The sequence below is a fragment of the Dermacentor albipictus genome, chromosome 3, assembly GCF_038994185.2.
Source record: "Dermacentor albipictus isolate Rhodes 1998 colony chromosome 3, USDA_Dalb.pri_finalv2, whole genome shotgun sequence".
Taxonomy (NCBI): Eukaryota; Metazoa; Arthropoda; class Arachnida; order Ixodida; family Ixodidae; genus Dermacentor; species Dermacentor albipictus.
Genome location: NC_091823.1, coordinates 169,489,027 through 169,627,163, shown reverse-complemented (window position 1 = coordinate 169,627,163; position 138,137 = coordinate 169,489,027). Strand labels below are relative to the sequence as shown.

Genomic DNA, 138,137 nt, shown 5'->3' with positions numbered 1-138,137 from the left:
GAGAAAACATAATTTTGTCATAGGGAAACTGAAAAAGAAAGGCCCCTTGGAGAACAACTATTCATGTGTGGTCTGGAAAAGTTACTGACCCTTTTTATGACGCAGTTTGCTCTAGAGAAACGAGGTGGTACTTTTGGCGGCATGCTGCAGGTTGCCTCAGCGAAATCAAACCCATACGAAACCGTTGCCTAGCCCTGCTTCTGTGTGATCAGCTGTCAGAAATGCAACTGGGTTTTCATTAACACAGTGTGCTCCATTCAGGCTGCAAAATATGAAGCAGTGGAGTGAAGAAGTGTGCAGTAGTTGGCTGCAAAAATTGTGGCTGGCATGTTGAGGAATGGAATGAATCTGTGTGTCCAAGTTCACAGACCACTGCTATAGAAGGAGAGCCTGTGTTGCCAGCTCTTCGCGATGCACAGTTTCCCTTGAGGATAAAAAGAATTCACTCATCCGCCAGTGTTGTAGCGCTAATCTCCAAGGAAAGGACTTTGTACGCTGCATCATCTGCACGAACGCCGCTTCTTGGCACATATAGTTAGTTTCTTGCACGTTATCTACACGCATCCACTCCAACTCACACGCAAACTAATGCCCACTCTATTGCCAACGTATCAAGAATAAGTGAGTGGGTGCATACAGGAATCAATGTGCCAAAGCATGGGTGACGCTGACTACACTAACAGCACACTAATGTTCGAAGCTGAACATTTCATAACGATCCACACAGTAAGCCGAGTGACTAGTGAAATACATATTTGCTACAAGCTATTACAACGTACAGAACATCTATGTTACAAGCCTTGTGCCCAGCAAGCATAAATCTATCACAAGTCAGTACACCCGCGAGTAATCAGGCAGAAATAATCAATCAGATAGTGACCGCCCAGATAGAAACATGCCAAGGCACTGCGTAAAAGTGTTTGCTAAACAAAGAATGACTTGGTAAACCCAGTGATACTGATTCAATTCAGAAGCAGAAAGTTAGGATAGCTTGGAATGCATTTTTAGCCACGCTTTTATTACAAGCACCATATACGCTGTTTGTGCCGTTTGGACAAAGCGTAATGAGCTCCGAAAGCACTTACATGTCCTCTGAAGCTGTAGCCAAAGCTTTGCATGTCATCCACTCAGTCGCCATTTACAATATCTGCCCAAACAGAGGTTTGCAGAGCAGCACCAACACCATGTACATCTATTGTAAACACAGACAACCAAAACAGCTGAGGCAAGTAATGGATGCGCCACCATATGATCAAACATGGCAGCCCACAGAATCGCTGTGAAAAGGGTAATTATTTGTCATGTTACAAGATACATTAAAGGTCATGTGATAACACACACACATATATATGTGTGTGTGCGCGTGTGTGTGATTGAATCACAATGGTCCGGTCTTTTGTGACACCGGATAATTGCAGCACGTAGTAGTGTGCCACACACACACACACACACACACATCTTGGCTCATTCATTCACACACACTTTGGCACACTCATTCTTTGGCTCATCCTGGCATTCGCGCAACATAGCGACTCATCACTTCTCGTAATATATAGCCCAGTGTGAACACAGACATTCGGCGCTAGTCACGCGTGTGCCTCAACTGCCAACAGTCTGAAGTGCATCGCGACACAGCGACTCCTCTTGGCACATTCCCGTCCCCAGACATCTGCTTCAGGCATCTGCACGTCGATATTGTTGGCCTCGTTCCTGCGGCAACCATCGCTACCTGTTAACCTGCATTTACAGGTTCACCAGATGGCCTGAAGCGATGCCCCTCATAGACATAACGGCGGAGTCGACAGCTCAAGCACTCATCACACTCTGAACATCTCTGGATTAGCCACTACGGTATCCCTTCCACCATCATGACTGACTGTGGTCATCAATTCGACTCATCATTGCTTGCCAATCGGTCTCGGCTACTGCGTGTCAATCACATCAAGACTACCTCCCACCACCCGATATCCAATGGGATCATCGAACGCTTTCGCTGCCAGCTGAAGGCTTTGCTCATGGCTACGTTTTTCTTTCATTATGGATTGAGTGCCTTCCTTTCGTTATGCTTGGCACCCGCACCGCTCTTTGCAGTGACTCTTCTACCAGCCCTGCTGAGCTTACGTTTGGCACCACTCGACGAATCCCTGACGTTTGTGACTGTGCCTACCATCTACATAACGCTATGTGTAGTGTCATTCGCCCCTGACAGAGACATTCTTCCCGGCATGTATACGTTAACCCTGGCTTTGAGAAGTGTACGCACATCTTTGTGTGCCTAGATGCTGTGCGTCCTCTCTTAAGGTGCCCATGTGACGGTCCATTCAAAGTACTCAAGTGTGCACTTAAAAACTTTCTATTGCTCATCAACGGCCGGGAAGATACGATCTCAATCGACCATCTGAAGCATGCCTACTTGGACTCTGATGCTTTAGTCGCCTCTGCTGTCACATTCCCTACAAACCTGGCCAGTCCTACATGCCGCGTGCGTTTTGCACCACCACCATTCCCACTTTGCCATTCGTCCAGCTCACGGCTTCCTTGCTAGAAAGGGAGCCCTGTAGCACGCTCCTACGTGTCACAATGGTCCAGTCATAAAAGACGACGATGACACGGCCAGCATGCTGACGGTACTCGAGCAGTAGAATCAGGCTTCTGCCTGATTGAGCAGCCTCGGCTAAAATATAATTTGTGGACACCAAGCAATAGTGTCTGTCTGGTTTTCCTTCACACACCCACCCACACACACACACACACAGACACACGCACACACATATATGTGAAGACATCCTCATTGAAAGACACAAGAAACATATTTATGACGTTTTGGCCGAAGACCGGCCTTTATCAAGAGCAAATTTCTTCTTTTATTTTAACACTTGCCAGAAACTCATATTCTTAACTATATATATATATATATATATATATATATATATAAATTAAATTATGGGGTTTTACGTGCCAAAACCACTTTCTGATTATGAGGCACGCCGTAGTGGAGGACTCCTGAAATTTAGACCACCTGGGGTTCTTTAACGTGCACCTAAATCTAAGCACGCGGGTGTTTTCGCATTTCGCCCCCATCGAAATGCGGCCACAGTGGCCTAGATTCGATCCTGCGACCTCGTGCTCAGCAGCCCAACACCAATATATATATATTTCACTCACATCTGTTCCATGTAAAGTTTTTGAACACATTATCTTCACTCACCTTGTTAATTTTCTTGAGTCATACCAGTTTTTTTACACCCTCACAACATGGTTTCCGCAAGGATTTTTTTTGCGAAGCACAGCTTCTAGTCTTTGCTAATGACCTGCATCATTTACTTGATTCTGGATTCACAACAAACTGTATTTTTTTTAATTACTCTAAAGCATTCGACAAGGTTAGTCATCATTTACTACTTCTGAAGCTTGGCCAGGTAAATCTAGATCCTAATGTTCTAGACTGGATTCGAGCTTTCCTTTTTACCGTACTCAGTTTGTTTGCGCAAATACTGTTGATTCCCCAGTCCAGCCAGTGCTATTGGGTGTTCCCCAGGAGTCTGTATTGGGACCTTTACTTTTTTTTCTTCATGAAGGACCTACCCTATAACATTTCATCAAAGGCTTGCCTAGTTGCAGATGACTGTGTAATTTATTGGACAATAACTAACCAAGACGATGTTGCCTTACTTCAGACCGACTTAAATACCATACTTTCCTGGTGTCAAACGTGGAACATGGAATTGAACATTTCGAAATGCAAATCAATGCACATATCTCGCGCCTTATTAGCATCACCACACTATCATCTTGATAATACGCCTCTTGAGTCTGTTTCATCTTACAAATATCTCGGTGTTAACATTTGTAGTAACCTATCATGGAGCCATCATGTGAGGCACATCGTCACCAAAGCTAACCGATCACTTGGGTACTTTCGAAGAAACTTCTATATGGCACCCCCATCATTTAAAAAGCTTCTCTACATGACTTACATTCGTCCGTCACTTGAATACGCATCATCTATCTGGGATCCCGGTGATACTACACTGATAAACGAACTTGAAAGAGTGCAGAATCATTCCGTTCGCTTCATCTTATCCAATTATGACCACACAGCCAGCGTCACTACTCATTTCTGAAAGGTTAAGTCACTACTTAACCTTTCAGAACTTACAATTCAGCGTAAAATAGCCCGGCTCACTCTTTTTTATAAGATTCGCTATCACAACAATTATCTCCGCAATCAGTTAATTAAATCCCCTCCTTTCATTTTATCTAGAATTGACCACCTCCAAAAAGTTGATGTTCCTTGTTGTAGAACTGTAACCTATTCACATGCATTTTTACCTAGAACTACGTCCGAATGGAATCAGCTGCCAGAAGCAGCTACAGCTATCACGAATACAACGCGCTTCAAGGATTTCTTGAATAACGTGCTTAACATTGCTTATTTATTTGTATTGAATTTGTTCTTCTGTTTTTAGCTTATTGTTGTTTTTGTTTTAGATGTTCAAATTACTCTGCTTTATCTTAGTTGCGGCTGTTTCATTTCATTTCTGTATTAAGCGGGTGATTGTTCGTGCTTCTTATTGTTATTGTATCAACTGTTTTTCCAATTTTGGTCTGTAATATGCCCCTCCCCTCCGTAATGTGCAAACCCTGAGGGTAAAATATGTATGTATGTATGTATGTATGTATGTATGTATGTATGTATGTATGTATGTATGTATGTATGTATGTATGTATGTATGTATGTAGGTAGGTATGTATGTATGTAGGTATATAAATGGATGTCTCAAAATTTAGCTGATATTGTTCAAACGCTATACACCAATAAATATTTTTTCCAATTGGTGCTTGAATTATATCCTACATGTACAGTGCTCACGGAATAAAACACGTCAATTTTAGCCACATTTTTTTCTTATAAAAATGGCATGTATGGGAGACCTAGCATGTACGTGACTTTGAGACGTTCATGTTTGGATCAATTATAGACATTGAAGAGACATTCGTGGTTCACAGGGAAAAAAAGAACCTAAAACCCAACTTATTTATTGGTCATACGAAATTCAGAGTACAAGCAAAATTAGTTACCCTCCACTCGAACTTTCACGGCATTAAGGTGCAAATTTTGCTCTTCCAGGACATCATATAGTGCCACACAATAGCAGCAGGTGTCATTTCTGGAGGAAAAGCTGGGCAAGAAAAGTGGCAACCGCAAAGGTGCTGCCATGTTGCTACACCTCATTTTTGTACTGTTGAAAAAAATGCAAAGTACGATGAAAAAACAAGCATTTTGATGTAACATGTATGCATTGAAACTGTGTAATATTCATTCCGTATATTTTTCAGAAAGATCCGTTTGCTGTTTATAAAATTTTGATCTAAATTTAGTGCATGAAAGGATGCGTTTGCAGGTGCCTGAACTAGATGGCACTACCACACTGAGGCAGGATTGTGTTGTCTCTGAATTGCATCTCATTACAGTGAACTAGAAGCCTTCTAGTTCACTGCATTCTCGTCATCTGCCTCTGCATGCCTGCACTGAGTAGCAATGTGGTGGTGCCCTTGCGATTACGAATTTCAATGCTTCCGTGCTGTAAGGAGCTTTTACTCTAGAGTTGGTTATAATAACTCTAGAGCTTCCTCTATCTCGTGCTAGGGCTGTTTTTTTTTTTTAACAACACTTCATGCAGGCTCTTGCAGACGAGTGTAGCACCGGGCAGAGGCTATGACGTCATGTGCTGCACTTGGCTTGTTGGGCTGTAGCCAATCAGAGCAGACCGCGCATCGTCTCCTGCATCAGCAGACGAAAAGCGCACGAAAAACAGACATCAGCAGACGAAAGGCTCGCCGAGGTCTCGGCAGCTCTATCCGACGTACGCACCACCCTGCTTACAGCTACGATCCTCTCACTGGCCCTTGGGTGCCCCAGAGATGGTGCGTCGCTTGCCTTAAAGGTGCTCTCTTGAGGCCTCCATATGCTGGTTGCACGCATTTTCCTGAAGGGGTACTTGTAAATAATCCCGTCTATTCTCAGTACGGAAAAAGCACCCCACGACTTCTGCAACGCCAGTCAGAACCTTGCCCTTGGACGCTGCTGCACAAATATCTGTCTTAAGACCAGCAGAAAATCTTGGAGAAGTCCACAGCTAGCATATATTGGCTGGCATGTTTCCTGTACAATGAATGCACAAAGATTGACCCTAGCAAATATTGAAGCTCATGCCCACCAATGTTGGTGCAACCTGACTGCTTGGTGCAAGCACTTCGAGCGGCAAGATCACGGCATTCAAAAAAATAATCATACTACCTGTTGTCCAGAGTGTGGTCACGCTTAATGTCACTCTGACAGTGCGTGTTAGGTTTTTATGCACTTTTATAAAGCGCGTGACACAAAGCATTACTAAGTTGACTATGCTCACTATACAGAATGTTTAAAAAAAAACACCACTCACTTTGCATGAAATTTTACTCCCACAAAAAATGCCAGAGAGATACAATGTGGTGTATGAAATATGCAGTTAAGAAGATACTGTACTTCCATGTATACACTTTATTGTTATCTGCCATGTACTAGGAACCCATGCAGAGATGTGTGTGCAAGGCAGTCGCAAGAACAGCCACAAGAACAGTGGCAAACAAGACGACACCAGAATGCCAGTCTGTTGGCAAGCTGGCCAAACAATTTGGAAAGAGTGCATGTTTGAAGGACAGGTGCAAAGTAGTAGTTTATTGACAGAATATGAATGTCAGCAGCAAAAAAAAGAATAACAACAAATATTGTTCATTGGGACTAAAAAAATTTGACGAGTTATCGCTCCAAGAAGTTTTGCTTACCCAAGCGTTTTTAATCATTACAGCTATGCAGGTGCACATAACCATCAAAATGATAGTTTCCATAAAGACACAGAGTGTGCCCGACTCCACAACAGAAACTGCAATGCAGAATGAGTGTGGCGCTGCATCCCCCAGCTGATGCCCAAGCAGATTGCAGGCTTCCATGATTCAACGCCTGTGCCGATAGAAATAGACCACTCTTGTACAGCTGATGAAGGTGACACCGGCTATATGGGCATCATTCAGCAAGAGTTTATACAGGTATCACATGTATTAAACTAGAGTGGACTCATAACACAAAAAAAAATTAATCTTGTGCATTTTTGCATGGCAGCTAGTGCGTGAAGTATTCAAAGAATGCTAAACACATCAAAAAAATTAAGAACAAACTATTATACAAATGCAACTGCGATCATTCTAGAAATAACAGAAAGACAAACGGGCTAGTGTGAGCATTACCAGTGGTCAGGGATATTGCAAACATACTATACTCAAAAAACAACAGAAGCAAGAGAAAACGTTACCTGGAAAGCAAACATCAGAACTATAAACTATCTATATAATGATACTCTTCACTTAGCTTATTGACAAAGGAAAGTATTTCTTGTAAACGCATAGACAAAGTATACCGAAGATGATAATGGTTTAATTTCATAAGACACAGAATTTCATAATGGCTTGCCACAGAAGAGAGCAGTTAATGTTCGATAGTTTGTTCAAATGGCAGGAAGAAAGTAAGTTATCACTTGCGGAAAACCTGGTAATGTTTGTAATTTTAAGAAGATCTCTTGGATAAGCTGAGATAAATATACTGCAATTTTTTAGTTTGAAGATGAAACATGATAGTTTCTGTTTGAACAGCTCTGGTAGAAGCACAATACTCAAGCTCTGATACAGTGGTTTAGAGTGAGTACTACTTAGAGTACAAACAACTATAAATGTGAAAGAGCACCTGTTATTTTTTAGTAAAAACTGAGGCTATACTCTGCATACATAAGAGGCAATGCTGCGGAGGCTGTAACAAAGCACATAAGGCTTCTGTGTAAGCAGCATTTACATAGCCTTTTTATTGAAGGTACCAACAGTGACCTTGAGGTGCTGTACATATCCACAAATAGTATATCTGGCAAGATGCCCAGTCAACACAGCAGCAGCAACCACACCTAATCTGTAGAAAGTGTTAGCAAATAGTATAGTTTCGCTTTAGAACATGAAGCCATTATTCATAGGTATTGCAGCTCTGAACTGATTCTGCACAGCTTCCACAGTCTGCTGCCAGCATAAACACCAAGGTAGTCACATGGTAGATGCAAACAAACAATGCACCCCATGGCTCTATGTGATCCTATTTCTAATAATTGCAGTTCAAGTTATTCCATATATAGGACATTGCAGGTCAATAATGAATTCACTATGAAACATGTGGAGTGTAAGATTTTTATGACAGTGCTACTTGTACAGCTTCGGTAGCATTGCCTTCCTAGTATGAAATGGAGTGAACTGATCTTTCCCTTATGTGGCCTTACATAGTAAGCACTAATAATACACTAATAATGATACTAATAAGCACAATGGAGAGGTGGCTTAAGGCATAGAAATGTGTGTGTGTGCACTGGTAGGTCGAGGACACGAATGAAAAAAGTGATACTTTAGTTCCTACATTTCGGCATTGGTTTCGGCCATCCTCCGGCGAAAACGTAGGAAATAAAGCATTGTTTTTTTTTTTTGTATGTGCAACCTCAACCTACAAGTGCCTTCAAGTGAATTTTGTCAACATGCAGACCATCACAGAGCGAACTTCCTACAACTACCAGAGGGCCTACTTGCTGCCTGCCATAAACAAGGTTCACTTACTTGGCCACATTCACAAATAACTGTAGCATGATTTATGCATGCTTGTAGGATCAAGAAACTGAGGACAAACACTGCTGTTTGTCCTGTATCTCATTCTGTGCTGTCCAATGTCACACTAGTATTATGTGCAGCAAGAGAGAGAGAGGATTTATTTGAAAGATGGCGCAGAGATTGACCTGAGCTAGACCACTGGATGTAAAGATTTGATGATGATGACATAAAAAAATAGGGATGCGCAATGTCAGAAGTAAGTTCATTATTCTGTTTCCTTGTAACACATACCTCGCAACAACGGAACACTGGGAAACAAATCTTTAAAAACTTCCAAGGAAACCCTTATGAACACCTAAAATGCTCTTCTGTTCCTTCCCATAATGACACCACAAAGGTCTTGCATAGTATAGAACATCACATCAAGCTGCGAAAGAGCTGATGCAAATACCACAGTGCATTAGAAAAGCCAGAAGTGCATCTTCACTGATCATTGCAAGGATGACATTTGGAACACCAAGAAGCATGGTGGCTATCTGGGTTGCTCGGCAGCTTCAGAACAATGAAGGAAGGATGTCCGACTGAACTGCCAGTTCTGAGTACCTATGAGTGAAAAATGAAAGAAAGCTAAGAGGGCTGCAACCTGACAGGACCGGAGCTATATGCAATAAACCTTTTCAGCTGAAGAAGTCAGCTTTTCCTCCAAGTGAAGCCATGATGGTATTACCTTTTGAGAAGTGCAAGGGAGTGTTTGACACTGGTATGAGTGGCATTTATACATTTTCATTTCTCTTTGAAATATTTATGGGCATTGTTCTATTAATTACTATGCGAAATTCCTCCCTTTTCTATTTTGATATTACACAATTTTCTTTCCTTTACTTGTCCCACAAGTAGCAACATATGTTAAAACATTCCCGACTAAACCTGTACCAGAATTTTGAACAATATATATAAGGTGCTTTAGTAAAATGACTTGGAAAGTATACATCTTGATGTTTGCAATCATGTAGCAGGTTCACTTCCTTCATTACTGCAATAGCAATTCTATGGACAATCTAGGTGAATTTTATGTATATGTTAGGTATTTTATGTATGGACACTCTAGGTGAATATATTTACATATAAGTATGCTATATTTTTACCTATGCCATATAATGCAAGTTAGATGCTATACTGTTCAACTGCCAGGGTTGCTCAGATCAAGTCTATGTTCTTGATTGAATTATTCTTCAGAATTTTTTACAATCGTAGCATGCAAACAAAAGTCTTGAAAACTTTTATTCATAGCATATGCCTTTTATGCTAAAAGTTTTGACTATTAATTGAAAAATGCAAAACAATATTTGTGCTCATAATCTGGAAATGATGTAATTTCACTGGTGCCACTCACTATGGGCAGCGCAGTGGTGCCTGTGCAATTCCATTATAGGCCCTAAACGGCGTGTTGAAGCTTTTAACTGTGCCTGAAATTTGGTGCCCCCCTCCCATGTATGTCGCATCCATGTACAGTCGCACTCATGCATAGTTAGAACATCGTCTAAAGAGTTCAAGCACAGTGCTAAACCTTGCTATCACTTTCAGTGGTTCGTCACTGAATATTTTGTTTTTCGCAATGTTTTACATCCAGCATATTTATTTCAAGTGGCTGGATGGGTGCTTTCTACATATGTTAGGTGTGAACTAGTTATTTGATGTTTTCATGTATGATGTACGTTACTTGACAAAATTCACTATAAAGAACAGAACATTTCAGTTTGTTTGGTAGTAGTATGCTTTTCATGATCATAATTTTTTTTAAATTAGGTGAAACTAAATATTCAAATGATAGGATTAATTGGTATGTGAAGGGGATAAGCAGAGGAACTCACTATAATTGTTGTACTCAGGCACTGTGTGCACCAGGAAAGAGCACACCTCGATATGCTTGATTGAGCAGCCTAGCAATGACAAGAAGGGCCACGACACGAGCTTCAGGAGGAGTGAGTAGGTGACGCATTGCTATCTAGCACTCAGAATTCCACGCTCTGGGAAACTTGTTTTTCAGTTGCTGTTTGAAGGGATGCAATCACCAGCCAGTGTTCTGCAGCCAAGATGCCAGGGTCTTCTTATATGTACTTGGCTCGAGCACAGATGGCACGCAATAATCGGATTACGAAGCTGGAATGAAGATGCAACGACCATCACGACTTCACAAACGCAAGCATATAGGCATTGGCCCAAATTAGTAGACAACTTGGTCCACTACATCGGCATGAGTTTTTGTAATGGTAATGTCATGGTAATCATGGTAATGTCATGCCGTGCATGCATGCTATGAATTTCTTTCTCATCAAGCATGTCATGACATTCGCAGGAATCATGTGGCTTAACATACAGGCCATATGGCATTCACGCTAGTCATTTCATCACGTATGTGGCATGACATGTCATTAATGTCAGTTCCATTTTCCAACTAGTTATATATCGGGCTGTCCATGACATGAATGAAATGACACAACATGCATCGTATAAATGGCATAAATGGCTTGAGGCGATGACGTCGTGGTCATTTCTTTAACTGGATACGTATCAGGATATGCGTGTCGAGATATGCGTGCATGACTTGACAAGAATGATATGCTCAATCATGCATGTCTTGCCATGTACGTAATTCATGGCATTCATGTTATTGCACACATGTCATGTCGTTCATATCCAGATTTATATCGAGTTAAAGAAACAGCCACGACAGCATTTTGTAATTTGATCATACCATTTATCTCATGGCATACATGCCATATGACAAGCGTGATGTCATGACGTATGCTTGTATGTCTTGTCAGGCATGTACGTACCCAGGATTGTTTTTCGGCGGGGGCCCAACCCAAGGTAATTTTTCTATGTAAACGAGGGGGGGGGGGTACCTTTATTAGTACAAAGGTGAATAACGCCCACCATTCGCCAAAAAAACGCGTAAACTCACAAAATAGAAATGAAATAAGGTGTATTTTACAGGTACGCCTGCGTGATACACCTCTCCTTTACTCGGCAAGCAAAGAACCACGTCAAATGGACTCGCGCAGAAAAGAAGCGCAGGAAGAACACTGCCAAGAACAAGTAAAGAAGCCTCCTGAAAGTGTAAAATAAAGATTGCTTTAGTAGAATAGAAATTAAAAACCAGCAGTTAGCAAAAAAGGCACATGAACTGCGCAGAGTTGTGTTATACTCCTCCAGCCGATCACAAAAGCAAACAAAATCGTTGTCATGTGGCCTTTTCAAAATGTCGTACTTGATAGCTCCGGAGCGTCTGCTGTTCTTGAAGAGTCTTTTCATCGGCAGAAGCAATGAAGTGTGCAACAGACATGGACAAAATGTATGGAGTCTGCACATTTCGCATGAAACTTCACTGCCAACTGAAGTGAAACTTCACAACAAATCGTGGTGTCTACCAAGTTGACATCTCCAAATTCCCTGAGTTTTCCAGGTTTTCCCTGGGTGCCTTAGCACAATTACCTGAGTAATGTAGAACTATGTTTTATGTCAAGACGGCCTGAAACCATATTGCCTGATGCTGTCACTCTCTAATAAGCATATGAAAAGATTTTTTAAAAACGATTTAATCCAATTTTAATACTAAGAAGTAGAGTTTATGTTATTCAATAAGAGAATAGAAGAGAGGGGTTAGAAAATGCACGGCAGATAAAATGTCTTCGAAAAAAATTGCACATGGAGTCGGACATTCTCAAATACAAATAAAAAGGAGATGCATACAGACGCAAATATTTTCGAATATGAACTATTTCTATCAATTGATAGCAAGCTCAGTGGTATGAAGCCCGAACGTTGTCACAATTGAGATTCTCTCTCAACAGCTCGTAATTCTGATTTTTCCCTAATTGTACAGCTCTTTTCGTGCAAAATTGTCAAGTGGAAACTAAGAGCCGCAAGGATTTGAGAAATTAAGCGATCTACTAAGGGAGAGTGAAAAGGCAACAGCCAAACAGGAAGGAGAAGCAAAAATTAACAAATTTAACCGTTTTTATGAAAATATTCATGGATCAACATCTTCTTATTTAAAAAGGAAGTAGATAAAACGCCGCCAGAAGTGGAGGACAATTCCATATGTTCTGAATGACGACGCTACAGTTATCATTCAAGCGACCTAACGTATAGCCGCTTCTCTGCTGTGCTTATGTAAGTGTTTTTCTAACCTTCCGCGGTGGGCGCAGTCAATGCCACCTAGACTTTGCACAGTACATGTAGAATCGGAGCTTCCTGTGCCATACGCAGTTGTACGTGACTGGCAGCTACGCATCATTACGTAACTTCCCAAATAACAGTACGAGTCGGTTGTGGCACTTAACTTATTAGAGCAGTAAACGAGGGACCTAAAAGAACTGTGATTGTTCTGCAAGTATATATTTCTGTATAATTATTCCAGAGCTAGTTGAAAAAAAAATATGCTACTATAGTCGGATACAACTTAAGTTTGCAATGAAGCTAGGGTGAAGCCCCGCCCACACCCTTATAACTGCCAGCCACTGTTCCTCCGCGAGGCTGCAAATAATTCGTACTTCAAACTTTTTCTGTAACCCAAATAAGGCGGTAACTACAAAAATAAAATTATTAGCGCGTAATTTTCCCTCGCCTATTATAGTGGAATGGCGAATGCCTAATTCTTTATTGAACTGAAATAACATGCTTGCTTCGCTACAACTATTTGCAGGGTGTCTAACAACTGGGAAAACCGGGAATTCTCGGGGATTTTGAGTAGTCTGGAAAAACTCAGGGAAAACTCGGGGAATTTGTGCCCCTGTCAGGGAAAATTAGCTGTAATTTTATTGAAAGGGTCAAAAGTCGCGATAATGCTGGCTCGAGTACGAATAGGAATCGTAATGAATCGTCTTTGACGCCCTAGCTGTCGTCGGCTGCAGGAGTTGCCAGTGTACAGTCAACGACCGACTTCCCGGATTCCCGATAATTTGAACGACTTCACGGCACCGCCACCACGTACCCCATAGAGTCAATGTATCGGAACGTGTGAAATTTTCGGACGCAAGAACTCTTTGCCGTCCAATTTTCCGGACGTTTTGACGTGACCGCAGATCCGAAACGGAATTTGCGCTGCCATTTGTTTACCTCGCCGCCTCGAACCGGCGCTTTCGCACACAGATCCGCTGGCAGCCGTAGCCACTACTGCGGCAACGTTAGGCCTAACTGCTTCGACGTTTGCTATGAAGCTTCTTGCCGTTGAGTGCCGTGTTTTTTATTGAATAAACTCGCTGCTGTCAGCAATGGCACGGACTCTTTGTGGTCCTCGCGATTGGCTTAGAAGCTTGGAAAGCACGGTGCGTTTAATGCCGGTTCTCGAAAGTCAGCTTCGCCTCGATACAGAAATGTTACTTGGTGAAGCATACGCAAAGGTATTGCAGTGAAGCATAGCAAGCGTGGGAAGGGCCTATTGCCACGGGACACAGTATGTATTCCTTAATTATACACGCGTGCATGCAAGTATTTCCTGTCACAGTATGAGCACCGATATGCCTAATAAGTGTACCAACAGGCCTTCAGAGCGTTTTCGAATGTGCCTGTGGTGGTTTGAGCCCTTAAGGGCAGTTAAATGACATGCATTTATTTTTTCTAACTGGCCGATCTTTCGGAAGTTTTCGCGGCCCCTAGGGAGCTTGAAAAATCAGATGTGGACTGTGCAACTGACCAAGAAGACGCTTCAAATTGTCCGTGGGGTGAACGAGTGGCGGAAGGAGGACAAGAACAGAAAGGACCTACTCATTGAGGAATGAACGGAAAAGAAGCGTGCTGCCGCCGTTTTGAAGGAGCTTGAGCTCAAAAAACAAAGTGTTGGCTGATACCGAGATGCAGGTGTCCCTCATCCAAACCAAAATAAACTCTTTAAAGCAGTGAAACACAACACTGAGGCGTCGTGCGGGGGTTGAGAGCATGTCAGGGCAGTTGAGGTTGACTCGAGTTAAGGGGTGACAGTCATATTGGCTATAAGTGTAAGGGTTATTGCAGGCTTTGATGATGAACGCTGTCTCGCGTAATCTTATTTTCCACCTTATCTAACCCATATCGCGGGTATAAGGTTCCGAGGATCTGTCAGCGTCGCGGCGAGCCGTCACTCGAGGAAAGAATGAAACAAAAAGAAAAGTTAAACGCAATTGGCATTTTCTCTGGCCCCAGCTCGTTCCATGTGCATACAGACCAACTGACCACGAACCGAATCCCTTAATTTCCATGGTCCCTAGCAGCTGGATCAGTCTAAATGAAGAAGGTTGAACTAACGAAGCAACAACGATGCGCGTGACCGTTGAATAAACGGTGACAACTGAATGCATCTGGAGTTATCCGCGCGGGCACCGAATCGAGGAAACTAGCCTTGACATCCCAGGAGACGCCAATAACTACCGCCATCCAAAAGGAGTGAAAAAGGCAGCAAAATGTTGACCGCCGAGTAGCTGTCAAGTCTCAACATTGATTTAGCGGCGCTTTAGGAATGTTTGTGAGAAGTGGCCTGTGGGCGGGGAGGGAGGGGGGAGTGTCCCGGGCCCCCCGTTGGCTACGTGCCTGTCTTAAATATGATCATGACATATTTTATGTCGTGTCATATGTCATCCTGTCTGGTCATGTAAGCATTTCACTGATATCCTGATATATATTGAGTTAAAGGAGCTACAACGACGGCATGATGCCATTCATGCCATTTATGTAATGACAAATATGACATATGTCGTTCATATTATATGCATGCATGTCACGCTATCCCATGCCTATTCTCACATATATCTAGTTGAAGTAACGACCACGACGGCATCACGACGTACTTAGGTTATTTAGATACACTCAAAACGCCTTACGTTCGCAAGGAATTCTTCTCACTAAAAAAAGGCGCGACCGTGCGATTTTTGCTACTTGAAAACCGCGCCTTGGTGGGAACGACACGAGCGATCCCACGTGACCACCGAACACAAGCAACGGCTGCAAACAACAATCGAGAAGTTGGTTCTTCATTCTATGCAATCGAGCGTCAGCCGCACAACGGTGCGCATGTCGCTGCTTGCGTTGTGCGCGAACTGTCAGCCACCTCGACACCGCAACCATCGCAGAGCGTGTGCGAGGCGCTAGCGCCCGAGTCGCGGCGAGAATGCCCCAGCGATGCTTCGTGCCGGGTTGCACGGAGGCGAGCACGGGAGGCGAGGTGCGCCACTACTTTCGGCCTCCGAGGGATGACTCCCTGTTTGAAGCGTGGCACGAAGCGATCGCCAGGCCCGACGACAAGAGGATGAACGCCAAGTCGCGCGTGTGCCACATCCACTTTCACGCCGAGGACATCATGAGGGAGTTCGTGCACAACGTGAACGGCGAACTGGTCGTCATCCCGCGCGAGAAATGGGCGCTCAAGGAAGGAGCCATTCCGCTCATATTTCCCTCCTACCCGAAGTTCCTTTCGAAGAAAGTGTTTCTGCAGCAGCGTCAAGGCCGCTCCGCGGCTCGCAAGCGCCCGCAGCCGTCGCTCTTCGAAGACCCCGAGTCGCCTCGGAACGAACGACCGGACGACGACGACGATGGTGCCACGCCAGCAGCCGCGCACCAGCGCGCGATCGACGAGGCCAAAGAGGCCGCGCGTCGTCGGCTCTTCGAAGAGATACTGGCCATAGCGGAGAAGGGGGGCCGATTCCACGGCTGGTCCGTCGACACGGCGGGGGACGACTCGGTCGTCTTCTACAAGCTCCGAATGCGCGACCGGTTGGTCCAAATTGACCGGGCCGTCGTCGTGGCCAGCGACACGAGGCTCACGCTGAGCGCCGCCGGCCGCTCGGTTCCGTCGAGCGCCTACACTAACGCCGACGGCATGCTGTTCACGGGTATGGACGGGCTCAAATCCTTCCTCGACTTCGTGGCCGGTCTCAGGGCGTGCGCCGGGTGCGCCGCCGAGCTGTACCCGCACGTCAAGTGGTCTCTGACGGCCTCGAGGTACGGCGGGTCGTGGCACCACAAGGCGTGTGTGGTGCTGGGCCCGCGACCCGTCTGCCCCCCGTGCCACAAGCTGCGAAAACTGTTCTTGAAACGCGTGCAGACGCCCTACCGCTGTCGCAGTGCCGGCGTGAGCGACGACGCGGCGCTTGCCAGGCTTCTGCGCCGCAAAGTGATTCGGGCGACTGTGCGCAGGGAGCGGATGAAGCAGGAGCTGCGAGCAATCAAGAAGGAAGTGCAGAACGTCAGCAAGCACATGGTCGACAGGGTGCTCGAACTCTTGCCAACCGATCAGAGAGCATCTGTGACAGCTGCTCTCAGGGAGGGGGACTGAACGAGTGTGGCAACCTTCGACTTCACCCGAAGGCTCGTTCTGAAGGACCACACCTTGCAGCGAGACTCGTTGCCTATTTCTGGAAAAAGTGATCTTCAGCCCCGCTTTGTGTTCAGTGGATAGCATAACACCGGTGTTTCAGTGTAAGACCAAGCAACTCGAGTATTACATGATTTTTTTAGTAATGAGGTAACGTACAATAAAGATCCATTTGTTTTACAGCTTGACAATGCTCACTAGTCAGTGCAGTTTCCGTGTAAAGCATGAATTATAATATGCCATGTTGTGTTCTTCAGACTTCATTATCAGCTGTGTGCTACAATATTTAAGGCATTGTCTATTCTCGTGGCAGCTGGAAGAACTACTTAAACAAGTTTCTCCTGGCACTCACCTCCTCTGCTGGCTCTCGGAAGGTTAGGTAAGGTCAGGTTAAGCACACCTGCAGGTTCTTGGGCACACCTGCATGCAGTTCTTACCGGCAGTTTGTTACGTGACTTCCGAGTGCCAATAGGAGGTGAGTGCTGGGAAAAATTCGTTTCAGAAATTCTCCTGGCTGCCAGGAGAGTAAATGCTGCCAATATTTAACTATAAATTGTGTAGTCCTTGCTATTTGTTTAGAGAATTGCCTATTACAATTTTCCTAATATTTGTTTCCACTCTATTGGGGATATATGAATAAGAAAATAAACATGGTGGCTATACGGAATACTTCCTCTGCTGTAAAGCCATGGTTTCTATATGTGAAGAGGGTGTCACTTCCTGATCAAATAAATGCATGGAGTAGCTCATTTCTGCTTAATAATTTCCAGTCATTCAACAAACAATTCTCACCTTATGGCTGCCTACGAATCTGTTGTCTCAAATTAGCATTGTTTTTTTACATGGCCACTCCACCATGTTTGCATTCCTTTAGCTAACTGGTAAGTGCTAATTGACAACCTTAAGTGACAATTACTGCATGTTAAAACATTTTGGCAGACGCATAACTCCATCTAGTGAACTAAAGATAAACAAGAAAACAAGCTTTTGTAATTAGGCTGAATTTTTTTTCTTCTGCAGAACTGTGGTCATTTACACAAATTTGCAGGAACAGAAGTGTGTATATAACAGCGTAAATAAGCATGAACTTGCTTTTTCGCACAGTCGAAAGAAAAGCATGCAAATTGTGGTTACAACAGATCCACATTGAAGTTTTTGATTGAAGTACCAGCAGTGTGACAGGAAAACATTGCATCGTCTTATTTATGATAAGGATGTCGGCTGGCCCTGTTATGTATTTGCTGTGGAGATATGTACAGTATGCATGATGACCACTGCTTATGCTGCCACCAGACACATTTTGGCAACAATAAATAATGAGGTTGATTGCATGCTACATTTTGATGAAAGTGCGTGAGCTGGTGGATGACTCATTCTTTCAGTGTATTGACATTGTTCTTGCAAAAATCTTATTTTTCAATAGCACCACCAATATTACCATGAAAAGCCACAACTTCAGTTTAAGCCTATCCTTGCAGTGTATAATGTTGAACTTGAATATAATGGACAAGAACATGACAAATTATTGCATATAATTAAGTAAATTTAAAATATTTCTCGCCAACGTCAGCACGTAACGAATATTGTATGTAAGAAAAGCGTTCTCATGTTTGATGCAACTTCGTTATAAGGAGGTTCAAATCCTATCAGTCGTTATACATTCATGCCGCGGTACTGTTAAAAAAAAATTGACTTGCCATCCTGGCTGCAATAGTAGATGTCCAGCGAAGCTGTTAAAAACAACTGCTAAAGGGTGTATGCAATGCTTTAGAGCAATAGGAGTAATGGTAATTTTGACAGCCTGCTGCCACTGGTCGTATTTCCGTTTCTTTTTCCTTTGCCGCTCCTTATATTTACGCTGCTCCTCGGAAGTCCTAATTAAGTATGCGTTGCCTACCCATAAGGGTGCTACAGCAATGAAACCAGTTGCTAAGCTGGTTCTTTCATATACGAAAGGCTAGGTAGCTCGTCACTCCCCACGTCACAAGTTACTGTCGCCGCAGCAGCTTGCTCAACAGTAATGTTTGCCGGGATATGTATGCGGGGAGCGTTACGTGCTTCATGGTGTTCTCATGTTCTTTATTAAAACAAATGCTGTTCTGTATGATGCATGCGTGGTTCCAAAGAATGTATGCGCTTTTCGCTTCACTTTGCGGATTGCTTGAAGCCTGTTTCGCCTCCACCGCGGTTCAGCCCGGTATTTCACTACCTCCGGGATTGGCCCACATTTTTGCCCATGGATGACGACACGAAAAACACCAGCCACCGAGAGACTAACAGCTTCGCTGTGAAATTTGTGAAATTTCCAGACACCAGTGACCCTTTTATTCCTTTCATGCAATGACTGCAAAGGGCAGTTGGGAACCTTTGAATCCTCTACATGTTTAGAGAATATGTGATCTCGAGAAGAACATTTTCCTATAGCACTTCTTTAAAACTTTCTGCAAATTCTGGAGCAATGTTAAGAAGCTTCCCTGCAAGCTGAAGGAGCTTGCATGCTGCAGCCAAGTGCACACAGGCACAGCATATTTTCTTTTTTTTTTGCACGTTTGCTTCATGAAGTCTTGAGTCTCACATTTAGCTTGTGCACCGTAATTCAAACATTGTTGGGGTGGAAGAACAGTGTACCACACTGCATATGCCAAAACATTGCAGACATGGGCTGGTATAATCTAGCTAGCATTATGAAACATCGTTCCAGTGCACAATTGAACATGGACGAGAAGATAAAGACAACACGAACGCCGGACTTCAACTGAGTTTTACTCATGAAAAACAGGGCTTTACGAACACACGGGGAGGGGGGGGGGGGGGGGGCTGCTAGTGCACAGGACCACCCAAAAATATTTCCTTGGTTCAGGCAGCAGTCATCAGAAGCGTCGAAACCAAAAGAAGAAAGCAATAAAAGCAAAAAGTAAAAAAGGTGAAAAAACCTTTCTTTCTCTCTTTCCTTCCCCTCTTTTTCACATCACTCGGTACAATCTTGCTCATCTCCCGCCCTACCTAGCTGATTTGACACGCACGTTTGCCCTGAGATAATCAAGTTCTTTTTTTCCCGAGTACAACAGAAGGAGCACTGACACAGTAATCGTTTTCAGTGGAGATACAAAAGGCTTCAAAAATTTCCCCGGTTTTCCTGATTGCTATATTTGTGCAACACACGTGTTCGTTCGAAAAATGCTTTGCATGCTGGCTTGTGCGAGCAACGGCAAATATGGTCAGCTAAATGACCAGCGCCACTAAGTAGCATTCCTGCAATGCTCTAGCAGGTGTTCATTCACACAGCGCCCGGTTTGGCCAATATAGCCTTTCCCACAGGCGAGGGGAATACTATACACAACACCAACGTCACATTCAACGAGGGCTTTGGTGTGCTTTATTTTGCAGGCTGGCTTCTGGGATTCGTTTACTAGGCGACACATTCGTCCCAGCTTTTCCGGTGCTGAAAACACAACACGCACCCCGCACCTGTCGCCAACCTTCTTGAGGCGGTTAGAAACCTGGTGCCAATAGGGCACTACGACAAGGCGCTGTTGCGGGCGTGCGTCTTTTTTCAGCCTGCACCAACTAACTAGACGACTAGACCAACTAGCCCAGCTGTCCATACTTAGCGATAATCTAGCTATTTCTTCTGCTTGATTCTATGCTGCTACGTATTCCACCATTCATGCCTGACTGATTTTATTTATAATGCAGGTGGAGCGCAGCCCCAACCACTGGCAAAGTACTACAAGGAATTTCATTGGACTCAATCAATCAACTTAGAACTGAGGTTTAACAGCACAAATAAGGACATGAGGAAACAAATACCAGGGACAAGTGCTGTTAATGCCTTGTCTGTGGTATTTCTTTCCTCGTATCCTTGTTTTATTTGTGCTGTGCAACCTCATTTTTAAATATGAACCAACCAGCCCTTATCAAGATCTTGCCAATCAATCAATTTTTATTGTTTCTGATATATATGATGACATGTTAGATTTATAAGGCAGGACCATAGAGCCCTTTCAAGGGTTATAGCAGGGGTCCATTTTTTGATGCAAGTGATTGCAAGTGAATTGCAAAGCAAGAAAAAAAAAACAAATATTACAATAGCTCTGTTACAAATGCATGCAAAACGCTTTTTCTCCCTTAACATGATTACTATTGTAAGTTAAGCCGATGAACATGAACAATTGCTTACATAAATAAAATGATGTGGATGATGGGACGCTACATGGTAAAGTGTTCCACAGTTCCGTGGCAATATAAGAAAATGAATACAATGAATGAATGAATATAGTTATTCCGCATGTAGGGTATGCATAATGGTACAGTTGAGGTAGAACATAGTGAACATGTGGGTCTTTGATACGCAAACATTACCGATGGGCATAGAATAGCGTTATGTGAAAGTTTGTAAGCAAGTACTAAAACATGATAACTAATACAGACTGTTAGGGTTGTATGTTTAGTAATCCATCTGCATATGAAACAGTCTGTGTTTTGTATAAAAATAAGAACACATATAGTGCTGTCTTCTGTGATACGTTAAGGTTCCAGCATTGTCTGGTAGGTTAATCCGTAAATTACTATAGCATATGTAATGTGTGATTGTGCAAAAGAATAATACACAGTGAACAGTGTCTAAGGGAAAATGTAACGTAATCTGCAAAGAAGAGGTATTTTCCTGTAAATCTTAAATGTTCCATGAACATGTGTGTGCCGTGAAAGCTAGCTGTGCGTCCACGTGGACACAGAAATTTTGTATTACTGACTCTCTCTGATGGTGTGTTATTTATTACAAGCAAATTATTGGACATAACATGCGTGTTTTTAGGGCCAAAGATAACATTGTTACTTTTAGCCGCGTTAAGGAGACGTTTATTTGCATGAAGCCAGAATGACAATTTTTTTAGGGCTGTTGTAACTTTGTCACATAGTTTATTATTGTTTCTTGCTGTTATAATTATCTTAGTAACATCTGCATACTAATTGAATCGCTAAATAGAATCGTTAAATTATCCCGACCATGTTCTCAATTCATGCTCTGGTGTGGGGCACTAGGTAAGTCACCTTACAGACAACCACAGGTGTCTGTTGGCTACCAATGCAAGTATAATCATTTTGCTTCCCATGCCATGTATTTAACCATAATTAGAGTGCCAGTTTCAGCTGCACGAGAATTCTTTAGTCCCACCTGCTCTTATATATATTTATATGTATATATATATATATATTACAAGTAGTGCAAACAAGTGACTGAACAAATGAGCAAGGCTGACCTGTATCATGTCTCCTAATGTAGTGGGTAGCAAGATATTTGGGTTTTCAATGCCCAGTTTTCAAAGTAAATGGTGTGTATTGTTCTGACACCAGCCCTTTTAAGCTAAAAATCTACTGTGGTTAAAAGAGTCATTTTGTCTTTGAGCTTGCTAAATGTGAATAGAGCATATAGATAGTTGTCAATCCACCGAAGATGTTTCTTTCTCTCTTTTTTTTTGCATTCCGGCAAAACGTGGTTCGGCAGCGCATTTTCCTTACAGAATGTCTTGTTCCAAAGTGATTAATGATTTTTGTGGGGGCTACTTTGTTGTCATCATGCCCCCATGGGCAGATGCAACAACACCAACCATAACCATGTTTTAAGGTCTTTAGGCGATGCGCTGCTGATACATTGGATTAGAAATTAAAGGCTGGTTAACCATATTATAGTTGAGATAAAAAGGTGCAGTTGGGCAAGCCATGTAATCTACAGAGAAGACAAAACGAATCCATTACAATAACATAAAGTCAGTGCCAAAGAAAGGAAAACAGTTGAGGTGCCATGGCAACACAGGGTGGCTTTTATTTTTTTAGCTGTACCAAATTTTTAAAAGATTACCTGTGGCAGATAGCACAGTTTTATCCCTTGGATCTAAATTGTTTGGTGAGGTGGCCATTACTGACAAATCAAAATGATTAATTGAATAATTAACCTAATTGTACTAACAACATTTTAGTAAATTACTTTGTGGCACATATTTGAATCTAAAAATTGTAGCTAATGTGTAGCAAGGCATATCGACTTAGAATGAATTCTCAGGGCAACACCAGTTTCGAGATATTCATTTTCAAAGTGTCTGGTGAAGTTCGTTTGCTTTCAAGTTATTTTTGTGCTTCCATGCACAAAACAGAATTTTCTTTAAAATGTTTACGGAACAATAGTGCATCTTTAATGCAAGTTTGATGGTGCATAACTCGAAACTGATGCCATCCTCAGCTTTCGTTCTAAGTCAATATGCCTTGAACACTCACTAGCTACGATTCAGATTGAAATATGTACCATAAAGCAATTAATTAGTGTTAATTAACAGAATGCTGGTAATTATTAAATTAAGCATTTTAATCTCTCATATAAGTATTAGGCCACCTCATCGAGTTGTTTAGATAAAGGGAAAGGGTTAGAAATGTGTCATCTCCCACAGGCAGTATTTAAAAATTTGGTCCAGCTAAAAAAAAAAAAAGGAAAAACCCTGTATAAGATTTGTATAGTGGCTGATCGGCTATGATGTTGCACTGATTATCATGAGGTCGTGGGATCAAATCCTGGCCGCATTTCTATGAGGATCGAAATGCAAGAACACCTGTGTTCTGTACATTGGGGGCATGTCAAAGGTCCGCTGGTGGTCAAAATGTAATCCGGAGTCCCCCACTATATGGCGTACCTCATAATAAAATTGTGGTTTTGGCATGTAAAAGCGCAGAATTCGGCGGTGAGATTTAGAAATTTTTAGGCGTATGATGGGTTTTGTTGATGCAAGGTATGTAATTGGAAGATTTCTGTTAGAGAAGACTATCGTCCTGCAGTAGAATCAAAATTAAGAGTACGCACATTTTTTTAGGCTGCTGAAGCACCGCATACAATTTGCTTGTTTCAATGCAGCCTGCATACCACACCTTTGGAATTTTTGCTTGTATAATAAGTAAACAATGAAAAAAAGCGTCCATCATTTCTTTACAGTTTTAATGCAGCACAGTTACGTCTTGAATTCACCATTCGAGCTAGGCCAGATTCATTACAGTGACCAGTGGTAACCTTCCATTTGCCTTGAGATGAGTTTAAAAAAGAAAAAAACTTAAGCTTGAGAGCTAGAGTAATTATGATTTTTAATAGAAATTGCTTAAACGGAAGTGCGCCGCTTAAAGGGAAACGCCATCCTAATGGTTGGTTGGTTTTATGTTCATGCAATGCTGAAAAACATCATTTTTGCAACCTCCAGATAAACGGAACTGAGCATCAACGGAAACGAAATGCGATGTTGACTCTGGTCGGTCAACTTCCTGAGCGTTTCTGATGGCAGCACTGAAGTGCCTGCACAATGTTCAATGTTATGTTCATTGTGCTTTTTGATCATATTACTGTGTTTGATAATGCTGGCCAGTTTGATAGTTAACTAAGTCAGTTTGATATACTAGTCAGTTGTCATCAGTAATATGGGTCAGTGGCTAAGTAACTTTCTTTTATTATTCATGTTATGCAATGTCTCCGTGCTATAACAACTTATTTCTTCCATGCAATAAAGTAGTTGCCTCTGTTAAAGATACCGGATCGGCAAGAACTTGTTGATCTCTTGCTGGTCTCTCTTGCTCTTGCCGAATGCACCGCTTAATTTCAAACCTTTAGGATGTGTAAATCTGTGCTGGCCCGCCATTCGACGCTCGGGCAGTACCCTTAATGAATTGGTCAACTGTATGTTCGAAATGAATGCTATCATATTAGACAACCAAGTAAGGGAGCAGGTAAATTTGCTGCGTTTGAAGAAAAAATAAAGATAGGTTCTACCAATTGTAAAAACTGAGCAGTTTGTAGCTCTGTATGAACTCAGCACCAGAAAGAGATATCACCGTTAAGCAGAATTTGTTAGAGCATCTGAAGTGGGCAAAATAAAAAATTGCATTGCTATACAGGAGTTTTGCGATAGTCGTAGCTATTAAATAAATTTCAAGCACAGCACTGCATCAGTTTTTGTCTGCTTTAGGTGTCCAAACAGGTAAATTTTACGAACTTGTGATACTTTATTCACACTACTGAATTAGAGTTGTTTTGATGCTTTAGTTTCTTCTTTAAGTTCCCAAGTTACACCTAGCAATCTTGCAAAAAATATATATATAAGTGGCGATTCGAATGAAAAAATCTGCTTGTACAATAGGTAGATTTTAGTCCTTATATGTCAACGAACCTCAGCGAATTCCACGCAGAATAAATTTCAAGCAAATGATTTCTCCGTTCCCGTTTATTTAGATAGGAGCTTCCGACGTAAAGCACGAGTATTACAATTTAAAGCTTAAGTTTCCCTCGAGGAATGCGAAGTACGTCTTGTCTGTGCTACACAAGTTGGCTACCACGCAAAAAAAGAACGAACGGTATGCAGATCATGCGTGCGTGCTAAGCGCTGTAGAATCAAATTTGGCGCGAAATCTTGCCCGTTGCAGACGTCACCCTCTAGGGGGCGCCAACGAAGCACTGGGTTTAAACATCTGGTCTAACTGGTCAGCGCTGGACTAGTATGGGCTGTTCTTTATTCCATGGGCTGGTTCTGACAGCTGACGGCGCTGAGAGTCGGCAGGCAGTGGAGGCTGTGTATGTTACCCAAGCTACCTTTGGTAGCATGTACAGTACATACATACAGTAACTCCAGTAGGCAGGAACCAGAGCTTGGTGAGGCAATTCATCACTCCGTCTCGAAGGAAACGTCCATCCAGCCACCGCATCCAGCATGTTTTAGAGAAGTCGCGTAATTTTGGTATGCTCCATGTTTTGGATCGGTAGCCGGGGGTGGCGTAGTGCGATTAGTATTCCGTTCGCGAAGCTTGATAGTGAACGTGCGCACAGCGTAGTTAGAGTTACTGTATATGCTACCACAGGTAGCTACCTGCGGTAGCATATACAGTAACTCTAAGCGTAGTGTGCTGCGCACACCACCACTGGTACATTGCTGCGTCCCTTTTTGCAACTGGGACAGCAGGAGGGCAAGAAAGGTTTCTTTTCACGAGTTTCCCGTCGACAAAGAGTTGTGCTCGCGTTGGATGAAAAAAAAAAAAAAAACATTGGCGTGGAGAACCACGTCATCAATGACAAATCAGCGTCTACCGTCATTTGTGGCAAGCACTTTCTTCCCCAAGATTACGAGGGATAGCTCCAACTGCCGCTTGAAGAAACTCCTGCTTGGCGTTGTGCCGACTATATATATATCTTTGAAAATCAGCCACCACCGAGCTCAATACAGCCTCGCGGAGATCGAAAGCAGAAGAAGCGAAAATAAGCGAAGGTAGAACGCGCGGATCCGACCAAAAGCGCTTCAACCACAGCGCAAGCGGTGAACGATCAAAAAGCCGGCTTTCGTCGCTCGTGGAAAAGCTCCGAACGCAGGTCGCTGGAAATGCACTGTTAAACAAATGTACACCCTTTGGGTCGTATCTTGCCACAACGATAATTGTCATCTGTCTTTCTTGTGTTTCCTTTCTGAAAAACGCTGTGCTCGCTACTTTCCTGTCGAGAATGATCTGTCATGCTGATAACGCGCATGCCGTTCATGACTTGGAAGTAACACGCTCGCAACGTTAAAGAAAGGAAATGTGCGCCAGACACATCCTTGTGTGACAGGATACGACCCAAAGGGTGCGCTTTAGCAACAACTAGCGGAGCAAGAAAAGGTGTTCACGACTACATACACCACGCTTCGGTGCGAAGGATTCTCGCTGATGCAGAGAAAAGAAATAACAGAGCTCTCTCGCTGCTTGATAAAAAGCTGCGAGCAGGAGCGACTACGCCGGGTGCGGGCACAATGCAGCCCACCGGCGCCGTGTCGCACCGCTGCCTACATTCGGAAACAGCCCCACAGCCCCGAAACGAGTCCGGCCCCGAGCAGCCGTCAGGTACCACCAGTGGTCGCTAAACGCGCGCCTGTCGCGTTCTGCTGCTCTCGCCCACTGCACGCGCTCGTTTGCACCCGCCCGGAGCAGGCGCTCCTTAGGCCCTTTATCGTGTCCGGAAGCGTGCGCGAGAAAGTGTTGCATCTGTATTGCCTTGCATTCGAGACTTCGAGTTCGGCTATCCCGCCTACGTCTCGATCATGGAGGAGAGTGATCAGCAGCCGCAACTACTCAGCGTCTGCATGGAAGGTGAGGACCGCGCGAGTGTATCGGGTCGGTTCGGGTGGCGCTCAGGACGCCATGTTGGTCGCGTCGCGTGCGACCGGTGTGACCGTGGTACAGTTCCCGTGTGCAAGCGTTGTGCACTGCGCGTGTCATTCGTCCACATCTGCAGATATTTTGGTGCCGATGAAAATACGCCATGTACACTCGACCTGTGCAATGCCTCGTTCTGCAAAGCGCGGGCAAACGAGTCTTTAGATTTGTCCTGTTAGCTGTTAGAACGAAATTTTGATGACGTTCTCACCCGATATGCGGTATTCGATGGAAAGGAATAATCGAACTGCTGACACAACTTAAATGTTCCTTCGAAAACGTTAAAATAATGTGTTGCTGGGAAAGTGTTTTGTGTTTTTGTGTACACAGTATGCTGGGGCGGCATTATCAAGCGATCACTCTCGGATGTACTTATACACTTTCGCAGAACTAGCGCCGGACACGCGTCGGCGTCTACGAGAAGCAGCGTTTCTGGCCCGCTGTCTTGGCACAGTGCAAGAACGCTGAACGCGCAACTGATGGTCCGAGAATACCGCCCCCGTAGAGATTTCATTTTCCGAAGGACAAGCAGATTAGACTATAACCCGTCAAGAAGAGCTAGGCCACACACGTAGTTCACTAGAGACAGCTAGTGAGACGTCCATTGTGTAGTACGAGAACTGTGACCGTTTTAAATAAGTAGCTCACTGCTATGTGTAATGTGTAACAAACGTATTGCAGTCAAATTTTCAATAAAGTACTGTTTCAGTAAAGTTTTGGCAAACATATTTGTGCTGGAGCCGTTAGCTATGAAATTGTGTTTAGAAAAGCAATTTGAATTGACAGCAGGTTACCAAGTGAAATGCAAGTCTAATACAGGAGCCATTCGCGATACAAAACTTCGATTGCAATCAAAAGTGCACCATGTGACCAGTGGCTTAGCCAGAAATTTTGTTCGGATGGGGGGGCCCTCACGTTGCAGCTTGGCCTCCTTGTTGAATTTGTTGAGGAATCAAATACATGAATAATAACTGCAGTGCCATAGCCAAAGATCCTACAAACGAATTTTTGAACGCTACGTATGCACTGTCAAGACAAGTAAAATATGTATTTTTTCATAAAAGAATATACTCGTATGTCCCAAATATTATTGTGCCCGAAATAACTGACATCAATGCTCCCATGTTTTTGTCGATTCAATGAGTAAAGAAAATATCACATGAACTTTAGAACTATATCGCTTTGAAACCAGCAGAGTAGTGCATGACGATGATATGAAAAATGTAAAGGCCGTGAAATGAAGAAGCTGAGGACAAATATTTTAATTAAACATTCTCATTCAAGAACGTTGTAAAAATTTTTGTACATATGCAACGGCCAGGGAAACATCTCGATGACGCTCTCCTTCGTGCCAATGCATTGCGCAGGAGGAGCGATCACGAGTCGTGTATTGTGAGTAATTGCACCGACATTATAGTCGCAACAGAGAGCACGTATAAAGAGCAGGAGTTGTGTTAAAAATACAAGGGCGAGTCAATTAAATGAAAGTGAACCAATGCGGCTGCAGCGGTGGCGTAGAGGTAGAGCATCTGTCTCGCGTGCAAGAGGACCGTGGTTCGAATCCCGGTGCCACGCAATTTTCTACCAAATTAAAAAAAAAAAATCCGAGTGTTCGTAAAAATTGCATAAACAGGCCTGGAGTGCGACCCGATCCCGGTGACCAGAACCGGTAACGCACTCCCTCACCAAAGCAGGATCGGCTGCCCTGGTGCAGTACTTGGCCACAACCTCCTATATATGAATACAACGATCAAACCCCAGCCCTCAATCCCCAGCAGCTACCAAGCAACTGACCACGGCGGCAGTCAAACCTGTGACGCAGCAGAGGGTGCTAAGAATCCCTAGATCCGGACAGGCTGCCATTGGAGTCTGAACCTGGCGACATTTAACGCTAGAACGTTATCTAGTGAGGCGAGTCTAGCAGTGCTAATGGAGGAATTAGAGGGCAGTAAATGGGATATACTAAGGCTCAGTGAGGTTAGGAGGACAAATGAAGCATATACAGTGCTAAAAAGCGGGCACGTCCTGTGCTACCGGGGCTTAACCGAGAGACCAGAACTAGGAGTCTGATTCCTGATTATTAAAAATATAGTTGGCAACATACAGGAATTCTATAGCATTAACGAGACGGTGTCAGGTCTTGTTGTGAAACTTAATAAGAGCTACAAATTGAAGCTCTTACAGATCTACGCCTCTACATCCAGTCATGATGACCAGGAAGTCGAAAGCATCTATGGAGACGTGAAATCGGCGATGGGTAAAGTCAAAACAAAACACACTATGCTGATGGGTGACTTCAATGCCAAGGTAGGCAAGAAGCAGGCTGGAGACAAGTCAGTGAAGGAATATGGCATAGGCACTAGGAATACCAGGCAAAATAGTAGACTTTGCAGAACAGAATAATATGCGGATAATGAATACCTTCTTCCGCAAGCGGGATAGCCGAAAGTGGACGTGGAGGAGCCCGAATGACGAGACTAGAAATGAAATAGACTTTATACTCTGCGCTAACCCTGGCATCATACAAGATGTGGACGTGCTCGGGAAATTGCGCTGCAGTGACCATAATAGGATGGTAAGAACTTGAATTAGCCTGGACTTAAGGAGGGAATGGAAGAAACTGCTACATAAGAAGCCGATCAATGAGTTAGCGGTAAGAGGGAAAATAGAGGAATTCCGGATCAAGCTACCGAACAGGTACTCGGCTTTAACTCAGGAAGAGGACCTTAGTGTTGAAACAGTGAACGACAATCTTATGAGCATCATTAAGGAGTGTGCAATAGTAGAAGTCGGTGGTAACTCCGTTAGACAGGATGCCAGTAAGCTATCGCAGGAGATAAAAGATCTCATCAAGAAACGCCAATGTATGAAAGCCTCTAACCCTACAGCTAGAATAGAACTGGCAGAACTATCGAAGTTAATCAACAAGCGTAAGACTGCTGACATAAGGAATTCATAATGCAAAATAGAAGTGGGGCGTGCAGACAGGACACAAGAGTCCTCTTGTGTCCTGTCTGCACGCCTCACTTCTATTTCGCATTATGAATCCTTACCAACTAGCTCAGCTTTCTGTCGTTCTGACATAAGGAAGTATAATATGGATAGAATTGAACATGCTCTCAGGAATGGAGAGAGCCTAAAAGCAGTCAAAAAGAAACTAGGAATTGGCAAGAATCAGATGTACGCGTTAAGAGACAAAGCCGGCAATACCATCACTAATATGGATGGGATAGTTCAAGTGGCTGAGGAGTTCTATAGAGATTTATACAGTACCAGTGGCACCCACGACGATAATGGAAGAGAGAATAGACTAGAGGAATTTGAAATCCCACAAGTAATGCTGGAAGAAGTAAAGAAAGCCTTGGGAGCTATGCAAAGGTGGAAGGCAGCTGGGGAGGATCAGGTAACAGCAGATTTGTCGAAAGATGGTGGGCAGATTGTTCTAGAAAAACTGGCCACCCTGTATACGCGATGCATCATGACCTGGAGCTCACCGGATTCTTGGAACACCAACATAATCTTAATCCATAAGAAAGGGGACGCCAAAGACTTGAAAAATTATAGACCGATCAGCTTACTGTCCGTTGCCTACAAAGTATTTACTAAGGTAATCGCAAATAGAATCAGGAACAGCTTAGACTTCTGTCAACCAAAGGACCAGGCAGGATTCCGTAAAGGCTACTCAACAATAGACCATATTCACACTATCAATCAGGTGATAGAGAAATGTGCAGAATATAACCAACCCTTATATATATCTTTCATTGATTACGAGAAAGCGTTTGATTCATTCGAAACCTCAGCAGTCATGGAGGCATTATGGAATCAGAGTGTAGACGAGCCATATGTAAAGATACTGAAAGATATCTATAGCGGCTCCGCAGCCACTGTAGTCCTCCATAAAGAAAGCAACAAAATCCCAATAAAGAAACGAGTCAGGCAGGGAGATACAATCTCTCCAATGCTACTCACAGCGTGTTTACAGGAGGTATTCAGAGACCTGGATTGGGAAGAATTGGGGTTAAGAGTTAATGGAAAATACCTTCGTAACTTGCGATTCGCTGATGATATTGCCTTGCTTAGTAACTCAGAGGACCAATTGCAATGCATGCTCACTGATCTGGAGAGGCAAAGCAGAAGGGTGGGTCTAAAAAATTAATCTGCAGAAAACTAAAGTAATGTTTAACTGTCCCAGTAGAGAACAGCAGTTTACGATAGATAACGAGGCACTGGAAGTGGTAAGGGAATGTAGGGCAGGTAGGGACCGCGGATCCGGATCATGAGACTGAAATAATCAGAAGAATAAGAATGGGCTGGGGTGCGTTTGGCAGGCATTCTCAGATCATGAACGGCAGGTTGCCATTATCCCTCAAGAGAAAAGATTATACTAGCTGTGTCTTACCAGTACTCACGTATGGGGCAGAAACCTGGAGGCTTACGAAAAGGGTTCTACTTAAATTGAGGACGATGCAACAAGCTTTTTAAAGAAGAATGACGGGTGTAACGTTAAGGGATAAGAAAAGAGCAGATTGGGTGAGGGAACAAGCGCGAGTTAAGGACATCTTAGTTGAAATCAAGAAAAAGAAATGAGCATGGGCAGGACATGTAATGAGGAGGGAAGATAACCAATGGTCATTAAGGGTTACAGACTGGACTCCAGGGAAGGGAAGCATAGCAGGGGGCGGCAGAAAGTTAGGTTGGCGGATGAGATTAAGAAGTTTGCAGGGACGACATGGCCACAATTAGTACATGACTGGGGTAGTTGGAGAAGTATGGGAGAGGCCTTTGCCCTGCAGTGGGCGTAACAAGGATGATGATGATGATGATGAACCAATGCGAATATATGGCAAACAGGGTACTTTATTTAAAAGTAGTCTCCATGAGCATTGAGACATTTGTCCCGCTGACTAATGTGTCGCGCGATTCCAGTCTCGTAAAGCTCCTTTGGTTGCTGCTTCAAAAAGTCTGTAGCTGACTCTTTCACGTCATCGTCTGATGCGAATCTGGTTCCCTTGAGATGTTTTTCCATTTGCCCCAAATTGTGGAAGCCACAAAGCGACAGGTCTGGGCTGTATGGCAGATGTAGCAGCATTTCCCACTTGAACTTTGCCAGTTTTATGTTAACCACATCAACGACGTGGGAATGGGCATTGTCATGGAGCAAGATGACCCCATTCGTCAATTTTCCATGTCATTTGTTCTTGATTGCGACAGCCAGCTGATCCGGCATTTCACAATATCGGAAAAGATTAATGGTCTCTCCAGATTTAGCAAATTCGGTCAGTAATGGCCCCTGACAATAGAAAAAATAGTTAACTACATTTTTTCGGTGGAAATGACGGCCTTTGCTATCTTTGGGGGTCGTGAATTTGAGTGTTTCCACTGTAAGCATTGCTGGCATGTTTCACGCTCTTAATAGTGGCACCATGATTCGTCTCCGGTGACATTTGCAGACACCCTCATTGCAGTCACCCTCATTGTTATACCAGATCAGGTGAGTCAAGGCAGCGTCGAACCTCTCCGTCATTTGGCGGTGGTTCAATATCTTGGGCATTCATTGTGCATACAAGAGCCGATAACCGAGATGTTCACCAATTATGGCGTGAACCGAACCATGACTGATGTTTATACGCTCTGCCAGTTCACCGATGCTTATCCTCTGTTCTTGTCTAATCAGCTCACCAACCTTTGCAGTTGTGTTGGGGGTAATTGTATGGTGGCTTCGGCCTGGTCTTAGATTGTTTTGGCAACTTTTACGTCCTTCTTTGAACCGTTTGCTCCAGTGTTCCATAGTGGCCAATGAAATTCAATGTTCAATGTACACGGTGCCATACGGCGACTAATTTCTTTTTGGAAAACACCTTCAGCTGTCAAAAACCTCACGACACCACACTGTTCAACTTTTGGAGTGTCCATTATGTCACGCTACTATATATGTTCAACCCAGTGTATGAGAGAATTAAAGAACATTTATCCTCACACCTGCATGTCACTTTTCTAAATGAGAGATGCCTGTGTGCTATGCACATGCATCCCAGATAATGAACCGAACCATTATTGCACGGGGCGAGTTGGCTCACTTTCATTTGACTCGTCCTCGTACATTGGAAATGCGAAGATACAATGGAATATACAAATGTGAAGATACAGTTTGATAAAGGGCAAAAAAGTGTCACTGGAAACAAAGTTCACCGCACATATGCACAAAACCTCGCAACAAAATATTTAAATATATGTATATCTCCAATAAATCTACATATCTAAGAAAAAGCCACTGTATTTGTCAAACAAGGCAAATAAATGTGTTGGACAATCACAGAATCCTAAGGCCCCCCCCCCCCCCCCCCCCTCACTCTTCCTCCACTCCCCTGATGTATCGCGTGCGATGGAAGGAAGTGTGCTTTCTTTCCGATTTTCTCCCTTGCGCACACAAGACCGAGCCACCATTGTTGGCTCACCCATGCCACCCCCTTCCCCCAACGCTTTCACTCGCACATGCGGCGCGCATTCACGATGTTATCACCTTTGGACTTTATACGGAACATGAGGGCAACGGCGACGGCAGGAATGTGCCTGGAGTGTCCATATAATTGCTATCGCAATATAAGAGTGTCCGGCGACTGAAGCATCTCGTGGCCCTTTACTTTCCGCAAAATAAGAAGTAACGGAATCAAAATTTCACCATGCGGCAATTCGCTGCGCCACAACAATGTCTTTTCTTCTTTTGTAGGACCGGAGTACCGAAATTAAAAAAAAAAAAACCGCATACGAAAGCATATTGGCCACAATCCAATGCCTACTTTGGGCAGCTAATGCGGCTACCGAAGGTATATTGAAGAAAACGTGAGATGCTTGGCCCACAGAGAACCATACGGGTACTGCTCGTTGTCCTACACCGGCGAGACAAGACTTTCTGCAGAAATTGTGCTTAAACGAATGCGTTACAATCCGTCGAGTCCCCACAGTGATGGCAGTGAGTGACCATTATTTCTTTTACTCGTCTGCTAGCCATAAAGCGTCCAAAACTCTGCCAGGTGAAAATCCACTCGGCCAGACAAAAATTAACATGCACAGAAGTGTGCCGCGCGGTGGCCGGGCCAACGCGAGAAAGAAGACATGCGCTCTGGCTGGCTCTGGCAGCCTGCGAGTAGCGAGAACAAGAAAATTGATGAGGCTCAATGTGTTCTCGTGAATAAAAGTAAAAGTAGAAAAATAAATAAGAACGTAGTTTCCTTTGCTGGCTTTAGTGTCTTGACATGGATGATTTGGCACAGGTGAAAAATATGTTGATATCCTTTTCTGTGACACACGGCACAAATGAACCACCACAACTGTTCGTCTCATCGGACCTCGCTGCGTGCTTTCTCAACTTGTCTGATGGTGTGTTGACTTGGCTTGTCTCGTTGTATGGTCCCATGTACGACTTCAGAAAAGTTAAGGCACCTTTGGCGGCAAATGTTTATAACAACATTAAACCCACAAAGTTCCAGAATTGGAAATCTAAAGCATGACTTTGGAAATGTCAATGCATCTTTCGCATCAAAAGTTTATGAGAACTTTATACCCATAAAGTTTCTGAATTAAAATCCATGCGTTTGGTAGATTCTGTGGTCTCTGCGTGATGCTGCGACGAGCCCGCTTCCCATCAAAATGCTCTTGAAACTTTGTGCTTGGATGGGGCTGCTTGTGTTATGTGACTCCCGGTGCATGAGCGTTGCTGCGAAATCCAGTCCGAGTTCGCAATGTTTGGGCTGAAATGTCTTTTTGAGTGTGAAAAAGACATTCTAGACAAAGTCCAGAATGATTTCCGCACCGGGGATTGTTTTCGTTGGTGGTGCATGACAACACGAAAAAATTTGTGGGGGGGAGGGGGGGGGTGCTGAAGCCCTATGAGCTCCCACCTGCCTGGCTACGCCCCACATGTGACACTAGTATTACCTAATGCCTGCAAGTCCAGAAGGTAGCACATTCTGCAAAGGTCAGTGCCCTATGCCTGTCGCTGTTAATGTATGTTGGTTTACGTAATTATTGGCAGCAAAAGTAATAAAAAAATTTGATATGTGGCACACTTCAATAAATGTTATTTCACGCTACAGTCATCCAATGCACTGATGGAATGTGCAGTATAAACATTACAACATTCACAATTTTTATTTACAAAAAACTGCAGTCCATTCAAAGACCAAGCAGGGCATTGTTTGGTGAGGTACCCCACTGAATGCCACATTATGCATTGTGCGAGTTAGATGTAAAACTTGTCAGCCGCATCTCTTACAGAATGTGGCCCTGTGGAGATGGTGCATGTGGTACTTGTCTGCAGTCACATGCAAAACTTCAATCCTTGATGATGCAACAAAACTACATGTTTTCATGTGTTAGTGGTGTGATCGTGCTTGCTCAGCGTTTGCATATTGCACTAGAGAAAGATTGCAGCGCACGTTTACATAATAAGCAGAATAATAATGGAATGGTTGGAAAGGGATCAAGATTGTTTAATACTTTAGGGCTTATGTGTTGGCCTTTATTACAAAACTTCACTGATGTGGTCCAGATATCTAAAAATTTTGAAGTTGCTACCCTAGATAATGTAATTTTGCCAGCTTGTTGAATTGCCTTTCTTTTAAATGGAACAAATTGTGCCGTTAAGATTTATGTGTGCTCCATGCGTGTTAAGAGCAGGCTGAAATTTTGCTATGCTTAACCTTGCGTTTGAGCTCGAATAACTGCTGACTGAAGATATTTGTTTTGAAAGTAAGCAAGTTATGAGGCTACTTGATGTTAATTATGGCGTGCTTTTGATTTGTATTGAACAACATTATGATCCACTCAAGCCACTCTGTAGTGGTGAGGTAGAATAATAGACCATGTGCAAAATGTTTCTGAACATGTGCACAAAAGGTATTTTCCAACTAAAAACACTTCTGACCACAGGCTCTGCAAGCATAGAGTTTCCTACAACAATTACTAGGGGAAACCTTGGCACTGCGATTGTTCAGCCACCATGGGAACGATGTTTAGTACATGGATTTGTTTGATCTTCATGCTTGTAGCTTGAGACGTTCTTGTGGCTTTGTTTATTACTCTTTATTGCCTTCGTTGTCCCAAGTTTCAAAGCAGTATATACTTGTATAAATGCAGACGACCCCATGAACATGCACAATCACTACTAATTGCAGTGGTTCAGCCTGTTGAGGTGGCCAATTTAAAAATGTGCCAAGCATCTCGGTGTGTTCGCTTCTCCACGAGAAATTTACAAGGTGTTCTTTGCCCCTTGTCGATGCGTGCATCCATGGCATAAGGGCTTTAATATTGGGCTTCTGAACTGGACGTCCTGTGTTCAAATCCTGTTCTCGGACAGTTTTGATGGTGTTTGTTTCATTATTTCTAACACAGTACCTTGTTTAAAATGAGTTTGAAGCCAGAAGGACAAGGTTTAGGCAGCTCCATGTACAAAACCGTCACTCCCATGCTGGGTGAACTTGTAGCTCCCGCAGACACAGGCTCCAGAGTTCCCTCTTGTAGTTATTCTATGAAACTCTATGCCTGCAAAGGCTTGACAGTGGTAAAGGCTATTGAATGGCAAGAATATGTTCCTTCTCCATGGTCAGGTGTTGGGAAACTGACATGACATTTTCGGTGTAATTCTTGGAAAGCCTTTCTTGTGCTTCGTCATTGGGTTAAAGTTAAATGAGGGACTAGACAAGTGCAAGCACTGCCCTTGTCTTGTTTTTTTAACCCTTTGAGACGCTGTCTACACAATTGTGCACAGCAGGAGAGTGCATCAATATCAAAAGCACTGATTATCGAAAGTAATGGTATTTAAAATGTGTTTCATACATCTTGAAACATTTATTATTGGAACTGTGCTGTAATTTTGAATAACGTGCAGAATATTTTAGCAAAATGAGTGGGAAGGTAGACGGCTGGGTGTTTTTACTCTGTGTCAGGATGTTGTATGTAGCGGGTTCACTTCTTTCGTTGTTTTTTACAATATCATGCACCAGGCATAATTTTCAAGTGGCTGGATAAGTGCTTTTCAAGCTTTCCAAAACACGAAATAGTACATGTTCTCATATTTTGTGTTCCTGTAGTGAGTTTTCGCATGGAGTCGAAATTTTGTAAACGTGACAAAATTCACTAAACAATTGAAAATTCTAAATATTTTCTGCAGCTGTACACTTTCTACGATTCTGAAAATGCAAGAGATAGGGTGAAAGCAACTTTTCAATCAACGGGATAAAGTGGCATCTGAAAGGGTTAATGAATTACCAACTAGCCCAAACTGCCATTTTCCCTGGGGTTTGTGGGAGAAACTTGCATGTAGAGAAATGTAGTCTGTAGTCAAGAGGTTTTTTTGGTCGGAAAACTGCCTTGCATGGATGGCTGGCTTAGATTGTTACGAATATTTTTTTGATCAATATGTGCATTGCAAAAAGTCTGCAGCCCATCCAGTTTGTAAAAAGACTGGGTATTGATAGTCTTCCCCAATCATCATCAGCAGAAGTCATGTAACTGCAGCAAGTGAACATGCTCACATGACACTGTAAACACACCAGCTGCCGATCGGTGTCACCTAGCACACACACTGTTGCTAATGCTTGGCTTTCCAGCCATGCGGCTAGGCACAGGGTCCCCTATTCTGGTTTGAGAGCTCTTCACTACAAATTTTGCAAATGATTGACTGATGTTAGGCACCAGTTTAGACATGTTCCTTGTATTGGAGGCTGTGCCCATTCTGCCATACAAAAGGCACCTCGTATTGTTGTGTCATATTTTGTGACATAGTATCACAACTGCACATCCACTTTCAGCTGTTCTGTGCAAGAGGGTACTGCGACGTCTTCTCACTTGATGTTCATTGTACACTGCACTCACAGTGTGAAGGCTAAAGGCCTTCAAATCCTGAAAAGTGTTTTAGTGCATGAAAGATGAAAATAAAGAGAGAAGACAGGACAAGGTGCTCTCCACAACTGATGCAAGATACAAGCAAACCAACCAGCCCTGTTGTCCATTCTGATGAAGAACTGAAGAATTTCACCTTTCAGCTCTGTTTCCACAGCACAACATCAGGATGCTGTGTTGAGGAAACTGGGTTGAAAACCAACCAATGGATATATAAACTTCCTCTTTATGGAACATGGTCATAACGGCACATTTTGAGGACAGGATACAGAAAGAATGCACACAGGACAGTCGCCGTGTCCTGTGTGCATTCTGTGCGCATTCTTTCTGTGTCCTATCCTCAAAACGTGCAGTTATAACCCTGTTCCATCAAGCCAGCAACCAACTAGCCCATCTAAGTCTGTTAATTCCTCTTTATATTGAGTGACAGCTTCTGCTCAACGAGATGGCTGCCATGGCATGCCAACTCATGGATAGGTTGGCAAGGAATGCATCATTTTAGAATTTGCTCTGGTCTGCTGATTGACTGTGGTACAATCGCCGCCTTTCCGGGGTGGTCACTCAACCATAGCAGCTAAGCAGATGGCGGGTAGCTTCCTTTGGAGCTTTTTGTTAATTTTGGGTCAATGAAAATTTTGCTTTCGATGAGGTTAAATTTAGTTGCTCAGTTGCTTATAAACACCAGCTTTCTTTCACGACGTGCATTTGAGCTTGTAATAGTAACTCAGTGGCTATAGATTTGCACTCCCGAGCTCGAGGCTGCTAGTTCAGTCCTGGTTGCAGCTGCCACATTCCAATGGAGGCGGGATGGAAAAATGCTTGTGCGCTGGGATTCGAGTGCATGTGAAATAATCCCATGCATGCCTCATAATCAGATCATGATTTTGGGATGTAAAACCCAACAGCTTAATTTTTTAAGCTTTTTTTACCATGGTGCTTTAATTGGTACTTTGCTTAATGAGCAATCCGAAATGACGTGCAGATCATTATATACACATGAGCAATGTGCCACAGAAAGTCTATGGATTGAGGCCATTTGCCTTAGCTGGTTCTTAATGTTGATCTTGAGCAGTTTGCATTCGCTGGGCATGGTTTGTGGCAAATTTGTGGGAGAAGTGCGAGACAAAGCGATGAAGTGGTAGTGAAAACTATTGTGACAGTCTTGGTAGCACTGATGTGTGATGAAATTTCGTCTGGTCAGGAAAAATCGTGGTGAAAACTAAAGCAGATGCCAACCAAGGTAAAAAAGATGATTTAAAGGTGACGTTTCAGTCCGCACGTGGAAGCCTTGTTCACAATGAAGGGGCTTCTACGTTGTGAACAAGGCTCCCACGTGGGGGCGAAAACACACTTTTTAAATAATTTTTCACCTTGATTAGTATCTGTTTTGTTTTCTGCCACCTTCAGTAACCCTTTTACAGCAAAGCTATTAAGGGGATTTCCACAAAAGTTTCTATGTGGGGGCAGCATGCGACGCTATGTTTGGTACTGAATGTCAGTGAGAGAATGGCCACCAATGTGTCGGAGCCCCAAAGTGGATGATTAGGGCATCAGTAAGAATGCACAGCCAGACGCTGGCGTCGGTAGCACAGACACAGTGTACAGGAACGTGTGTCGTATATTGGCAGTGTGTGTTCAGATAAGGAGAGTCGAAGGGGCATCCTGACTATTTTTTTTATTGTAAAGAAATTTTTATATGACATAACAACATCCCTCAATACAGCATAACCAGCCTTATTTTTTTCTAGCAGACACCTTTGTTTCATCAAGAAAAAATCTTTGCCAAGACAAGGCAGGAACTGCAGCTTATGCACTTGCCTGATTTACTGGCTTTGAGAGTACAAAAAAATTTATTTCATGTTTTCTATGCTTTCACACTTTTTATACATTATATACAGAACTTTGTTGATGAAAAAAGAAAGTAAATACCAGAGCCTAAAACAGAAAAAGAAGAAAATGTCCAACTTGGCTTTTGAACAGGAGGCTATAAAGTGGGACTTCTTTTTGGCAATGTTTTAATCTGCCTTGCAACTCCAAGTTTATTCCAGGATTTTTCTGTTTTAACATTGGGGGAAAATTGAGCAAAATCGTCATACATAACGAAGGAATTGTAAAGAACAACAATCTCCAATTTGTTTGAATTTTCCGAGAAATTTTGAATTTTCTCTTGTTATCAGTTCTCTCCTATATCATCATCATCATCATCATCATAATTTATTCCCTTAAGGGCCCCATGTGGGGTATTACATAAGGGGGGGGGGGGGCAAAGCAGTAATACAAACGCAAGAGCATGCTGTATTATTTTTAATTCCTGCACAATGTGCTGAGTGAGACTTCAATGACCGCGCCACTTCCTTTGCTCTCACAGCATTGCCTGCTAAGTATAGAACAGAGTATAGCTGCTTGTGATGTCATAAGGTATGGACAGAAATTACTCAAGGCTGGGTAATATAGTTTCTAGAGAAGCAATGATTTCATTGCATTCTGAAGGAACCAAAGGACTGACTCAACCTGTGGAGTTTTGAAACTTGTTATCAACAAACACAGCCCAAGCATGCAAAACTACTTTGGAATCTGCAATGTCAAACTAATATATCGGCACTGTTGTTTGGCCACAAGATTCAAAAAGAGAAGCTTTGCCTCTTTTTTCTTTACAAACAGCCATCCTTTTGCCTCCAAATAAATGAATCTGGAAGAAACATTTCACCAAGGTAAACTCTTGGATGTTAGTGTCCCTTTAAAACAAGGTGCGCAAGTGGGCTAGTCTATTTTTTATGACCAGTAACAGAACGTGTTGGCTTGGCAGTCAAGTGGATGGCACAAGCATTGGCGTGTCATCCTCCTGTCAACAAGTCTTTCACTAGAGTAGGCACCTTCCATGTGGTTGTGGGGACAATGCCGCATGATTTAGTGCAACATTACTGCTGGGAGAAAGATCTTTGTCCCATGTTTATCCCGTGCATTTAGGGGAGAATGACTGTCTCTCTGAATCATGAAAACAATGTTTAGTACAGTTGAAAGCCAGTAAATGATTGTGCGTGGCACTAGACCATTGTAATCACTTTTGTTTGTCTTTGTCAGCTCAAGCACACAAATTGTCTTTCACTGGGTTCACCTGACATGAGGGCCGCACACACCTCTGGACCAGAGGGCGATTAAACATGCAATATTTGACATCTGTAAAAAGAAGCTGGTCTTCCCTTCTTTTGCACCATATGTATTCCTTGTTGTGTTGCTGGGCTGTCTGTCTGCTTGGTGCCCAGTTGTTCCTGCATACAGCTAATCAGTTGGTATCTTTGTAAGTGTGTGCCTTTTGTGCTGCGGAGCTTTTGTTTGTTTGACATCATTGTTTTATGTCAGTGAACCAGCAAAGCTAAGGGTTGTATTCACTGTTCCCATCATCCCAGGCGAGCAGGAGATGGTGATCCATGTGGAGAGGGCAGGAAGCTTGGAGGGCAGCACACTGGTTCCCGTGCAGGTGATCCCTGACGTGATGCCGGCTCCTCCCCGTAATGGTGGTGAGTAACAGCTCATTCTGCCATTGTGAAGGCAGAGTGAGTTGCCCTGCGTGGTGTTTTTTCTGCTTGTGTTTCTAGAGGCTGGCCTGCTACCACAGTCACTTGACCTCCGCAGGGATCGTGTCCATTATCGTGGACAGCTTTGTACATACAGCAGTGGACAAATTATAATGTGGTATTGTGCACTTTGAGCGTTCTGAGCTAAACTAACATGTGTTAACCTTGAGCCTCCTGAAGATTTACCACAACATTATTTGTGCATTATTTCCTACCCATTGAACACATGACTTAAAGGGGCCCTGAACCACTTTTTATCAAAGTTGAGAGATGCATTTGAAGTTAACTTAGACTCTTTCAGAACTACTGTGCCACAAAACGTTTTTCAACGTGTTCAGCAGGGCGGAGTTATTGGCAATCAAACATACCATTCGCGGTGCTTCTGCTCCTTCAATGACTTGCACTGTGAAGGCTGTGGCAGGGCAAGGTGTCCCACAACGCTCCACCTAGTGAACGTTACTGTGGCGCGCAGTTCAAGTTTGATTTTAGATGTTTACGTAGATGCCACTGTTTCCAATTTCGGCACATAACGACCCTCCAAGTGTGATTGTCCTTGGTGATCCGCAATGCGCTCAGCCAGTGGACTCATCGTGACAACCCATGGCAGCCGCAGTATCTGTGATACGTAGCAGACCGCAGCTATATGCAACTGTAGCATTTGCTTTGTGCACAGCAGGGCTCGAGTGTCCACTCGCGCTGATACACTCCTCTTTGGCTGTGCTACGTGGTGGACTGGCTTTGTCCTGCACCAGCTTGACCGACGAATAGTAGCCACATCCAACTTGCGCATTTGAAGTTCTATGAATTAGTTAGAAAGGAATAAGCTTCAGCAATGTCATCAATGTCAAGCTTCAACAATGTCATCAGCAACCTTTGGTTTGCTGATGACATTGTTTTATTCAGCAACAATGCAGATGAGTTACAACAAATGATTGAGGACCTTAACAGAGAGAGAGTGTAAGAATGGGGTTGGAAAATTAATATGCAGAAGACAAAGGTAATGACAAATAGCCGGGCAAAGGAACAAGAGTTCAGGATCACTAGTCGCCCTCTAGAGTCTGTGAACGCGTACGTTTACCTAGGTCACTTAATCACACGGAACCCTGATCATGAGAAGGAAATTCACAGAAGAATAAAAATGGGTTGGATCACATATGGCAGACATTGCCAGCTCCTGACTGGAAGCTTACCATTATCATTGAAAAGGAAAGTGTACAATCAGTGCATTTTACCAGTGCTGACCTATGGGGCAGAGACTTGGGGACTGATAAAGAAGCTTGAGAACAAGTTAAGGACAACGCAAATAGTGATGGAATGAAGATTTCTAGGCATTACGTTAAGAAACAGAAAGAGAGCAGTTTGGATCAGAGAGCAAACGGGTATAGAGGATATCCTAATTGACATCAAGAGGAAAAAATGGAGCTGGGCAGGTCATGTAATGCGCAGGTTAGATAACCGGTAGACCATTAGGATAACAGAATGGGTACCAAGAGAAGGGAAACGCAATCGAGGACAACAGAAGACGAGGTGGAGCGATGAAATTGGGAAATTCGCGGGCACTAGTTGGAATCAGTTGGCGCAGGACAGGAGTAATAGGAGAATCGCAGGGAGAGGCCTTTGTCCTGCAGTGGACATAAAACAGGATGATGATGATGATGATGATGATGATGATGATGATGAATTAGTTTGCCAAGGCATCTAGCCAGGAGCAGCCAGGAGTGAGCATGGGCTGGTAAGCGTGCATGTGGTCTGACCTCAAGTTTAGCATGGTTAGAGGTGTTACGACTTTGCACCGCTGCACCACTATTACAACTTTGTGGTCCCGTAGCGCTCGTCACCCGTTTCGTGACAGAGCGTTGGTAGCGGAGACTCTGAGCCAGGCGTCGATGAGAATAACAAAAGGGACTTTATACACTATATACAGGTCATTATACAGGACATGAACGGGTCGGCACTGGGGCCGAGATCTCACAGCAAACGCGACTGTTCCCGCACGGCGACGTCCGGCGAAAACGCGTGACACATCTCACCCCAGTCGAGAGCGGCACTGGCTCCCGGTGGGTCGGCGGATCCGGGCTGGTGGTAATGGCACAACAGCATCCCCGCCCTCAGATAAGGCGCCGGGAAGACGAGCTGCCTCCACGTGGCTCGGATGCCAGGCACGCACGTTCGTCAGGCTCGTCCAAGTTCACGTCCAGTGTCGGGACGCCAGGTAACTTCACGTGCCCAGGTCCGACTCGCCAGGACAGGAGCTCTGCTCACCGCGTTGTCGCCAAGGCACCTCGACCAGCTCCGCTCAGGTCGTTCCTAAGCCCTTGCTTCTCGCCACTGGTCCCGGTTGGTCGTTCTGCAGCTTGCAAAACCGACCGGTAAAAGGCAACACCTAACACGAACAAGTGCCCTCTGTCTCCCGTCAAACACCAGACAAGGCCATAATCCAAATCAACCTAACTAAATTGCTATCCCCCCCTTTTGCTCCAGCTGCAACAAGGAGGCAGGTGTACGATCTGTTACACAAGGCTCAAACAACCCGTTTTCAAATTAACAACACACCAAAATATCAGAAACAATTAATAATCGGCAATAATAACGACAAATAGAATGGTCCCCTTGAAATCACTTGGACCGAAAACACACTACTGAGGAAGCAAATGAGGTCATTCATTTTTCCCAGCGATATTTTCGCGGAATCCGAAGCTGCTTATATTTGTGACCCTGCTTATCCGTGTAGCGGTGGTACAACAAGCCAGATTCCTTGCCAAATGAAACCCTCTTTTTTTTCACTCCCCTTTTGATGCTCTTTCTCAGATCGGCTAGTGAACAGTCTTCCTGTTGCTCATGAATCAGAGTTTCTCTTTCAACTGCCGCCTGATCCTGCCAGCTGGCAGAAACCGGAGCGAGTGTGGAGCCCGCGTCGCCTAATTGCGGCGTCGTGTCTATATCGCGGCTAGCACTGCACGCGTCACTCCCACTCACTTCCAGGACCCGCTCGCCTAGGCCAGCCTCCGAGCTCTGCCTCTCCTGCGACTGCTCGCCACTCAAGTTACCTTGATCAGTCCGTGTGCCGCATCACCTTTCTCTCACCGACGCAAAGTCAAGTTCCCTCGACAGCGGGCGCGCTTTGGATCGCGTGAGCGCCATGTACGCCATGTCGGCAAAGAATGATTTGCCCTGATCCTTCAGCAGCTGCTCCGAGTTATTTGAGAAGAGGTAGGAAAAGTGCTCCGGGAGGGCGGCTGACACAGCGGCTTCGGTGTTAAGTTTCCCAAACTCTCCTTCAATGATAACCGTTGCGATCGGTAAACAGACACCCCTCTCCTCGGCCACTTGCTGTATCCTAGCACACTCTCCCGTAAAATCACTCGAGGAGACGAAAAACGGGTGAACAACATCCATAGTTGTTGCAGAGTCCCGAAGTGCACGGCACTTCTTACCGTTTACCTTAATTTCCTACACATAGGGCTCCAATAGACGTATGTTTTTGTGAGTTTCCTGTATTGTTGCAAAAGCAATTCTCTCTGGGCAGCTTGCAGCGATGTGCCCTTGCTTTTTGCAATTGTAGCAGGTTAACGGTTTCCATTTTTCAAAAGAACGCGTCGTATCGTTTCGCTGTTTCGAACCATCGTCATCATTCTGAGATGCATTCTGTCCTTCCCTTACAGTTTCTTTGGGAAGGTACTCGTCTTCCCGAAACTCGCGACGCGTGATTTGCTTCCGTTCGTAGGGCTTCCCGGAAAACCCATCTCTCCTATCAGCTTTTTCTACGCGCACTGCCTTGCTGTGCAAGCTGCGGCGGGTGTAATACTCTTCCGCTAACTCTGCTGCCTTGCTTAGCTTAACCTCCTTTAGCCTATCTTGCAGCCAGAGCCTGACATCCTCATCAATGCAACGGTAGAACTGCTCCAACGCAATGCATTCGACGATTTTGTCGCGGTCTTCGTAAACCTCTTCGCCCTTCAGCCATTCCACCAGGTCGGCTTTTAGACGAAATGCGAAGTTAACATTAGACTCCTTGCCCTTTTTTGCATACCGGAACCTCTGCCGGAAAGCTTCGGGCGACAATTTGTACTTCCGCAGTAGCGCTTCCTTCACATCACCGTAGCTCTCAAACGCCTCTTTTGATAAGCAAGTTATTACGTCTGATGCCTCCCCAGGAAGCAAGGCTAACAGATTCTGTGCCCAGAGGGATCACTCAATGCTATTCCGTTCGCACACGTGCTCAAATTTCACTAGGTATTTGGCCATATCCTCTCTGACGACAAAGGGTGGAAGTTGATCGCGTATTCTTGGAGCGTTAGAAGTGAGACTAGGCGCCGGCGAGTTATTTCGGGTCTCCAACTCTTTCATTTTAAGCTCGTGCTCGCGACGTTCCCTCTCTCTCCTTTCCTCCTTTTCCTCCTCGCGACGTTCCTTTTCTCTCCTCTCCTCCCTTTCCTCCTCGCGACGTTCCTTTTCTTTCCTTTCCTGCTCGCAACGTTCCTTCTCCCTCTTTTCCTCCTCGCGACGTTCTTTTTCTGCCTGCCGCTCCCGACGTTCATTGATATCCGCCCAGGCCTCAGCGGCTTCCTCAGCCGTTACGTCCCCAGTCCTCATGACCTCAAGGATCGCATTCTTTCTTTTGGTTGAGCCCAACTCAATGCCCAACTCCTCACAAATTTGGAGAAGTTCCTTGACCTTGTACTTCTCCATCGTTCACACTGTCCTCCTGCTGTTTACCCTTTTTGAATATACCTGCCGTACGCTACTATAATGCTACTAGTAAGACAAATGCAAGTATTTCACACACTGCCCTGTTTACCCCCTCAGCATCCCCTGGTTTTCAAAACACTCTTACTAGGCTTGAAACACACAAGGCTATCACAATGCAACACCAAATCCTTCCCTAAGCTACTATAACCTGTGTCAGAGAAAGTCTGGTGTTTGAGGTAATCCCGTAGCTGCCATCCACAGTTATGACTTTGCATCGCTGCACCACTATTACGACTTTGTGGTCCCATAGCGCTCGTCACCCGTTTCGTGACAGAGCGTTGGTAGCGAAGACTCCGAGCCAGGCGTCGATGAGAATAACAAAAGGGACTTTATACACTATATACAGGTCATTATACAGGACATGAACGGGTCGGCACTGGGGCCGAGATCTCACAGCAAACGCGACTGTTCCCGCACGGCGACGTCCGGCGAAAACGCGTGACACATCTCACCCCAGTCGAGAGCGGCACTGGCTCCCGGTGGGTCGGCGGATCCGGGCTGGTGGTAATGGCACAACAGAGGCTAGTTGTGTGCAAAACGAGTAAAAATGAGCAAGACTCGAAGGCTATGACACGATAATCAGGGTGGTCAACGTTTAATTCTTATGCAGGTGGCCGTAGCCGAGCATGAGCAGACAACAGTCAGCTTCTTCCCGAAGCATGGAATTATTATCAAAATTCTAAAGCACATTTTTGCTTACCTTAGCCTGTTTATTGAATTGTGTCAATATACACAGTAACAGTAGGAAGAAGCGCACTGATCCAAACACCCTTCTTGATTGATGTCAGCTATTGGCCAATAGCAGCTGCCTATGGGAATATGCAGTATTACGAATTAAAGCATCCAGAAAATAGTGAGTAGGAGGCTTCTGTTGAAAAGAGAGCCTTTTAGAGAAAGGTGACTTCGCATTTCGCTTGCGAGATCCATGTGCCACGCACGACTGTTTTTTCACCAAGCCCAAAGAGGTGGTTTGGGGCTTTGTATCTAAATGCATTAAAGGAAACTGTTCTATATATCAACTAGTATATTTGAAACTGTGTGCGCTAGTGAGAGAAGGTTTAATGGAAACTGGAGTGATTAGTTGAGCAATATGCTTAGACTGCCAGTGCAGCTTTAATATGTGATATGGGATCGAAGAAAGAAGAAATGAAATGTACACATGCACTCACTCACAAGCTTATGTTGTAACTTATAATTTTGGGCAGCAGTGAACATAATGGAATGAACAAAGTTTGTTTAGAAGTTTGTTTAGAAAAGTTCATCCTAGATAAACGAGATGGTGCTTTCAATGGTGTGCTGCACATGGCTTCAGCCACAGCGCACGAATAAGAAACCATTATCACTTCTACCTTGCTTCTGTGCTGTCAGAAACGCAACTTCCTTTTTGCTAACATACTGTGCACCAATCGCACTGCAAATAGTGGAGCGGTGGATAGAAGATGTGTGCAGTAGTTGGCTGCAAAAATAGTGACTAGCGTATTAAGGAATGGAGTGAATTTGTGTGACCAATTTCACGGACCACTGCTACAAAAGGAGAGCCTGTGTTGCTGGCCCTTCATGATGCATGACTTTCCTGGAGGTTAAAAAATCACTGCCCAAGCACTCCGTACTGATGTTTAACCAGCAAAGCTTAAATGAGCGGTCCCAGTATTTATCACTGGGTTAATCCCAACAGTTCATTGAACAACGGCTTGGTAGGCTGCTGGATCCTCGGTACGCAGTTGCTGCTTGTGCTCGGCTGCATGAGCCTGTTCTTGTGTCCAGGCTGCAGCATCGGCACGACGTAGACAAGCTCGTTCCCGGTTCTGCTCGTGGCATTGCTGATTGAAAGCTGCCTGCTTCTCGGGAGTATTTATGACGTTTGGCTTACCCATTTCGGAGCCGGAGAGAAACTGCTGTGCGTGCGCTCGGCTGCGACGCGGAGCAACGACATCACTACTGGCGCAGCCAATTGCGCGACTCTCTCTCTCTTTTTTTCCCGCATGCGCACGGGGTTGCGCCGGTGGAGTTTTCAGCGTACAGGCAACTGATGGACGGACGAACAGACAAATCGGCTAGCCATGTACAGCTTCGCTGTAAAAGCTTCACTCATCTGCCAGCGTTGCATAGTTAACCTCTAAAGACAGGACTTCAACCCCGGAAAGTCAGCAAGAGTGTGGATCACTTGTTAAACAAAGATAAAGGGAGTAGTGCAGCTTCCTGTCAAAGTAACTTTCACCCACATTGTCTATATACATCTGCACCAACTGGCACGAAACTTATGCCTATTCTATCATTCGTATTCTATCAAGAATAAATGAATGAGCATACACTTGAATATATGTGCACAATATAGGTATACACGATAAATGATGGACTACACCAACAGCGCACGAATAGTGGAAGCTGAATGTTTTGTGATGGTCCACAAGAGTAAACATGTTACTAGCTATAATACATCTTTGCTACAGGATATTACAACGTACAGAACAGCTATGTTTCAAGCCTTGTCTGCAGCAAGAACAAATTTATCGGAACTGAGCACACCTGCAAGCGATTAGGCAGAAAATTTAATCAGATAGTAACTGCACCGAGGAACCTGAGTTGGAAACGTGGCAAGCCACTGCTTTAACATGTTTTCCAAATAAAGAATGAAGGTCAAAACACACTAATCCTGATTAAACTCATAATGAAAGGTTGGAAAGCCTGCAATACACACTTATCCCCGGTTTTGGAACAAGCTCTACATACGCTGCTTGTGCCGTTTAGACATCTCTTAATCAGCTCCAAAAGCACTTTTACATGTTCTCTGAAGCTGTGGCCAGAGCTTTGTGTTGTCCACCCAGTCACCGTTTCCGATATCTCCTGAAGCAGGTTCGCTAAGCCGCACCAGCGTGATACACATCAATTGTAAACACGGAGGCACTGACGCAAGCAATGGACACATCACCACATAATCAAACATGGCAGCACCCATGGGATCGCTGCAAAAAGGGTCAATACAGCAGTGGGAATAGGCAAGGTGTCTTTCATCCTTGTCCTCTTGGCAACAGCAATGCAGCTCTTTTTGACAATATTGGAAAGACCCTAACTGATGACCTACAAAAATAAGCAATGACCTTTTCACAGAAAATCAGAGTGTACATATATCTTGTAATAATGAAACGAGACAGAGTACCGTTCCCTCCTAGTGCTGTGTTTACCCGTGGAGTTGTGTTATCCAGCAGGGGAACTTATGCTTCAGGTGTTGTTACCCACCGTGGTGGCTTAGCGGCTATGGTGTTGTGCTGCTAAGCATGAGGTTGTGGGGTCAAATCACCGCCATGGCAACCGCATTTTGGGAACTATTTCCGAACGGGCACGCTCTGAGCAATCCATTTCAATGTCGTGCAGAAGCAGCCAGACAACAGTGAAGGTTGTTACGATGGGCCTGTTGGGTAGCATCCTTCGAACCTTTCTCGGGCCGCTGCGACGAATTGCTTCATGAAGCCAACAATGCGCCTCCTTCGGACAGCCCCATGGCGCCAGCAAGGCTAGCTACGTTTGGCAGACAGAGTATTGTTAGTTGGTTCGCTGTCGCCTTCACAGTCTAATTGGAGCAAGAGAACTCCTGGAAGAGGGTGCTTTACAGCACTTTCTCACAGCCCCCAGTAATCGTCACAGTCGTTTGACAGACACGGCGGCTGACCGCAGAGTCAGCTCTGGAATCGAGACGCGCCAGCTTGAGTCAAGCGTGACAACTCCTGTCTACGAGGACATTATCCGCTTGGTGTGTTCAGTGAAACAAAAGTGCGGGAGTGAGTGTGTGAACACTCGCCCTCAAAGGCAGGCACATCGGCGACCTTGGACGCTCCGATTGGACGATGGTTGGATGGCAGTTTTCTCTTGTCTGGGGATCTAGGGAGGACAGAGTGTGTTTAAGCAGCCATTTTCGGCTTCTCAGTGTGCTTCGTTTTCAGTCATGCTAGACTTATGAAATGTAACGTTCTCCACCCTTCATGTGACATAGTAAATAAATCCCATACGTACTCCTAGTTCTTGATAAGAACAAGTTCCTCCCTTCAACCACATCTCTAGCATGGATGAGTTGGACGACGGCATGGGCCAGCTACCCCTTTTGACATGCCCGACTCCAGCTCGTGCAAGGTGTGCTCTTGCACAGCGTATAGAATCATGCACAGAGCGAAACAAGACAAACTCATCAGCTGACGCAAGAGACTGTCGCCGGAGGTGTACTGTGCAGCCGGAATGCAAGAGGGAGAGAGAGAGAGAAAAAAAAAAGGAAGGCAGGGTCCATGATGTACACGTGTCGGGATCCCCCAGCTCTGATATGAAAGAATGCAGGGAAGAAAGTTCGCTTGCGTGGGCTAGACAAGGCAAGTTGAGAGGGTGCCTATGTTGTCAATGAAGCTTGCCTCCTGAAATCATGGGTTTGCAACGTTTCAGACATTTCTATCTGCTATTAATGAACCAATTTGAAAAATTTCTGTGGTGAAAATGCTCCCTAGAGGGCACGTAACAACTTGCAGCGTATAGCCAAAATTTGCTATCAATGCTGGTGAGGGGCCCCTTAAATAAAAATTTGGAAGTTATCAGGCTTATCATAGCTAAAGTGGTATGTTGAGCTTTGTGCGAGTTAACAACTGGCCATATCCTACTGCTGTTACAGTAAAAGGAAAAAAACAACAACAATATGTTGATGCTGGCAGAACCCTCCTGCGGGTTCCTCAAGGGTTAGCTCAAGCGTTGTTAGCTCAAGGGTTCCTCTTGCGGTGCCTCGAAGGCACTGCAGGAGGAACGCTTGAGCTGCTATCTCACACACTGGCTGCCGGCCGACAGTGCTGAGTACTTGTAGGGCTACTTGGCTCCTCTCGCATGCAGGATGCAGCTCACAAAACACTGTGTGACTTCCACGAGCAGTCAGACTTCGCCACCGAGCTGCTCTATGTGAACCTAACAGTACCAGTGTACGGGGCCACGTGACAAACTCTCTTGAGGAAGTCGCTCCACAAGCGAACTGTACATAAAATGTATCTATTCGCGCTGTTGTATATATGTAAATGCATCCTTTCTTCACTCTACCCTCTCTCTATGTCCTTTTACTCCCCTACTCACACCCTCCCATTGCTGATAGCCATTCAGGTGTCAGCAGTAATTTCCTTTTCTTCATTTTTTTATTACTTATTTACTTATGTATTTCATCTAACGATCCGTTACTACTGATCTTGTGCTTGTCCCATTTGTTTGCTTCTAAGATTAAAATGTTCTTGGCAGTAATTTATGGCTAACCTTTTAACAGTGCACACGAAGCATGTCCGAGAAGAGGGAGGAATGGTATGAGCACCGACTTTTTAAAGGGCTTCTCACCAGGCCACATACGAAATTTCAGCTATATGCTAGAATTTGTTACATGCCCGCTAGGGAGCATTCTGCCACAAGTATTTTTCAAATTGGTTCATTAATAGCCAAGATAGAAATATTTCAGTGCCATGAACCCAACATTTCAGGAAGAGAGTGCCACTGCCAAGAGAGACTCTCTCTCCACTTGCCACGTCCAGCATCCACAAGCAAAATTCCTTCCCTGCGTTCTCCCATACCAGAGCTTGAGTATTGCATGACTCATATGTCACAGCCTTCATTTTTCTTCCCCTCACTTTTTTGCTGCATGCCGCACTTCTGCTGACGACGTCGTGTTTGAACTGTTGCATTTGTCTTGTTTAGCTCAGCGCACGATTTTGTTCGCTGTGCACCAGAACACCTGTCTAGTGGTATAAGTCAGTGCCACACAAATACTCAGGCAGACACAAGTGGATCACGGAGCATGATCGCGCGCTGGAACACAGTAGAAAATGACAGTTTCACTCTCAGCGTACGCGACTGCAAGACATGGGAACAAGCAGGCGAAACGGAAGTACATCTCTCTTGGTGTGATGCGAAGTAAAACAAAAACATGCAGACATTTGGTTTGTGTGTTTTATTACTTCTCTAAACTTTAAATTCATCCATTGAAGCAACAAATAACACAAATAACAGATGTTGCTTTGAACAATTCTCGAAATCGCATGCCACTATGATAAATGTTACAGCTTGGTGAACTACATAGGCACGTTTGCACGATATATGTTGACTCTCTAGCTGGGAGTACGGTGCCCATGAGGAGAAGGGCAGACAGCGTTTGGTTTGAAATTTAAGTTCTTTCCGCGGCGTGTATAGGGATGTAATACTTAGCAAAGACGATCGTCAGCGCGCACTGTATGCACGGAGCTTGTCAACTCAAGATGGCCAAACCTGGTGAGGGGCCCTTTAACAAATCATTGAAAATCAGTGTCATGTTTTTTGTCTCCTTCTTCAAACATCTGGCTTGCATCTGTCGTGGGATGGCAGGAGGGGAAAAGAGTCTCTTGGCCATGATTATAGAGAAATATTTTGTAGTTGAAGTGAGAAAACTTTCAGATGTAAGCTGGATGCAGTCATCACAGGACAGGGCAAATTAGAGGTCATAGAAAGAAGCCTCTGTCCTGCAGCACAGTTTAATTCAGCTGATGGTGATAGTGTAGATGGCCTCGGTCTTGCAGTTGGTACATCACTCGTATGCGCTCCACTGCACAGGTATCGAGTGGAACAGCCACGAGAGTAAGATCCTGCTGGAGAACTACGTGCGCTATGTGCCACAGGTTGGGCCAGACAAAAAGTTTCGCAGCAAAAAGGAGATGTTCAAGCGCATTGCCGACCACATCTTCGAGGCAACGGGGCAGCGGCGCACAGGCGAGCAGTGCGAGAACCGCTACAAAACCATCATGCGCCGGAAGAGGCGCCATGGAGAAGGAAGGAGCACAGGACTTGCCAGGGCTCGCATCCTTCTGCACACAGCAGCTGGAGCAGAAGACGGTGAGGACGAGCAATTCATGGTTAGTATCCTCTTGCCTCTGTCACTGTGAGAGCAAAAGATACTTGGTCAGTGGTCATGACAGACATTGTGCTAATGACAGCCAGAGTGCTAGTTTGCTTCCTGTTTTCTATGGGCCTGTGAGATGGGCTGTGGAAGTGATGTGTCTCCCTTCAATTTTGTGTGCCGATTTTCACTTTAATGCTCATCTTTCTCTCTTCCTATCTCTTTATATCCCTTAAATCTGAAGCCAAGTGAAGCGTGGCATTGGAAGCAAAAGAGGAGACTATTGGCATCAGGGAAACCTGATGTGATGGTCTTGTAGTAACAGACATCACTGAAACATACAAATGCACTATGACCATGCTGCGAAAAAAGTTGGAGGATGCTTAAGCTTCGCCTTTAAGAGAATGCCATGGCATTCAAAGATCCCTGACTGCGTCTCACGCTTTGTGGCAACTGCAGCTTATGCTTATGCAACTGTAATGCTTACCGGGAAACGCTAGTGGCTAATGCTATGAATGAAGGCGAGCTTTCTGGTAGAAACATGGCCTCTTGCGTGGGCCGATCCCGGAGATTTTGAACAGCTGCACCAAAAAAAAAAAAACATCATTATCAGGTTTCTTTTATTGTTTCGCACTTTTAATATTTCAGTCGTAGAAGATTTAACTCAAAAGGCCTGCGCTGTCATTGTTTTTCTTCATGACATTTGCCTGTGGCCTGTCATTCTCAAAGTTCCAAGGAATCACTTTGTCAAGAATGTAAGACAAAACATAATCAACCTTAGTGATAGAATGGTGTGGCAATATAACCTGCATATACCACATGTCATATAGCAAGGCATGGCACATCATATACCTACATATATATGGGACTTTGCACTTGTGGAGACATTGGATGCCGACACTGGATTTTCTGTGACACGGGGCCCTTAATGCTATCACATAAAAATCAGCATCATTTAGCACTCAATGAAATAACAAAGCAAGTCTTCCTGTGTTTAGAAGAGGGGCGCACAGTTGGATGGTGTACTGTGGCAGTTTTTGGCAACATAGTGAATGGCCTTCAACCACTGTAGTGGGCTGATGGGTGTGTGTTTCAGTTATGTTTGACAACATTCGGTGACGTAAATACTCTATTTACTCGCATAATGAACACACCTTTTTTTCTGAAAGACCGAGTGTGGGGCTGTTTCTCACGTGGGGTCAATTTTATGGGAACCTTTATAAAAGAGCAAAAATAGGAAAGAAAGAGAATAATGACTAAAACATTGTGTTAGATAACTTAGCTGTGCAGTATCATAAGAAGCCAACAAACGCTGACACCAAGGACAACATAGGGGAAATTACTTTTGCTTAATAAATGAAATAAAAAAACAATAAATTATTGGAAATGAAAGTGGATGAAAAAACAACATCCACTTTCATTTCCAATAATTTATTGTTTCTTTATTTCATTTATTAAGCGCAAGTAATTTCCCCTTTGTTGTCCTTGCTGTCACTGTTTGTTGGCTTCTTATGGTACGACTAATAAACATCGGGCCCCTTGGTTAACCCCATTTCTTCTCATTTATTAGCTCTGCAGTAGATATATGCATACACTTTTTGCAAACAGTGGCCGCTTTCCCGTCTTCAGGCCCTGGAAGGCACAACGTGTCCAATTCATAGTGAGCAGCTTGTTGTGCTGCTTCCGCTGGTAGCACATGCAGGCTTTTGCAACCCTGAAATGCGTTTCAGCAGCATGACTCCCATGCTCTACCACACACTCCACAGTGGCTTTTTGCAACAAATGCTTCGTGGAACAGTCACTATCCAGAGTTGTGTACTTTGCAAAGCAAAAGTTTTATTATGCGAGCATAGCAAGCTTGGCAAAATGTCAGTAATGTTGTGAGCCGTATAGGCTGATGGGCCTGGTGCCAAGTCACGTAACGCTTCAGAAAACGATTGTTTTTCTGCTAACAGCAGATTCTACTGAGTGAGACAGCCGACAACAATGCACCAAATTGTGGGCAAGCGAAGAAGGCTTCACTTTGAGAAATAGGGCCAACCTACAGCTCGCCAGGTCACTCACTTCTAGCTACGCAACTCTGTACCGGTCATTTTGATTGGCTGCTGCACACTGATGCAGGGGATTAATTTTTCTGCCAAGAGATGGCTCTTGGGGACATGCACTGTCATCGTCAGCCAGAGCGAGCGAGACGAGAAACTACAGCACGGCTATTTGCTTGAGAGATTGCACAGGACAAAGTTAGGGGCGTAATTACTAAGGTGAAAGCCTTAAATGCCTCATCAGGTGGTGGCCTTGAAAATGCAGCTCCAATGTCACTCATCATGGCAAAAAAAAGAAGGCAAGGTAATTAATACAGAGTTAATTCAAGCACTCAAATTTACAGCCTTTGGGGGGAGTCGAACCTTCTAGCTTATGTGGGAGTCGAACTCACAACCTTGGGTGCTAAGGCAAATTAAGGCACATTTAGTTAATGTACAGTTAATTAAAGCAGTAGAATCCACAGCCTTTAGTGCTTAATTATAGCAAATTAAGACAGTTAATTCAGATAGCGTCATTTAAAGCAATCGAACCCACAACCTTTGGTGGGAGAAAACAAGTAATAAGAAATAACGATGAATTCGAATGAAAATGTCATATAATTTATTGAATGTCTGTCGAGCGCACAGGCTTTTGTCTTCACCCTCTTCGTCGTATGCTAAAGTGGCTGTCAATTTTTTTTGCAATGGGAGGTGAGGGGGAATCTCTATCTTGAAGGGCAAAGTTGGCAGTGCATTTATTATGCGAGCACGTTCATTGTGTGAATAAGTACAGTGATTTCTTAAAGAGGTGGCAGTGACATAAGTAGACAGAAAATTGTGGGGCAGAATTCACAATTCACAAATTGTGGGGCAGTATTCACTTCCAGCGCGCATTGATTGGCTAGGCCAGCGGAAGCAGATGCAGTGAAAGGAATGGCAAACCTGTTGGAGTTATTTTTGTGTCGCATATCCCTGAGTGCGTTGGCTGGTTGCCTGTTGCTTATGTAAGGTACCATGCTGGATATCTTCACACAAAATTGAATTTATCTCCAAAAGCGATCCAACAAGAGAAAGGCCCTACGGGCAGTGGCGTAGGTAGGTCGTCTGGCACCCAGGGCCCATAGGTTGTTTGTCAACCCCACCCTCCACCCCCTCAACCCCTGAGTGTAGTCAGGAAGGCAAGGATATCGACAGATTCTGGGGAGGTTGGGTGATTTCAGCACCAGCACAGCTGCCTTGAATATCGTGCACGTCCCTCGGGCCCCCTGTCCTTCGCTTTCATTCCCAGAGATGGTGAATGCAGCAAGTATACACGCTGTTTTATTTTCTGCACCAAATAACACAGGGTGCTGCACTGATAACTTGTGATAAGCGCATTTGCACATATGCTGTCAGACTGTAAGGCTTAGTAGCCAATACATATGCGGCATCGTGAAAAATGTGACTCACAAGTAACAAAAAATATATTAATAAAGTTTTAATTAGCAATTTAGAGGCAGTATTGCATTTGCAAAATTGAAGCTCGACAGTCATATCTTGCCCAACAACAACTTCGCAAAAATTATCGTAGGTCCTATGGCATGCAGTATTTTGGCTGTGGGCAGCCCTGAACCCGAGTGAAAATTAAATAGCATGTTAATAACACTGATTTCCCCACTCTATCGGAAAACGCCAGCTGCTTACCTGCAGCACATGCGCCAATGCTATGACAATTACGAGTTCTCTTCATTCCGATGCATAAAGCCTTTCTTTATCTGCTGCTATTGGCAAACATGATTATCTGAGCTGTGGTACTGCCACAAGGTTGGGAATAGAATAAAGCACGCTTCAAGTCAATTCCTAGCGTCACCATGCAAAAAAGAAGAAGACCGCGGTGACAGCTGTGCCAGCAAAAGCTTGTGCTACTGTTGGTCTGCACTCCCAATGGAGAGGCTAGAGAGATTGACGTCGCTGGTGCACTACTTCATATTTCTTTTGGTACTGCCATACTGGGCCGCCCGCAGTGCCAGAGTACTTCAAACTCTAGCACCCAAGACAATTTTGTTTAGAGAAGTTTTTGTCAAGTTAATAATATGACATTGAGTCCTCAATCCCCGAATTGAAATGCTTCCTCTATAATTGCCAATTTTAAGCAGTTAATTAAGACATGCTTAATAATGACCTGCCATATTTTGCATGATACCAAGTTTCTAATGGTCACAAAGATGCATAACCTGATAGAATACCGGGAAATATCCTTACAAAATTCACCTTTTTTATAAAATTCTGTGCAGCTGAAACAGCATACTGAACTTGTGACATGAAGTCACACAACAACAAAATGATAGAGACGGTTAGCTAGGACTAGGAGACAGTATTTTTATTCAACTGCGAAACTGATACAAAATTAATGCAAATGATTCAAAACTGATAAATGGAACACATTATACATAGATGCACAAACCATGGCGAGACATTGAGCATTTTACACTAAAATCTAATGGCCAGTATAAACACATTTCCTTCAGAGGTTCTTTTTCCGACACTTTCCTTCTGCAAACTCGTTAATTACTAGTAGTAAAGTTTATATTTTTTACATGTTCTTTGTCTATGGCCAGGGAAAAGAGGGGGAAGGCGGGAGAAAGAAATTCAAGACGAGCAAAATGAGAACAAGGAGAAAGCTGGAGCGAACGTTTTGACTAGTGGACTTGTCTTCTTCAAGGCCTTTCTATGGCCAGTATCACCAATTTTAATAGCCTTTTATCACCCATGGTGGAGTGCAGAGACATTTTGATCAGCTTTAACTTGGAAAAGTTCCTTTCACACGATGCAACTGACACACAGACCGCGAGGAACAAGCAAAAGAAAACGGTAATGTTTGGGTTGGGGCTCAAAGAAGTTCTATTTGGCGATAAATTCCAAGAAGTGTTGTGCGGTCCATATCCTCATTACATCACGGTGCTTTCCGGCAGCTGTGGGGTGCCTTCGCAACTGAAGAATCTTTGTGATGATTTTATTGCCTGAAAATGTGTCATATATTTCTGTAAGACTCAACGTCAATGTCTGAAATGTTTCTACAGTTTCAAACATCATGGAAACAGGCTCAATGATGCTGAAAACCAATGTCACCTTCCATAGCCTTGGAGTGGGTGTCCAGCTCTCTGTGGAAACGATCAAGGCATTCAAACATTGCTCTTCTGGTCTGTTCTGTTAAAATCAGGCCAGTGTCCTCTGCTATTTCTCCTGACATCTTGTGATATCTAACCCCTTGTTGTACCTCAATCCCCATTTCCTCACATTTTGCCGTGGCTTGGGCAATGACATTTTTCACAACTTCAACGTGCTGCTCTTCCAGGAACATCCTTAACGATTTGAGCTTCAGGCTGCAGTGCTGGAGGCTGATTCCTGCAGTGTGCAAGTAATTCTGTGTTTTATTGACTTCCTCTAGCACCTTCGACCAGAAATACAGAATACTTAGAAAAGTCGCATACAGCAGCAACCAAACTCAATGCGCCCCTTCTTGTTTCCCCATTGAACTTGGCATCCTGCAGTGCTTCCAGCATCGAGATGATCTGCTCGTAGCTCCTTCCTGCTGCACACACTGCCTCGTAGTGAGCGCTCCACCTCATTTGACTGAGATTTTTGACTGTCAATGCCACACCAGCATTCTTCAGTAGTTTCTGTTGTTGAGGCGAGCTCGAAAAAAACTTGTACATAGCTTCCAAAGTTCATAAAATGTCACACATGCGTTGACGCTTTCAATTGAATGCTCGCTGCAAAGGTTCAGGGAATGATTCGTACAGGGCACAAACGGCCTTTAAACTGACTTGTTTGATCCTGGCCTGCACGCCACCGTGAACACGGCCATTACTGCTGCGTTGTCGTACCCTTGGCTGTGGCAAAAGCTTATGTGCAATTTGTTGTCTTCGAGTTGTTTGACAATGCTTTCTGTAATCTCAGCAGCAGTTTTTTCTTCTGTCGGAAAAAAAATTCTAAGAAGGATTCTTTTACTGTGACTTCGTTGTCATCAATGCACACGTACCTTATTGCCTGACACATTCGATTCACATGCGAAACGTCTGTTGTGCTGTTGAATGAAATGCTAAAATATTTAGCCTCCTTCTTTTTTAACAATTTCGCTCTTCACGTGTCTGCCCAAGAGTTGGATAAACTCATTTTGCATTTGAGGTGACAGGTATGAGGTCACCCTTCCGTCGGAAGGGATGGCAATCTTAACTCTTGTGAAATGTTCCTTCAAAATCGCGTCATATCTCGAAAGAAATTCTGTCAGTTCAAGAAAATTACCTCTGTTGTCCAACTGCATGTTTTCTCTGTGGCCATGGAGAGGAACGTTCATTTTTGCCGGAAATAAGACTACGTCCAGAAGATGGTGCAGTATGTCCCTCCAGCGTTTCTACAGTTCAACTTCCGCCACGAATTGAACCTGGAGACGAAGCAGGTTCCTGGAGCTTTTCCTGCTCCGAAGAGTTTGCAGCAGAAACAGTAAACCGAATTTGTTGACTTTGAGTACACCATCCAGGTTCTCAGAACTTGGCTGCCCTCTGCGGTTGTTTTGTAGAATCAAGACTTCATTAAACGCTTGCTGAACATTTCACTGCGCCCTAATTCTCTCATAAAACTGAGGAATGGGCTGTCCTTCACTTCCTCTACTCACTAGACTTGCTCGTACATCATCTGGGATGGGTATGGCCCACATACCTATGTCAGAGTACATGTCATCTTTAAGTACATCCATCGTCTTCCTGTAGTTCGATAATGCGTGAGCTTCATGGCCTTCAGATAGTGTCACAGGGTCCTTGCCTTCTTGTGGTGAGTTGGGCTGCACGTATTGTGGCTCTTGTCTGACCATTTCCACTTGGCTGTCATTGAGAATGCGGGTTTCAGAATTATCGGACTGTTGTACCGGGCCCAGCCCAGTGCGCATAAATATACGGGCTTCCAAGTTCTGAGATGTGACGTCTAGCTGTTGTGTTCCTGCAGCTCTGCATGCGTCCGATTCCAACGAGTCAACCGGTCTTTTAACAAACTGCTCGTGTGCGTCAGCGCGCATAGATATACCAGGTTGCCAGCAGTCTTCCTTGTGCTGCTCCCCTTCTTTGTATGTGCATATTCTCGCACTCACCTCTTTGGCGTCATCCGTGGGCAGGCGCAACGAAGTCCACACATATTTGTGAATTGACCCAGCCATGGATTGAAGAGTCCTGGCTTGCTCCCTTTCGGTTTTCCTTTGTTGAGCATTGCTGAGTCACCGCCTTTCCATTTTTATCTTACGGAACAAAGGAAGAACATTAATTTATACGTTATTTTTGACAGCCATATGGCAAAGTCCCTAAAAACACACTTAAATAAGGAGGCAGATCGGATATGCTCAAGGCGTAATATTATGCCCACAAGAGCTGGCAGTTCACGATACTAACAAGGCTTCTACTAACAGGCTTCTGTAGATGAAAGCAGTATCACAGCTAGGCAACAACACAAGACAGCGTGCCGTAAATATGAAGACACAGTACAAATATATCTGAATGTGTATGTCTGGCTACTTTACTAAACGAATACACCAGAATGAGAAATTAATTAGGTTACAACAAAACTAAATATAATGATCAAGTATATACAAAACTGCACTCTGCTAGCAAAGCTTTTGAATACAAAAGTATCTGTAACCAACTAGCCAGTTCACATAGGTCAAGCGTATATTCACTGGGCACCAGAGGAAATCCGTAGGTACCAAGGTTGTATAGTCTTCTCTCGATGTGAATCTAGAGATGTTCTTTGTTGACTGACGCCGTTCATTGGTGCTGTGCAGCACTGAAGCCCTTGGAATCTTGACTTGACGACAAGCCAAAAACCTTAACATGCGCTCTTAGAAGCACAGTGCGATAGAAATTACACTCTTCTTAATGGAGACGGAAGAGTCGCAATATCGGCAGCACGACCAACAGAATAAATCTCTCAAGCTAGCACGAAAGCAGCGGGAGAGCGTGTGTCACAGAATTACACTGTGCTTGCACAATTACCGCCGCGAATTGCATCATGCACTTTCTGCGGCGGAGCAGCTGCCGAACTAAAAAATCTTTTCTAAAACTTTCGAGGGTAGGAAAGAAAGTGTGAAACATGATGGCAGGTTCCCCGTGCCTCCTTGGAGCGGTTGGGAGAGGGGAAGTAAAAGCAAGCTGAAGATCGTGGCACCCACGACTACAGCCTGTTGAGTCGTTATACACCGCCAGACTCTTCGGCAGCACCGAGTCTGAAGGCGATCCCGAGAATCCCATTCGTGCCTTTCAATGGCCACACTTGTTAACATTGCAACATTGCTTTCTACGAACGCTTCGGCATAAACGTGAGCGCTGGGCACACTCGTTCTACACCCACAGGGGGATCTTCTCTTGCTGCTGTCTTTGTTCGTCTTTGCAGCGTGTACTGAACGGAAGAGGGACCCAAGAGCCACAATGCCAGACTGTATGTTTAGTGACGCCCGCTCCGAGTGTGATCACACTGCACGGGTGTACCACACATGAAATGTTCTGCTAAGTAGAGTAGTTTAGCAACCACTTAGCAAATTAATTATTGTAGCCCGCACATTCGTGGCAATTATTTCGTAGGATGTTGATAAAGCTGTAGCCGACAATTCTGCGGCGCAAGACATTGGGTACATGAGCTTGGGCTGCTGGTTACCGGAGCATTCTTTGCCATTTACACCCAGTCAAGCCGGCAGAAAGAGGGGGGTCTTCAGACGTATATGGCACCCCCCAACTGGCACCTGGCCCCTCCCCTTTCCCTGTTACTATGCCACTGCCAACGAGTCATCGAGACCACAGATGTTGGAGGCCAAGTGACAGGTGTCATAAGTGAATGTTTGTGATGTTATCAAATTGTGTGCACAGAGGGGAAGGGTGAAAATGTATAGAAAGTGGCGGACAAGCTGTTTGTCTGTGCAGATGTGTCTCGCATACTAAGCTGAGAATAAGTGATGGAACAGGGCTCCTGTGATGGCTTCTGTGTGTGTTTCATTGCCGTTGACACCAGCACAACCTCACCTACGCATTCTGAGTGGTTGCCACTGGAGATGACTCATTTTGTGACATCCACCGGCACCCACTTGTAGAGAATAAGACGTTGAAGACAACATTATTGAATGGGAAGGTCAAGCTCCTCACGTTTGAATTCTCTGTTATCACTGTTTTAAGGTTATGTAACAATTTATTCATTATGTTTTTTCATGATGTAGAAGTGCTGTCCCAATATTGCAAGGACAAATTCAGCAAAATTGCTAAGTCGATCACAACTGCCTCCTACAAAAAACACTAACAAATTATGGTGCGAATGTAGCAAGTTTTACTGCAAAGAGCATTTATGACATGGGAAGTTTCCAATGTTGTAACTGCTCTTTGCAGTAAAACTTGTTGCACTCGCACAACAATTGGTTCGTGTTTTCCGGTGGAGGCAGTCGTGATGCTCTTAGCATGTTTGCTTAATTTTTGCCTGCAATATTGTGACAGCACAAGAAACTATGGTACAAGTGCAGTGAATTTTACTACAAGTAGTTACGACATGGAAACACAGCTGATCGTTTACATTCTTTTGCACAGTTGTTTGTTTGTGGCACTCTGGTTCATAAATGGCACAACGTGGCATAGAAAGAGATGTGCAACTTGGGATCAAATTAATGCTTGTATGCTTGGAAGCCAAGCACTCCCACAGCCACACTATGGCTGCTTTCCACAAGGGAACAGATTGTACTTGAATTGAAACCCCACTGGTTTCCGCCAGGTACGTCTCATGCACTGCACCACAGCATCTGGCTATGCATAGCATTTGTCGAGAAGTGGTGCCTCTGATGGTTCGTTTACTGATGGTTTGATGGTTGATGGTTTACTTTACTGGTTTTTGAACCTACACATGCTTTCTGTGGAGATATGTGGGTTCATGAACAAATGGGCAAACATATGTGGAATATACTATTTGCAAAGATTTGACAATTGTACTCCACACTTCACTGTAATTCGGTCTTTGTTTTCTTACTTCCCATCTGGAGCACTAATGACAACTCCAGAATTTTTTACTTGTGCTGGTAACACTGTTCGAATAAACAAAGATGGCTATGACATCCAGGCGCTGGCTCACATTGCTCGTTTATGGTGTTGAATTGAGGTGTTTTGTCGAAGTCAAAAGGGTCCTTGCTGCCGATCGTGTGATAAGATAGCTTGCCAGCTTAGGCAGTGTCAGCAGTTATAGCGCCGCTGTAGCACTAGCGATGCTGTCTATAAAAGCTGCTGCTTCCTGATAATAAAGGGCTTTTTGGTTGTTGCTTGTCGAAGCGGAAGGATGCACACTTCTTTCCGTCTTGTCACGACACAAACGTGGTGTCACAAGTGGTGCCCGCCGATCTGAGGCACCATGGCTATCGGATGTCAGACTAGCCCTGAAACGAGGATGCTGCGGGCCCATTAAACAGTGCCAGACGTCATACAAGCCACTACGTACCTTACAAGGAAAAACCAAGTAAGATGGCTTTGTTTCAAATTGCTCCACCCGAGCCATTCAGCTTCACAACCCCCAACGACTGGACCCCCTGGAAACAGCAATTTCTTTGCTTCCGAACTGCGTCTGGACTATACGGGAAGCCAGAAAAAAGTCAAGTAGAGGCATTGGTGCATCTAATGGGACCTCAGGCCGAGGATAGCGTCACGTTCAGGCAGCAGCTTGGGATAACATTAACTGGAACACCAATGCAGATCTAGAATCGGTGGCAATGTTAGTTGGGTGGCTGTGAATGAATATGAGGAGAAAATGCTGTCACAGTAATGGTACATTTGACTGGTAGATTCAGAGCATTCTGGCTGTGCTACAAAATTTGTTAAGTGCAGCATTAAAGCTGTATTACTAGAATAAAATGGAATAGTAGCGAGTCTGACTTCATTGCCACTACGAGAGCCCACTTATACCTCTGCCTTATGAGAACATTTAATGACTTTTGTATAAAATGACTTGGATACCGTGCACTGCTACATAACAGAAGATAATGTCATTTGCAGGCGATGACAATCACAATGAGTTGAAGACTAGAAAGCACACAAAATTCACAATGCCTGTACAGAATGATGTTAAATATATGTGTTTTTAAGAAAAATTAATTTTCAGCATGATGGCATTCATGAACAAATCTTATATGTTTTTTGTGCTTGTGCCGATTGGACTTACAATGTGGCACTATACATGGCCAAGAATGCACTTGGCAATGCTGCTGGGAATGAGAATGCTGAAATTTCAGGGAACAATTAAGTTCAATTTCTGGTTTAAAAAGAAAAGAAACGAAACACTTAGAAACGAAAACATGTTAATTGTAGTGAATTGTTTGCTTTTTATTATTTTATTTGGCTGCGGTGAGTGTAGTCATTGAGTACAGAAATGCATTCTAATAATTAGTTTGGTTAACTCGTTTGTTTCCAGAACCCCTTTTCCTCTAGTGACATTAACTATACCTGTGTAGCAGCCATTTAATGACATTTAATGCAAATGTCATTGGATGTAAATGATATTAAATCTTATGGTGTGATGGGTATTACGCTCACTCTATGTTTATTTACTGCCTAACATGACCTTTTAGTGTTTCCAGAGCACACTTAAACAACCAGTTGAATGTGCTGCGAGTGAGTTCAATGTTGGAAGAATCTGTGCCAGGGCCTCTTATTTTTTTTCTCTTTGTGGCATGGACTTATGCCTGGTTGAATGCACCCAGGAGGAGGAAGAACCAGAGGTGGAGGAAGAGGAAGCTGAGCCAAAACAGGAGGAGCTGCAGCAGCAGGAACTCGAGGACGATGAGCCGGAACTGCTGGCTGAACTGGCCGCCATGGGTGACAAAGAGCAGCAGATGAACCGATGGGCCTCGCGAAAGCGCAAGAGCTCCTCGGCAATGGACCAGCAGCTGCTGCTTGACCGGCTGCATGATCTGCACGAGCAGCGTGAACGACGAAGGGACGAGCGCGAGCGTCGTAGGGAGCTCAGGCATGCCGAACAAATGAATCTGCTCCGAAGAATCCTCAGTGTGTTGGAACGGCAGCCACTTACAGCATCAACTGCTAATCGCCTACGAGTGGCTGCAACCCACCGGTGACACTCGCTATAAACCAGCTGTGTGTGTTGAAATTAATCTAGGCACTAAATTTATATTTTGCTGATGTTTCACCTTTAAAGATGATGACAAATGAACTTTGGCTGGTGGAGATTGAAAGTTGTTTGCTGGTTGTCATGTGAAGAACCACGACAAGTTTTCTTGGGAGAGTGTTCTTTTTTATGTTGCTAAAATGTTGTATTTTACTGTTGAACCTGACCAGAAGTGTCAAACGGCCGGCACCACTCTGACTGAAAGCAAAACTAAACTTTGCTTATTATTCTATAACTAAATGGTTTCATGATAACTGTGTTATATTTGCCAAGGTTGACGACTGGGCGTGTTGGTATAGCATATTGGAGGTTGGAATGCGCAACAGTTTCACGATACACACAGAGGAGACACACACCACAGAGCGCTACTTGCAACTATCGTTTTATTCCCTTGTCAGTGGAATAAATACAGGAAGATACTCAGGGGGGAGGGCGGTGGCGACAAAACAAACAAGCAAACAAAAACTAAAATAGTTTTGACAAATATTGCCATCTACCAATGCCAAGCCGGCTTTGTCATGCGATCGTGTTTGCTGCACTCATCACAAAAAAACCCGGATACGAAAATTCCCGATTAGCGCTTGAGGGAGATAAGATAAGATAATAACGCGGGAGATAATCGAAGCTGCGGAGATTGCGCGTTTGGGTAGTATGTGCGTGAGCACGCCTTCAGTTTCCCTTAGTGCAAAGGAATTAGATTTCCTCAAGCGCTAATCGGGAATTTTCGTATCCGGGTTTTTTTGTGATGAGTGCAGCAAACACGATCGCATGACAAAGCCGGCTTGGCATTGGTAGATGGCAATATTTGTCAAAACTATTTTAGTTTTTGTTTGCTTGTTTGTTTTGTCGCTACCGCCCTCCCCCCTGAGTATCTTCCTGTATTTATTCCACTGACAAGGGAATAAAACGATAGTTGCAAGTAGCGCTCTGTGGTGTGTGTCTCCTCTGTGTGTATCGTGAAACTGTTGCGCATTCCAACCTCCAATGTGTTATATTGGCCTCGGTGCTACTTTATCTCAAGCCACATGCAGCTGGGTACTGAGGCCCGCGTAGCTCAGTAATAAAACTCAAAGGGCAAAGTTGGCTATGACGAGCAAGGTGCTGCCTGCAGGTTTAGCTCAATAATGCACACATAGGCAACCTTTGGTGCGCATGGACTATTGTGTTTATTCATTGAAACTGCTCTTATGCAGTTCTTTCTAGTCAAAAAATATGTTTGTCACACTTTGGGCATTACAGAAAGAAATCATTCCTCTTTGCAAGTGCATTAGATGCATTGTGGAAACATTTCTATGTTGCCTGCCTTTAATAATGCTTTGAATGGAACTACACTGACACTGTACAACACTATTCAAAGCATAATTAAGGGCAGAGAGGTTGATGGACGTCAAGCAGCAGAAAATGCTGTGGCTTTTGTTCTGCTGTTGCTGCAACAGGCACACTTTTGTTGCTACAGGGGAGGTCTTTGTAAATAAAATGCTATACATACCATACAACATGTTTTCTTGCTTGTATGCATGTATAGATGGGCGTCATTTTCCTGGAATGCTCTTTGACATCTCGGATGTGTCGAGCGACATTTTTATAGTATTTTGCGCCTCCTTGTACTTTTTCACATTGAGTTGCCAACTGTTCTAGTAACAAGTGGATTGGCTAAATAGCCAGAGACAGCCAAGCATGGAGTGGTACTAATGACATAGACATTAGTGCATCACACCTTCAATATTGTGCCTACCTATTTGTAGGACAGCGCTGCTGCAGCGTTGGGGTTTTCAAAGGAACAGGTATGTGATGCCACAGTGAAATGTGCATTGCATGCCATGGCCAATTCCAAAATTAGCTTTAGCTTAACTATTTTTCTTCCTTGTCACTTGGTGAGCTAGCATTTGCCTTTCCAAACTCACTTTGACTGTGTGCTCATCGTGTTCTTTGTCAAGTGGAGTGCAGTGTCTCTCGGCTGCAGCAGTCGCTGCACTTCATCAGTGTCAGTCATCGATTCCCAAGCTGCAGTTTCGTAATCGGATAACTTTAGCATCCACTCGGAAGATAATAAAGTGGAGGTGTGCTTTTGCTAAACAACAGGTCCGCCTGCTACACCTGAGTGACAGTACAATGACAGGAGCCACTATGCTGTAGCATAATGGCTCCTGAGCATCAACATCCACATAAACTTCTTCCAGTGTTCATTATCACCAGTGCTCAATTATGACTTCCCGATAGCGCTACAATCTTGATCTCTACTGTGAACATAGTTTCTTGATGCCTCAGCTCTCCACCTTTTCTTTGCCTCTTTTTGTTTTGACTACACATTGAAAATTCATAAAATTTGTGATTGCATCACTTTATTTCCATTCTACTCAGCTCATTCTGCTTTTAAAACAATGGTGTTTTCATGCTTCTCTTGAGTCCTTTAAATTAAAGCTGTTAAGGGGAATTCTATAGCGATTTTTGTGGGGTGGCATGGTCATTATCAAATCTTGGCCTGATAACAGTTCAAAACACAACCTGCGTCAGAGCCCTGAAGTGGCTGTGTGAGTAATACATTTGCAAGAATGCGCAGCCGGACATCAACATTGGTAGAGCTAGCACAGCATACAAGAATATGTTTTGGATGTAAGCTAAGCTCGGATATATAGTGAAGCTGCATGGAAAGCCCTGTATAGCGGGGGGGGGGTGTGGTATTTGAGCACAAAGCCTTGATACGCCATGGACATTAACATCCTCATTCTATCTGCCTAGCCGCTTCGTCTTCACCAACCCCTCTGTCACCCGTCGTCCACATTTATTCCACGGGGGGTATTCTGCAAGTGTCCACCTAGTGGACATGTCTATTTTGTCTTCTGCTGAAGTTCTGATTCATGCGTATCCCAGCCCAGGCTAGGGTACGTGTGAGGAGACAGGCGCCCATAGTCAATTGGCACTTCAGCAGCAGACGAAATGGGCACATCCCCTGGGTGGACACTTGCAGAACTCCCTCCAGGGTGTCAGCTTCCAGCCGTACATTGTCCCAGCAACCCTACATGCCGAACACGGCAACATCGCTCACATTTATATGTCGCCAAATTCCTTATTGAGAGAGACGAAGTTAGCCAATTATCTGTGACAAAGAGAAATAAAGCACTACTAAAGGTCGGACACCATGTAGGCGGTTTAGTTTCTTCACTCGTTGGAGGCCATGATGAGTAAGAACCTTGTAAAGCTAATTATGGCCACTGTGGAGCTGCTTCAAGTGGCAGTGTCAGCAAGCACGCTTTCTATGCATGATGTCATCAGGTGTTGCTCTTAATTATGGATTTGCTTGTGGTCCCAAAGGGCCCGAGTGAACCAAGAGTGGCCGGCTGAGAACATCAGTGGCCACATCACTTTCAGTGGGTCGTCCTAATTGCTCCCCGCTCCTCTACTTTTGTCAGCATAGGAGAAGTGCCGAAATGTGGAAAAGGAGGGAGATGCCAGATTGCTTGTATATGATGAGTGATTTATGGGACGCCGTAGTGGAGGGCTCTGGATTAATTTTGTCTGCTTCCATAGAAATGCAACTGGGAATCGAACCCGCGACCTCATGGTGAGCAGCACAATGCCGTAGCCACTGCGCCACTGTGGTGGGTTCCTCACATGATTATTGAACTTTAGGCACATGTTGGAGGAATGACAGCAATAAGCAATGTGCATACACACCACGATATTGTTCAAACATGATGAATGACAAGTGCTGGTCTTTGTATGAACTAATTTATCGTAGGAAAATTGTTTCCTTTAGCTCCGATTTTTTCACCTTCTAGGATGCTATATATAATTTGCAAACTATATATATACAAGGTGATCATTTTTAAGTGGAATTTTTAAAAAATCGCCTGTGGCAGATAGCATAATTCTTGTCCTTGAGCCGGATTAGTCAGCGAGGCGGACATTATTAGCACAAGAAGTCAAAACACATATTCAACTAATTAAAATAATCACTAATTCTTAATTACTTTATGATATATATTAGACTTTACAAATTGTAGCTGGTGAGCTTAACAGATGTTTATACTTGAATTTTCAGGATGATGCCAGTTTCGAGATATTATTTCCCAAAGTGTGGAACTAAATACATGGGCATTCCAGTTAGTTTTGTGCTTGAATGCATAAACAAGTTTTTTGTTAAAATGTAAATGAAACAAGAGTACTTCTTTAGGGTAAGTTTGATGGTGCATGTCCCCAAACTGGCATCTGTCTGGGACTTCATTGCAAGTGGACACGCCTTGCAAACTCCCTGGCTTCAATTTGCAAATTGGAAAGTGCCGTAAACTAACTAATTCAAACTATAATTAGAGGGTGTTTTGTTAATTCGTTGAATATTTGCTTCGATTTGTCGTGCGTGTCTGCTTCTTTGCATAATCCAGGTCAAGGGTTAGATTATGTTGTCTGCAACAGGCCACTTTTAAAAGTTCCGCAAAACTTAAAACTGATCACCTCGCACTCACGCACGCACACGCGCGCGCGCGCGCACACCCACCCACATACACGCACGCACACACACACGCACCTGCCCCCCCCCCCCCACACACACACACTAGACTTCCTTTAGATGAACTTAAAGGGACTATGGAAATTTGTTCGCCTCATCAGAAGAATAATTGGCAACATGAGCAGCTGCATCCACATATCTTACTTCAAAACGGTAAATGAGGTAGACTTGCAACAGGGGAAAGATGACATAAACATTTATTTAGCTGAAATTAGTAGCATACTGTCTTCAAGTGTTACTCTTACTTGGTTTCATGCAGTCCGTGATGGAGGTTTGGCGCTTCTGTGCAAATCGGCGACCAGCCACAAATGATGTCATCTCACCTAATGACCTTAAGAGGAAGCTTTAGCTCGGGTGCTCCTATCTAAATACATGTAAAAGGAGAATTCGTTTTTCTCGGCAACCACAGCACCAAATTTGACGGGGTTTGTTGCATTTAAAAGAAAAACTTAAAATCTAGTGACTGTTGGTTTCGAATTTTCGATTTATGTCGTCAGTTTTTTATTAAAAATTGGCAAAAATCGCAAATTTTCAGAAAACGAAACTATCAAGTTTACAACTCTGTAACTCAGCAAGAATAGGTGATATCGCAATTCTGTGAATTTTACTTAATAGCACATCTAAAGCGGACAAATTTGACATCTTATACATGAATCTCAAAAAATTTATTAATACGTAATTACAACTTTTGCAGAACCCTCGTAAACAACGTAACAAACTCACGTAATATGTAAAATGACATATGAAATTTGTCCGCTTTGAATGATCTAATGGATGCCGTTAACAGAACCGCGATATCTCTTCTTGATGCGGAGCTATTAGCTTGTAAACTTCGTGCTTCTATTTTTTTCAAACTTCTGAAATTTTGTAAATCTCTTTAACAAAATGCTAGCCCTAAATCAAAATTCCGCTTGCAACAGTCACTAGAATTTAACTTTCTCTCTCAAAAGCAACAAATTTCATTAAAATCGGTCCAGGGCTTATCTCAGAAAAACGTTTTTGCGTTTTTACACGTATTTGAATAGGCCGCGTCGGAGTTGGGCCCGAGCTAAAGCTTCCTCTTAAAGATCCTTCTGTGCCTTCGTGCTGCTGGAAAAAGTTCATTAGGGAGTTAAAGCAAGCAGGCTCTGAGCTAGCGTAAGTAGCGCGCAGGGCGCACGGCGAAGCAATGCAACCTAGAAGAAAGTCTAGGTGACATTGAGCGAAGTGGAGATGAAGAAACGAGGCGAAGATTCGTGGAGGAGGAAGATAGGCGGAGGTGTGCTGGGTTGACCACCTCTGGCAGTTGTTACAGGTATTTCTTTCTTTTTTTTATTTTCTTAGAGACCCCACATGGGGGTATTACATAAGGGGTGGGGTTACAACAATCGCACCGCGAGCGGTCAGTCGTGCGGCAATTTTGCGTGCACTTGGAGGCTTCTTTCATGCTCGGGAAAACATTTTTATGTAGCACGTACTGAGCAAGAGAAATCTGTATCGGGAGATTTTTCACGTCGTTCTACAATTTTCTCATTGATACTTTTCATCTACTTATAATTTGAAAAGTTGATTAATTAATTAAGACTAATTATCAAATTAAGTGAAATGACAAAATAATTTGAGTATCTCCAAGTGACGGCAAACAGCATTACCTTGGTTCTGTCAGAGTCCTTCCAGGTAATAGCCTGGCGAGTCAAGGGTGAAGAGCCTGCGCTTACACGTGGTGTAGCGCTATGTTGTTTTGTTTGTTTGACGTACGTTCTCCAGGGCCAAGGATCCCGAAGTTCGTCACACGAGGCTCGACACCAGTACCTTGCAGGTTCTTTCAGCGTTCCTCATGGCCAGTGAATTGATTTCACCGGCCATTCCGAACTTCCGGGGCGAGGATGAGCCGCTAGATACGGGACCTTTTCCTGAGCCTATTTCGAGTTCACCAGACCACATCGAATCGCGTCACAGCTAATTAAAGAGCGCAGAAGCACATCCACCACGTTTCCGAGGCGCCGCACGTGCAAACAAGTTGGCGTCCCCTTCATCGAGCGCCGCAGGTGAGCTATTCACTGCCTGACTCTTCCCGAAAGTGTAGCGGGAGCCTGGCACGGTTCCAGGTAACGCAGGTCCCACCAAAGCTGTTTTGCAGCACTAAAACGTCGCCCCCATCCGCCTATTGTGACGGCGCTTCCAAGCCGGGAAGGCAATAGCGCAGAGAGAAGTAAGCCCTCAGACAATTGGGGCCCAAGGAGCGACCCTCTACACCGGGTGTGACACAATCGCACGGGCGCCTACCATTGGCCGAAAATGGCATCACCTGAGCGGGCTCGCCGATTGGCCGAACGTGACGTGACTTCGAGACACCGAAGGGCTTAAAAGCCAGTGACCGGGAGCAGCAAGGGAGCATTCATTCATTCATCTCTTTCGAGCTTAAGTTTGGCCACGGGCAGCAGCGTCCGAGTTGCTGCCGGCCCGTAATGACTTTATGACTGTTAATTTCTTTGCACTCTCATTGTAAATAATGTATATAAACTTCCAGTTTTTCATCTCAAAGTTCTCCTCAACCTCGGCCAACTCCCGCACCCAGCGGCAAAGTCCAAAATCTGGGGGACAGCAATTGGGATCGTCCTCCAGATTCAACAAGTACGGGTGGAATTCGGCTACCGTCCAGACGAGAGCCAGGCATTCACGATCTGTGATCGAATAGTTGCGCTCCGCTGCTGTGAGGAGGCGGCTAGCGTACACGATAACCTGATCTTGACCCTGTTGGCGCTGGGCTAAGACGGCTCCGATACCGTGACCACTGGCATCGGTACGCACCTCTGTAGTAGAGGACGGGTCAAAGTGGGCTAGTATAGGTGGCGTAGTGAGAGTGTTGGTGAGGCGGGCAAACACGGCAGTTTGAGCGGGGCCCCACATAAACGGCACGTCCTTCTTCAGAAGATCAGTAAGAGGTCCGGCAATAGCAGAGTCCTACAAAACTTCGGGTGTCTTTGACAGGCTTAGGTACAGGAAAAGGCGTGACAGCACGAATTTTCTCCGGGTCTGGTTGTATACCGGAAGCGCCGACGAGGTGGCCCAGCACTGTAATCCGCCGACGACCACAGTGACAATTCGAGGAATTTAGTTGGAGCCCAGCCTCGCGGAAGATTTGAAGAACAACTGATAAGCGCTCAAGGTGTGTCTCAAATGTAGGCGAAAATACGAGAACGTCGTCTAGGTAGCAGAGGCACGTTGGCCATTTGAACCCTTGAAGCAAAGAGTCCATCAAACGTTCGAACGTTGCTGATGCGTTGCACTGACAGAATGGCCCTTGAATTGATATAGACCATCAGGCGTGACGAACGCGGTCTTGGTCTTTTTATCCACAGAAATCTGCCAATAACAAGACCGTAGGTCTAGTAATGAAAAGTAGTTGGCACCATGGAGACAATCGAGGGCGTCGTCAATGCGAGGCAAGGGGTAGGTGTCTTGGCAATGCGGATTAGATGACGATAATCTACGCAGAAACGCCATGTGCCATCTTTCTTTTTAACAGCACCACGGGCGATGCCCAAGGGTTCTTTGAAGGTTCACCAATGCCTTTGGCAAGAATCTTGTTCACTTCATCTTGAATAACCTTATATATATACGCTCTGAAGCAGAAACTCGATATGGCCGGCGATGAATAGGGCTGGCATCATTAGTATTTATGAGATGCTTAACAATTGAAGTCTGGCCTAATTGGCGATTGCTGAGGTCGAAGATGTCGTGGTAGGAAACCAAAAGGCGACACAGAGCTGCTTCTTGTTCAGGCAATAGGTCCGCAGCAATCATGGGCCGAAATGTTGCGGCAGGGCAAATAGCATCCTGTGGACATGGTGAAGAATCGGAGCATACGACTGCGGAAAACGTCGTGACGTGGTCATCTCCGATAGCACGGAGCGTTGCAACCGGTATGCCTTTGGGTAGAACTTCCTTTGTCAGGTCAAAACTGACGACAGGGAGGCATGTCCGGTTATCGGTGACGGTGACGACGGAGTGGGGCACAGTGATATTGCGCATCAAAAGGACATCAGGTACAGGCGTAGCGAAGTAATCACCCTCGGGCACAGGAAAAGATGATACCAAATCGACGAAAGTCAAGCCTTTAGGCGGCAGGCGGACGAAGGCGGTCGCATTAAAGTTGTTCGGCAGTTCGGTACGAATATGCGCGAGTAAAGGAAGTTCGAGGCAAAGGGTACCGGCAGAACAGTCGATCAAAGCTGAGTGCGCCGCAAGAAAGTCTAGTCCCAGGATTAGGTCACGGGGACAATTGGTCATCACTGTAAAAAGAACAGGAACGTGGCGGTCGGCGATACTTACACGGGAATTACACATTCCAGTGTCGTAAACTGTGCTGCCATCGGCCACGCGTACGACTCGATTAGTAGGAGGCGTGAGAACCTTCCTCAGTCGCCGACGGAGGTTACAACTCATTATGGATACCTGGGGTCCAGTATCTATTAACGCCGTCAAAGGGACACCGTCGACGTGAATATCAAGTTCTGGTTCAATGGGAGCGGTAATGGAGGATTTCGACACGACGAAGATAATGCAGCACTACCTCCAGGAGCTGCATGGTCTAGTTTCCCGTCCGGGAGGGTCCATAATTGGTCGGCGACGAATAGCGGCGTGGCTGGGGTGACGGGGACCGACGGCGCTGAGGTGACGGCGAGCGAGCAGGATGACTGATATCGACGGAAACGTCAGAGGTAGGAGGCATATGGCGAGGCGAGTAACGGCGCGGGTCGGCATAAGGGCGAGGAGACGGGGAAAAGGAGCTCGAATACGGCGACGTCCAGGAGGTGCGGCAGTGACGAGCGACGTGGCCGATGCGGAGGCAACGGAAGCAAATGGGCTTGTCGTCCGGAGTTCTCCGCTCGGTATACGGTTACGGTATCTGGGAGGGGAATACAGATTGCCGTGAGGCGTAGCAGTCAACACCGGTCGGGCGTCAGGTCGGTAGATGGAGCAGGCAGCAGGAAAACCTAGGTTTGCACATTCTTGCCGCACAACTACCTGAATGTGAGAGATATCTGGGGCTGCAGGGTCGTCAATGGTGGGGTCAAGTGGGCGTTGATGGAACGGCGCAGGACTTGTGGCCTCGAGTTCGCGGCGGACAACACGTGTGACGTGCTCATTTAAAGGTGGTGAAGCGGTAAGGTCAACGCAAGACGACGTCGCAGCCGTGTTAGGGAGCCGGGAGAACTGTGGGATGACGCAGCGGCTTTTGGCGAGCTCAAAGCGGCGGCATTCCTTGACAATGACGTCGATGGTGGAAACATTGTTGAAGACCAAGTTGAACGCGTCGTCCGCGATGCCTTTGAGTACGTGGCCGACTTTGTCAACCTCGGCCATTTTCTCGTCGAATTTCCGGCAAGGTGCGTACACGTCTTGTATGTACGAGACATACGATTCAGTAGAAGACTGAACTCGGGTAGCAAGCTCTTTTCTAGCAGCCATCTGCCAACCGGTGGGATTTCCAAAGAGGTCGCTGAGCTTCTCATTGAAAGCATCCCAGCTAGAGATCTCGTCCTCGTGTGTCCGGAACCAGACAAGAGGAGTTCCGTCCAAGTGTAATAGGACACTATAGCATCATGGTAGGGTCCCAGCGGTTGTTTTGGCTAACACGCTCATACCGGCTGAGCCAGTCCTTAACGTCGACATCATCTTGGCCGGAGAATATGCCAGCATCGCGGGGACTGGTAACCGTAACGTAGGTTGTTGTCGGGGTCGCAGGAGTAAAAGGAGACGCGGTGTCACCGGGAGCCATGGCGGAAAGCAGGATGGTACTTCCGCTGCGGAGCTCCGTGGCGAGGACGGGGAACGGCACCCTCCACCAAAATGTTACGCGAATGAAGGATTAATTAAGACTGGAGATCATTTACAAAGTATATTTACAAAGGATAATGCAGCGCTGACCAGTTCAGCCGACAGCTCGAGAGCCAGAGAGCGTTCGTCGTCTTCGTCGGTGTGCCCACGTGCATTGGCCACCAAAAAAAAGGCAATATGCATGTATCAACATAATTGCTATCGCAATAAAAAATATTTTAGCAAGTGCTTGAAAGCATAAGACCATTATGCATGTGTCTCCCTATGTCCCGGGAGCTTTTGTTACACCGAGTTTATATTTGGCAACAATGCAGGGCACCTTAAGTATAATGTGTAACGGAACCTTTCTGGATTAATTAGGAGCATTGCAAGTAATTACTGAACCCTCTCTTGTCCCATATATTCATGCATTATACGAGGTCGCCAGCAGGCTTTCCCTTTTCTCGGTGATCTAAATCATCATCATCATCATGTTTTATGTCCACTGCAGGACGAAGGCCTCTCCCTACGATCTCGAATTACCTCTGTTTTGCGCCAACCGATTCCAACTAGAGCCCGCGAATTTCCTAATTTCATCGCTTCCCCTAGTCTTCTGTCGTCCTCGATATCGTTTTCCTTCTCTTGCTACCCATCCTGTAACCCTAATGGCCCAACGGTTATCTAACTGGCTCATATTACATGACCTGCCCAGCTCCATTTTTTCCTCTTGATGTCAATTGAGACATCGTCTATACCCGTTTGCTCTCTCTCTCTCTCTCTCTATATATATATATATATATATATATATATATATATATATATTAATTATTACGATATCATTGAACGATGCTCAAGAGGCGAGCCGCCGCGAGAACGACGAAGTTGGTCGGTGCCCTTGGCACGAGCGAGTGTCAGCCTGGCTGCCTGGCTCCAGTGTAAATAGCGTTTAAATAGCATCTTTCGTCTGTGTCTTTCCACACGTAACATTTCTGGTGGACGTCCGCGATCCCCGTCCTCACCACGGAACTCCGAAGTGGTCGGCACACCGAGCTTGTCACGATGCCTCCCGGTGACGAGCCCGCCTCTGCAACGGCTTCGGTTTGTCCGACTGCTCCAATCGTCACGGTTGCCCCACACCGTGACCCAGGTGTGTTCTCTGGCCTGGAGGGTCGACGACTGGATCAAGCTGTATGAACACGCCAGTGCTAATAACAGGTGGGACCCAACGATTATGCTCGCCAATGTCATCTTTTATCTCAGCGGCACCCCACGCGTGTGGCACCAAACGCATGATGACAAAATAACCAATTGGGACAGTTTCAAAGAAAAGCTACGGGAACTGTTCCGTGACCCCATTGGGCGCAAGGCTGCCACGAGAAAGGCTCTTGCGTCTCGTGTTCAGTCATCGACAGAGCCATACGTTTCCTACATCCTCGACGTCTTGGCTCTATGCCGTAAAGCTGACGATACTATGTCCGAAGCAGATAAAGTGGCACATGTGCTAAAAGGCATCGCCGACGACGCTTTCAATTTGCTTGTTTTCAGCAACGTCTCGACTATCGACGCCATTATAAAAGAATGCCGTCGCCTTGAACAGGCAAAGAGCCGCCGTATCTCGTACCACATTGCGCGGCTACCCAATACTGCTGCTGCGTTGACGTGTGAGGGTCGACCGCGTCAGACCACCGCCTGCGACGACGTCACCCGTATTGTTCGCCGCGAACTCTAGGCCGTCTGTCCGCCAGCCTTCTCCACGACGCCTCCCGATCCACCAGCAACCACCATCGCGGTGATTCGGGCCATCGTACGACAGGAATTTGAAAACATGGGTCTGAACACCGCGTGTTCCACGTCTCAACCCAGCGTTCCCCAGTTATATAGCGGCCCTCCTCGTCCCCGGCAGTCCTTTTCTGCCACATCTCGCTGCAACCCGTCCGAGTGGCGTACCCCTGATGACAGGCCGATCTGCTTCCACTGCTGTCGCATCGGCCACGTCACCCGTCACTGCCGAAACCGATGGCCACCACCTCCTCGGACTTACGCCGCCACTTATTCTCGCACCTTTGGACCTTCTGTACCCTATGCCACTTGCCATGAATCCACTACCGCTGATGGTCCTACTCCGAACCTTCAGTACAGCCGCATGACCTCATCTCGACGCCACCAGTCTCGTTCGCCCCAACCCCGCCGCTTCTCTTCGCCGCCTATCGCCTCCCGGATCCAGCCGGAAAACTAGGCACTGCAGCTTCTGGAGGTGAAGCTGCGTTGTCGACCCTGCCCTCAAATCCTCTGCTCACGTTACCTACTAACCGAAACCTTCTTGACGTTGACGGCTATCCTGTCACGGCACTCATCGAGACAGGAGCACATCTTTATATTATGAGTGCTGCCTTACGACGACGACTGAACAAGCTCCTCACTCCAGCGTCGGCACGCGTCGTCCGCGTTGCGGATGGCGGTACTGTGCCTATCATGGGCATGTGCACGGCACGTGTCAGCATCGCCGGCCGCCACACTCCTGTCCTCTTCACCGTAATTGCTCATTGCCCCCACGACCTCATTCTCGGCCTCGATTTTCTCTCCGCCCATTCTGCTCTTATTGACTGCTCTTCCAGTACTCTTCGCCTTGAGTTGCCGATGCTCGCAGAACCTTCTGACGCACCCAATTGCCGCTTACGCTCCACGGGCTTCCTTCGCCTGCAGCCTAAGTCCACAGCATACATTAAACCAGGCATGTACCCAGGATTTTTTTTCGTGAGGGGCCCACCACCTCCATCATCATCATCATCATCATCATCATCATCATCATCATCATCAGCAGCAGCAGCAGCAGCAGCAGCAGCAGCAGCAGCAGCAGCAGCAGCAGCAGCAGCAGCAGCAGCCTGTTTTATGTCCACTGCAGGACGAAGACCTCTCCCTGCGATCTCTAATTACCCCTGTCCTGCGCCAACCGATTGCAACTAGCGCCCGCGAATTTCCTAATTTCATCGCTCCACCTAGTGTTTTGTCGTCCTCGATTGCGTTTCCCTTCTCTTGGTACCCATTCTGTAACCCTAATGGTCCAACGGTTATCTAACCGTCGCATTACATGACCTGCCCAGCTACATTTTTTTCCTCTTGATGTCCATTAGAATGTCGTCTATACCCGTTCGCTCTCTGATCCGAACCACTCTCTTTCTCTCTTAACGTTATGCCTAGCAATCTTCGTTCGATCGCTCTTTGCGTGGTCCTTAACTTGCTCTCAAGTCTCTGCCCTACATGCACTGGCAAAATGCACTGGGAAATGCACTGGGAAATGCACTGGCAAATGCATTGGCACTGGACATATTGCACTGGCAAAATGCACTGATTGCATACCTTACTTTTCAATAATAATGGTAAGCTTCCAGTCAGGAGCAGGAAATGTTTGCCGTATGCGATCCAACCTATTTTTATTCTTCTGTGAATTTCCTTCTCATGATCAGGCTTCTTTCTGATTAATTGACCTAGGTAAACGTACTCCTTCACAGTCTCTATTGGCCGACTGGCCATCCTGATCTCTTGTTCCTTTGCCCGGCTATTTATCATTGTCTTCATATTCTGCATAATAATATTCAACCCCACTCTTACACTCTCTCTGTTAAGGTTTCCAATCATTTGTTGTAACTCGTCTGCATTGTTGTTGAATAGAACAATGTCATCGGCAAACCGAAGATTGCTGAGATATTTGCCGTCGATCTTTACTCCTAAGCCTTCCCAGTTTAATAGCTTGAATTCTTCTAAGCACGCAGAAAATAGCTTTTGAGAAATTGTGTCTCCCTGTCTGACCCCTTTCTCTATAGGTATCTCCCTGCTTTTCTTGTGCAGAATTAAGGTAGCTGTAGAACCTCTGTAGATATTCTAACGCGAAAGACGAGTCAGTAAGACGAGAAACTATTTACAGATTATATTTACAACAACGGCTGCAGCGCTGACCGGTTAGATTCACAGCGCGAACCCAGTTCGTTCTTCCTCCTCTTTTCTGGAGTGATGGCGCCTACGCGCCTCGTTCAAACAAACAAATACCTCACGCATGTAGCAATATTTTCCAAGATTTTTACGTAAGCATTCTGTACTCCTTGATTACGTAGTGCCTCTACGATTGCTGGTATCTCTACTGAATCAAATGCCTTTTCGTAATCTATATAAGCCACATAGAGAGGCTTATTGTACTCTGCAGATTTCGCGATAACCTGGTTGATGACATGGATGTGATCCATTGTAAAGTATGTCTTCCTGAAGCCAGCATGTTCCCTTGGTTGACAAAATCCAGTGTTAACCTTATTCTATTCGAGATTATTTTGGTAAATATTTTATATAATACTGGGAGCAAGCTAATGGTCCCATAATTGTTCAATTCTTTAACGTCTCCTTTTTTTGTGTGGATTAGTATAATGTCTGCATTCTTCCAGTTTTCTTGGACCCTTGCAGTCGATAGACACTTCGTATAAAGAACCGCCAGTTTTCCAAGCATTATGTCTCCTCCATCTTTGATTAAATCGACTCTTATTCCACCTTATCCTCCCGCTCTTCATCGTTTCATGTCTTGCAGGGCCCTTCTGACCTCATCGCTAGTTATAGGAGAGTTTCTGTATCCTGTTCATTACTGTTTCTAAGTAAACTATCGTGACTCCTCTGGGTACTGTATACAGGTCAGCTTAGAATTTTTCCGCCGCTTTTACTATATCTTCGAGATTGCTGATGATGTTATCCTTCTTATCGTTTAGTGTATACATCATGGTTTGTCCTATGCCAGGTTTCTTTTTTACTGATTTCAGGCTGCGTTAATTTTTTACGGCTTCTTCAGTGTTTCTCATGTTATAGTTTCGAATATCAGTTATTTTCGCCTTGTTGATCAGTTTTGACAGTTCCGCGAATTGCGTAACGCTGTGTGGTCGCCAGTCCCTTACAACCGCGTAGAGCGCAGGACTCCGCGATTCTAGACGTACTGCGCTCACTGCGAGAGGTTAGAAAAACACCCTCATAAGCACAGCAGAGAAGTGGCTACGTGAGGCGGTTCGACCGATAACTGTAGAAGCTTCATTGAAAACAAGTAATTGTTCTCCACTTCCGGCGGCGTTTTCTCTACTTCCTTTTTAAATAAAAAGATGTTGATCCATAAATATTCGCATTAACAACAGTTAACTTATTTATTATTCGCTTTTGCTTGCAGTTGGTTGTTGCCTTGGCTCTCTCCCTTAGTAGATCGCTTAATTTCTCAACTCCTTGCGATTTTTGTTTCCAGTTGCCAATTTTGCACGAAAATTGCTATACAGTTAGGGAAAAACAGACGAGGTAACGGGCGACAGTCATCTTGCTTATGGGTTTAAGGGTTATTGCAGGGTTTCATGATGGACGCTCTTTCACATTATTTTATTTCCCACCTTATCTAACCCATATCACGTGTATATGGTTCCGGGCATCTGCCAGCGTCGCGGCGAGCCGTAACTCAAGAAAATAATGAAGCAAAGGGAAAAGTTAAACGCAATTGGCGTTTTCTCCGACCGCAACTCGTTCCATGAGAGTACAGACCAGCTGAGGAACAGCCGCACCCCTCTCCTGGTCCCAGGATCAGCCTAAACAAAGAAGGTTGAACTAACAAAAGCAACAGCTATGCGCGTGACGGTTGAATAGATGGTGACAACTGAACGCACCTCGAGTTATTCGCGCGGGTGAGGAATCTACGAGCAAACTGTCCTTCACATTACAAGAGATGCCGATAACTACCGCCATCTAAAAGGAGTGAAAAAGGCAGCATAATGCTGGCCGATGAATAGCTGCGAAGTCTCAACATTGATCTGGCGGCGCTTTAGGAATGTGTGAGGAGTGGTGGCGTGGGTGGGGAGGGGGGGGGGGGGGGTATGCCACTTGATTTCGGGGGGGGGGGCGGTCCCCCCCCCCGGGTACGTGCCTGCTTTAAACTGTTTTCTTTCCCACCAGTTCCTGATGGCGAGTACCTCGTCGCTCCTCTGCCCGACATCCCAATACAGTATGACGTCACCGTGCCTCACAGTATACTTACTATTACTGCGAACCACACTCGCACGCCTGTCTGTAACTTTGGATTGGCAAAGCAAATTCTACCGCAAGGTATTTGCTTTGCCACCATTGATTGTCTCGGCGACCAATACGTGGCAGCGTTATCGACCGATGGTTCTCGCGAGCTTAGCATGCCCCTTGCGCAAGCCTCGGGCGTTGATCCCAACATAAAGAAAATGGTTGCGACGGACCTGTCCTCTACGCAGACTGAACACCTTTGCGAAGTATTATCGTCCTACCGCGATATTTTCGACTTCAGTGATCGCCCTTTAGGCCAGACGCTCGCGGTCAAGCATCGGATTCTTACTGGTGATGCTGGGCCTATTCACCGACGACCGTATCGAGTTTCTGCGTCGGAACGCCGAGTAATTCAAGATGAAGTGAACAAAATGCTCGATCAAAACATCATTGAGCCTTCATCGAGTCCCTGGGCGTCACCTGTCGTGTTGGTCAAGAAGAAGGACGGCACGTGGCGCTTCTGTGTAGACTACCGTCATCTGAACTGCATTACAAAGAGAATGACGTCTACCCGCTCCCACGTATAGACGACGCCCTTGACTACCTGCACAGTTCCAGTGATTTCTCGTCTATTGATCTTCTTTCGGGATACTGGCAGATTGCTGTTGACGATATGGACCGAGAAAAACCGCGTCCATCACACCTGATGGCCTATACCAATTTAAAGTAATGCCGTTTGGATTATGCAACGCCCCTGCCACCTTCGAGCGTATGATGGACTCTTTGTTCCAAGGTTTCAAATGGTCCACATGCCTCTGCTACCTCGACGACGCCATCGTCTTCTCGCCAACGTTCGACACTCACCTTGAACGTCCCACAACTATACTTGATGTATTTCGAAAGGTGAAGCTGCAACTTAACTCGTCCAAATGTCGTTTTGGCCACCGACAAATTACTCTTCTGGGCCGTCTCGTTGACGCTTCCGGAGTACAGCCTGATCCCGACAAAACTCGCGCTGTCTGAGAGTTGCCGGTTCCGAAGGCAGCCGCAGACGTTCGAAGTTTTGTAGGGCTGTGCTCGTACTTTCGTCGTTTTGTTCGAGATTTAGCCACAATTGCTAGGCCCCTAAGTAATATTTTGAAGAAAGGCGTACGATTCTCGTGGGGTACTGCAGAAGCCGCCATCTTCTCTCGTCTCGTCACTCTTCTAACCTCATTCTCGCTCACTTCGACCCTGATGCCCCTATAGAATTACGTACAGATAGATGCCAGCGGTCATGGCGTAGGTGCCGTCTTAGCCCAGCGTCAGCGTGGAGAGGATCGCGTTATTGCTTATGCGAGCCGCCTCCTAGCACCATCGGAGCTCAACTATTCCATTACGGAACGCGAATGCCTTGTTGTCTGGGTGGTTGCGAAGTTCCGTCCTTACCTTTACGGTAGCCCTTTTTCCGTAGTCACTGACCATCATGCTCCCTGCTGGCTCTCATCGCTAAAAGATCCTACAGGCCGGCTTGGTCGATGGGCTTTGAGGCTACAGGAATTTTCATATTCCGTGGTGTACAAGTCTGGCCGCCTGCACCAAGACGCTGAAAGTTTGTCGTGTTACCCTGTTGACGACTCTGACTCCTCCAATACTGCCAGTGCTTCTTGCGTATTCTCTTTATCCCAGATGCTTCATTTCGCCGACGAGCAATGCCGTGACGCCTGCATCAGAGCACTCATCGACCGTTTTGAACATTCTCCGGCCGATGCTGCTCTTCGTCCTCCGCGATGGTACTCTGTACCGTCGTAACCTTCATCCGGATGGCTCTGAGTTCCTACTTGTAGGTTGAAGGTTGAAGGTTTATTTCCGCAACTGGTGTTGCGAGGACAGCCAGGGAAAAAGCTGTATAGACAGCTTGAGAGGTCCTGGCTTCCTCTTACAGTGCAGCATTGACGGCGGCGGAGTACAACAAACAAAACGTGAGGAGAAAAACAAAAAAAAAGCAAAAAAAAAACACGTACGTTTGGTACAGAGAATGAGACATGCACGTTCAGTGCGCACTACATTGTACTTGTACAGTACAAAACTACACGAACATTTGGGGCAATTCTTTCAGAGAAATATTATATAAATCAATATTCTCGTAGCAGTACAAATGATTCAGAAGTGTCGGTAAGGTATGCTGCAACATTTGTTTGCCATAGTTTGTGCGGCATTTCTTAACATTCCAAGGTTCTGTTGTGCGGGTATCATACACAGTTCTGCTCTGCTCTAACCCAGCAAGTCTAAGCAGGGAGTCATCATTTTTCATCATGGCGAGTTTATATTTATAGCACAGTCTGTAGTTATACATGGACTTCATCTGTATAATGTTGTGTTGATGGAAAAGGCCTGCAGTGTGGAAGAAATACGGCACTTTACATGCAATGCGTATAATACGTTTTTGTAAGACAGTGAGTTTGTTAATGTTTCCAGCTGTTGTTGTTGCCCACACCATACATCCGTAGTTGGCTATGGAAGAGAACAAAGAGTGGTAAAGTAACAAGTTAACTGATGTAGGAAAATTAAAGCAATTGCGGCGCATGATACCAACTGTTCTGGAAAGTTTCTGAACTACGTAATTAATATGATCATTCCACGACATATCTGCTGCAAAGTAAACGCCCAGAGTTTTCACAGACTGCACAAATTCTATTCTGGTATTGTTTAATTCAATTAGAGGAGGTTCAAAGTGTTTGTGACGTGGGTGAAACATGACTGCTGCAGTTTTGCTAACGTTAATTCTTAAGTGATTATCAGCCGCCCAAGTATTTATTTCTTTTAAGGTTTTATTAGCTCGATTTGCGAGATCAGCAGTTGAAGTACCCGAAAAAAACAAGCTGGTGTCATCTGCGTAAATTATGTACTTAGCAGTGCTGTCGATGTGGACAATATCATTGACATAAAGAACAAAAAGAAACGGACCCAAAATGCTCCCTTGCGGAACGCCGGAAGCTACCGCTTTCAACTGGGAGCATTCACCGGCAATACTAACAAACTGAGACCTATGTCGCAAGTATGAGGCAATCAGCGTATGGGCTATGCCTCTAATACCGTAATGATCCAATTTTTTAAGCAGCACAGAGTGATTAACAAGGTCGAACGCCTTTGAAAAATCTAGAAATAATCCTAGTACCATGTTTTTTGATTCAAAATTTTCTAGTATGAATTCTTTTTGAGCAAGGAGAGCTAACTCAGTAGATCTGTTTTTACGAAAGCCATATTGAGCTGAAGTGATAATGTTGTATCTTTCACTAAAACAAGATAGTCGTTTAAGAACAACTTTTTCGAGGCCTTTAGAAAACACAGGTAAGATGGATATCGGGCGATAGTTTCCCATTACATTTTTGTTCCCTTTTTTATATATTACTATAACTTTTGCCCTTTGCATAAGACGCGGGAAAACGCCGGAAACTAAAGATAAGTTGAAGATATGGGCAAGGCAAGGTGCAAGAATGTCGATAGTAAATTTTATGGGCTGTATCTGGAAACCTGACGCATCTGTAGCTTTACTATTATTGAGTGATAAAAATTCTGTAATTACTTCATTTACTGTAACCGGCATTAGAAATATTGTTTCGCTATTTCGGGCACTCATATTAGACAGATTTACATCGCTGTTTGATGTGTCCGCAAAAGAAAGAAAGTAGTTATTAAAGGCATCTGCCAGATCAGCACCTTTTAATTCAATCCCTTCATAAATAATTTTTGTCGTCGGTTCGGAAGAATTACCAAAGATAGATTTTAAAACCTTCCAAACTTTTTCGGACTGTCCACCAGTTGAATTGAATCGGTTATAAATATATTGATTTTTAGCGATGCGAAGTTGCTTTGTTACGAAGTTCCTAAATTTTTTGAACGTTTTCAGCGCTTCAGGACACCTACTTTTTAAAAACAGTCTGTAAAGTTTATCTCGTTTTCTTATCAATTGCAACATATCTTTGTCGACCCATGGTTTTCTACTTTTCTTTGATTGGGAGAATTTCTTCAGTCGAAAGGAAGCATTATAAATGTCAGTAAATATCTCTAAAAATTTTTTGTATGCTTCATCAGGGTCGGTTTCCTCAAAAACATGTTCCCAGTTAAGAATAGATAAGCGTTCCTTGAACTCGCATAACGTCTGATCATTTATAACTCGATAAAATGACGTTTGGTCCGGTTGTCGTTGGGAATTCGGAGTGAGATTGACAGATATGAAAATTGGCATGTGATCACTCAGAGCATAAGCGATGGTGCCAGATTTCAAGCTATCTGTTTTGAAGTTTGTTATGAAGAGATCTAAAAGTGTTTCTGATTCTGTCGTAATCTGTGTAGGTGACATGATGACATTTTCACAGGAGTGAACGTTAAGTAAAGTATTGAACTCGATTGTTGTGTTATTATTGGCCAGCATGTCAATGTTAAAATCGCCACCTAAAATTAACTGATAATGGTTCATGTTAACAAATTCTAGGAATGAATCAAGAAATAAAAAAAGCTCAGCAGAACTGCTACCCGGTGGACGGTAGCAGACACAAAATATCCTTGTGCCAGACTTGACTGCCAAGACTTCATAATGGGGCGTGATACAAGAAAATTCAGGCAGCATTTCCGATTCCATAAGATTCGAAACTAACATTGCAACACCACCTCCCCTTCTTATGGATCGGTTCACATAGAAACACTTATACGTCGGTACAACATAAACGTCACCTTCACAAGTAAACCACGTTTCCGAAAACATAACAACATTGAAACGAGTTTCCACTTCGCCGAAAAAACAGTCAAGTTCTTCTTGCTTATTTCGGCCAGATCTGAGATTAACGTGAATACAAGAGCAGCAATGAGGATTATCAAGCTTAATGGAAGTATGGAGGTCAGAAAGAGGAACTAATTCAGTAAAAAGAGACATTGAAGAAAGAGTGCCGCGTACTACCGCACACTACTGGCCTCACAACTGGTCTAAATCTGCTGCACAACGAATGACAAGCGCAGGATCGTATTGTTTCCTTCTAATGAACACTTTTCCATTCCGATGCCAAGCATACTGGTACTCATTTTCACCTGCCCAAGCCTTTGCATAGCGCAACAGCTCACGGCTTTGACGCGTCATGTTTTCAGTGACTGAAACATCCGATTGAGCATCTCTTAAGGCTGTCCGCTTTTGAAACCACATGTCACGAGTTAAGAGCTTTGAAAACCGTACAATAATCCCGGGCACCTTGCCTGGCTTTGAAGGAAGTCTGTGCACAACATCAACGTCGTTCGAAGTGAGCTCTGGTAAATTCACAGATTTTGCTACATCATTTATCTTTTCCATCAGATTCTCATCATTAGTCACAGGTATGCCATGCACCTCAAGATTCAGCTTCCTATTTCGCCACTCAAGATCGTTCACAGTCATTTTCAACGACTCCACATCATCAGCGTCGACTCTGGTCTCAAGGGCACTGACACGTTTCTTTAAGGAACAAATTTCTTTGTCATGTTTCACTTGTTGCTCAAGTATATCATCGTATTTTTTTGACATTAGTTCGATGGATTTCTTCACTTCATTGACTTGGTCAGGCAGGCCAGCAAGAGCATCAAGTTTTTGAACTATGCCGGCTAAACAGCTAGCTAGGTCAGACTGCGTACTGGGTGCGTCAGAACTTCCTGCGTTTGTTTTACGACAGTCTGGACATCGCCACGCTTTGCGACCTTTCTCGCCTTTTCCCTTATATGTTGACGGAGAGACACCAGAGCAATTGCCGAGATGGTAGGTGTACTCACATTCGGTGCACTTGATGGCGAGTCCGTCACTTGGCAGACATTCTTTGCAGGCAGGGCATGTCTCCGGCATATTAGCCTTGGTATAGCTTATGCAACATACAGGTTTAAAATGGGAAATCTTTCTACTAACACTACAACTGAGAGCACGGTAAAAAACAAGGCAGCAGCGAGCAACACGGCAGCAGCAGCGGTGGTGAAAGAAAATGGCAAGTAAGAAGGTAGGTTTTTCACCAACCTGTAAGGCGAAAACAAAGCAGATAAGGGGGCGTCCGATCACCACCGTCGCTGCTGCTCGTGTGACCCGTTTACAGCTCGGCCGGCAGAAGAGCGGTGGCGCAAAAGTCTGTGACGTCACACTTGGAGCTGTCCTGAGGCCGGGGCAGCAGGGTTCGTCGTTGAAATCTGTAAGGCGAAAACAAAGCAGATAAGGGGGCGTCCGATCACCACCGTCGCTGCTGCTCGTGTTGTTACCTAAACAACATACCTTACCTTACTGCTGCTCATACCTAAACGCCTCCGCTCAACCGTTCTAGAAGAGCTTCACGACGCACCAACGGCAGGACACCTCGGCGTATCTCGAACCTATGACCGTGTACGTCGCCGTTTTTTCTGGCCAGGCCTTGCCGTTCCGGACGACGTTAACGACGCAAGAAGCCTTCCCAGCTCCCCGCTGCTTACCTGCAGCCGCTCGACATTCCTGCCGAGCCCTTCCATCGCGTCGGCTTAGACCTCTGCCCATTTCCGGAATCTACATCAGGAAACAAGTGGGTTGCAGTCGCGGCGGACTACGCGACCCGCTACGTCGTAACCCGCGCTCTTCCGACCAGTTGCGCAACTGACGTTGCGGACTTCCTCCTACATGATATTATTTTGATTCATGGTGCTCCTCGTCAATTGCTAACAGACTGTGGCCGTACGTTCTTAGCCAAAGCCATTGACGACATCATGCGTGCCTGCTCAATACAGCATAAATTTACCGCCTCCTGACACCCCAAACGAACGGCCTCACTGAGCGTTTGAACTGCACCCTTACAGACATGCTATCCAAATACGTTTCAGACGGCCACCGTGGCTGGGACCTGGCTCTACCTTACATTACCTTTGCATACAACTCTATCTGTCTCGAAACTGCTGGCTTTTCCCCGTTTTACCTCTTGTATGGCCGCGAACCGACGCTACCACTGGACATTGTGCTTCCTTCCGCCACAGCTTCAACTAGCGATTATGCCCGTGATGCCATCGCCCATGCTGACCATGCTCGCCAACTTGCGCGTGCTCGTCTACAAGTGTCTCAAGACAAGCAGAAACAACGCTACGACCTCCGTCACCGTGATGTCCATTTTGTGCCCGGCGCCCTCGTGTTGCTTTGGTCACCATCGCGTAGTCGGCCTTTGTGAAAAACTGCTTTCCTGTTACACACTGCAGGCCCATATCGCGTGATACGCAAAGTGACCGATGTCACCTGTGAAATCGTTCAAGCCACGCCTACTACGTCCTATCCGCTGTGACAACCAGTGACATTGTCCACGTTGCCCGACTCAAGCCCTACGGCTCTCCATGCACCTTAGATATTTAACAGCACCGTGACCGTGCTTTTGCCGCCGGGGGGGGGGGGGGGGGGGGGTAATATTACGATATCCTCGAGCGATGCTCAAGAGACGAGCCGCCGCGAGAACGACGAAGTAGTTGGTCGGTGCCCTTGGCACGAGAGAGTGTCAGCCTGGCTGCCTGGTTCCAGTGTAAAAAGCGTGCAATTAGCATCTTTCGTCTGTGTCTTTCCACATGTAACAATATATATATATTGCCGCGCCAGTACTCCGATGAAAAAGAGGACAACGTGAGTATATATATATATATATATATATATATATATATATATATATATATATATATATATATATATATATATATATATATATATATATATATATATATATATATATATATATATATATATATATATAATGTCCTTACAGGCCTCCTATGAGGCATTGGGTAAGGTGGGCGTTGCAGAAGGGTAATAAGAGTATATAGGGTATATAAGAAAACATATTAGACATACATTATTAATTGACAGTGGAAAAATGCATACACACCTTTACAAGCATTAAAGCATTGTATAAAAATAACAGGGTCGGCAATGTACATATTAGAAAAAAGACAAATGATACAGTTCTTTCAATAAACAATGAAAAAAATATGCAGTCACTGCACTACGAATACTAAACAATACTAAAAAATACAATAATAGTAAGCGAAATAATAAGCTCATAAACAAGAGAGCACATAACTGGAAAAAGAAGAAAAAGCATCATGCACTGTATTGATGTTATGGGGTGGAATGTTAACTGATGAGCTGGCGGAATTTATCGGGATTAGATTCGGAGACGATGAAATCAGGAAGAGCGTTCCACATTCGAATGGCACGAGGAAGCGCCGACCAGTTGAATGCATGTGTCTTCCCGTGGATGCGCGTGAAGTTGACGTGAATATATAATCTGCGAGATGTGAAAGGTGCGACTTGAAGCCGTAAAGAAGATTTCCTATCCGCATGAACGTACTTGTCAAATAATGATATGAGCGCAAAATCACGTCGAATACTTAGTGGCTGAAGTGAAATATCAAGTTTTATTTGTGAGATGCTTGCATTGTAGGTGTAGCTAAGTGAGATAAACCTGGCCATCCTATTTAACTGATTATAATAAGCCAGCTGATTAGGTTGTTATGAGGGGGCGACCAGATTGGAGAGGCAAATTGGAGCTGGGGGCGAACAAACGTCTGACAAGCTATATATATAGCTTGCGTATGTTAGAGGGCGAATTGCATAGGTTTCGGCTAGCACCCCAGTCATTTTAAAGCATTAGCACATATAGTAGTAACGTGATGGGTTCAGGAAAGGCTTGGTGCGATATAGTGCCTAAATATTTGTAGGAAGTAGCTGTAGATATTGGCTTAAGTTATTACTAACGTTATATTGGAAATAAGAGATTGACTGTTTACGAGTGAAAGACATTACTTTCCATTCACACGAATTAAGAGCCATTAATCAAGTGTTACACCAATCCAAAATAAGCTAAAGGTCGTTTTTAAGAATGAAGCGGTCATCGGGAATGGTTATAGGGCGGTAAACAATGCAGTCGTCTGCGAATATTCGGACTCGGGATGCTAAGTTATTAGGAAAAACGTTGAAGGGACACTAAAGTGAAAAATGATTTCTTCTGCATCAGTAAATTACCTTTCTACAACACCAAAAACGCCACTCTTACAACGATAAGACGTTTGGTAAGCCAGAAAAAGCGCAAGAACGAAATACGGGTGTCGACGCCTACTTAAGTTCCCGCACCTGGTGGCTGTGACGCCATGGGTTTTGATGGCATCTTCTAGAGCCTACTAATTATATATAGCGGTACAGATTGACTGCATAGTGTTCTAAAGGAACCAAATATTAAACATGGCAAGTTTCGGGAACCTTTACTCAGCCAACGCGGCTTAAATGCGAAAACATACTTTGGAATCACTGACGTCACGCTGACGTACCGGCGCTGGGGTTTATCCGCGAAATTTAAATACTGATATTTGGACGTTCATTTTTTCGTCTAATAATCAAACTGTTTTTTTTAATTACTGCCTTCGGGGTTCTAAAACAATGCTTCATTTGTCTAAAATGATTTATTGCTTCGCTTTAGTGTCCCTTTAATCTATATTAAGAGTAGTAGCGGCCCAAAACGCTTCCCTGTGGCACGCCGGAAGTGACATAGGAAAGAGGCGAAGAAAGATTGTTAAAGATTGTAAATTGTCGGCGATTAGAAAGAAAGTTCCGGAGCCAAGTTAGTGTCAGTGAATCAAATCTTAATGCGTTTAACTTTAAATCAAGCGGCAATGGGCTACGAGATAAAACGCCTTGGAAAAATAAAGGAATATACTATCAATTTGTACATTATGGTCCGTGTCTAAATGCAGTTCAGTCGTGAATTCCAAAAGCTGTCTCCCACATGACAAACCCTTCCTGAACCCGTGTTGATTAGTGAAAAAAGAAAGTTGTTTGATTCGAGATGGTTGTATGTGTGAGAAGAAATTATATGATCGAGCATTTTACAACAAATACACGTGAGTGAAATTGGCCGGTAGTTATCTCGTCTGTCACCGTTTTTGAATATCGAACTAATTTCGCAGTCTTCCAATCTGACGGGAGCGCTCCTGAAGTTAGTGACTGTTTGAGAATGTGATATAATATTTTGCTAGAAATCACAACGGTGTTCTTTAGTATTTTGGAATTAATCTCATCGATGCCACAAGAATTAGATAACTTAAGATTGTTTATTTATAAGAGATACAATGTCGTCGATAGTAATGTCGATGGGCGTCATGTACTGATAGTCCAAATCGGGAACATCAGGTATGGTGGAGCGATCTTCAGTACCAAATATAGATGAAAAATATGAGTTGAAACATGAAGGACACTCATTGCCTGGAAGGGGCACGTGGTCGCTATCATGCAAAAAAAAAAAAGAAGAGATTAGTGTCGAGGTTCGGAGAGATAATCTGCCAGAACTTTTTAGGGTTGGATTTGAGAAGAGATGGAAGGTCATGTGAAAAATATTTATCTTTATCATCGGATGAAGCGAAGTTATAGTTTTTTAAAACACTGATTGTATTTTGCCCAAGTCGAAGGGGTGCAAAATCGTTTAGCACTGCTGTATAAGTGTTTCTTTTTGTTTCGAAGACGCCGAAAGAAACAGGTGAACCATGGGTTCGATTTGTCATTGGATATTGTGATTACTTCAGCGTACTGGTTTACTAAAGAACGTTATTTGTCTCGAAATAGTACCCAGTTTTCCTCGATTGTTCTACTGTAAAAGCAAGGGACAAATGCATTGTTGCAAAAAAAAAAAAATCTAGGTCAGGACTAATGGTAGTATAGTCACCCTTGCTATAGTTTCGATTTGTCTTTCTTCATCTTCATCATCATCATGATCATCATAAGCAGCAGCAGCAGCCTGGTAAAGCCCACTGCAGGGCAAAGGCCTCTCCCATACTTCTCCAACAACCCCGGTCATGTACTAATTGTGGCCATGCCGACCCTGCAAACTTCTTAATCTCATCCGTCCACCTAACTTTCTGCCGCCCCCTGCTACGCTTCCCTTCCCTTGGAATCCACTCCGTAACCCTTAATGACCATCAGTTATCTTCCCTCCTCATTACATGTCCTGCCCATGCCCATTTCTTTTTCTTGATTTCAACTAAGATGTCATTAACTCGCGTTTGTTCCCTCACCCAATCTGCTCTTTTCTTATCCCTTAACGTTACACCTATCATTCTTCTCTCCATAGCTCGTTGCGTCGTCCTCAATTTGAGTAGAACCCTTTTCGTAAGCCTCCAGGTTTCTGCCCCGTAGGTGAGTACTGGTAAGACACAGCTATTATATACTTTTCTCTTGAGGGATAATGGCAACCTGCTGTTCATGATCTGAGAATGCCTGCCAAACGCACCCCAGACCATTCTTATTCTTCTGATCATTTCCGTCTCATGATCCGGATCCGCCGTCACTACCTGCCCTAAGTAGATGTATTCCCTTACGACTTCCAGTGCCTTGCTGCCTATCATAAATTGCTGCTCTCTTCCGAGACTGTTAAACATTACTTTAGTTTTCTGCAGATTAATTTTTAGACCCACCCTTCTGTTTTGCCTCTCCAGGTCAGTGAGCATGCATTACAATTGGCCCCCGACTTACTCAGCAAGGCTATATCATCAACAAATCGCAAGTTACTGAGGTATTCTCCATTTACTTTTATCCCCAATTCTTCGCAATACAGGTCTCTGAATACCTCCTGTAAACAAGCTGTGAATAGCATTGGAGAGATCGTATTTCCTTGCCTGACGCCTATCTTGATTGGGATTTTGTTGCTTTCTTTATGGGGGACTACGGTGGCTGTGGAGCTGCTATAGATATCTTTCAGTATTTTTACATACGGCTCGTCTGCTCCCTTATTCCGTAATGCCTCCATGACTGTTGAGGTCTCGACTGAATCCAACGCTTTCTCGTAATCAATGAAAGCTATATATAAGGGTTGGTTATATTCCGCACATTTCTCTGTCACCTGATTGATGGTGTGAATATGGTCTATTGTTGAGCAGCCTTTACGGAATCCTGCCTGGTCCTTTGGTTGACAGAAGTCTAAGGTGTTCCTGATTATATTTGCGGTTACCTTAGTAAATACTTTGTAGGAAACGGACAGTAAGCTGATCGGTCTATAATTTTTCAAGTCTTTGGCGTCCCCTTTTTTATGGATTAGGATTATGTTGGCGTTCTTACAACATTCCGGTGCACTCGAAGTCATGATGCATTGCGTATACAGGGTGGCCAGTTTCTCTAGAACAATCTGCCCACCATCCTTCAACAAATCTGCTGCTACCTGATCCTCCCCAGCTGCCTTCCCCCTTTGCATAGCTCCCAAGGCTTCTTTTACTTCTTCCGGCGTTACTTGTGGGATTTCAAATTCCTCTGGACTATTCTCTCTTCCATTATCGTCGTGGGTGCCACTGGTACTGTACAAATCTCTATAGAACTCCTCAGCCACTTGAACTATCTCATTCATATTGTTAATTATACTTCCGGCTTTGACTCCTAACGCATACATCTGATTCTTGCCTATTCCTAGTTTCTTCTTCACTGCTTTTAGGCTTCCTCCGTTCCTGAGAGCATATGTTCAAATCTATCGATATTATATTTCCTTATGTCAGCAGTCTTACGTTTGTTGATTAGCTTGAAAAGTTCTGCCAGTTCTATTCAAGCTGTAGGGTTAGAGGCTTTCATACATTGTCATTTCTTGATCGGATCTTTCGTCTCCTGCGATAGCTTACTGGCATCCTGTCTAACGGAGTTACCACTGACTTCTATTGCACACTCCTTAGTGATGCCAACAAGATTGTCGTTCATATCTTCAACACTAAGGCCCTCTTTTTGAGTTAAAGCCAAATACCTGTTCTGTAGCTTGATCCGGAATTCCTCTATTTTCCCTCTCACTGCTAACTCATTGATCGGCTTCTTATGTACCAGTTTCTTCCGTTCCCTCCTCAAGTGTAGGCTAATTCGAGTTCTGACCATCCTGTAGTCACTGCAGCGCACTTTTCCGAGCACGTCCACATCTTGTATGATGCCAGGGTTAGCGCAGAGTATAAAGTCTAGTTCACTTCTAGTCTCGCCATTCGGACTCCTCCACGTCCACTTTCGGCTATCCCGCTTGCTGAAGAAGGTATTCATTACCCGCATATTATTCTGTTCTGCAAACTCTACTAATAACTCTCTCCTGCTATTCCTAAAGCCTATGCCATATGCTCCAACTGACTTGTCTCCAGCCTGCTTCTTGCCTACCCTGGCATTGAAGTCGCCCATCAGTATAGTGTATATTGTTTTGACTTTGCCCATCGCCGATTCCACGTCTTCATAGAATCTTTTGACTTCCTGGTCGTCATGACTGGATGTAGGGGCATAGACCTGTGCGACCTTCAATTGGTACCTCTTATTAAGTTTCACAAGCAGGCACGTACCCAGAATTTTTTTTCGGGGGGGGGGGCAGCACCTCCATCATCATCATCATCACAATCATAATCATTGTCATCATCATCATCATCAGCAGCAGCAGCCTGTTTTATGTCCACTGCAGGACGAAGGCCTCTCCCTGCGATCTCCAATTACCCCTGTCCTGCGCCAACCGATTGCATCGACCCGCCCCTGCACGATCACGGAAGCCGAAGAGATGGCCATCGCGTTAGCCATCCGCGAGGGCCTACGCGCAAACCAACCACTGACGATCCTTACGGATTCCCAGCAGGCCTGCCGCAACTTCCTACAGGGAAGAATTGGAAGACCTGCAGCACAAATCCTAGCACGAATACTTAAGGAGGACCCTGAGGACTTCACCACCCAAACCATCATCTGGATACCGGGCCACACTGGCATCACGGGCAACCTGCAGGCCGACAGAGCAGCTCGAGGATTCGTACATAACCGAGCACTCATCACGCCGGCTGCAGAAGACCCGGACCCTGTCGACCTCGAGTATTCAGCCATCGTTAACTACCACAGAGGGCGTCGCTTGCGATATCCACCACCCCATCGAAATCTAAAGACAGAAGATGCCGCTGCCTGGCGTAGGCTCCAGACAGGCACTTACACGAACCTACACATATTACATCGGATACACCCCACAGCCTACACATACGAATGCCCATGGTGTGGGGCCACGCCAACCCTATACCACATTACGTGGGAGTGCACACTACAAAACATAGAACACCTAGACACGAACACCACGAGGGAGCAATGGGAGGCACTGCTGTCCAGCTCGGCCCTCGACGACCAGCTCAAGCTGATAAAGAGAGCGGAGAAGATGGCAAGAGCCAGCGGAGCCCTGGACTAAGGGCCCCGACCATTAGCGGTTTTCTGATTATTCTTTTTATAAAGTTTATCTATCTATCTATCCAGCTAGCGCCAGCGAATTTCCTAATTTCATCGCTCCACCTAGTGTTTTGTCGTCCTCGATTGTGTTTCCCTTCTCTTGGTACCCATTCTGTAACCCTAATGGTCCAACGGTTATCTAACCGGCGCATTACAGGACCTGCCCAGCTACATTTTTTCCTCTTGATGTCAATTAGAATATCGTCTATACCCGTTCGCTCTCTGACCGAAACCACTCTCTTTCTCTCTTAACGTTATGCCTAGCAATCTTCGTTCGATCGCTCTTTGCGTGGTCCTCAACTTGCTCTCAAGTCTCTGCCCCATATGCACTGGCAAAATGCACTGGGAAATGCACTGGCAAATGCATTGGCACTGGACATATTGCACTGTCAAAATGCACTGATTGCATGCCTTACTTTTCAATAATAATGGTAAGCTTCCAGTCAGGAGCTGGCAATGTCTGCCGTATGCGATCCAACCTATTTTTATTCTTCTGTGAATTTTCTTCTCATGATCAGGGTTCCCTCTGATTAATTGACCTAGGTAAACGTACTCCTTCAGTCTCTAGTGGCCGACTGGCCATCCTGATCTCTTGTTCCTTTGCCCGGCTATTTATCATTATCTTCATCTTCTGCATAATAATATTCAACCCCACTCTTACACTCTCTCTGTTGAGGTCTCCAATCATTTGTTGTAACTCGTCTGCATTGTTGTTGTATAGAACAATGTCATCGGCAAACCGAAGGTTGCTGAGATATTTGCCGTCGATCTTTACTCCTAAGCCTTCCCAGTTTCATAGCTTGAATTCTTCTAAGCACGCAGAAAATAGCTTTGGAGAAATTGTGTCTCCCTGTCTGACCCCTTTCCCTATAGGGATCTCCCTGCTTTTCTTGTGTAGAATTAAGGTAGCTGTAGAACCTCCGTAGATATTCTAACGCGAAAGACGAGTCAGTAAGACGAGAAACTGTTTACAGATTATATTTAAAACAACGGTTGCAGCACTGACCGGTTAGATTCACAGCACGAGCCCAGTTCGTTCTTGCTCCTCTTTTCTGGAGAGATAGCGCCTACGCGCCTCGTTCAAACAAACAAATACCTCACGCATGTAGCAATATTTTCCAAGCTTTTTACGTAAGCGTTCTGTACTCCTTGATTACGTAGTTCCTCTACGATTGCTGGTATCTCTACTGAATCAAATGCCTTTTCGTAATCTATATAAGCCACATAGAGAGGCTTATTGTACTCTGCAGATTTCGCGATAACCTGATTGATGACATGGATGTGATCCGTTGTAAAGTATGTCTTCCTGAAGCCAGCATGTTCCCTTGGTTGACAAAATCCAGTGTTAACCTTATTCTATTCGAGATTATTTTGGTAAATATTTTATATAATACTGGGAGCAAGCTAATGGTCCCATAATTGTTCAATTCTTTAACGTCTCCTTTTTTTGTGTGGATTAGTATAATGTCTGCATTCTTCCAGTTTTCTTGGACCCTTGCAGTCGATAGACACTTCGTATAAAGAACCGCCAGTTTTCCAAGCATTATGTCTCCTCCATCTTTGATTAAATCGACTCTTATTCCACCTTATCCTCCCGCTCTTCATCGTTTCATGTCTTGCAGGGCCCTTCTGACCTCATCGCTAGTTATAGGAGAGTTTCTGTATCCTGTTCATTACTGTTTCTAAGTAAACTATCGTGATTCCTCTGGGTAGTGTATACAGGTCAGCTTAGAATTTTTCCGCCGCTTTTACTATATCTTCTAGATTGCTGATGATGTTATCCTTCTTATCGCTTAGTGCACACATCATGGTTTGTCCTATGCCAGGTTTCTTTTTTACTGATTTCAGGCTGCGTTCATTTTTTACGGCTTTTTCAGTTTTTCCCATGTTATAGTTTCGAATATCAGTTATTTTCGCCTTGTTGATCAGTTTTGACAGTTCCGCGAATTGCGTAAGGCTGTGCGGCCGCCAGTCCAATACAACCACGTAGAGCGCAGGACTCTGCGATTGTAGACGTACTGCGCTCACCGAAAAAGGTTAGAAAAACACCCACATAAGCACAGCATAGAAGTGGCTACGTGAGGCGGTTCGACCGATAACTGTAGAAGCGTCATTCAAAACAAGTAATTGTGCTCCATTTCCGGCGGCGTTTTCTGTACTTCCTTTTTAAATAAAAAGATGTTGATCCACAAATATTCTCGTAAACAACGGTTAAATTTTTTTATTATTCGCTTTTGCTTGCAGTTTATTTGTTGCCTTGGCTCTCTCCCTTAGTAGATCGCTTAATTTCTCAACTCCTTGCGATTTTTGTTTCCAGTTGCCAATTTTGCACGAAAAGTGCTATACAGTTAGGGAAAAATAGACGAGGTAACGGGCGACAGTCATCTTGCTTATGGGTTTAAGGGTTATTGCAGGGTTCCATGATGGGCGCTCTTTCACATTATTTTATTTCCCACCTTATCTAACCCATATCACGTGTATATTGTTCCGGGCATCTGCCAGCGTCGCGGCGAGCCGTCACTCAAGGAAACAATGAAGCAAAGGGATAAGTTAAACGCAATTGGCGTTTTCTCCGGCCGCAACTCGTTCCATGAGAGTACAGACCAGCTGAGTAACAGCCGCATCCCTCTCCTGGTCCCAGGATCAGCCTAAACAAAGAAGGTTGAACTAACAAAAGCAACAGCTATGCGCGTGATGGTTGAATAGATGGTGACAACTGAACGCACCTCGAGTTAATCGCGCGGGTGCGGAATCTACGAGAAAACTGTCCTTCACATTACAAGAGATGCCGATAACTACCGCCATCTAAAAGGAGTAAAAAAGGCAGCATAATGCTGACCGATGAACAGCTGCGAAGTCTCAACATTTATCTGGCGGCGCTTTCGGAATGTGTGAGGAGTGGCGGCGTGGGTGGGGGGGTGGGGGGGTGGGGGGGGCGGGTATGCCACTTGATTTCGGGGGGGGGGGGGGCCCGGGCCCCCCCGGCCCCCCCCCCCCCCTGGGTACGTGCCTGTTCACAAGGCCTGCCACCCTCTCGTTAATGCTATAGGGTTCCTGTGTGCTACCAGGAATCCGACTCCTAGTTCTCGTCTCTCCGCTAAGCCCCGGTAGCACAGGACGTGCCCGCTTTTCAGCACTGTATATGCATCTTTTGTCCTCCTAACTTCACTGAGCCCTATTAGATCCCATTTACTGCCCTTTAATTTCTCCAATAGCACTGCTAGACTCGCCTCACTAGATAACGTTCTAGCGTTAAATGTTGCCAGGTTCAGATTCCAATGGCGGCCTGTCCGGAGCCAGGGATTCTTAGCACCCTCTGCTGCGTTGCAGGTCTGACCACCGCCGTGGTCAGTTGCTTCGCAGCTGCTGGGGACTGATGGCCTGGGTTTGATTGTTGTATTCATATAGGAGGTTGTGGCCAAGTACTGCACCAGGGTGGCCAATCCTGCTCTGGTGAGGGAGTGCGTTACCGCTTCTGGTCACCGGGATCAGGCCGCACTCGAGGCCTGTTTATGCAATTTAATCAACACGCGTCTGCTTCATTACAGCCTATTCTACGAGCGGTGTAAAACTTAGGCGGCTGCGCTGGTGTGATGACAATTACAACTAACGTCAAATTCTGCGAGCATACGGAGAACAGTACGCCAAATTTATGTGCTATGGTAAATGCGCGTTCATCAAATACAGCTTTAAAAACATTGTACTCCAAAGCATGTACTCCAAAGCATGTACTCCAAAGCACCACGGTGCTGTTATTATAACTAGGGTTCCCAATGTCGAAATAGAACCTTGCGTTTCATATATTTCACGCTTTCAAGGAACAGGCAGCATTTTAAGTGCAATGTGTCGCGTAGTTTTAACGTTTCTGGTTTATTTAGAAGCGTTACGAATAACTATTGAAACCTCAATTTTTATTTTTATTTTTCCATGCCTGAAATGTTAGGTTCACCTGGTCTCTTCACTGAACTGGAGGCAGCTTCTTTATGTTTGGTGGCAGTAAGGACAAGTAATGGGTGATGTGTGGGTAAAGTTCATGATAGATAACTAATTGGGGCTTTCGAAATAAATTACGTATGCAACTTCTCCGGAGTCTTATGACGAGCGGGGCAGAATTTAACCCGCTGCTCTGGCAGAACTGTAAAAGGCACCAAGACCAAATTTAGTGAAAATTAATTGTACACTATGGAAACTCTCTGTGCGAAGTTTTAAGTACGGTTAGATCAAACACAACCTCTGTGAAATTTTTTTTTTATTCAAGTGTTAGAGAGTGTGATACGGCTGCTATCAACTATGCTTCTCAGTGCCCAGATATAGCTGTATGTTGCAAAAGGTTTATATTTCGTGGAAAGGTGAGGGGGGTCATGGTAAGTGCAGGGCGCGACAGAATTCTCACGTTCCTGGTCCAGTTAGAAGCGTCGAAAATAACAGCGGAACAGTCACATACAGGCAGCTTTTTAAAATTATGCAACATGATTGCAGGAAACTGAAACATTTATTGCAACTGTTTGAAAGAAACAGCTTCACTGGAAATTGGGTCGTAAATCTTCGAGGTCGCACACATTTCCTGTTTTTTTTTTGTTCTTGTGAATATCGCAAGTCATTTATGTTGATTGTACTTCGGTGCGTATAACTTTTAATTCTTTGTTTAATTATTTAAACAGTTTGTAGCAAATGTGCATGTTTTATGTGCGCTGTAGTGTTACTACTGGGCGGCATCAGGGACCTCTGCCAGGAACGCATTGCCTTTTGTCCTTGTATCATCATGAGGTTTTATATAGTTGAAAGAAATAAATGCAAATTCAAATAATATTTCAGGCTCCCGTGGTTCCCCATGCGTCTGTGACTGATAAATAGGTCTGTCTGTTAAATATAAAAATAACTGACACACACACACACACACACACACACACACATAATATATATATATATATATATATATATATATATATATATATATATATATATATATATATATATATAGAGAGAGAGAGAGAGAGAGAGAGAGAGAGAGAGAGAGAGAGAGAGTTAGATCGGTCGTGGTTTGCCCCCCTCTGCTCGAGAAATAGTTGATACGCCAGTAGATATGAAAGATGAAATATTTGCTTCTCCTGCGCTCCGCTCATCACAGCCAGCCATCGCCTTCGTCCCGAGTGCCCGTTGGCGACTCGGTGATTGTCAAGGACGACAACGTGCCAGAGTGGTCGGGGTGTTCCCAAGCAGGGACGGCGTCGAAAGAAACACAAATGCCATGTGATCATCCAGTTAGTTTCCCATATAATTATAACATGCAATAATAATCCTCTTACTCGTACGAACCGATAATTCGGCTGTACCGAACTATCTCAGCCGCCGCTGACGCCTGTTGCTTGCTTCAGCGAGCGGCTCGAACTGGCCGACTTGAAAGAGGAACCTCTACTAGCTACACGAGGAGCAAGTATGCGTGTTTCTGCGAAGATAAAAAGGTACGACAACATGCATCGTCGACGACTTTGAAGCCTGCAGAGCTGGCATTATAAAAGCAGTTGCAAATATGCCGAGGACGCTGCGCACGAGTCACAAGAAAGAACCAGTTCCACACAGGACGTAGCTGATTATGCCCTGAATACACTGATGCATTTTTTTTCTTCTACAGCATGAAAGCGCCAATTAGTTTCTGAGCCGGTTAGGCGAAACTTCAGATTTTGCGACGGCGCCTACATTTGCTCAGCACCATGCAAGCAACAATCACTCAGTAGCTTCAGTGAGTGCATAAAGCAACAATTCGTATTATGCAGACGAGTAAATGTCCCTTTTTTACGCCCGCCTCTGTTTCAACGTCCTCTTTCATTTGGCCTGTTGTATAGTAAATAAGTGGGTACTCCAGATTTTGAGATGTTTCGATCACGGCTAGTAATGAAGACTAACTTCTGATAGAACGAGCACACTTTCGCGCTTCTGTGCTGCCACCTTCGGCACCAGAACCAAACCGCATCGTACACATTGTCGCCCTCGAGATCGGCACAGCGAAGCATCGCGTTTCGGAGTGCTCCCGAGCGGTGCGGTAGGCCGTCGACAGCTGGCTGTGCCAGTCTGCTTCGATCCTCGGGGACAAAAAACCACGGACGTGAGAGGGCAAGGGTGGCGCGACGTCCTTGGGGCAGACCCCGCTGTCACCACCGGCGGCCGAATGGGCGTGCTACGCGCGCACGAGAAGCGGCGCGGCCGCTTTCTCTTTTCGCGCGGCGGCTGAAGACAGCGGCGGCCTCTAGCGATCATCGCTGCACCCGCTGTCAACCGGCTTCGCTCGACTACGCGCGAGCGTCGACGGTCGCCGTCTGTTGTGGCTGAGCGTGTGTCGGTGTGTCTGACGTAACCTAGTGTTTCGTGTGTGGGATGACAGAACGATGGCACACGGTGATATAAAGAAGCCACGATGAAGAGGAACGAGAGCGGAGTCTCCCGCTTCGGATCGTTCTTTCGCCGGCGGACGCTGCGGCGGGTTCGAGACAGCACCGACAACGACGTGAGTTCGCTGCACAGCGCGTGCGAAGCCGTGCGCCTACTCGCCTTGCCGTTTCACGATGAGCGCGCGCGCGTGCGTTTTAGATCAGAACGGAGGCTGGCGCTGATTCAATGCATGCGCGTATCGCGGCGGCTCGCTTTATTTGGGACAACCCCCCGCCGCCGCTGTGTGTGCCGCCCGAGCCGGCTACGTTTTATTTACTGGCGCCGTGCCCGAAGCTTTCGGCCGTCGATGCGAGATGTGTGTTCGTGACGGCGCCGCGGGGGACGTGCGGTCTCTCCGACTCCCGGTGCCGGTGACGGCCGTGCATCCCGCTGTTTTGCGTAACAGAACGGCATCGGTGTGGAAGCGAGCTGTGAACGCTGTGTGAAGAACCCGCGCAGTATGAAACAGCGCAAAGCCGGGTACATTACTTCTTCCGCCTAAAGGGTAATGCCAAACTTCCGGCCATCGTTATGATGAATGCATACATGCCGTGCGATCGCACCTGGTTTAAAAGCGCAACTGACTTCTTCTTTCGCGGTATGTGCGAAACTGTACGATCCTGTCTACATATTGTTCGCGACTTTCTTGTTTTACTTCTCATTTTCTGGGCGTGCGCAAACTAGACGTTACTCGGCGCGCTCGCACGTCCGTCTGCCCTCGACACACAGAACCCTTCCGTCGCGTGGAACGCAGCTGCTCTTCGGATTGTTTCTTTGGCGAGCGCGATATGACGCTCCGCGCGAGCGACAGAATGCAGACGCACTTCGCTCCAGTGACGCGGGATGCTTGAAGAGACTGCGCTGCCGACGGAAGCGTACGCGATTCGAAGAAGGCAGGCACGGCTGAGCAAATCTGCGAGCCAGGCTGCGGCGGTGGCGAGTACTTTTTTTTGTTTGCTTTACTCGTTTAGTATCGAATGCGCAAAGGGGGGCACTTTTCGTTGGAACTCACTGGAAGTGCACGTTTGACGAAAACGTTCATCTGTGGTTAACAAAAAGAGACTCAATAATGCCGCAAACAGCCGTTGAAGCTGTTTATTAAATGACGAGATCATGGGAAAATAGACCACCAAAGGGCAGTCAGTATCAATTATAAAAGATAAACTAAAGAAAAGCGAAAAGAAAAAGAAGAAAAAGCGAGAAAGAAATGCTGAAATAATGAAAAAAACTGTGGATCTCTGTGATGTTTCACTCCGCCATCGAAGTATATTCGTTAATTCGTTCATTCGCTCAGGCTCAGTGCTACAACCTGGAAAAAAAAAAGAAAAACCCTCCGGCTGCCGTCATTTCTACGAGTGAAGTTGTACTTTATTTGGGACAGGGTGTTCATGGAACAAATCAGCTCGATTAATTGATAACTGTTAATGCGTGAAGTAGCGAATTATTTCACCGCTGTTTCCCCTCTTGTGAATTGTTGTGATTTGGATGCGTCCCGAACTGGACGACAAAGCGTGTACGGTCGCATCGAAGGCCGGCACACCGGCGCCGAACTGATACAGCACGAGCTGCATCTTTCACGTGCCAAGCATAAGTCGCATCGGTAAATGTGTGCCGCAAATGACGTCTGTTCACTCGAGAGGATCAGTTAACGTTGCTGGCGCTATTGTGTGGAAATCGGTGAGTGCGTTGGCTTCACAGACAGCGAAGGTCTCACCAGCTTTTTATGGCGTATTACTTTCAAACGAGCAAACAAGAAAATTTGAAAGGAAATGAGGAGGAACTCGAGATTCTTTTTTATTTTTCACAAGTGTGACGCACTGATCTTTCATGGGTAAAAAGCACTTCCTTGACAGTTTTATTTACTTTACAGTAACCTATGCTATAAAAACATTTGGACGAATACCCTAAATTTGTCGCCCAATGCGAGGTGCCTTTTGAGTTTGCTTAGAGGATAAAAAGCAGGTCAGTATCAGAAAGATTGAGACAAGAGAATAATAATAATAATAATAATAATAATAATAATAATAATAATAATAATAATAATAATAATAATAATAATAATAAAAGAAACTGTACATCACATCTTTTGCCGACTACACAAAAATAATGTTCATAGTTTAAGCGAAACATTAATACGTTTCTCAATTTACTTCGTTTCACAAAACAGCATCTTCAGCAACGCGGACCGTTACCAAAATTCTTGGTTATTTTTGTTTCTTTGTGTTAGCTTGTTCTACACGTTTGCACCACCAAATTCATTAATTATTTCGCCATATGTGCGTCCCAACAATTATGCAAATTGAAATTTGCGCTGTGCGCACGCCTGCTCTTTCGGACTGGCAAAAAGAACACACTAAATGGAAGGGGGGGGGGGGGTGTTAGTGTTGATGATTATATTTATCAGCAAAGAAATTGTGTAGGTTGCAGAAACATTTCGACATGCACATTCAACGAAAGCAGCTGAAAACCATTCTGAAATCTAGTCACGAAGAGAAGCAAGGGAGAATTTTGACTATAACAGGTGAGTTTTATTAACTGCGCTAATTTAAAAGAAAATTGCGTGTGACAGATATTGCACAATCGTAGCCCTTGAGTTAAATTATTCGATGAGGCGGCCCTTACATCTACGAGAAATTAAATAGCATAAATGACATAATTACACTAATTAGGTTCTTAGTTAATTACTATGAGGTGCATATTTCAATTTACGAATTGTAGCCAGTGAGTTCTGAAAGCGTACCCACTTGTAAGGAGTTCTCAGGAGTGTACCAATTTCGAGGTGTTAATTTTCAGTGTGCGACGAAGCCCATTGGCGTTCCAGTTTGTTGCTTCAACGCATAAAACGGCGTTTTCTGTAAAAAGTGTGAGTGGAACAACAATGCATTTTTACCGCAGGTTTGACGCCGCATATCACGAAGCCGGTGCCAGCCTCAGAATTCTTTCGAAGTAGAAGGTCTTTCAAAGTCACTAGCTGCGATTCGTACATTGAAATACGAGCGGCTAGTTCATTAATTTAAATTTAATTTATATAAAAATGTTAATTATTCAATTAAGTATTTTGAGTCCTCGTTGAAGTAATGTCCACCTCATCGAGCAATATAACTCGGGAGTTAGAATTCTGCTATCTGCAACAGAAAGCTTTTAAAAATTTGGTGCAGCTAAAAAAAAACAGCAACAAAGAAGTAGGAAAGGAAACGCCCTAGACCCGTGCCCTAGACATATAAACCCTCGGTCTACTGTGGACATCGCGCCGGGCAAGTCGCGCGAACTTGTGCCTGACGATACCGGGGTGATGTGCAGTTGGCAGCTGGCGCTAATTCTACATGTGCTGCTCGCGCGTTGGTGCCGCTTTGCTTGAATGGCTTATGACACCTGGGAATTTCCGGGCTGGCATGGCTTGCTCAGCGCTATACGCGCCTGACTTCCGCTATGTGCCGTTTGTGCTTGTTACCGGCGCTTCGTTTTCTTTCCCCGTCGGCGCTCAGATGGTGCGCTGTACTGTCTGCGTGGCTGAGCGCGCACGTTGACAGCGGTTAGCAAAGTGCGAGCTGCAGAGCTTCGCTTCAGGCCCCCACGTTGTGCTGTTACTAACTGGGGGATTCTTTCGCTCCCCGTACAAGCTAACGGGCGTCCGTCGTCAAGGCGCCGACATTGAGCGACGCGTCTTGTCTGCCGCTAGCGTGTAGGGTACGTCTTCACGTTGTGGGGGAGTCAGCTTGCCGGTTTTTACGGAGGAAACCAGCGCGAGGTGAACGAGAACAGGAAATAGGTGGCTTCTCGGCGTTTTTGAACTGGGAGGATATAAACGATCGAAATCGGTGCGGAGTTCTTCGCCTTGTCGGTCCCGATGTGTGCAGTCTGGGGAGGTCGAACGCCTCCAACGGCGGACTTTGCCAGTGATGCCCCGAGAGAGCAGCGACAGTCGGTGGCGGCAGAGCGCCCTCCGAGCAGAAGGGGCGATAAGGGCCCGCGCTTCCTGCCCCAGCGGGAAGCTGGAGGACGACGACGGGAAGCACGCGGGCAGCGCGCACCGTGTAATAAGTGTGCCGGGGCCGCCAAGGTCGTTAGGTCCACTTTGTGCCGGCATTCGAGGTTGCGATCAGCGTATTGACGACACGCGACCGACTTGAGCTTACAGGTCCACACAAGGGGCGCATGGTGGATCTGTCTCTGACACGTCTGCAGCAGTGCTGCCTCTTTAGCGATTTTTTCGCTAAATTTAGCGACGTTCTTGTCCGTTTAGCAACGAATGGTTCTATTCAGCGACCGGTGACTTTTTCTGGCGACGTGGTAGAGCAATTGACATTTTAAGTTGTGGAGTTTTATGTGCCAAAACCACTTTCCGATTATGAGGCACGCGGTAGTGGGGGACTCCGAAAATTTGGACCACATGGGGTTCTTTAACTTGCACCTAAATCTAAGTGCGCGGGTGTTTTCGCATTTCGCCCACATCGAAATGCGGCCGCCGTGGCCGGGATACGATCTCGCGTCCTCGTGCTGAGCAGCCCGACACCATAGCCACTACGCAACCACGGCGGGCAGCAATTGACATTTTAGCGACTTCGAAGTTATAAAGGTTCCTTCGATCACGGTCTTCTAGAGCGCGCGTAAGTATTCAAAAGTAATATGTAAGCGGCAAAAAAATTGGGTGCACGACACGCGGTCTCTTTGACCACGGTGAAGCAACGGTTGCTTTCACATCGCTGATCTTCACGCTGCTTCACAGCACGGTGGCCTTCACATAAATCACAGTGTGCTCACAAAAATGCGCGTTTTTCATTATTACTTTATTTATGAAACCAATTTCAATGGGTCTTAACGCTCCGCGTGTACTGCAGTTTTTCAAGATACGTTCGATTGGTGGACATTTGCAAAATTAAAGTACAAAGAGTTTATCCAAGCCAAGCGCAATCAACTTTACGGTGAGATCTATAGAACTCAGCAAGTGAATGAGACATATCGACTGCAGAAAGGCGTAGATATTGGAGTGGCTGGCCTTGTTCGCGATAGTCTGAACATACTGCTTCCTTACCGCATGGGTTCTGGACAAACCAATATATCGAGGAACTTAATAGGTACAGCAGTGGGCGAAAGCACATAGTGTCTGGCCTGCATAACCGTCACGTATAATTGTCGTCACCGTTCAACATGCGACCAAATGCGTGTCGCCAAATGTAGCTCTCTTTTCAGCAGTACCGAGAACTGAAAAATCGCAGTGATACTGCGAACCAAGTGCCTTTGTGTGCTAATAAAATCAGATTACGTGCGCTCTTTTGATTCGTGCTGCATTTGTGCCCTCACAGCCTGAAGGCAAATGCCGGATTTCAGCTGTCAACATCCGTTGTTGCGTAAGTAAAATAGTAAAGCAAAAGCACACTACACACTGCTGGTAAATAACAGTTAATTCACTGGTAAATTCACCTTACCGACAAGGACCCTTGCCAAACGTAAGACGTTTCTGTGAGTGATTTACGTCACGTATTTATTGTACTGTTCAAGGATGCCTACGTTATCAAAATGTACTAAAAATTCAGCGACAATTTTAGCGAACTCGAAGCAAGATCTAGCAGAAATTTAGCGAGTTTTTTGTCTCAATTTAGATATCTGCTTAAAAGAAATGCCACAGGCCTGCGCGTAGCTCTACAATTTCCTTCTTCTGCAGCAGTTCGTACCTTGCGTGGAGGAGCCGTAAGGTGTACCGAAAAGTAAACGAAGGTGTACAGACTATGTGACGCACATGTCACATACCCGTGTCACGGTATACGTTGCTGTTGATGATGATGGTTTGTTGGCATCCGCTTCGAAACGGGATGGGGACAAACAGTCACCCCTAGCCTGCTTGAGTTTGCCAGGCCCAGCTACGAGCATGCATGTGACTTCTATATGCAACTGCTGCATGTCGGGACATCTGGTGGAATATAACGGAACTGCAATGCATAGTTTGTACGTATCGACGCCACGCGGTGCGCATGTCAAATGGCACGATGCGATGGTAATTATGATGATGATGGTGATTTAATGACGTTCCCTTTGAAACGGGACAGTGAAAAAGGGTCACCTAGCCTGCTTGAATTAATCAGGCATACCATACTTGTTTTTCATTACATTAGGATTTATGCATCTCCATAATCTTCTTTTTCTTCCTCAAACCTTCAGTAACTTCCTTGTACCGCTACCTGTGCATCTGTTACGTGGCGTTCTACCTGGTGCAATAATATGCACGCTGTAAAAATTATGGCAACACTGGCCTGCAGCAGGCGCGTACCCAGGATTTTTTTTCGGGGGGGGCCCTACACCTCCATCATCATCATCATCATCACCATCATCATCATCATGTTTTCTGTCCACTGCAGGACGAAGGCCTCTCTCTGCGATCTCCAATTACCACTGTCCTGCGCCAACCCATTTCAACAAGCACCCGCGAATTTCCTAATTTCATCGCTCCACCTAGTGTTTTGTCGTCCTCGATTGCGTTTTCCTTCTCTTGGTACCCATTCTGTAACCCTAATGGTCCAACGGTTATCTAACCGGAGTATTACATGACCTGCCCAGCTACATTGTTTTCCTCTTGATGTCAATTAGAATATCGTCTATACCCGTTCGCTTTCTGATCCAAACCGCTCTCTTTCTCTCTCTTAACGTTATGCCTAGCAATCTTCGTTCGATCGCTCTTTGCGCGGTCCTTAACTTGCTGTCAAGTCTCTGCCCCATATGTCAGCACTGGCAAAATGCACACATTGCACACCTTACTTTTCAGTAATAATGGTAAGCTTCCAGTCGGGAGCTGGCAATGTCTGCTGTATGCGATTCAACCTATTTTTATTCTTCTGTGAATTTCCTTCTCATGATCAGGGATCCCTGTGATTAATTGACCTACGTAAACGTACACATTGCAGTAGTACTCTGCAGATCTCGCGATAACCTGATTGATGACATGGATGTGATCCATTGTAAAGTATCTTCCTGAAGCCAGCCTGTTCCCTTGGTTGACAAAATCCAGTGTTGCCCTTCACAGTCTTTAGTGGCCGACTGGCGATCCTGACCTCTTGTTCCTTTGCCCAGCTATTTATCATTATCTTCATCTTCTGCATATTAATATTCTACCCCACTCTTACGCTCTCTCTGTTAAGGTCTCCCATAATTTGTTGTAACTCGTCTGCATTGTTGTTGAATAGAACAATGTCATCGGCAAACCAAAGGTTGCTGTGATATTTGCCGTCGACCTTTACTCCTAAGCCTTCCCAGTTTAATAGCTTGAATTCTTCTAAGCACGCAGTGAATAGCTTTGGAGAAATTGTGTCTCCCTGTCTGACCCCTTTCTCTATAGGTATCACCCTGCTTTTCTTGTGTAGAATGAAGGTAACTGTAGAACCTCTGTAGATATTCTCACGCGAAGGACGAGTCAGTAAGACGAGAAGCTATTTACAGATTATATTTACAACAACGGTTGCAGCGCTGACTGGTTATATTCACAGCGCGAGCCCAGTTCGTTCTGCCTCCTCTTTTCTGGAGTGATGGCGCCCACGCGCCTCGTTCAAACAAATAACACACGCATGTAGCAATACTTTCCAAGCTTTTTACGTAAGCGTTCTGTACTCCTTGATCACGTAGTGCCTCTATGACTGCTGGTACCTCTACTGAATCAAATGCATTTGTGTAATCTATATAAGCCACATAGAGAGGCTTATTGTACTCTGCAGATTTCGCGATAACCTGATTGATGACGTGTATGTGATCCATTGTAATGTATCCCTTCCTGAAGCCAGCTTGTTCCCTTGGTTGACAAAATCCAGTGTTGCCCTTATTCTATTGGAGATTATTTTGGTAAATATTTTATATAATACTGGGAGCAAGCTAATAGTCCTATAATTTTTCAATTATTTAACGTCTCCTTTTTTGTGGATTAGTATAATGTCTGCATTCTTCCAGTTTTCTGGGACCCTTGCAGTCGATAGACACTTCGTATAAAGAGCCGCCAGTTTTCCAAGCATTATATCTCCTCCATCTTTGATTAAGTCGACTGTTATTCCACCTTCTCCTCCCGATCTTCATCGTTTCATGTCTTGCAGGGCCCTTCTGACCTCATCGCTAGTTATAGAAGAGTTTCTGTATCCTGTTCATTACTGTTTCTAAGTGAGGTATCGTGACTCCTCTGGGTACTGTATACAGGTCAGCTTAGAATTTTTCCGCTGCTTCTACTGTGTCTTCGAGATTGCTGATGATATTATCCTTCTTATCTTTTAGTGCATACATCATGGTTTGTCCTATGCCAGGTTTTTTTTTTTTTTTACTGATTTCAGGCTGCGTTCGTTTTTTTACGGCTTCTTCAGTCTTTCTCATGTTATAGTTTGGAATATCAGTTATTTTCGCCTTGTTGATTAGTTTCGACAGTTCCGCGAATTGCGTAACGCTCTGCGGCCGCCAGTCCCATACAACCACGTAGAGCGCAGGACTGCGATTCTAGACGTACTGTGTTCACTGCGAAAGGTTAGAAAAACACCCACATAGGCACAGCAGAGAAGTGGCTAGGTGAGGCGGTTCGACCGATAACTTTAGAAGCGTCATTCAAAACGAGTAATTGTTCTCCACTTCCGGCGGCGTTTTCTCTACTTCCTTTTTAAATAAAAAGATGTTGATCCATAAATATTCTCATAAACAACGGTTAACTTTTTTATTATTCGCTTTTGCTTGCAGTTTGGTTGCTGCCTTGGCTTTCTCCCTTAGTAGATCGCTTAATTTCTCAACTCCTTGCCATTTTTGTTTGCAGTTGCCAATTTTGCACGGAAAGTGCTATACAATTTGGGAAAAACAGACGAGGTAACGGGCGACAGTCATCTTGCTTATGGGTTGAGGGTTATTGCAGGGTTTCATGATGGACTCTCTTTCACATTATTTTATTTCCCACCTTATCTAACCCATGTCCCGTGTAGATGGTTCCGGGCATCTGCCAGCGTCGCGGCGAGCCGTACCCAAGGAAATAATGAAGCAAAGGGAAAAGTTAAACGCAATTGGCGTTTTCTCCGGCCGCAACTCGTTCCATGAGAGTACAGACCAGCTGAGTAACAGCCGCATCCCCCTCCTGGTCCCAGGATCTGCCTAAACAAAGAAGGTTGAACTAACAAAAGCAACAGCTATGGGCGTGACGATTGAACAGATGGTGAAAACTGAACGCATCTCGAGTTAATCGCGCGCGTGCGGAATCTATGAGAAAACTTTCCTTCACATTACAAGAGAGGCCGATAACTACCGCCATCTAAAAGGAGGGAACAAGGCAGCATAATGCTGACCGATGAACAGCTGCCAAGTCTCAACATTGATCTGGCGGCGCATCAGGAATGTGTGAGGAGTGGTGGCGTGGGTGGGGAGGGGGGTGGGGGGTATGCCACATAATTTCGGGGGGGGCCCGGGCCCCCCCGGGCCCCCCCCTGGGTACGTGCCTGGCCTGCAGTCTTCGCGACGGTCTCGTTCTCTTCACGACAGCGGTGGCTTAGCGGCTGTGTCATCCTATTGCAGAGCTCATGGTCGTGTGGCTTCGTTTCCTTGCCTTGGCGACCGCATTTAGATGACGGGAGGGCACAGACCGTCCGAGGATTACTGTCGAAGTAGAGCGCTAGCTCCCCGGTAGACCTGCTGAAGACACTTGTTGGATGAGGCCTCTTGGTTGATGCCGCGAGCTGTGCGGGTGCCGTGACGGTGCACTCCAGGATTGGCCCGCGCCACCGAGCGCACTAAAATACTTTCGAGGATGCATACGTCGTGGATTGGTATCGGCATCGGCCCGCCAATCCACCACATCTGATTGCGCTGTCTCCGGGTGTCGGCCCAGTTTCCTCGGCCAGGCAGCCGTGCTGACTACCAGATGAACTTATTGCACGTAAACAGTAGCTCTCGTACAACAACCTCAATCCTTGCAACCAGTGCCTGCGCGCGCATAGCCTGCAGCCAGATATCTGATGCCAAGTGTCTTCATCGGATGGCACAACTTCAGACCCAAAAAGTGCTTCACTGGGCGCCATGTTACAGGACTGCCACTTCGCGGTCGCATAAGGCAATCGAGGGGTTTATTTATGATTATTCTACACGCATCTTCTTTTTCGCGCGATAATGTGCACTTGTGCTCAGAGGTTATGCTTGAACACATCTTGTCATGCTCGTTCACTGTAAATTCACACCGAGGATACCCGGGATGTCCACTTCGCTCCAGTCCTGCGTCAACCGACGTCACGCCATCCCTGCTCTTTTTTTTCCCCACTCGCTGTAGACTTCTGACGTACTCGGCTGTGTGGGTTCGTTCTCGTGACACCCACTCTGTTTCATTAGCCGAACACCTGTTATGCGTTCTACGCAATACCCAAGCTGTCAAGCTCCAGCTGTACGGCTTCCTCTTAATTTCAACTAGAACATCATGCACTCCGTTTGGTGCCTAGTAGATATGGTACCTCGATATTACGCCTAATGTTTTACTAAGAACGGACTGCTGGGCTAGTTGGCACGTGTTCGTAGCCGAAAAAGCGAGCACGAATACAAGGCGAGACGACAGAGACAACGGGACAGGTGCTCGTCGCTGCGCGTGTCGCTGAACACCTGTCCACTTGTTCCTCGTGTCTTGTTTCCATGCTCGGTTTTTTTGCTATGATTACGCCCTATTGTCTGTGGCGGGGTTCCCAACATATCTCAAGTTACTTCATTATTGTACGTAGTTCCCGCCTCACAGATCGGTGCTGGCAGATTGCAGTGAATAGTACACTGTTTTGTTCAATGACACATCGCTAAGGTGCCGGTCGCGACATAGGAAAGACTGCGGTATTGTTTGCAACCGATTGTTGTTCGTTTACTGGTCTGCTTCTCACGATATGGGTCCTGTACAGTTCGCGGTGCACCAAGAGGCTCACTACTAATAGTAAAATATTGTTTCCTCACGAGGCTTCCAAGATCAACTTAGTTTTAGGAATACTGATCTTTAAACCTGCCGTTAAATTTTGCCAGTTTGGGTCCTCAATCATTTCAGTGTTTTACGAGAGCTCGCCTGGCCAGCAACGAGCGCGACACAACAAAAACGAGGCCACCGATCTTCTTAAAATGAAAGAAAAAAGAGAATGTTTTGGCTATACAGGTTAAGGGGACCTTGTGATGCCATCAACATCATTACGTTTTCGTTTCCCATTTTAAATTTTGATGGTAGTCGGGGGCCCTAATTTTTTTAGAGCGCAGCTCTTTGGCGTCCGTTCCTGGGTTTCGCGTCGTCGTCGGCGTCGTCGTTGTCGGCGTTGTCGTCGGCCTCGTAACCAGCTCGCCGACGAATCTGCTCCGCCGCCGCCGCGCATGCGCGCTGTCGGCTCTCCGGGCGAGGGAGGATGATGGAAGGGAGGAGGAGAGACTGTGGAGGAGGGCTGGCTACACAAATGGCTCTTTGGCATCCGTTCCTGGGTTTCGCGTCGTCGTCGGCCTCGTAACCAGCTCGCCGACGAATCTGCTCCGCCGCCGCGCATGCGCGCTGTCGGCTCTCCGGGCGAGGGAGGATGATGGAAGGGAGGAGGAGAGACTGTGGAGGAGGGCTGGCTACACAAATGGCTCTTTGGCGTCCGTTCCTGGGTTTCGCGTCGGCGTTGTCGTCGGCCTCGTAACCAGCTCCGCCCCCCTTTCATCCCCCCAGCGCTAGCAGCGACCGACTGATACCGCTTTCGTGAGTCCGCTACCGCACTCACGAAAGACGTCGTGCACTTCCTGCAACTCGCATTAACCGTCCATCGATCCACACCGATGTTAGTAGTGGGGGACTTTAATGTTGACATAAAGACAAACAGCAATTTCCTAACACTTATGCGGGAGAACATCCCGTTCCTCTCGCTCGTAACGCGTCCCACGGCTGTGACAACCTCGCGAGGCACTTGTATAGATCTCGTCTTTGAGAATCAAGCATTGGTGTACCAAGTCGAACATATATCAGTCTATTTCTCCGACCACAAAGCTTCCTTCATGACTGTCAAGAACTGTTAGTGCAGTCTTTGTTAAAGGAATACGTGTCAAAAATAACAAAAAGAATTCTGTGATAGCGCATACATGTGTTGCTCGATTTCTTTGCCTCAATCTATCGAAAAGGTGAAACAGCTTATTTGCTGCGCTCAAATTTCGCATTAGGAAGTAACGTAATCGTCGGTAATTTTTTTTTTTTTGGCCTCACGAAGACACCGTAGTTTGCAATGAGTAGACTGCTGAATGATTTGCTGGCAGTCATTACCCGCGTATTACTTCGTAATCGAGAATTTTGAGCATATTTTCTCGATGTATGCGGCGCGGAACTACAGAGAGCGTAATTTAAAGCATACCTCTGAGATCCCTCTAAGTATTTGTAATCACTGATGCTTCTGGCACGTTTGTTACGCGACGTCTCCTCCACTGCTGGTGCCTTTACTGAATCTAATTCTTTGTTCTGTATGTGTGTGGAATATATAAGACCCATGCGTAGATATCGGTTATACTGTGAATATTTTTGGTCACTTCACTAATAACACGAATGCAATAAATCCTTGAAAACTGTTGCGACAATTAAACTCAGATGGGGTGATCGAGTGAAAGGAAGTGTTATTGCGATTCTAACTGAAATGGCGTTAGAGAATATCTTGTGCACGATACAGACAGCGAGTACATACGACTCTACCATCGTACATCTTTAGAGGCAACCTTTCTTATTAGCATTACGTCAGCATTCTGCCCGCGGCACTCGATGTCCTGTGGAATCCCGCAAGAAGTGCTGCGTACTTTCCTGGCACAATGTCACCGGCGAATTTCATCAGACCCGTTGTTACTGCAAATTACACTGCGGATTTTCAGCTTGGTAATTTCCTTGACAAGCGCTCTACCTAACGACTGTGCTTAGCGAATCCACATTCGTGATGATTTTGTCTGTTCACATTATGAACTTTACCTTTTGGCGTCGTCGTTAAGGTTTTTTTAGCTATACACTCTCGGGTTTTACAGATGCTGCTTCCGGATGTTAAATATTCTGTCTCGCTACGGAATATTTTGGTATTCGGTTGCTATTAATTTCGGTAAACTTCGTTTTCAACCTGCGGCAAGTTGTGTTTTCATCCTCTTTCATTGCGATTAATTTATAATTTCTTTAATTCAATTATTAAGTACGAGTAATTTGCCCTATGTTGTCATTGGCGTCTGTTTGTTAGCTTCTCATCACACACACACACACACACAGACACACACACACACACACACACACACACGCACACGATTATTCATTTTTTGGCAGGACCTACTACTTTTGGGCAGGACCTACTACACAGCGTCACGCCGCTGATTTTTTCGTGGCTTATTGGGTGACCAGAAAGAGAAAGGAGGAGATATTTAGGCAGGGCGGGAGCGTCTTTGGGCTGCTCTCCTCATCAGCGAGATACACGGAAAGCATTACAATTGTTGTTGCTTTGCTGGTCAGTCTTGTGCTGCAAGTAAGGACGTCTATATTAACATAAATGTCCGTCACGTCAGGCGTTACGTTACGGACATCCTGCGGTTGACCCCTCCCGACAGCATTTCCTTGTTCGACTTAATCGAGACGGCTTTCCTGTCCGAGGAGGTTTGCCTCGCACGAAGCCGACGATGCCCGCTGGTTCGGGGCACCTCCTCGATGACCTGGCCACATTTGCGAGGGCGATACCGGCAACGTTTCCCGCGTGGACGTTTGCGTGCAGTGAAGTGTCCTCGTGCGGCCGCCGACACCGTCGGGGCCGCCGTGCGCGCCCACTGTTCGCTTGTCATTGCCGCCGCTTGATCACCCGCCCGCGTCACTGTCGCAGAAAGGGTGACCGGGCCGTGTCGTCCACTTGTACGGCTGGGTGGAGGAACACGTTGCGATTGTCGCTTCGTAGCGTAAAGAGGGAAGGGGATAGAGGTATTTGAGCTAAAGACGAGCGATGATGAGGATATTCAGCATGACGTCGATATACGCGTCAGTGTCCAAAGAACCCATGCTCAGCCAAAAGCCTGCGTTCTTCTGAGAGAGTCGATGACTCGACTTCGTTGATACGGTGACCGACCAAGGGCCCAGTTACAATTCTTCGTTTCGACGGCCTGTTGCCAGTTGGCGCTAACGACGAGTCCGCAGTCGTGTTGGGGACAAACAACGAGTGTACGGGCTCCACTGTATTACGCATCTCGCTCTATGTAGTCCCGGTCTGGCGAGGCTGCGCGTTGTGTGCAACGCTTACCATGTCGTTTATGTAACCTATGTATAATTTATACGGGACACGCCTAATGTATAGACGCACTGCGAGCTCTAAGGGACGCTGTCCTTGCTCCCCATTTCCTCCACTGCAGGGTAGCCAACCGGGCTCGGTCCTGGTGAACATCGCTGCCTTTCGTTTGTCCTTATATATCTCAGCGACACTAAAAAACAGCTATATCGCTGGTCGGTATTGGTAAAGTGCTAGTTCAAAGCTCTATTTTCATTCATTCCGAGCACGGTTGATAACTGGAGAAATTAAAGGCCATGCTTTTCCCCTCTGAATTTCGCGCAGAAACGTGAGCGTCGGTACGTCAGCGTGACGTAATGTATTTCAGAGTTCTTTTTTCTTGTTCTCCTATTCGGGACGTTTTGAGCAGGGGGAGTTCTTGAAGTTTTATTAATTTGGCTGCTTTTGGCCGGTTACGCAGTGCTTCTTTAGCGACAAACAATTAACTTAAGATTGAAACTTCGGCAGGTTGGTACGCATTCGTGTCTGTATTGTTTCTAATAAAGCTTAGTTGAAGGAGAGGAAGAGGTACTTGTTGCTCGAACTGATGCGTGTAACCGACGTGTGATTGCATCCTAACTCAAGGAAGTTAAAAAATGGAAACTCTGTATTGGAGAGAGCGGTCCCGAAAGTGAAGCCGAAAAGATGCCAATTTTACTCGGAGCTCGAACAAACGCAAGCGCATAGCGAATGAGGGATGGAAGTGCTGCGCCAATTCAGCCATCTTGCGTCCTACCATCGAGCGGCGCCAACCTGCGCCAAAATGCTAATTTCGAATGAAGTTGCCGAATTTAGCAGGATGTACTTGTTCAGTGGTAACCACATAGCCCACAGACATGCGTTGGATCGCGGTTAGCCCTGTAATCCTAGCCTAAGGAATCCGTTTCAGCGTCGGCGTCTTTGGAATGCGGATGTGTTTGGTGGCATAATTGTAACTATAGGCCACAAGAAATAAAAGACCTTTTATGCTGTACAATGCGTTACGGATGTTTTATAAATGTTACGCGTTTGCGTATGTACGGACTACCTGAAGATTATTTGAACTGGCACTCATTTCATGGCGCAGTCGGCAAGGAAATCCGCACTGAATTAATAAGGTCGTGCAGTCTACTCAGCGTGTAGTTGATCATTTTCGTTATACATTTTAGCACTTGATTTGGCGCTCCATTGGTACATCTGCGGCAATTAATGGGCAAATGGCGTGCATGTGACGTTGTAAATCTATTTCACACGTGCACCACGTCCGGTTACCGGGCTGATAGTGCGGCACGCCGACGAACGACCTGCTTGCTTTCGTGAAACTTCTTGGTGGCAAATATCCAACGGCAACCGCAATCGTCACTCAAATTTGCACTCGGGCACAGCACGCAAAATCAGGCCCTTGCCGCCGCAGAACGCAAGCCGAGAGCGTGAAGTTCCACACGCAGTCAACCTGAGCGGCCGAAATGTGTTCGTAATTAAAGGTTCGGTGAAACCGCAAACCTCCGAAATTGCGTTGGCGGCAACGATGTTCGCGCCGCGACTTGCGCAGACCGAGTCCAAACGCCTCAGTCGCTTGTCTCACGAAATAGCGGTTGCCTTTTACCACTGGCTTTGTTTGTGGCGCCTGTGGCTGAACCGCGAACGAGCCCTATAGTAATCGAGCTTCTTCAAAATGTTGGTCAACGACGCAGACCGGAAAGCTAGTGGACATTTTTTTATCCCTTTGTTGTTTTCAAAAATGTCTTGCAGCTTTTTTAGCAAGCGATGCGAAATACTGCCAACGTGCAGTGACCAGTGCGTTACTTTACATTTTCTTTCTTTTCTTTTCCTTATTTTTGCCACGCGGCATAACGTCAGTATGAAACTAAATATAAACTTCCTGGCCCGTTTCACAGAGATACTGCGATAGTGACTTATGACGTGCGTTATCCACAATCCATCTTTCGTCGTAGTCAGCTTGACCACTGTTCAGTTTTACACCTTCGAGCGCACTTTCGCGGTCATCCACTGCAGACGCAGGAGCGGAGAACTTCGTACTGTTGACCGCAAGCACAAGGGACGGCTGGTGCAAGGGCCGCCCCGGAACGAAGTCTACCAACACGCTCCAGAGAACTGTCGAGTCTGCCGAGGCTTCCTCCACCCGAGAGTGACTGTGGGGAAGGGAACTGACACGCGGGGGGTATGGGGGCACGCTGTAAGCAATGTAAGCACTGTTCGCTTCATTTTGCCGGGGCGCTTGTAGGCTCTGCCTTACGGGGCTATGAGCCATTGCAATATTCGCTTGGTTACGTGGGTACGAGTGCTTTCGGGGGGTGTGAGCCATTGATGATGATAGTTAGTGCGGACCCCGAAAATTATATTGCAGCCTAGCCATATACAGCTCCGCTGTAAAAAAAGAAAAAAAAGAAAAAAAGGAAAAAAAAGGAATCCAACAACGCTGTGACCATGACAACGCTTCTGCGCACCAAACATCGCACCCATCTTTACGCAAACGTCGTCAGACACTGGCAACGAGCGGCCGCGCTTTTTTTCTCGCCGCGTCAGGTTTTGGCGCGCATCTTCGGTCCATATCACCCGTGAAGTAGCGCTTCCGCTTTCCGAAGCGTTACGAAACCGTGACCCAGGTTTTCGCTTTCGTAATATACACAATGCACTGATGAAGTTTACGTCTCAGACCATTTATATTACTGGGACGGGGACGCTTTGCCACGAAAAAAAAAAGAGATGTCGCAGACTTTTTCTTGTTTTTTTTTTGTCGGCAAAAAGGACCACACAAGACTTAAGTCGCTATATACGTTGTTATCCGTCATTTTTTACGTTGTTGTATAAATAAGGTAGTGAATGTTGGTTAATTAAAATTCAATATTACTTGCTTGTTCACAATGGGGGGAAAACACACTCGACTAGCATAACACAAGCCTATGAACGGAAAACCCGCTGTTATATTTTTCTAGGCCACATTTAGTTGGCACATCTGTTATGTAATTTTATTGTGGTTTCTGAGAAACATGCATGGGTTTTCTTGTAGCTTCCTGCTGCGAGTCATGTGGATGGAAATATTTCCCTTTCATGAATTTTGCTCGCCTTGCAGGCTTCCGAAGAACTGATCTGCCGTAACCTAATAGTGTTCTGCAAAGTCAAATAAGCAAGACCTTTTCGTCGTATGCCTGTATTTCACTCACACTGACCTGTACTAAGCTGCTCTAAAATGCGTATTTACTGCTCCAAAACGGACAATTCATGCTCCTAATTCTCTCCAAAGCGCAAAATTTGCTGCTCCCATAGCTGCTCTGCTCCAAAGCTTCCGCTTCCATCCCTGATAACGGGAAACGCTTTCTTCTCGCTTCTTGCATTGCTGAGTTCGCATATTTCGCCTTGTGTACCTTGCTCGACGTGTGCCCTTCTGTACCGACATTTAGCCAAGTATAACATTTTAGCAAAGCACAACAAGCCTTTATTTTAAAGTTATGTCATAGCACATAATAATACCAGGCCAAAGCCCCACACTTCCTTAAAGGGATAGTGAATAAAAAATTTGTTGCCCAGATTTCTGTCTCTAGTGATAGCTGTCGCACCGAGAGCGACCAAAACAACACTCTTTCTGAGGACAAATGAGCGAAAAGTAATTAATTTAGTGAATATTTCCCAAATCACAGCACCTACCGGCCTCCTCCGAAAGCTCTGGCAAAACCGGATATCACGTCACGCTTACCCGCCTCGAGGCCCAATGCGAGCGATCGTCCACACTGAGTGCGCGAAGGGGCGAGTTGACGTTTGCAGCAACGCGCTTTTTTTTGCTCGACCGTCCTATTCGTACCGCTTCCTCGTGTGAGCTGTTCGAAAACCTCGTCTTTCATCTCGTGGATTTGTGGTTTGATGTGTGGAGCAGCCGTGTTAACGCCGCAAAATGCCGAGGGTCTGCTGTGCGCATGTGAAAACGGCAGGCAGCGGTAGTCTTTTTCGCGCGTACTTGTTCACGCTGTAGTTTTGCGCACAGGTGCCGTTTGACCGTAATTTGTCGTTTGCACGACGTACTGAGCCAGATGTTTGGCCAATTCTGCCAGAATGAATCGAAATCCACATCGTCTGAAGCGACGGTTGACACAAAAAAAATTCGCCAACATGAGACTGGTGGCGCCATCTCGTGTCCACCAAGCGAAGGAGTGCTCGGCTACAATGAAACGACGGGACGCTGAAACCGCTGCGCATGTACTCCGTGAATAAGACGTTCCCTGCTTACAGAGGCGCATTTCAGTCACTGCACATGCATGCCTGGCTTCAATCTTCACCCGTTGCTTAATCGCGTCTATTCTCAAAACAGCTACTTGCGCGCATCAAGCACCTGCCGCGCGAGAGTCGGCAGCCGACTGTTATGCTCACGCCGCCGGCCACACCTGCTCCGATGGCGTAGGTACAGGGAGGTCTACACGCGTCAATATCTTCAACGATTTCTACTTTTTTTTTTACAGTGTGTACTCACGGCACCTGTATTGTGCATTGGTGGCTTTCATGTTTCACGCGCTAGCAGCTACCCATCCAAGCGGGCGGAGCAAGCCGCTTTGCGCAGAACGCAGAGTAAATTCCTTACGTCGCCTTACATTGCATAGCCTGAGGCATAAGCGTCCTCGCTCTGTTGAAGCCAAACATGGCAAAGCGTTTCCGTGAGCGAATCACGCTGGGCGCACCGCCACGGATGCAACACTGTCAATGAGGCGTGCGCCTCTCGTCTCGCGACAGGTGCGAGCTTGCGATCCGAGCCGCAGGAACCGCGTTTATATCTGGTTTCCACCTATGATGCCGCCCCTGATCTCTCGAGGCGAACGCGTGTACATGGAATGCACAGTGTAAACACCACTTTGCTGGTCCAGACTCTCACGGCACCGCGGAGGGGGACTGCTGCAGCGGGTCGTCGTCAATTTCGCTTGAGGACGCGGACGGATCGTAGGCATACGCCTTTATCGTTCGTGGTCGTTCAGTAGGCCGCTCATCCAAGTCGGAGTCATAAGTTCCGCTCATGCTATCGCTCTCACTAGAACTTTGCATTTTGCACTGCGCAGCGCGAGGAAAACAAAACGGCGCAGCCGGCCAGCTCGCTCCGCGGCTGCTGAGGGTAGGTGTGACGTCAGATCCGCCGGCTTGTTGTCGGGAGCGCTTTGCGAGGGACGCGGTGGCCGCTCATAGAGAGTAAAAAATAAAGCCATCCGCTCAAAAGTAACCCGAATAATGACTATATACTATAGCAATCGTGTCTTAAGAATGCAATTGTGGGGCTTTCTCTGTTTTCTTCGATTTTTATCTGTATTTCCTTAAGCGTTATGCCGCCGTCATCATCATCATCATCATCGTCGTCGTCGTCGTCGTCGTCGTCGTCGTCGTCGTCATTGTCATCATCAAAATTAACTCTGCGCGGGATCAGTCGGCGCGGCCTCTCTTATTGAGGTGAAGCCGAACCCTCTTCCGGGCTGCAATTTCAGAATTTCCTTCAAAAACTGCTGTTCACAGCTATGCACGTCGGCGCGTGTTGATCCGCAGCGCACAGTGCGCACAGATCCCTGCACAGTGCTGAGGCCCGCCGCGTCTTTTGCAGTTAAAGTGATGATATCTATCATCGTGGTGTCTCCTTGGCACAAGAAGTCGCCAAAAGAGAAAAAGAAGTTGTTTTTGACCCGACAGGACTGGATTGCGGTTCCACCTGCAGAGCAGTCGAATTAGGTTATCCTCCTAGATCGATTGCGGTATAAGGCCGCAAAGAGCGGCATTCTCGGTACCGACTCGGAGATTCCCCGATTTAGCCCTTTCCTTCGTTGCCGACGTGGTACAGGCTTCCACTGGACGCTAGCTCGTACAAGCCGTAGCTTAAAAAAGAAAAAAAAAAGAAAAACGATGGTAGGAAGAAAGACAGCGCACTTTAATGCATATCTGTCGTTACGGTCTGTAGCTAAGGCACGTACCGAAGTCACGCGGTCGCCGAACTTTTTTTTTTTATTTCCCGGTACACTGTCTGGTGATGAGTTTATCGAACCGAGGGCGATGTTGAACGGCGCTGGTTATTGCTCTCGACGGCAGTGTTGGAGGAAGCGAGTGAACGGAGTGGTCGGTAAACGTAACGCGGTAGGGGAAGTTTTTTAAGAGCTCGTCCACTTTTGCGGAAATTATTACAAATCGCTTTTCATTGTATTGAACACTATAACTAATCTGAATGTTTGCTCCCACCCCTTACGTAATACCTCTCGCAGGTCCTTAAGGTAATAAAATGAAATAAAATTGTGGCAAACAGCTCCTCCTGTACACCCGGCCGTGCTCGCGCGAAACACTGAAACAGTGCTCAGTGTAGGAAAAAAAGTCTCGGCCGTCTCAGATGTTCAGTTGTGTTGGAGCTGCTCTGGACTGCAGTCGACGAGTCTCGGCACGTACCTGTCGGTTAACGCGTCCTTATTCCGTCATCGAGTAAACTATTTGATGGCCAAGATTTGATATTTTTTTTCTTTTTCGTCTTTCTGAACGCGATCGAAGCTTCGTCACCCACCGTCGTCCATTATCTCCCGCTTGCTTCATCTGATGCAGTGTCGGTAACATAGCAAGAAAGTCGCTTAAATTTAACGAGTTTTTAGTCGCCAGAAAGACAACTTTGCCTTTTTGATGTCCTAGCGACTTGTTCCATAGTGACGCAAATAGCCGGTAAATTATCCTGGCATTAAGTTCCTCTATGGACCTTCGGTTATTTCGCCACGTCGCCTTTACTTTGTCTAAAGTGTAGCCTCCATTTGGCGCTCCTTCTGAGGGCACACCGAAGAGCTTATCAGCCATCAGGATGCATTGACGTTGCTTTTCTAGGCAACGTCAATGCCTATATCGTCAATATATATACTGCCGGAGGTTGTTTCTACTTTTCACGTTTGGCCTGTTAGCTCGCCGGAAGTAACTTAACGTTATTACTTAAAAAAATAGCAAGTAATGCCCCTGTCACACAGTCCCATTAATCGGGATTTACACGGAAAAATTTAATGTCATTCGAATGGAATGACATTTGCCATCGAATGAGTTAGGGGAACTCATTCGCATTCCATTTCGAACCGAATGTATACTCCTGGCCTCAGATAGACAACAGCGACACGCAACGCGAAAAAATAATGCGTGCATCAGCAAAGTCCGAAGATATTTTGATACACTTACAAAAAGGAATAATTATTTTTGCCGCGATGATATTTTCACCATGGGCTGTGCTCAAGCGCTATTACTCTTTGCATCAGGAGTCTGTCGCGCCGGTCGGCCATATTGGATGTGTTTGTTTAGCAACGGCAGCAGCTGTGTTGTGCACTCTCGGGGTGGTTCGTCGGCGTTTGACGTGCGGTGCCATGGCTACAGCTGCAGCGGCTGCGGACCCGAAAGAAAATTTTGTTCCAGGTCGTCGTTGCTATCATTTGCGAATGCCATTATATTTTACTGTGTAGCACCGCAAGAGAGCGAATGTCATGCATCGAATGCCATTCGATTCGAATGACATTAAATCTTCCCGTGTGACAGGGGTATAAGACGTCTAAGAAGAGTTAGGACATTCAAAATTTCGTGTAAACCATCATCATCATCATCATAACGTAGCGATTTCTCGCTAAAGCTAAAGCGTATTGGCCCGCGACCTCGTAACACCTCCCCCCCCCAAAAAAAATAAAAATAAAAAAATGATAAAGAAGAAATACATGCCAGCCAGGAGCGTACCCAGGATTTTTTTTCGGGGGGGGGGGGCCACCACCTCCATTACCATAATAATCATCATCATCATCATACCATCATCATCATCACCATCATCATGATCCAAACCGCTCTCTTTCTCTCTCTTAACGTTATGCCTAGCAATCTTCGTTCTATCGCTCTTTGCTCGGTCCTTAACTCACTCTCAAGTCTCTGCCCCATATGTCAGCACTGGCAAAATGCACTGATTGCACACCTTACTTTTCAATAATAATGGTAAGCTTCCAGTCAGGAGCTGGCAATGTCTGCCGTATGCGATCCAACCTATTTTTATTCTTCTGTGAATTTCCTTCTCATAATCAGGGTTCCCTGGGATTAATTGACCTAGGTAAACATACTCCTTCACAGTTTCTAGTGGCCGACTGGCGATCCTGATCTCTTGTTCCTTTGCCCGGCTATTTATCATTATCGTCATCTTCTGCATATTAATATTCAACCCCACTCTTACACTCTCTCTGTTAAGGTCTCCAATCATTTGTTGTAACTCGTCTGCATTGTTGTTGAATAGAACAATGTCATCGGCAAACCGAAGGTTGCTGAGATATTTGCCGTCGATCTTTACTCCTAAGCCTTCCCAGTTTAATAGCTTGAATTCTTCTAAGCACGCAGTGAATAGCTTTGGAGAAATTATGTCTCCCTCTCTGACCCATTTCTCTATAGGTATCTCCCTGCTTTTCTTGTGTAGAATTAAGGTAGCTGTAGAACCTCTGTAGATATTCTTACGCGAAGGACGAGCCAGTAAGACGAGAAACTATTTACAGATTATATTTACAACAACGGTTGCAGCGCTGACCGGTTAGATTCACAGCGCGAGCCCAGTTTGTTGTTCCTCCTCTTTTCTGGAGTGATGGCGCCCACGCACCTCGTTCAAACAAACAAATACCACACGCATGTAGAAATATTTTTCAAGCTTTTTACGTAAGCGTTCTGTAGTCCTTGATTACGTAGTGCCTCTAGACTGCTGGTATCTCTACTGAATCAAATGCATTTTCGTAATCTATATAAGCCACATAGAGAGGCTTATTGTACTCTGCAGATTTCGCGATAACCTGATTGATGACATGGATGTGATCCATTGTATAGGTATCTCTTCCTGAAGCCAGCCTGCTCCCTTGGTTGACAAAATCCAGTGTTGCCTTTATTCTATTGGAGATTACACTTCGTATAAAGAGCCGCCAGTTTTCCAAGCATTATGTCTCCTCCATCTTTGATTAAATGGACTGTTATTCCACCTTCTCCTCCCGCTCTTCATCGTTTCATGTCTTGCAGCGCCCTTCTGAACTCATCGCTAGTTATAGGAGAGTTTCTGTATCCTGTTCATTACTAAGTGAGGTATCGTGACTCCTCTGGGTACTGTATACAGGTCAGCTTAGAATTTTTCCGCTGCTTTTACTCTATCTTCGAGATTGCATATGATATTATCTCTCTTATCTTTTAGTGCATACATCATGGTTTGCCCTATGCCAGGTTTCCTTTTTACTGATTTCAGGCTGCGTTCATTTTTTTACGCCTTCTTCAGTCTTTCACCTGTTATAGTTTCGAATATCAGTTATTTTCGCCTTGTGGATCAGTTTTGACAGTTCCACGAATTGCGTAACGCTGTGCGGCCGCCAGTCCCATACAACCGCGTAGAGCGCAGGACTCTGCGATTCTAGACGTACTGCGCTCACCGAAAAAGGTTAGAAAAACACCTACATAAGCACAGCAGAGAAGTGGCTACGTGAGGCGGTTCGACCGATAACTGTAGAAGCGTCATTCAAAGCAAGTAATTATTCTCCACTTCCGGTGGCGTTTTCTCTACTTCCTTTTTAAATAAAATTATGTTGATCCATAAATATTCTCATAAACAACGGTTAACACTTTTATTATTCGCTTTTGCTTGCAGTTTGGTTGTTGCGTTGGCTCTCTCCCTTAGTAGATCGCTTAATTTCTCAACTCCTTGCGATTTTTGTTTCCGGTTTCCAATTTTGCACGAAAAGTGCTATACAGTTAGGGAAAAACAGACGAGGTAACTGGCGACAATCATCTTGCTTATGGGTTTAAGGGTTATTGCAGGGTTTCATGATGCACGCTCTTTCACACCATCTTATTTCCCACCTTATCTAACCCATATCACGTGTATATGGTTCCGGGCATCTGCCAGCGTCGCGGCGAGCCGTAACTCAAGGAAATAATGAAGCACAGGGAAAAGTTAAACGCAATTGGTGTTTTCTCCGACCGCAACTCGTTCCATGAGAGTACAGACCAGCTGAGTAACAGCCGCATCCCTCTACTGGTCCCAGGATCAGCCTAAACCAAGAAAGTTGAACTAACAAAAGCAATAGCTATGCGCGTGACGGTTGAATAGATGGTGACAACTGAGCGCATCTCGATTTAATCGCGCGGGTGCGGAATCTATGAGAAAACTGTCCTTCATATTACAAGAGATGCCGATAACTACCGCCATCTAAAAGGAATGAAAAAGGCAGCATAAGGCTGACCGATGAACAGCTGCCAAGTCTCAACATTAATCTGGCGGCGCTTAGGACTGTGTGAGGAGTGGTGGCGTGGGTGGGGAGGGGGGGGGGGGTATGCCACTTGATTTTTTTTTTGGGGGGGGGGGGCGGGCCCCCCCGGGCCTCCCCCCTGGGTACGTGCCTGATGCCAGCACTGATCTGAGGCAGGAAACCGCACCTGCGCTGAGGAGAACAGAAAGCCCCCTTTTTCTGTCGTGGTCCCGTACATATATCGCTGCACCTGTTGTCAAGTTCTGCTCACGTTCCTGCCGAAAGCGGTTTCCTCTTATTGAAGCTGTTATCCCTATACATGCGAGTCTGCACCACCCGCTGCTATCGCCCAATCGCTACGGAGTCGCGCTGTAGAGGCTCAAGGCCGCGGGTTCGATCCGCGGCCGCGGTAGCCCATCTCAGAGGGGCGCCGGGGCAGAATGAAAAAAAAAAAAGAAATGATAATAATAGTAATTGGCGGTGCACTCATCCTTTGGGAAATGATTGGCGAGCTTAAAATGTAATTATCAACATTTCTTACGGTGAATGTTATGTCGTCACGCTGTCGTGACAGTGAAGAACCACAGTGGCAGAATGCGAGTCACGAAACTAACTCTTCATTGGGCAAAGCTGTGCCCAGGGAAACAAGTCACACTTAGTACGCAGTGATAGCGGCGACCGCGTTCGTCCAGCGTAATCGCCGCAGTGCCTGGGTGCCTTCGCAGAGAGTACTGCGCATTTCGTGTCACGCATACAGTCTGATTTTACGCATGGTTCGGTCACCACAGACAACGGATAGAACCGGCGATTGCATTCGCGAAACTTCCAACACAGAAAGCAGCGTCTTGCGCTGTGCTGTAACGTTGTAACACAGATCGGTTCGTGAAAAACGTTCACCGAAAACGTACGGTTGACACCCGTGTCGCTCTATGCTGGATGTTGTAGTGATGTTAGAAAAAGGCCGGACGTGGGTGTGGTGCGCACCGCTCCGAGTGACGTCATCAGCGCGTGGGCGTGGCTTTGCGGCGCGCAGCTGCCGCACGGAGCCCGTGGCGCGCATCTGGGGAGCTGAGGTTCCGAGCGCTGTATACCTCTGACGCGCAATTACAATTTCGCAAATCGAACAGTCGATACCAAATGGACTCGTTATCCAGTAAAATTTCCTCATTACAATCAAACACCCAACTGGAATAATTAAAACGTCTATTAGCCAGTTCTAGTTACTTATTCCCCTAAATAGCACTTGCGACCCGTTTGATAGCGCCCGCCACGGCCCCTGATCACTTCGCGCAAGAACAACAACTTTACCTCCGATAGCCTATTATTTAAAATTACTGAAAGTCTTCCTTGGAACACCCGGCCTGTATATGGCTGCAGGGATAAATTTATTGCGTACTTTTGCTGCAATATTGTGCTCGGTCGCACTCGGTTGGCGATTTGATATGTTTGAAAACTATAAAAAAAATATTCGTATTTACAGATAGGGACCATTCGATTCGAAGAACGAATTGAATACGGCCTTATTCGATTAGGTATTCGAAAGTATCGAATATTTGCGCGCCCTTGCTGACAAACAGCGGCGGCGTCCCTTCGGTTCGTGCACCACCGAGCCGTGACACCGGCAACGCCTCATCGCGTCAGCGTTTGTAAATTTGTATATTTACTGATACGTACTGTCGGCACTGATTAGGACCGCGATACCAGTTACATTGCACAACAAAACGTGAAAGTAAACGCTGTTGGCGTAATAGAAATGCGGTGTAATGCGGTATACACAGGCAACACAAAAGCTTTAATTAAATTCCGGGATTTTACGTGCCAAGGCCACGATCTGGCTATATATGGGGCACACCGTAACACGGAGTCCGTGGGGGACTCTAGATTAGTTTCGACCACCTGCGGTTCTTTAGCGTTGCCCCGATGCACGGTATATCCAGGCTGGCGTTTTTGCATTTCACCCCCATCGAAATGCGGCTGCCGGGGGCGGGATTCGATCGCGCGACCTCGTGCTCTAGCAGCGTAATGCCGGCCGTCAGCTGTCGTAACTCTTTTGAGATGGACCTGCTGTCCACCTATACTACTGGTGGAGATATGCTCGTTCACGGCTCGATTCTGCATATGTAATTATGCGATAAAACAATAAACGCTTCCTAAATATTTTCGATGCAATAAATATTTATAGCCAAGGGCTTTTAATAAAGCGAATAGCTTTCTTGAAGGGTTCGGTTGTTCATTTACGTCGACACTCATCGCCCATGCTTCTCTTTCCTACGCATTGGTTCCGCATTAAGCGGGAACATGTCCTCCTGCAAATGAACACCAGTGGGGATGTTTCTGTATGCGTTTCTTGTCTAACTGAAGCGTCGTCGTTTCATGCAGCTGTTTCACGGCTGCGCATCGCAGTGTATAGCGCCGGCATCGCAGCGAAATGTTCGACTGGGTGCGAACTTGGTCGGAAACGTGCGTCTCGTCATCGTCGCCTGTAATAGCAGCGTCACAGCGCATACGGGCGCGTCCTCTTTGCCGCCGGCTGATGCCGAAGGCGCTAAGGGAAGAACTGCGGAGGTGGCTGAAAAAAAAGTCTCTTCAGGAGGGTGTGTGTGTGTGTGTGTGTGTGTGTGTGTGTGTGTGTGTGTGTGTGTGTGTGTGTGTGTGTGTGCGCGCGTGCGTGCGTGCGTGCGTGCGTGCGCGCGCGAGCGCGCGCGCGTGTAGAGGGGGGGGGGGGAAGCGCAACGGTGTTTTGCAAGTATACTTGGTCGGGGAAGGCTTGCGGCGGCGGAGTAATCGATGCCTTTTCTCGACTCGCACGCTCCGCCGGATGCCTCTGCCGCATCCTGCGCGGTGTCGTCTTGAACGTACGTGTACTGCGTGTGCGTCAGGTTGGAGTTTGAGATCGCGAGACGAAGGGGCAACGTCAGCGCGTGGTTTCCATACACAACGGGAAACGGAGCCTGCGCGCAGCCCGAAAGTGTATATACTCTTCGAGTTTTTGAAGCGTTTCGCTGTGGAGCCGCCCTCGTCCGCAGCTGCGGCTGACGTGCCGGGAGCGAGGACTTCGCGGTGACGCGATGGCCGCGCTGAGACAGCTGCTCCGAGAGGCGTGCGCGCGAGGCGATTTTACGCAACGCGGCAGTTTCCTCGTCCTCCTCCTCCTCCTCGGCTCTTGCCACAGTGCACGGCGATGCGCGACACAGGCGTTCGGAAACCGAGCGCCGGGGAGAGAGGCGGCAGAGACGGCGATAGTCGTGCTACTAACCAACGGCAACAATCGAAAGTTCCCTAACTATTATACCGACTCGCGCGCAACCCCACGGAGTGGAGCGGGTCGGTTTAGGCTTGCAATGCGGTCGTGAACGTCGTGACTCCTTGGGACGCGTGACGCCGGTGCACGCTTTGGCGGACGGCGTTTCCCTTTTTTACGGCGCTCGTGTGGCACGCGCCTCTCGTGCATCGTTTGGGTGCGCGCCCTCTTCCTCCGTCGGGCGCGACGCGACGTCGAGTCAGCGCGGCGCGTGCGGACGCATTGGAACGCGTACGTCTGGTTGAGCCATTACGCGACCGCCACCTAACGACGGCAGGAAACCGCCTCGAGGCGGACTCGCGCACGAGTCGCCCTCCCGAAGCTTCTCGCCCACTGTCGACGCAAACGCCGCGGCCACGCTCGCGCGGCGTCGAGACGCGCTTGGTCTCGGTCGCCCTGGGTCAGCTGGACGCCAGAGGCCACGTGAAGTGACAGTAGCACGTAGGACGGCGTGCGAGTACGCACGCACAACGCTACACAAGAATGTGCAACGCTATAGGGCACAGTACCGCATATGAAACCATCACACATTTCTCTAGATAACTGTTTGAGATTTTTTTTCCAAACACTCGCGTACGAGGACTCACCATGCGCTAAATGTCTCAACCTTTTCTGTCCACACCGATTCCTTTAAAAACAGTACTGGGCAACGTCCGTTCACTACCACTGAAACAAATCACGCAAGCTCGTTTATAAATGCTTGTGTGTTTGTTGTTCATCCCACTCCTGCAATAGCCTCATTGAGGCTGCAGCATGAATAAATAAATAAATAAATAAATAAATAAATAAATAAATAAATAAATAAATAAATAAATAAATAAATAAATAAATGTATGTATGTATGCAAGTAACACAGCCGAGAGCAAAAGTTTGGAAGCCACGCCATCAATAACACACACACACACACACACACACATATATATATATATATATATATATATATATATTGTAAGCAATATTAACGTACATGGCCATCATCATCCCTGCTCTACTTCGTGCATGAGCTGGGGCGTTTACTTACTTACGGGATGAAAAGTGTCTGTGTAAGCAGCCTGTTACACGACGTCCAGTCAAGTTGTAACGTCATCGTCTTGCACCAGTGACTTATTTTTTCTTTCCTTTTATTAACGATTAATTGATAAGGGCGACTTCCCAAAAGATAACTTCCGAAGGGTGTTGCTCGAATGGGCGAAGAGCGAACAGGGGCAGTGTCAACGTTGTCGCGAGCGCGCGCGCGCGCGCGTGTGTGTGTGTGTGTTCTTTTTTGCCTGTATTCTGCTTCCCCTACGAATATATTTTTTTTTCGCAGTAGATGCCCATTTCACTTTCCTTTGTGATGACCTCACAAATTTCACCCATAGGCTTTGTATGAGAGCGTGCTGGTTTTTCACCACCATCTCTGTCCTCATAATCAACATCTTCTTTATTCTATCTTTCTGCACCCTTTCCTGCACCCGAGCAGCAGTTCAGAACGCTGATTCAGGCTTACCTCTAAGCTTTTCTCTCAAAATAAATACCTCTCTCTCGCCATAGGCTTGCGATGGGTGACAATTGCTAGCTGTGGTTGTTCTAACCTCGCACAAAAGTGTACCCGAGTGCATTACTAGCGCGTTTCTTGGGGCGAAATAATAATGTAGGAATTCAAGCAATTGGAGATTAGACCTCTGTGTGTCAATCGGTCGAGGTTGTACTGAAAACTCACGCATGATAAGCCGCTATAGGGCACGCGCGCGTCAGCAGCAATTACGGGAGTTGCCTGCCCGCCGAGGTCGACCCCTTTGGAGGCGGGTAGAGGAAAGCGCTTCTTGTTCCGGCACGTGTTTAAAAAAAAAGCAAAAGAAATAGAAAGCACTCGCGCGTCCGTCGAACAAGCCGCGTTCGCCAAAGCGAATAACGCCGTGCACAGAAAAGTTGGCTCGCTTTCCGTTCTGTACATGTAGTGCGTAGTTTCACAAAGTATACTCGGGAGGAATCTGGCGTTTTTGTTTGCGCATGCTGCCAGCATGGCTGTGGGAATGTGTAAGTGTGCGCGTATACTTTATATTCTTTTTACAACATTCGTAATACCCCGAGCGTCAGTCCCGTGGGTCGGGACGTTGAATGAGGGGTGGGCACGAAAATGGAGGCGCCGATTAGGTGACGGGACTCGACGGTTCTTCCTCAGTGGCAATTTTTAATAGAGAAATGTGCAGAGAGAGAGAGAGAGAGAGGGGGGGGCTCTTTATTAGAAAAACAGAGCATTTTGCCGGCGCGTATATAACCGCTGTCATGCTACTCTGTATAGGGATGGGGAATGGGATTAAACGATTCCAGAAAAGAGTGGGAGAAAAAAAAAGGATAATAATAAATAGTAAATGTCCGAGTGGACCTGATACTAATATTTACAGGTGACATGGCGGGTCAATTTATGCTTTTGTATAGGAAGGATGCAATTTTTAAAGCTTTCCTATTTGACCAATTTCTGTCAGGTATTTGAACAATAAATCCAAAACCCGTCGCTGTTTTGAAGGGCCGGGCATTGGAGCTAAGATGCTCGGTAACGTTAACGGTTCGTGGCAAATCATGTCCATTTGGTGCTCAAAAAATTGTCTCTCGTCGCGGTACGCGGGGCATTCTAGTAGTATGTGCTCAATTGTCCCTAAGTTGCGACAGTTATCACAGTATGGGTTAGTGGTAAGTCCTATGCGGTACAGATAATTGTTCCCGGAATCAGTGCGAAAAAGAAAATGCCTCAAGAAGCGACTTATCAGATAGCTTTAGAATATATGCACAAAGAATACGCCGCCGCAACGCACATTTTCACAGATGGCTCTACAACTCCACATCGTTCATCATGCGGACTTTTTGTGCCCTCTACAGGGCAACGATTCTCGTTTCGTGTTGAGCGAGCGACATCATCTACTTCAGCGGAGCTATATGGCATTAAGGAGGCCCTTTTGTATGTACTTCGACAGCAGCCGCCAAAGACATGGGTGATTTTCACGGATTCAAAAGCAGCCCTACAACGTATGTGGAACAGGCACAAGCGTTGCAATAATCAACCTGCAGCATTTGACATTGCTTATCTTCACCACAAGGCTAAGATTGCTGGGCATTGCATCAAGTTCCAGTGGATACCTGGCCATGCCGGCATTTCGGGAAATGAAAGAGCGGGTGAAGCTCCCAGAAATGGACTGCAACACCGCAAGTTCAAAAGAACATATTTTACAAAAGCCGACGCTTCAAACATGGCAAAAAAATGTGCCTATCAAGAAAAAGACCGCATCTTGAATCTGCCGCTTCACCAAGATAACTTCCTATGTTACATTGACCCAGAAATGAGACCGAAAATTCCACGACCACTTCCTCGACACTTAGAGACATTGTACCATCGTCTTCGACTGAACGTGGCATACACGAACAATAGACAAATGTCGTTAATGACGTAGCCATCAGAAGGAAGGTAATTCCGGTATCGGTCTGTGTGGAGTAACAAGAAAGGTGCGCTGAAATGCGGTGAATACCCAGCAGTAAAGGGTAAGCGAGGCGGGGGAATCGCTGCTCCGGAATGATGGTTTGGTCACCTGTTGGTAGTAAATAACAACAAAAATTGTTGCTCAGCAACAAAACACGATAACTCTTGACCCCGCAAGGGCGTCTGCGTCAGCAGGCGTTTGGCGTGTTGCGAGACCACGGAACCGAGCACATGGGAGTTGGCCCCTCCCGCGTTTCACCGTACGTGGCTTAGCCGTGTCCGGGGAAAAGGGGATCCTGGGAGTTTGGACCTTTAAGGCCCCTCGGCGGAGGCAACACACCCTTTTGGTCTCTGCTTCACGTATACACGGCACACCCGCGAAGACCCACCCGGGGGAAATTGAAATTCGCCTTTTTCCTACCCTCTTCTCCAATCTTCGTATTTCTCTCTCGCTTTGAATCTTTCCTGTCCTATTATTATTTCCCTTTTACTTCCGACTTCGCGGGTAGCAATGGTTAACCTTGTGCCTTATATCCAGCCTCGCGTATAGGTATTTGGTTATAGTAGGGACGCACCGTTGGCCTGCGCAGAAGTGAATCCTTCCCGTCCTGTGTCGTCCCCTGGTTGGGCTCCATGGTGGGTGGCGGCCATCCCTGCCGAATATGGCATTGTATTTATGGCATCCAATTTTCCGCCACTCCCTGATCGCTCACTCAAGAGGGAGCGATCACCGAAGAATCCTTCAACTTCTTTATGCAGTGGAAAGAAACTTTTTCAAAGTACCACTTAATTCACAGTTAGCACGAAGCAAAGAAAGCCCGCACAATATCTCCTTTTGTTGTGGCAAAATATTTTACAGACTCAGTCGGCCCAGGCTACGAAGTAACTAAGATTGGAAGCGGCGACCTTCTTCTTGTGTTTCGTGACACGACGCAGTGCAGAAAACGTGCAAACTATATTGCTTTTGGAGACATTCGGGATTCAGTGGCCCACACACATCCCTGAACACAGTCTGCAGTGGCACCTCTTAAGATGGATGACCTTCTCGATCGTAGTGAAAGTGAGCTACTTGAGAGATGGCAAGATTAGAATGTAGTAAAGGTCTAGAGAATAACCATCAGGCGTGACAAGGAAATCCTCACAGAGCACGCAATCACAATAGAAACTCGATACTGCAGACTATGTGTAAGGCCATACATTCCTAACCCACGCCGATGTTTCAAGTGTCAGTGGTTCGGGCACGGTTCGCAAAGCTGCCGAGGGCGCACTACTTGTGCAAAATGTGCATCAAACGAGCACTCGTCCGACACTTGCAATTCCACCACCCGTTGCGCTAACTGTGAAGGGGATCACCTCGCGTACTCCCGTTCTTGCCCATCCTGGAAAAAAGGAAAACCATCGAAATCAAAGTCAAACCGAACCTTTCCTTCCAAGAGGCACGCAAACGCTTCTCGATGAACCAGTCCAGTTGGTCCTACACCGATGTGGCGCGCCGGTGGGCAGTGCCACATCATTCGGCGGCCGCCCAAGTCACACGGAGTGTGACGGCGGGAGCAACCATTTCCTGATTGTCATATGAGTAACAAAAGGTGATGAGTGCTCTCCACGCGTCCCCCATTGGAAAGTCGAGTCAACCGACTGAACGCGGTATATAAAGAACTCACGCGCATGACCTGGGAAGACATCTCTAGGCGATGCAGTGGCATATTTGACGGCGTTTACTGTTGATGCGGCACCAATATGTATCCCCGAATCGAATGGATCGCCCTCCAAACGGCGTGTTCCCTGGTGGAATGAGGAGTGTAAGTGGCATTTCTACTGCGTATTCGTGACATGTCTACTGCCAGGCTGTCCCGTAACTGCCCAGCTATCAGGGCTCCATTGAACCTTCGTTTGGAAGCGGCGTCCCACTTCTACAACACGCCCTTATGGCTTCCACTCGCCAGCCCCCATCTTGGGAATGGCAGACCATTGAATGCGACATCTCTTTTGTGGAAATATGAAAGCGTGTGCCGGAAGTACGTATATTTTCTCACTCTCGCACACACTCATTTTCGTGAACTCCAGAAGTAATCCTGCGCAGAATACCATACAGGCGCTTCCAAGTAATCTACTTGTGTTTCTTATGCAGCCCTGGCACCTTTATTTTTAACATCCGGGTCACTAAATCCACACACGAATATCGTTACAGCGGAAGCTATACTCTCGGCTATGCAAGACATAAAGCTCACAAATCTCGCTAAAGCTGTTAGTGTTTACAGATTAATTAAGTGTAATTATATCCCCTAATTAGTCCACGAAAACTTAAGAAGTCCGTTTTTATACGCACGCACAACGCTACAACGCTTTATTTGTTCGAAATATAGCAGGACAGACTCAGTTTCGGCGATGTTAAAGTCTTGCGGTCTTGAATTATTGGAAGATCGGTGCAAGAAGCAAAGAGTAAAAACGTTATTTCAAATAATTCACGGAGAAATAAAAATTAATAAAGAATTGTATTTAAAACCTCCAGGGAGACTGAGCTCTCGCTTAAATCATAGTGAAGCTATTCAACCGTCCCGAACCAATGCCTTTCGTTGTTCGTTCTTCCCAGAGCCAATAGAGCTGTGGAACAAGCTGCCTGCAGAAATTGTTCGCAGTTCTGATACTGCATTGTTTACAAATGCAATCAAGGTTCTTTACTAAAACTGTACCATGTGGATATTGTAAAGTGTTTTTCTTTTCTTTCTTTTTCTCTTTTTCCTTTTTTTCTGTTTGTGTGCGTGCGGCAGCTGGTTGAACATTTGAATACATGTCTTACAGTCTGTATATCGTATCTTGTATTGTATTCGTAGGACATTGTAGGGCATGTGCATATTTCTTTTGTATCTGGCTGTCTTGTATGAACGTATATGTAACATCCCTCCCTGTTATGACCCTCAACTGAGGGTTGACAGTATTTCTAAATAAATAATAATAATAAATAATGAATAATAATAACATTGGCTGGTACAGCTTGTTGTGCTTCGCATGTATGTGCAATCAAGTGATTGTACTATGCTGGATATTTGGCCAGAAAGGTATCAGAGGCAGTGTTGTTGCTGATGAAAACGCTACGCCAGTAACTTTTGTCGATACAGGTGCAAATATCCCCATCCCTACCACAGACCTAAACTCTTTTCTACGCCATAAGGCGAAGAAGCATCGGCAAGGACCGTGGAATACACAAGTATTAAATAAGCTACAATACCATCATCGTCCACTATCATCATCAGCGTCGATAGCAGTTGAGGAACTGCGGCGGATAAATTTTACGGCTGAAATACTTGTGCTGTATACGGCTACATTCGATCCCAGCATAGGGCACGTAAATGATCTTTTTTTAATGATCTTCTTTTTTTTAAATTTTGAACTATTCAGCAAGACAGCGCCAGCATGCAGCAACACCCAGGAAGCAGACACGGTCGTGAAGGTCCTGGAGGCTTGGCGAAGAAAGCTTCACTTTAACGCTTGCCAGTAGCGCCCGTGTTGTGCGTCATCTTCGCAGTTGTGCCTTCGGACTGCGTTAATATTGTCTTCAAGCCAATCTGTATGTTCGGCAAGCATGGAAATGACGCACAGTACGTGGATTCATCGTTGTCCTTGTGGTTTCAAACGATCTCTTGGATTGATATACATATATTGACTTCTTTGGAGCTCGTTCTTCATCGCCAGTTGGCTGTACTGCAGAAAATAAATGCATCGAACTTTTTGCACTCGATTATTTCGAAACATTAGAAACAAATTGCCTAAAAGTAAAAAAAAAAATGCACATGCATGCATGGTGACCCAGTTACTTGCGAAACGTCGTCCGAAAATTGACTAAATCGCCAGATCACGCTAAAATTTACCTGGGCGGTTATCGGTAAACTGATTACAAAGGCAACCAAGCAGATCGGTACGGGAATAACGCAGTGTATATAATATACCTGACAGTACGCGAAGCCGCTTGCAGGCAACCGTTAAAACTGTTACATGGCCTCGGTGGTTGTGGAGCGTCCACGCCTGCAAAGGAAAAACGAAGTATTTTAGTGAGGTCTGACAGCGCACACCAACGCGACAAATAGCGAAGAGAGAGGTGCGCACTTATGCTTGTTCGGAACCTGAGTTATAGCTTTTCCCGTGAGCACACTGTGGTTCCTAGCAGACTCTCATTGTTAAAAACATTAATAATGAAATTGTGAGGCTGTGCATGCCAAAACCACGATATAATTGTGACGCACGCCGCAGTGAGGGACTCCGGATCAATTTTGATCACCTGGGTATCGTTAAGCGGTGCTCAAGTCGAAGTATATATACACGGCTGTTTTTGCATTTCGCCCCCATCGAAATGCGGTCGCCGCGGCCGGGATCGTACCTGCGTGTAACAGTATACATGCCGTGCAGGGCGTTATTCCTGCCTGTGTACTCGGAAGG

The 138,137-nt window shown here is 45.6% G+C and overlaps 2 protein-coding genes and 1 long non-coding RNA gene across 5 annotated transcripts in view; 2 read left to right on the top strand and 1 right to left on the bottom strand.

Moving 5' to 3' along the window:
* Positions 1–25,558: 25,558 nt before the first annotated feature.
* LOC135919147 (trichohyalin-like) lies at positions 25,559–66,795 on the top strand. Of its 2 annotated transcripts, none has more exons than XM_065452871.2 (4): positions 25,559–25,782; positions 41,536–41,646; positions 53,041–53,339; positions 65,084–66,795. In XM_065452871.2, exons 2-4 carry the CDS (start codon positions 41,547–41,549, stop codon positions 65,456–65,458), a joined length of 774 nt encoding a protein of 257 aa, XP_065308943.1. In that variant the 5' UTR covers positions 25,559–25,782; positions 41,536–41,546; the 3' UTR covers positions 65,459–66,795. The 2 variants fall into 2 exon arrangements, with proteins under 2 accessions (XP_065308943.1, XP_065308942.1); XM_065452870.2 differs by lacking the exon at positions 25,559–25,782 and adding an exon at positions 26,953–27,160.
* On the bottom strand, positions 53,234–88,243 carry LOC135919150 (uncharacterized). The gene is made up of 3 exons (XR_010569899.1): positions 87,605–88,243; positions 53,811–53,904; positions 53,234–53,363 (listed from the first exon to the last, which is right to left on the bottom strand). It is a non-coding gene; the product is annotated as an uncharacterized lncRNA (long non-coding RNA).
* Positions 88,244–102,278: 14,035 nt separating this feature from the next.
* Positions 102,279–138,137, top strand: part of LOC135919151 (transient receptor potential cation channel subfamily M member-like 2) — a 203,169-nt gene continuing 167,310 nt past the window's right edge. The window contains exon 1 of one of the 2 annotated variants that reach the window (XM_065452875.2): positions 102,279–102,564. In XM_065452875.2, the coding sequence (XP_065308947.2) occupies positions 102,475–102,564 (90 nt within the window). In that variant the 5' untranslated portion in view covers positions 102,279–102,474. Of the gene's footprint in view, positions 102,565–103,307; positions 103,425–138,137 lie in introns of those variants that run through there. The other variant, XM_070536273.1, reaches the window with a different exon arrangement.

What these genes read in the sequence shown, in the direction of transcription:
- LOC135919147 (XM_065452870.2), top strand. Translation starts at nt 27,112, where the DNA reads ATGGAGGAGAGTGATCAGCAGCCGCAACTACTCAGCGTCTGCATGGAA. An exon ending in ACTCAGCGTCTGCATGGAAG is followed by an intron (nt 27,161 to 41,535) that starts GTGAGGACCGCG and finishes CCATCATCCCAG; the next exon opens with GCGAGCAGGAGATGGTGATC. An exon ending in GGCTCCTCCCCGTAATGGTG is followed by an intron (nt 41,647 to 53,040) that starts GTGAGTAACAGC and finishes TCCACTGCACAG; the next exon opens with GTATCGAGTGGAACAGCCAC.